This window comes from Balaenoptera borealis, assembly GCF_965194805.1.
Source record: "Balaenoptera borealis genome assembly, chromosome: 8".
In the NCBI taxonomy this organism is placed as follows: Eukaryota; Metazoa; Chordata; class Mammalia; order Artiodactyla; family Balaenopteridae; genus Balaenoptera; species Balaenoptera borealis.
In genome coordinates, this window is record NC_138865.1 from 24,247,389 (window position 1) to 24,391,567 (window position 144,179).

The 144,179-nt window shown below is 38.1% G+C and overlaps 1 protein-coding gene and 1 pseudogene across 9 annotated transcripts; one reads left to right on the top strand and one right to left on the bottom strand.

Annotated features, from left to right (window-relative positions):
* The first annotated feature begins 9,377 nt into the window (after window positions 1-9,377).
* LOC309633323 (uncharacterized protein) lies at window positions 9,378-110,504 on the top strand. 8 transcript variants are annotated; one of them, XM_082402009.1, is made up of 8 exons: window positions 14,218-14,597; window positions 15,362-15,420; window positions 17,407-17,533; window positions 24,952-25,044; window positions 82,504-82,562; window positions 84,512-84,638; window positions 103,191-103,283; window positions 108,048-110,504. In XM_082402009.1, exons 1-8 carry the CDS (start codon window positions 14,531-14,533, stop codon window positions 109,133-109,135), a joined length of 1,713 nt encoding a protein of 570 aa, XP_082258135.1. In that variant the 5' UTR covers window positions 14,218-14,530; the 3' UTR covers window positions 109,136-110,504. The 8 variants fall into 8 exon arrangements, with proteins under 8 accessions (XP_082258131.1, XP_082258134.1, XP_082258130.1 ...); XM_082402010.1 differs by lacking the exon at window positions 24,952-25,044 and having other exon boundaries at window positions 14,215-14,597; XM_082402005.1 differs by lacking the exons at window positions 14,218-14,597; window positions 82,504-82,562; window positions 84,512-84,638; window positions 103,191-103,283; window positions 108,048-110,504 and adding exons at window positions 9,378-14,208; window positions 30,305-31,910 and having other exon boundaries at window positions 17,382-17,533.
* LOC309633322 (nonsense-mediated mRNA decay factor SMG5 pseudogene) lies at window positions 68,446-78,027 on the bottom strand (annotated as a pseudogene). The gene has a single exon. The product of its transcript is annotated as a nonsense-mediated mRNA decay factor SMG5 pseudogene (transcript).
* Window positions 110,505-144,179: the final 33,675 nt, after the last annotated feature.

The window sequence follows — 144,179 nt, forward strand, 5'->3', positions numbered from 1 at the left end:
AGTTTTTGATTACTGCTGAATCTTCTACTTGTTATTGGTCTGTTCAGATTTTCTATTTCTTCATGATTCAGTATTAGTTTCAGTATTAGTATTCAGTTTCTATGTTTCTAAGAATTTATCCATTTCTTCTAGGTTATTCAATTTGTTGGCCAGTTTGTTCACAGTAATCTTTTATGATCCCTTGTATTTCTTTGGTATCATTTGTAACGTCTCCTCTTACATTTAAGATTTTATTTGAGTCTTCTCTCTTCTTCTCTTAGTTTAGTTGAAGGTTTGTTAATTTTGTACAGTTTGTTAAAAAGCTAGCTCTTAGTTTTGTTGATCTTTTCTTCTATTTCCTTTTTTTTTTTTTTTTTTTGGTAGGGGGGTCTCTCCATTACATTTATTTTTGTTCTCATCTTTGTTGTTTCCTTTCTTCTTCTAACTGTAGCCTTAATTTATTCTTCTTTTTCTGGTTCCTTGGGGTGTAAGGTTAGATTCTGTTTTGAGATCTTTTTTTCTTAATGTAGGTATTTATCACTGTAAACTTCCCTCTTAGAACTGCTTTTGTTAGATACCATAGGTTTCGGTATGTTGTGTTTCTATTTTGTTTGTCTCAAAATACTTTTAGGTTTCCCTTTTGATTTCTTCTTTGGGTCATTAGTTGTTCAGAAGAGTTTTGTTTATTGTTTTGGAAGAGATACTTGGTGTGATTTCAATCTTCTTAAATTTATTAAGACCTGCTTTTTGACTTACTATGTAATCTATACTGGAAAATGTTCTGTGTGTGCTTGAGAATATTGTGTACTCTGGTGTGTTGGATGAAATGTTCTGTATATGTCTGTTAACTCTATTTGGTCTAAAGTGTAGTTCAGATCCAATATTTCCTTATTGATCTTCTGTGTGAATGATCTATCTAATGTCAAAAGTGGGGTATTGAAGTTCCCTACTGTTATTGCATTGTTGTCTATTTTCCCCTTCAGATCTGTTAGCATTTGTTTAATATATTTAGGTGCTCTGATAATGGGTGCATATATATTTATAACTGATACATCCTTTTGGTGAATTGACCATCTTATTATTATATAATAAATTTTATTCTCTTGTTACAACTTTTGACAAAATCTATTTTGTCTGATCTAAGAATAGTTGCTCCTGCTCTACTGTGGTTTCCATTTGCATGATATACCTTTTTGCATCTTTTTTACTTTTAGCTCATTTGTGTCTTAAAGCTAAAATGAGTCTTTTGTTAGCAGCATATAGTTGGGATATATTTTTTAATCCATTCAGTCACTCTATATCTTTTGATTAGAGAATGATACTCCTTTTACATTTAAAATCATTCTTAATAGGTAAGGACATATCGTTGACATATTATACATTGTTTTCTGGCTGTTTTGTAGTTCATTTGTTTTATTGCTTCCTCTTTGCTGTTTTCTTTTGTGATTTGATGATTTTCTGTAGTGGCATGCTTTGATTCCTTTCCTTCCATCATTTATGTATCTACTACAGGTTTTTCACTTGAGGTTAATGAGGCTTATATAAAATATCATTTAGTTAAAATGGTCTATACTAAACTGATAACTTTGATCACATACAAAATTCTACAATTTTACTTTCTGTCACACATTTTATGTTTTTGATATCACATTTTATATCTTTTATATTGTGTATCCATTAACAAATTATTGTAGCTATACTTATTTTTAAAATACTTTTGTTCTTTTGTTTTACTTTACAGTAAAGTGATTTACACATTGCCATTACAGTATTAGACTCTTCTGAACTTGACCATATAGTTACCTTTACCTGTGTGTGTTATTATACTTTCATGTTTTCAAATTACTAATTAGCATCCTTTCATTGACCCTTGAAGAACTCCTTTTAGCATGTCTTGTAAGACATTTCTAATGGTGATAAACTTTTTCAGCTAAAGGAAAAGTCCTTTATCTCTCCTTTATTTCTGAAGGGCAGCTTTGCTAGTAAAGAATTTTTGATTGACAGTTGTTTTTTTTTTTCTTTCAGCACTTTGAGTATATCATCCTACTCTCCCATGGTCTGCAAGATTTCTGTTGAGAAACCCACTGAAAGCCTTACAGGGGTTTCTCTGTAAATGGTGAGTTTTTTAATCTCTTGCTGCTATCAAAATTCTCATTTTCTTTAATTTTAAACAGTATTATTATAACATGTCTTGGAGAAAATCTCTTTGAGTTGAATATGTTTGGGGACCTAAGAGCTTCATGGATTTGGATATGCATTTCTCTCCAAGATTTTGGAAATTCTCAGTCATTATTTCTTTAAATAAGCTTTCTGCTCTTTTTTTCTCTCTCTCTACCTCTTCTGGGACTCCATTAATGCATAAGTCATTTTGCCCAATGGTATCCCATAATGCACATACGCTTTCTTTACTTTCTTTCATTCTTTTTTTCTTTGTTCTCCTCTGATTTGATAATTTCAAATGACTTGTCTTTGACTTCATGAATTCTTTCTTCTGATTGATACAATTTGATCCTCTTTATTGTATTTTTCATTTTAGTCATTGTATTGTTCAACCCCAGAATTTCTGTTTGGTTCTTTTTTATAATTTCTATCACTCTATTAAACTTCTAATTTTGTTCACGTATTGCTTTTTAAAAATTATTTCATTGTATAACCTTTCTGCATTTTCCTGTGTTCACTGAAATTCTTTAAAACTATTATTTTGTATTTTTATCAGGCAAATCATAGATTTCCATTTTGGGGAGGTTAATTAATGGAAAATTATTGTGTTCCTTTGGTGGTGTCATGTTTCCTTGATTTTTCATGTTTCTTGAATTCTTGTGTGTTGTAGTCTTACATTATTGAAGCAGCAGTCACCCTCCTAGACTTTATGACTGACATCAGGAGAGAAATCCCTTTTCTTGCAACCCCTAAAAGTTTGGAGGATTTCCTCAAATATTTTCTATGGATATGCCTGCTCTACACTTCTTGTTCCCTCTTGGGGTTGGAGGGATTATTAAGATTGCATGCCTTCTTTTGATCCTGCAAAGCCAGAATGCATGCAGACAGATTCCCGTTTGCTTTACCTGGGGCAGTGCTGAATGATCAAGCTTATGTGCTTTCTCCCAATCTCACAGAGTTGGGTTGACTTTCTGTGTGCTAGCCATTTGCAATGTCTCATTCTCACCACCAGTGAGTTATGCACAGGGAGCTGGTCATGGGGGGATGGTAGGTGAGGCACATGGTTTGTTGGGCATGCCTGTGAGTTGGTTGAGGGGGGTGGGGTCCAGAGGCAAGCATCCCCAGTGGCTTGTGAGCAGACTTCCTGATGGAGTCTGTGAAGCAGTTAGTAAGATCCATGCCCTTCTGATGCATTCAGAACCCTGACTGCTGTGCTCCCAGCCTCTCCCAACCTGTTAGCAGTGAAGCTCACCTCAGTATTCCGGGTGAGGTAATAAAGAAATGGACCTCTTTGGCAGCATTCTGCATAGCTGGAGAAACTGATTGCTCACTCACATGCTCTAAATTTGCCCCATGGGAGAAGTCATGGGCTTCAGGGGTCTCTCTTATCACTGAGCTGTGCCACCTTGAGGGAGGGGTGATGTAGGTAAAGTCAAACTATTCCTTTACCTTCTTCAATGCATCCAGTCTCAGATATTTTTGCTCCAACGGTGTGTTGGAATCTCTCTGGCATGTGGCAGGCAGCTGTCATTCTTATATTGCAACAGGAAAAGAGGTTTGGAAAATCTCACTAGTACAATATGAAAACCCTCACTTAATCCTATTATTTTGAGCTCATTGTCTCATCTTTCCTCTCACTATATCTGCTTTTCTCCATTTAGGAGACTTTCTAGTGATTAGCCTGAATAGTAAGCTTAATTCTTCTCAGGGGCATGCATCTTATATAGATCTATGTGTGTGTGTTTTTAATTCCCTGTATACACACATGTTTTAAATAACTTAATTTTTTGAAGGGTCTCACTCCAGCTTCTCCTTGGAGCTTTAGATGATTTATTATATGGGTCCTATAATCTATTGCTCTAGAGATTTCAAATCTTAGGATCTGCAGGTCTTAGGATCCCCAAAGCCTTCCCATGCAGTGCCCACTTATTCTTCCCATATGAGGTCTGAGTTAGGCAAGACAGAGACCAGTTCTTCAGGCAGCTCCAAGGCAGGTCACAATGCTGTAAATAAGCTCTCCTTTTTCCCCTCCTGTTCAAGGAAAGAAATTGAGAACTGGATGCCACGTCTTCCATACCAAGCTGTGCCATGCAATAAATGGGTTGGGACATGTGTGAGCAAAAATGCCACAAAATTTCTTGTCGACTTGAATTTTTTGCCATAGTTCGATGTTCACTTGGTTGGTGCACAGCCCTTTGTCTGTTTTCCTGAGTCCCTATATAGTATATTTTTCCAGTTGTGCTTTTTTATGCATTTGTTTCCCTGAGGAAGTGATGGCTTGGAGCTTCCACCATTTTGCTGACTTACTGCTTTTTAATATTTATTCTTTTTGGTGTAGAGTTCTGTGTGTTTTGACAAGTGCACAATATCATGCACTCACGATTATAGTTCATAAAAAATTGTTTTGCTATGATTAAAAAAAAAAAAAACTTGTGCTTCACCTACTCAGCCCTCCCACATTCTTGTTAACCATCTGGCATCCACTGATTATTTTACTGTCTCTAAAGTTTTGCCTTTTCCACAATTACATATAATTGGAAACATGCATTATGTTTGGTGGGGATATGGAGAAATTAGAACCCTCGTACATTGCTGGTTTGAATTTAAAATAGTTCCGCTGCTATGGAAAACAAATAGATGGTTCCTCAAAAAGTTAAACATAGAATTAACTTATGACCCAACAATTCTACTTTCTGCTCTACCCCAAATAATTGAAAACAGTTTTCAAGTAAACACGTTTTACATAAATGTTCATAGCAGCAGTATTCACACTAGCTAAAAGATGGAGACAACCCAAATATCTTATCAGCTAATGAATGCATAAAGAAACTGTGGCATTATATACAATGGAATATTATTCAGCCGTAAAGGGAATAAAATACTGGTACATGCTGCAAGATGGATAATCCTTGAAAACAGTATAAGTGAAAGAATCCAGATACAAAAGGCTACCTATTCTATGATTTCGTTTATGTGAATCATCCAAAATAGGCAAAAGCATAAAGACAGAAAGCAGATGGATGGTTGAAGGAGATTGGGGACCTAGGGATGAGAAGAAACTGCTTAATGGGTATAGTTGTTTGGAGGGGTAATGAGAAATTTGTGGTACTGTACAATGTTGACAGCTGCAAATCCTTGCAAATATACAAAATGCCACTGTATTGTACACTTTAAAATTATTAACTGTGTATTTTATCACAATCAATCCATAAATTTTGTTACAAATGAGAAAGGAGAAATAACTGGAGTTGAAAGGAAATTGATATATTGCCAGAAATATTCCCAAGAAAGATTGTGTGCAACTATTTTTAAAAAGTTTTATTATTATTTTGATTTGACAGGTAATGAGATATTTTATTTTGGACACTCATTACCACATCTTAGGCATAACCCAAATTTTAATCAAGTTAGAAAGATTAAACTGTTTGATATTTCCTAGAGGAGCCTTAGAAAATTATAAAGATTTGTTTTTTCACCTTGTTGGGCTGCACCCCACAGGCTTGCCTGTACTTGCCCAGCTTTAAGACAGAAGAAAGAGCCTGGAGTCAGCAACAGAGACATCAATGGTTTAATGAACAGGGGAGCTTACACGTCTGAAGCAAGGTCCTGGAGGAACATCCCACCGTGTGCGGTGGACAGCGGGCAGGACATGGTGGCAGTCTTCACTCCCAGGGGAAGGGGAGATTACCAGTTATAGGGGAATTGATGTCAGGTGGGCTCATTAGTTACCAGGGGAACCAGTAGAGGGGGTTTTCCCCTCACCACCCCTTTGATAAGCTATCCTTAGCTGGGGCCTGAGGCAAGTAGTCAGGAAGGTCAGTCCTGTGAGTTGGGTGTAGGTGAAGCAGGCCCTGGTCAGGAAGTGGCCTGACCATACACACCTTATGAAAAGTGAGAGAATAGAAACAACTAGATTTGATGTAGTACTATTAATGAGTTTCAAGGGAAGAGTTGTCAAATAAGAAGAGATGGCCAGTCTTTCTCAGGTTAAATTTGTATACATGAAAGTCTACTTAATATAAATTTTTCTGAGACTATGTGTTATCTATATTGGAAGTCCCTGGTGATTTTTCCATGCCCTTGCTGTTCATAATATGTTTTAACCTCAGGGTAAATACTAATCAAAATTCATAGTTGGGGAGGAGAGGAGAGAAAAAGGTGAGGGAAACTAAGATGTACAAACTTGCAATAACAAAATAAATAACTCACAGGTATAAAAGGTACAGTGTGGGAAATATAGTCAATAATTATGTAATAACTTTATATGGTGACAGATGACGACTAGACTTAATCATTGTGACATTTTGAAATGTATAGAAATATCAAAACACTACGTTGGGTACCAGGAACTAACAGAGTGTTGTAGGTCAATTATACTTCAAAAACAAACATACAAGCAAACAAAATCATTTAAAAAGAAATCAGATTTGTGGTTACCAGAGATGGAAGGTGGGAAGAGGGGGAATTGGATGAAGGTGGACAAAAACCACAAACTTCCAGTTATAAAATAAATAATAGGGCTGTAATGTACAACATGATAAATACAATTAACACTTCCATACGTTATATATGAAAGTTGTTCAGAGAGTAAATCCTAAGAGTTCTCATCACAGGGAAGAATTTTTTTTCTATTTCTTTAACATATTTTTATGAGATGGTGGATGCTCACTAAATTTCTTATGGTCATCATTTCATGATATATGTAAGGCAAATCATTATGTTGTACACCTAAAACTCATACAGTGATGTTTCTCAATTGTATTTCAACAAAACTGGAAAAAAAATCAGAAAATATATTGCTTTCCTATATTCTATTTTCTATTTCCTATATTTTCTATATTCTATTTCCTATAGTCTTGGCAGTGCTTGAATAATATTAGGTAGAAAACAATGTAGTGTAAATCATTTTATTTTATTTATTCCTTAAATAACCAGATAAGGCCAGTCTCACTTAGGAACCTAATATATTCCATTAATTAATGAACTTTGTTAAATAATTAATCTTAATTCTTTCCATTGATAGACTTGGGACTAAACTCTCTGAATATTACAGTAAATGCTGAAAAATATATTGTAGCACTCAACACTTATTCCTGTTGAAAAATTTTAGCAAACCAGGAATAGCAGGAAATCTCTTTTCTTAGTGGGAATTCACCAGAAACTTAGAGTATGAATTATATTTAGCAAAGATTTGTTAGAAACACTACCTTTAAAAAGAGGAAATGCTTCCAAAACTCAAACCTGATTATGTCATTGCTGGCCTTCACAGCGTTGCATGCTCATATTGCTTGCAGAATAAAGTCACTGCCCTTTGACCTTATAGGACAAAGGAAAGGACAGGAAAGGTAACAATTAACCTTAGTAAAGCAGTTTGGCACCTGAATTCAGCTCTTTTCAGAAAGGATTAATTTCCCCCCAGCACCTCCTGGGTAATGATCAGGATAAAAAGGATAGGGGTTTATATGGAGCTATTTTGAAATTTAGGTTCTCTTCTGATAATTCTAGGTTAGGTTATCCCCTTGTTTTCCTTGACACCTCCCTGGGGGGACACACTGTTATAGTCTTGAGTGGCTGTACACATATATGGAGGCTTAGGTGACTAATCCTATTTTAGTTTCCTTCCCTGAAGTTTGTCAGAATACTCAGATAAAAGGATTATTTAAATTGTTATTTTTTTACAGAGGGATGTCTAATCTGTGATTTGGTTTCACCCTACTTTCTAGCTAATAATTCTCAGGAAAAAGGGCCCCTGAGAGTAGCTCTGATTAAATTCCAAAGGCAAATACAAATAAACATAAATTCTTTTAAAAATTCAAGAAAGGTTTTTTAAAAAATATTTTTAAAATAAATTTATTTATTTATTTATTTTTGGCTGAGTTGGATCTTCATTGCTGTGCACAGGCTTTCTCTGGTTGTGGCAAGCAGGGGGCTACCCTTTAATGTGGTGCAAGGGTTTCTCATTGCGGTGGCTTCTCTTTGTTGTGGAGCACGGGCTCTAGGCACTCAGGCTTCAGTAGCTGTGGCACATGGGCTCGGTAGTTGTGGCTTGTGGGCTCTAGAGCACAGGCTCAGTAGTTGTGGCGCACAGGCTTAGTTGCTCTGCAGCATGTGGGATCTTCCTGGCCCAGAGCTCAAACCCGTGTCCCCTGTATTGGCAGGCCGATTCTTAACCACTGTGCCACCAGAGAAGTCCAAAAAAGGTATTTTTTAAAAACTTTATTTTGTCTTATATTGAAAAGCTTTTGCTGTTTTTCCCCCCAGATTGACAGGTTTTTTCCTTTTAGACTTTTTCTTTTTCTTCTTCTTCTTCTTCTTTTTTTTTTTTTCTCTTGCATTGATTCTGACAAGAAATTTGTCATCTTTCTCCTGGCTTCCTTGTACAAAATATTTTTTTTCTCCAGCTGTTTTTAATATTTTATGTTTATCACTGGTTTTGAGCAATTTGATTGTGATGTGTCTTGGTGTACCTTTATGTTTCTTAGGCTTGAGGTTCACTAAGTTTCATGGATGTATGTATTTACAGTTTGAAAATTTTTGAAAATTTTTCAAACATTATTTCTTTAAATTTTCTCTCCTACAGGAACTCCAATTACGTATGCATTTGGCTACTTGAAGTTGTTCTACCATTTGCTGTTCATTGTTAGCTTTTTGCTGTCTGTTCTTTTTTTTTCCTTATGTCTCCTCTCCTGAAATGCATCATGTGCTGTTAATCCCATCCATTGTATTTTTCATATCAAGAATTATAAGTTTCATCTACATCTAGAACTTCAATTTGAATCTTCTGTTTCATTTCCCATGCCTCTACTTAACTTTTGAATGTATGGAATACAGTGATAATGACTGTTTTAATACCCTTCTCTTCTAATTCTAACACCTGTGTCAGGATAGCAACAATTTTAATTGATTTCTTTTACTCCTTGTGGGTGCCAGTTTTTTGAGTCTTTATACTCAAATCATTTTAAATTGGATTCCAGACTTGTTGGGTGGTGGATATTTTGTAGTCATATAAATATTCTTAAGCTTGGTTCTGAGATATATTTATGTTAGTTGTAAACCATTTGATCTTTTTGTGTTTCACCATTAAGATTTGTTAAGTGACATGAAAGCAAGGCTCATCTTTGGTCTATCTTGCCCTGAACCACGGGCCAGCCATGACCAAGCACCTCAACCTAAGGGAGCAGCACCAATTTGGTCAGGCCTTTCTGCCAGGTAGGGACATACTCCCCTTGCTCTCTTGCTGGGACTCTAATAGGCTTCCCACACTAATCCTGAGCACAAACCCAAGAACAGAGTAGAGGGATTTTTATTTCTTTTTCTCTCCTGTCAATCCAGCATCTAGAAAAACAGGTGTCATACAACAGGTTATAATAAATACACAGAAAAACTATTTTATATATTATATATATAGTATATAATTATATATACTTTTTCTCTGTTAGTAATCTTTATGTTAAAGTCTATTATGACATTTAATACAGCTCCACCAGCCTTCCTGTGCTTATTATTTTTAATTCATCAATGAAGCTGTGTTAGTTTGCTAGGTCTGCCACCACAAAACAGCACTGGGTTCTTAAGCAATAGAAATTTATTTTCTTATAGTTTGAGAGTCTCAAATTTCAAAATCAAGGTGTCAGTAAGTTTGATTTCTTCTGTGGCATCTCTCCTTGACTTGCAAATTGTTGCCTCCATTTTAAATTTAAATATATTTGACATATAACATCAAGTAAATTCAAGGAGTACAATATGTTGATTTGACAGATTTATATATTGTAATATGATTGCCATTGTAGTGAAAATTACCACCTCTATCATGTCAAACAATTATCATTTCTTTTTAGTGATTGGAATAATTCAGGTCTAATCTCTTAGCAAGTCTCTTAACAATAAAATAAAATATTGTTATCTATATTCATTACACTGTGATCACAGATCTCTGGGACTGGGACTTCCCTGGTGGTCCAGTGGTTGAGAATCTGCCTTCCAATGCAGGGGATGCAGGTTTGATCCCTAGTCGGGGAACTAAGATCCCACATGCCACAGGGCAACTAAGTCCGTGTACCGTAACTACTGAGCCTGAGCACTCTGGAGCCCACACGCCACAACTGGAGAGAAGCCCACAAGCCACAACAAAAGATCCCGAGTGCTGCAACTAACACTCGATGCAGCCAAAATAAATAAATAAATAAATAAATAAATAAATATTAAAAAGAAAAGAAAGTATGCAGGCTCAACAATATACTTAAAAAAAAAGATCTCTGGGACTTTTTTAGTGTTGCCTTCTTATTGTGTCTTCATATGGTCTTTCCTCTGTATGTATGCATCCCTTATATCTCCTTGTGTATACAAATCTTCTTATAAGGACACCAGGTAGATTGGATTAGAGCTTACCTTCACAGTCTCATTTTAACTTAATTACTTCTTTAAGGGAATTTCCTGGTGGTTCAATGGTTAGGACTCTGAACTTTCACTGCCGAGGCCACAGGTTTGATCCTTGGTCAGGGAATTAGGATCCCACAAGTCACGTGACACAGACAAAAAGAAAAAAAAATAAGTTTACTTTTTTGATGGTCCTAACCCTGAATATAGTTATATTCTAAGGTATTGAAGGTTAGGGCTTCAATATATTAACTTCAAGGTTGGGGTACAATTCTGCCCATATGAGAAAGACAAATAATGATAAATATTGAAAATGAGTAACATTATGTTCATGAAAATCAAGATCATTAACATTCAAATTAGTTTAAAAAATAAATAAGAGAATGAAGGAAAAAATATTGTTAACATATCAAAACCAATAGCTCTCACATGTGCAAATAAATACTTGTTATACAATATGTGAAGATGATTTATTTATAGTAATAAGAATCAAACTGAAAGAACTTAATAAATGTTTACCTGTACGTTCATCTATTTGTAGAAAACTATTAACCTGCATAAGGGATTTAAAGACTATACAGTGACCGGAAGTATATTATTGGAAGACTGGATAATGTCATTATTTTATTATTGTAAAAATACTATTTCTCAGTTTAACTGATAAGTGTAATGCTACTCAGAACCTCAACATGATTATTTTAGAGATTTGGGCCTACAAACTTATGGTAATGTTTCTCTTGATGAATATCTTGTGAGGATAGCTAGGGAAATTCTGAAAATTAAGAATCAAGAGAAATGATTAGTACTACATGGTATTTATATCCATAAGAAAGCTAAAGTAATTAACATTTTGCTTAAATGGTACATTGATAGGTAGATGAAGGGAAAAACAATAACAAAATGTCTATGAATACATCCAAGTACATAATGGAATTTTATATGTAATAGACATTGGTTTTCAGAATAATAAAGAGGACTCTAGTTTCAGAACCTATTTGAAAAAAATTTAGAACTTGTAACTCACACATACAGTAAAAAAATGCCCAATGTAAATACGTAGATGTGAATGGTCAATTCAATTAGCCTCTGTAATAACTATTTATCAAAGAATAATAAAATCCAATGTTGGAATAGGGGTGGGAGAAATGGAACTCTCATGTAATGTGACCCAAACTCTCTTCTTGACCAAACTTTAGTCAGGCTCCTCTAAACCCTCTTTTTGACTAGGCCTTGACTTTGGCATTCCATATACATCCCATCCTTGACAGGCATACATAGTTCAGTTTTAACAAGAATCCTGCTAATTCAGTTTAGAATCCTCATCCTTGATCTTCATCCCTCACCATTGACATCTAAGCCTTAGGCCTCTCTTTAGCAAGAATCTCAATAGGTCAGTTTAGTAAGAATCCCTCTACCTTTGAAGTCTCCCTCTAGTCATTTTCTACCCATGTATTCCCTCACTTTGCTCATCAGCTATAAATCCCCACCTTTCTTTGCTGTATTTGGAGTTGAGTCTGATCTCTCTTCCCTACTGCAATCTTCTTGAATAAGGTCTTTCTTACTGTTTGACTAAGTGTCAGAACAGCTTTTTCTTTCACAAATCCTAGTGTGAGCATAAACTAGCACAGCCTCTTTGATGGCTTGTTGTTAACATCTACCAACTTTTACACACCTATTTTAATTTAGCAATTCTATATTTTAGAATTTGTATTGCAGAAATAATGCAAACATGAAAAGAAGTATAGACACAAATATATAGTGCACATTTACAGTAATGAAAATTGGAACAAACTAAACATCCATGAAAAAGATTTTTATTTTAAAAAAAAGATATACCCGTCCAATACAATATCATGCAGCCAAGAAATAGCATGATGTAATTCTAAATAATTTGACCTGCTAACATGATTATACCCTAATTGAGGATCAAAACAAGTTGTAAATAAGTCAGAGAAAAGAATAATTCCTTTTTGAAAAATGTATTCCTCTAGTGGTCTGCACTGAATAAAGTCAGAGCTAAGCACCAGTTAACACTGGTTACATTTGGGAAGGAGATGGAGAGTGGGAAGTTGGTCCAGTTATCCCATCAAGCACTACTCTTTTGATTAAATGGATCCTGTGTTTCTGTATAATTTAATATAGAATGCTGAAATACATTTATATACGATAAAGAAAACAGGAAATGCTCCGTAAAGTGTGAAGGAAGAATGCTTTTTCAACAGCTTTGCTCAGCCCAGAATTTCAGGCGTATGAAAAGTTGCAAAATATATTGAGTATTTTGCTAGGCCTATGTCATAAGGAGGGCCATCTAGTCTACATAAAACATACTTGGTTGGGTTATCAGTTTATTATATAGTCATATTTAGCTTTAACACTTGGAGTTCAAGGATTTTTTTGTAGAAAATCACTGCCAAATGCAAGTTTGTCTGCCTGATGCATAGTGAAGCCAAACAAACCAAAAGGAAGTTTGGAGCAGATAAAGTTTTATTGAAAAGGCTAAGGAAGGAGAAATGGTGGCTCATGCTTAAAAGACCCAAACTCCTGGATGATTTTGGGGTAAGAGTTTTTACAGGCAAAATTTCAGGCAAGAGCTACAGGGTGTGTTACTGTGGTTGGTGGTGAGCTAACAGGGTGGTGTTCAGGAATCGTGTGCTCCACCTGAAGCTACCATCCTCCGGCGGGGTTGCAGCCCTGGTTTGCGGCCTTAGTTCCTTCAGAAGAACTGAAATATATGTTGCTATGTATATCCCTTGAGGAGGAATGAGGTCCCTGCTTTATAGTTGCACTATTGTTTTTTTGACTGCTCCACCTTTCTTCTACATTCCATTCTTTCCCTTATTAGTAACTGTCTGAATCTGCCCTTTGGAACTCAGGGATGGCCTGGGAGGCTGAAGCCTTTTGCCTGCAAAAAAAGCAGGGGACAGGGAAAGCCTTTTGTACCTAGCAGGGCCCTGCAGGGTGCTGCTTGGTTTCAAAATGGCAAAAAATGAAAAAAGATACCTGTTCCATTATGAATAAACTGGTGAACTCACTTTGGAAAAAATACGCTATTTGTCCTTTACAAAGGAAGCCCACATGATGGCAAGTAGGTTAACTAATGCAGAGACAGAAAATTCTATTCCATTAGGAGGACATTTTCTCAAGACTATAAGGATTTAGCAATTTGGACAATCTGATTTCGGCCATGAGCTTTCCCAGTTTTGCCCTTGAACCTCCACATACGCCAGGTATGAAGATGGCCTAAGACCCACAGTGTGGAGACACACCCGATCCAGGGTCTCTGGGCACCGAGGACCCTTGGACAAGCATTTCTCCCATATTTCTACCCTGCAGCAGGAAACCGATTGCTCTGTTCAAAGTCAGCTCAGGGAGCGCGCAGAGAGCGAAGGGAAATGTAGTCTCTCCCCTCCACCTTCCCCCTGGTCTCTAGGGGCTCCCTCTGCGCATGTGCAACTTAGGCCCCGCCTCTTCCCTTTTGCGTTCACAGGTCGGGAGAAGGGAAGATTGTGGAGCGTCTCTGTCGGGGTCGCAGGTGCGGGAACTGTGCAGCCGGGACGGGGACTTCGCGTGGCCTGGAGCTTTGCTGAGAGCCGCGTTCTTGTGGCGGGGGCGGAAGCGGGACGTCTCGGGCCGTCCTCTGGCCCAGGCGGGACTGCAGTGCCCGGTTCTGGCCTGGACCTCCGCCCTGGGAAGGTGGGTGGGGCGATCCCGGTTCGGGCCTTGTGGTCTCGGGGGCCAGTGGAGCTGAGACCCGTTAGGAGAGGGGACGGTGCGTGTGGGGACGGAATGCCCGGCCCCGCCCGCATCTGACGGGGGGACGCCGGGGCGGACAGTGGGAGCGAAAGCGCGGTGGTCACGCTGGCCGTGAGCGGGCCAGAAAGCGCGGGCGGAGGGTGTGCTGGGCCGCCCTGCTCTGGAGCGGGAGAGACCCGGTCAGTTACAGCCGTGTCACCTGTACTGTGGGCGGGAGAAGTAACCTGGGGGCGAGTCAGGTCTGCAGAGGAGGCTATGAATAATGCCTGCTTCATGGCGTTGTTCTGAGAATTCTATATGGGTCGTTTGGAAAAAGAGCCAAGTGCCAGGTACTAACCGTCGAAAAAGTGATAATGTTGTTATTTAGAAGGCACTTTGTTCTTTTCATTGGGTGGTTTACATAAGCCTCCCAATTATCTCGTGATAGCGGTATGAGCATCTGCATTAGACACACGTTAAGCAAAAAGCAAATCTGAGTCTCAGGTTGGTGAGGTGGTCCTGAGTTTGAGAGGGCCGGTGACTTCTCCAGGCTCAACCGGATTGTGACAGAGCCAGGAGTCGAACAGTCGTTCATACTGTTCAGTCATCAAAAGAAACTTATCAAGAGTCCCTTTTGAGAAACTGCAGCCCACTTCAATAATTTTTTTAAATTGCCTTCAAGCACCCCATCCTTTCTACTGGGGTTTTTGTGGATTCTCTAACTCAAGGGGTAAACAATTTTGCTGGGAAAATCGATAAAGAATACAGTCTGTGTCTCTTTTTCTACTGTTAATTTTTATGAAATAGTGTCATCCTTTGGTGTACTTCAGTCATCTGTTGTTAGGTTTCTGTTTGTATTGTTTAAATCACTTTAAATCAATAGACAGAATTGTTTTTACAAAATGAGAAGTGGTAGGTTTAAGGCCGTGCTCATTTCAAACTGGAAAATGGATAAGTGGTGCTTCCACTGTGTCCTTCCCTCGCCTTTCAAGGTCTAAGGGGAGGCTGTACAGAGGCTGCCCCTAGGCTGGGCTGCTGAGGTGATTGGGAGGTGAATGTAGGAACTATCAGGCAGGCCAGGTGTCCTAACCCTTTCCTCTTTCTGTCCCCCCAGCTGAATCTTCACCGTCCTCTACACTCTCCCAAAACCTACCGAAAATGAACATATCTGAGGTGAGCTCTTTATTCATCAGCTACTTTGTGCTGTGATAGATATAACTTGATTTCAGATTGCTCTCAGTTTGTGTTACACATCCTTTATCAGTGTAAGTTATTTCTCTTTTATAATCAGTTTAAGATTTTACTTGAGTCGTGAATCTACACTGAATTATATTGAACACCTTTTTGTATCTTTTGGAGTAAAGGTATAGCTTGTTTTCTTTAATCTACAAATATTAGATGTAGCTTAAGTGGATTTTAGAATGTTAACTTACTCTTGAATTCCTGTGTAGACCCTATTTGCTCATGGGTGTGTTTTTTTGTTTTTGTTTTTAAATTTGTAACTGACATCTTTTTGCTAATATCATATTTGAATTTTTATTCCTGTATTGACAAACTAGATTAGCCTATAATTTTGTTTTCTTGTATACCTGACCAACTGTGGTATCTCGGTTGTACTAGTCTTTTCAGGGCACTTTCCTGCTCTTTTCTCTTCTCCCCTCCCCTCCCTTCCCCTTTCCTTTCTCCTATCCCCCTCCCTCTCTTTCTGTCTCTCTCTCTCTCTATTTCATATGAGAAAATCACCTGCTATATATTTCCTTAAACTTACCTCTAAAATTGGGCTTTGTGAGTACATCTGCTTTTTTGTGTAGATGTAGATTATTGAATCACTTTGTTTAAACAATCATAGATCTAGTCTGGTTTTCTATTTTTTTAATTACTACATTTTCAGAGAAAATTGTACATTTTTATCTGTTTTTAAATGTATTTCATAACCTTGTTGATTGTATTCTCATATCTGTTTTGTTATAGCTATAATTTCGGTTTTCATATATTTAAATTTTTTACTTAATACAGGGAATGCTGATCAGAAAGCAACCAAATGTGTTGCTGGTTGGCCCTGTCATAAATCTAAAATTTCAGAGTCTGAGGATGGGTTGGAAATTTGTACAGGTAGTGTATTCTAAATACTGAGTTGAGGGAGCATACACTCAACCATTTTGCTGGTTCCCACTTCAGTACACCAGCTGTCAGTTTCTTTTTTTAGGTAGGTGATACGTTCCTCTGACTCTAAAATCTAAGCAGAAAGCAGACTCATTGAGGTCTGTGATCATTTTGAATTATTTTTTGTGGTTCAAAGAATGAATCAAGGTTATTGTTATTATTTTTTTCTAATGGAGTTTTTTAGTCTTGCATGATTTTTTGTCAGAATATACTTTCTCCGTTGAATTGCCCAGACACCTAAATTAAAGAAATGTGTGTGTGCACATATGTTTGTATATATCATTTTTAGACTTTCTCTTCTTTTGATCTGTGTGTTTCACTTTTGTTAATATCACATACTATCTAGAGGTGGCTATATGGTATGTTTTGAAATCAAGTAATATCAGCTCTCCAACTTTATTGTTTTTCAAAATGGTTTGCATATTCTAGGATGTTTGCCTTTTTACATAAATATTAGAATTAGGTTGTGAATCTAAAAGAACCTGGTAAGCTTTTAATTGTGATTTCATTGAATCTATAGACCTCTTTGTGGAGAACTGATACCTCCACCATATTGAACCTCCTAATCTATGAATTCAATATTTATCTCTGTTTACTAGGTTTTTTAGAGAATTTTGAGGTGAGAAAGGGCATCACTTGACTTATAATTTAAAATATAACTCTGAGAATGGACTCTAGTGAGACAGTGGTGGAAACAGAAGAGTTAGCAGGTTCTTTCAATAATTCTTTCAAGAAATGATGATGTTAGCAGCTGTACTTTGAAGTGATCAAATTTTGAATGGATTTTGAAGGCAGAGCCAAATATATGAAAATGCCTGCTTCCCTAGGACATTGCGTATAAAGAGTATACTGTCAGATATTTTTGATAATATGAAAAGATTTTCAGTTTTTGTCTTACATTTTTAACCACAAACTTGATAGGAATTAGTTCCAAAGGTATTATCCATGTCACCTAATTTTGAATTCTTCAGATTGATGAGAAATGTGCTTTCACAGACATCAGTGTCATTCAGGGACGTGACTGTGGAGTTTACCTTGGAGGAGTGGCAGTGTATGAACTCTGCTCAGCGGACCCTGTACAGAGATGTGATGCTGGAGAACTACAGCCACCTTGTCTCATCGGGTGAGCCTACTTTATCATGCGACTCTGCCTAGAGTGCATGTGATTTTCTGTTGCTTCTTCCTTTTTTTAAAAAAAAACACCTATATTGAGGTATAATAATTGAGTGAATTTTGAAAAATGTGTACAGCTGTACCAGTAAAATCATGATACAGATTATTCCTATCACGTGAAAATTTTCCACTGACTTTCTCAGTCAGTCCTCTCTTCCCACCCATTTTCTGATAATTATTGATCCACTTTCTATTTCAATACATTTGCCTTTTTTGAAATTTCACATACAAGGTTGTGTACTAGTTTTTTGTATGGCTTCTTTCATTTAGCTTAATTCTTTTGAGATTCATGGATGTTTGTTGTGTGTATCTGTATTTATTCTTTTTATTGACGAGTAGTGTTTTGTTCTATGCCATGTATTTTCAGTTGTTCATAAGACATTGAGGTCCTTACCAGTTTGGAGCTATCATAAGTAAAGGTGTTATAAATATTTAAGTCCATGTTTTCATTCCCTTGTGTAAAGACTCTAGTTGTGGTTTTCTGGGTCTCACGGCAAGTATTTGTACCTATAAGGATACCTGGTTTTATTGTGCTTCACTTTATTAGGCTTCCCAGATGTTACGTTTTTTACAAATGGAAAGTCTGTGGCAACCCCTTGGGTCTGACCACATTTATTGCTCCCAGTTTTCGAACAGCATTTGCTCACCTTTATTTCTGTGTCATGTTTTGGTAATTCTCATAACGTTTCAAACTCTTTCATTATTTTATTTGTTATGGTGATCTATGATCTTTGATCTTTGATGTTATATTGTAATTATTTTGGGGCATCATGAATTGCACCCATATGAGATGGCAAACTTAATTGATAAATATTGTGTGTGTTCACACTGCTCCACTAACTGGCCATTCCCCTATCGCTCTCCCTCTCTTCAGGCCTCCCTATTCCCTGAGACACAATAATATTGAAATTAGGCCAATTAATAACCCTACAGTGGCCTGTAAGTGTTCAAGTGAAAGGAAGAGTTGCATGTCTCTTACTTAATACTAAAAGCTAGAAATTATTGGTGAAGAAGGCACCTTGAAAGCCGAGATCAGCTGAAAGCTAGGCCCCTTGCACCAAACAGTCAGCTAAGTTGTGAATGCAATGGAAAAGTTCTTGAAGGAAAATAAAAGTGCTAACTCCAGTGAACACATGAATGATAAGAAAGTGAAACAGCTCAATTGCTGATATGGAGAACATTTTAGTGTCCTGGATAAAAGGTTAAACCAGCCACAACATTCCCTTAAGCCAAATACTAATTCAGGGCACAGCCCTAACTCTCTTCAATTCCGTGAAGGCTGAGGGAGGCGAGGAAGCTGCAGAAGAAGAGGTTGAATCTAGTATAGTTTGGTTCATGGGGGTTAAGGAAAGAAGCTGTCTCTCTTAAGATGAATGTTCAAGGGGGATCAGCAAGTGCTGTTGAAAAAGATGCAGCAAGTTATCCAGAAGATCTAGCTAAGATGATTAATGAAAGTGGCTACACTACACAACACAGTTTCAGTGTAGATGAAATACTCTTCCATTGGAAGAAGATGCCATCTAGGACTTTCAAAGGTAGAGAGAAGAAGTCAATGCCTAGCTTCAAAGCCCAGACTGACTCTCTTGTTAGGGACTAATGCAGCTGGTGACTTTAAGTTGAAGCCAATGCTCATTTACCATTCTGGAAATTCTAGGGCCTTTAGGAATTATGCTGAATCTCTTTTGCCTGTGCTCTGTAAGTGGAACAGCAAAGCCTGGATGACAGCACGTATGTTGACAACATGATTTACTGAGTATTTTAAGCCTGTTGTTAGACCTACTGCTCAGAAAAAAGATTCCTTTCAGAACATGCTCATTGGTTATGCACCTGGTCACTCAAGAACTCTGATGGAGATGTACAATGTGGTTAGTATATTTATGCTTGCTAACACAACATCCATTCTGCAGCCCATGTGTTGAGTTGTTTTGACTTTCAAGTCTTATTATTTAAAAAATATATTTTGTAAAGCTATGGCTGCCATAGATAGTGATTCCTCTATAGATATGGGCAAAGTCAATTGAGAACCTTCTGGAAAGGATTGACCATTCTAGATGCCATTAAGAACATTTGTGATTCATGGGAAAAGGTCACAATATCAACCGGAACAGGAGTTTGGAAGAAGTCGATTCCAACGCTTATGGATGACTTTGACAGTTTCAAATTTCCAGTGAAGGAAGTAACTGTGTATGTGGTGGCAGAAACAATTAGAATTAGAAGTAAAATCTGAAGATATGTTTGAATTGCTTCAATCACATGATAAAAATTTAATGGATGAGGAGTTGGCTTCCTGAAGAAGCAAAGAAAGTGGTTTCTTGAGATGAAATCTACTCCTGGTGAAACCACTGTCCATAAATTTAAGGGTTTATTTCTGGCCTCTCAATTCTCCATTGTTCTCTGTTTTTATTCTTAATATGTCTATTCTTACACCAGTACTACCTTAATAGTATAGTATGATATTGTGATTTATAATAAGAAAGATATATTTGGTCTTCATCCCTGTTCCTGGCACAGAGTTCTAAAACCCTGGCAATTTCTTAAGTAATACAGGAGATAGAGGCGTCTTACTCATAATGAGCCCCTTTCAACCATGCCTGAGTTCATGTTACTGAGGTGACTTTTGGAAACCCCCTGAGGATATAGGCTTGTTGCCAAGAATGCCAATCAAGTGACTAGAGGGTTGGGACTTTCAGACCCACCCCCTGACCTGCAGGGAGGGAGGGGGCAGGGCTGGAGATTGACTTAATTACTAATAATAATTATTCCTGTATAATCAAGTCTCCATAAAAATTTCTAAACTGTGGGGTTCAGAGAGCTTTGTTGTTGGTGAACACTTGTAGGTGGTGGGAGGTTGATGCTCCTGGACAGGGCATGGAAGCTTTGCCTTCTGCAGCTTTTTTGTCTGGCTGTTTCTGAGTTGTATGCTTTGTAATAAACCTGGCAATCTATTAATAGTAAGCAAACTGTTTTCCTGAGTTCTGTGAGCCATTCTAGCAAATTAAACCTGAGGACAAGGATGTGGGAACCTCCCATTTATAGCTAGTTGGTCAGTAGCACAGGTAGTAACCTGGGCTTGTAACTGACATCTGAAGTGTGAGGAGAGGCAGTCTTGTGGACTCAACCCCTAGCCTGTGGGATCTGATGCAAACTCCAAGTAGATATGTCAGAACTGAATTGAATGTAGGACACCTTGCTGGTGTTGCAGAGTTGCTTGGTAGTGGGAAAAACCTCTACACACTCAGTGACCAGCAGTGAAGTAATATTGAGGCTACAGAAGTATTCTGTGAGTAGAGACAGTAATATAAATGAGAAACAGTAGTGTTTTCTGTAAACAGAGTAATTGAAAGTTTGAGCTCTCCAGGTTTTTTCTTTGTCAATTTCTGTAAAAGAATGGAGCTGTGATTTTGTTAGTGGTTCCGTTGAATCTGTAGCTCAATTTCTGGAGTATTGCCATCTTGACAACATTAACTCTTCTGATCCATGAACACTGAGATTATCTGTCTTTCTATTTATTTAGGACTTTTAAAATTTATTGTAATGATATTCTGTAGATTTAAGTGGTCAAATTTTATACTTTTGTTAAAGTTATTTTAAGTGTTGTATTCTTTTTGATGCTATTTTAAATGAAATTGTTTTTATTTTTCATTTTAGGCTTGTTCATTGCTAGTGCATGGAAATACAACTGAGTTTTGCATATTTACCTTGTATTCTGCAACCTTGTTGAACCTGGTTATTAGCTTTTGGAGGTTTGTTTACTTTTGGAATCCTCAGGGTTTTCTATACTGATTTGGTTTACCTTGCCCTTCCTTTCTTTACTGTTTTATGATAAAATTTAAGCTCATGAATTGAGACTTGGTTTTGCTTTTTTAATGTAAGCATAAGGCGCTATATTTTCCTTTGAAAACTGCTTTAGCTGCATCACACAAGTTTTGATGTTGTGTTTTTATTTTCATTTAATCCAAGATATTTTTTTAAATGCCTGGTAATTTCCTGTTTCATCCATTGGTTTTGTAGAATTTGTTTACTTTCTAAATATTTGTTTCATAATTTCTTACTGTTATAATTTTTATATCCTTTTTTGTTTGTGTGTTACTCTGGATAATATTTCATGCATGATTCAGTCTTATTAAAGGTCCTGAAGTTTGTCTTAGGGCCTAACATATGATCCTGGGGAATGTTCCATATGTGACTGAAAAGGGTATTTTTTCTAGATAGGGATTAGTTCCAGTGGGCTGATTGTATTGCTTAAAACTTCTGTATCCTTTTAATATCTTATCTACTTGTTCTGTTAAATACTGAGAAAGGAATGTGAGTATCCAAGTCTAATTTATTTGTATCTTCTTTCCTTTTTAATAGGATTTGCTTCATGCATTTTGAAACTCTGTGTTTAAGTAGTAAACCACTTAGGATTGTTATATCCTCTTGGTGAATTTTCCCTTTTAGCGTTTTGCAGTTTTTATTGATATCCCTGGTAATCTTTCTTTCTCTGAATTTTGTTTGGTACTGTATAGTCAGTCAGACTTTCATTTGCTTATTGTGTGCTTCGTATGATATATACTTTTCTCTGTCCTTTTATTTCTAACCTATCTTTGTCTTTATATTCACAGTCGGTTTCTAAGAGACAGCAAGGTTGTCTTGATTTTTATCCACTCTGACAATTTTTGAGTTTTAGGGAAATGTTCACATCACTTATATTTAATGTTATCTTTGTGGTTGATACCTTCTATTTTTTTCTGTCTTTATTTTTTTTTTCCTTTTCCCTGGTTTCTCTGTGCTTTTTGTTTTTAAATTTTTGGCCACACCACATGGCATGCGGGATCTTAGTTCCCCTACCAGGGACCAAACCCACGTCCCCTGCAGTGGAAGTGCAGAGTCTTAACCACTGGACTGCCAGGGAATTTCTTGTGCTTATTTTTAATGAATCTCTTTTACCCACTTTTGGCTTCTATGAAATGTGCTTTTTGTTTTCTAGTGGTTGCTAAATATACATCTCTGAAGTATCAGTCTACCTTCAAGTAATACTTGTTACTTCAACTATGTCATAAGAATATTACAACAGAATATTTTCACTTTCTTTCACCCTTTGTGTTATTGTTGTTATTGATTTTATTTCTACATATCTGGTAATCCCCATAATGTATTGTTATCTTCTTATAGTGTTATTTTCACTTCAGTATGTTTTTAAAATGAGAACAATATTTTATTTACATATCGTCCATTTACAGTTCTCTGTATTTCTTTGTGTAGATTCAAATTTACACTGTATCATTTTTTTAAATCTAAATGACTTATTTTAACTTTTCTTTTAGATCAGGTCAGCTGGCAATGGGTTTTATTTATTTATTTATTTATTTGTCTTAAAACAGCATTATATTTTTTGATATGTACTAGCGCTCTGAGTTCTGTTTGAGTTCGCTCAAAATTCCAAATAACTGGTTTGGGGAGAGAAGAGGAGCCTCATTTGACTTGGGGGCTGTTGAAACTTAATATTTAATTTTGGGTCCTTTTTTTAGCTGAGAAAGTTGATAAGGTGAATGATACACTGAATGTGTAAGATAAGTATGAACAGTTTGAAAATCTTATGTTTGGGAGTGTTGACTTTTTTTTAAGCTGCCGTTTAGAATAAATCAAAGGGGAACAGAAATGTCTGCTATTCTAATATTAAAGACTCTTGAATCATCTTGGAATTGGTTAGAAGTGCAATCTCTCATATGTCATCCCAGAACAACAACTTAATAGAGTGCTCAGTTGGCCGGGTGCCCATTGAAATTTATGAGGAATTCTTGGAGGCACTGAATGTGGCAGGTCTGTTGAGACCATATAGTCCTTTGACCTAGGAGGCCAGTGATGTTTCAGAGTGCCTTTGAGGTCAAAAATTGTGATAATGACACTAAGATATTAGCCTTTTTCACCATTCACAAGTAAACAATGGAGTTTTCAAGTAACTGCGTGGCTGGACATGATAGAACGAATAGAGCAGGAGCATGGGAGAACCTAGATGTCTTATTAAAGAGATCTGTGTCAGTTTTTATTTCTATTGTAAATATTGGTAATCCATATCACAAAATCTTTTGGAGTCTTTCAGTGTTTTTTCCCCCAGGTGATATATTTTCCTGCCTTTACTTCCAATTTGTGACTTTTTTTTATAACTTTGTTTTCTCACCCTGTTCCTGTTTTCTCTATCTTCATTAACATGTGGAGTGTATTAATAATAGCAGTTTTAACGTCCTTGGAGGCTAATTTAATCTCAGGTTACATTTCTTCTTCTGTCCCATTGATTGACTTGTCTCCTTGTCGTGAATCGTGTTTTCCTTCTTTTCATACTTGGTCTCTATTGATAGTGTGCTGCATACTGTGAATTTTACACTGTTGGCTGCTAGATTGTCTTGTGTTTGTTTAAATACTTTGGGGCATTCCTGGGGGGGGGAGTAGTAAATGACTTGGAGGCATTCCTGAGGGGGAGTAGTAAATGACTTGGGAGTAATTTTAATCCATTAAGTGCTGGCTTGTAATTAAGCAGATTAAATTAATTCAATGTTTGCTTGTTATTTCAGGTCTAGAACATTCTTTAGTTTAGGACTAATTTGGTCACAGTAGTGGGACAGTAATACTCTTGTGAACAGAGTGTCTAATACCTCATGTATTCCTTATGTATTAGAAGATCTTTCCACTCTTTCTAAATATCCTGTCTGTGTTTATGCTTTGGGAATTTTTCCACCTATTGCATTTGGGTTCTTTTCCTCCACTGTTGGAAGTTTTCTTATATGAATGTACAAATTTTACTCAAGGTGACCTTTCTGTTAGAGCTTCCTGCTTCTCTCTCAGTGTACCTCTTTCCTCTGAAATTTTTTACTCCAGAAATTCTAATTGTTTTGGCTTTCCTGAACTCCCAACATTGCTTTCTGTAGTTACTGAGATCAGCAGGCTATGATTCGGTGTCTTCTTCCTGTACCATAACCTAGAAATTCTATTTCTTTCCCTCCTCTCAGAGATCCTTGTCTTCCAGTGCCATTGTCCAGTGTGTAATGCCTAAAGGTCATTATTTCATTGATTTTGTATGGTTTCCATTTGTTTGGCATGTAGAATTATTCCTCTTACACCATCGTGGCCATGGCTGGAAGTTCCTATGCAGAGCCTTATTTAAACCTCTGCACATGTAGACTCAATGTTATGTATCCTTATGATTCAGGGGTTTAAGGAGATCAATTTCTTTTTAGATTCAGAAAAAACAACACTGTAGTTTCCTCTCCAAAGGAAAGGTCAGATGAGCACCATAACTATGCTACTCCCTAGAACTATTCCTTCCTTCACATTCATATGCATTAAAGCCAATGCAACTGATCCAAATCCTAAATTATTTCCCATTTGCAGGATATTGTTTAACAAAACCAGATGTAATCGTCAAGTTGGAGCAAGACGATCCATTGTTGTTAGAGGAAGAGATTCTAAGCAAGAGCCATGCAGGTGAGTTATTGAGTATAGTAGACAGGTCTCCAGGGGAAATAGGATCCAAAGTGGTCACTTAGAGGTGGACACCAGGAAATTGTTTAAATGCTTCCCTTTTTGAGGACTTATATCTTGAAGTTTAGAAAGAGTAGACCTAATATGATGTAGTAAGGGAGTGTGTAAGAAAAGGGATAAAATATAAGCACGTTGATGTTCTCACTTTGCAGACAGTAAAATGGAAGATAGAAATCCACCTACATAGATGGTAACTTTAAATATGAATGATATAAGCATTTCCGTTCAAACATAAAATTTACTGATCTTTCATGTGGGTAATTTTCTTCAGTTTTATGCACTGCTACCTTAGATAGAAATCAAGAGTCAGTAAATGTGTTTGCTCCTGGTTTCTCTATTGTTTCTCTAGCCTGTTTAATTATCTCTACCCTAGCGCCATTTCATATTGATTATAGCACCTTTATAGCATGTTTTAATAATGAGCTGATCAAATTTCAAAATAATACTCATGAGATTTTGTTTGGCATTATGCTAAACCTTGAATTTAACTTTGAAAAATTGAATTTAACCTTAACTAAGATCAGTGAGTCCTGAATTATTTTTAAATGTTTACTTAATTTACAATTTTTTATTTCTAATTTTCCAAATTAATTTTCAGTATGTCTCTGATACAGTCTAATAGCATTTTCTTTTAGTAGTTGACCTTAGCCCATTCATATTGATTGACTGTCTGTTACTTCTATAATGCAAACTTATGTATAATGTTACAGAAACTCTTTTCAATAATAGGCCTATTTCCTTCGCTTTTTAAAATAAGTGTATTTTTCTCCCGGTAATTTAGTTAAGTTGTACTTTGGCTTAAGTGACCTTAAAAATTGTAATCTTAGGACTTCCCTGGCAGCCTAGTGGTTAAGACTCCGTGCTTCCACTGTAGGGGGCATGGGTTCAGTCCCTCATCAGGGAACAAAGGTCCCACATGCCATGCGGTGTGGCCACAAAAAAAAATTATAATCTCATGTAATGGCTTAATCATCTATTTATTTAGACAGTATCTAATAATCACCTGATATGAAACCAGTTATGAAACTAAAATGCTTATTTTCTCTTCTGTCCCATATTTTAATACCCAACTTTAGTTTCTGTTATAATCTCGTAATTTTTAGCTTTTGAATATCAAATATGACTCTTAATTGATTTTAAAAGTATATATTTTGGTTCCTAGTTTTTCACAATGAGAAAAACATCAGGATTACGTCTCATTGCTTTTGTTACATCTTCCTCCTCCACATATTGGATATATTTTTTCTAAACGTCCAAATTCTTAAGGCCTCTAAAAGAGAGTTGTAAAACAGTACAGAAATGAGAGCAAATAATTACTCTAAATTTTATGAGTGATGTGACCTGTAATGATGCAGAAACTTGCGCTTAAGAAAGTTCTGAAGTTTCCCTGATCCAGTCATATTCTATTTCTTGATGAGGATGATAGTTCCATGGGTGGTCACTCTGTGGTATTATTATAATGGACAGAATAGTTGTATGTATATTTATGCTAAATTTCACATTTTTATAAACATGAGGAGACAAAACAGACAGTGAGAGATGATATTTGTTACAAATGTATTTCAGAAAGGATTTGTTTCTATAACAGATAAAGAATTCAGATCTCAAGACAAGTATCTTCTTAGTATGGCCTTCTGTGACTATTATATTTAAAATGTCACCCCTGTCCTTTCTTCTGTTTTATTTTTCTCCAAACCACTCATCACCTAATGTACAATTGTCAGGTATTTTGTTTTCTGTCTGTCTCTTTCCACTGGAATATGAGCTCTCTGAGAGCAGATATTTAAAATATTTTATTCACTGATTCAGCACCTGAGACAAAAACTTGGGACTCAAATGTATGTTAAGTATTAAACTACTGAAATTGTGAGTAAAAAGTCAAGCAACCCATTAAAAAAAGAGTCAAAGTCCATAAACAGGCATTTCTCAAAGAAAGGAATAAATGGAATTTATGAGAAAAAGTGCTCAATTTTGGTAATGTGGGAAGTACAAATTCAGATTGGATCTCATATAGTATGATTTTATATGCACTCAATTCTCAAACATGAAGAGGTCTTATGATTCCAAGAGTATGAGGATATCATGCAGGGAAGCATCTACAAAGCATGTAGCAGAATTAATTGGTGTAAGTATTTGGGAAAACAGATTAGCATTTTCTTTGAAGTTTAACATGCCTGGGACTTCTCTGGTGGTCTAGTGGCTAAGAGTCCGTGCTCCCAATGCAGGGGGCCTGGGTTCAATCCCTGATCAGGGAACTAGGTCCCACATGCCACAACTAAGAGTTCACATGCCACAACTAAAAGATCCCGCATGCCACAACTGAAGATCCCACACGCTGCAACTGAAGATCTCACATGCCGCAACTAAGACCTGGCACAGCCAAATAAATAAATATTAAAAAAAAAAAAAAAAAAAGTTTAACATACCTGTATCCCATGACTCAGCAGTTTCACTCCCAGGTTTATCTTCTAGAGTTTCCTGCACTTTTTCACTGGGAGACAAAAATAAGACTTTCTTAATACAACATTTATAAAAAGCCCAAATCTGCAAAGAACCTCAATACTTATTCACAAGTGAACTTAAAACTAAATCATGATGTAGTAATAAAACAGAACATTGTACACTGTAGGGCAATCATGTTCTATGAATCTAAAATGAAAATTGTGCATATGAAATCAAGCAGAAAATGTTTATAGGTAGAAAAATGCCATACAAATAATGGTCAGAAACATAATAAACTGAATAGTGCCTCATTATTTGGAATAAGAATGTTAAAACATACACACATACACAAATTAAGATATATGTAAAACTAATGTGGGTGTATAAATAATTTGGTGTATTGTAATGCACCAAAAAAGAATATTCCCTATTCCTCCCTCCTCTAGGATGTAATATATAATTAATATTGTACAGTTACATTGGGGTTGACAATAGAGCCAGGTAGGTGAGAGGTATTTCATGTTTATTGATGCACCAGTCAAATTTCTTTGACTTCTGAATCATCCTGTATATTGGCATTGAACCTGAGCCAGTGTAACCAAGAGTGGTCTGGGTAGCTCTGAAGCATACTGCATTTTTAAAGACTACTGATTTATTTTATATCACAGAGGGGTGCAAAAATAATCACAGAATGAGAGTTCTGTTCCAGACTTAGGAGCACAGAGTTGCATGAAATATATTTTATAGGATCTAAAATGGTATCAGTTGAGAGACAAGCCATTATTTTAGGGATAGCTAAAAAACTGTGGACATGCCATAAATTTTAAGATGCATCCTGATTGAGTGATGGTAATTTGCTTAAAAATGTGTGCCTCAATGTGCATGTGTGCTCTCCGGGTATTCATTATTAAGGTAAATGGTATAGGCAGCACGTATTGTGAGAGTATAAATTACTGGTGGGAACCTCTTGGAAGGTATTTTCTTGGTCAAGTTTAGAGAATAGCATTGCCTCAAAAAATATCTAGATTAATCCTTAGTCCTTAAGTTGGGATGTAGGGTTATGTAGAGAAAGGATGTGGGTAGAAGATAATTGTTGAAAATGAAAAATATTATTGTTGTTAAGGAACCACTGATGGGAGACAAATAGCCTGGCCAGGCTAGATTGGAAAACATCGTGGAGTTGTGGAATGATAGCTAGAATATCTCATGTGCCTAAAATTGGTAAAAATGGTTGTTTTCCAAAATGATGCCACTTAACTCTTTTTATCTGTGGTATTTAGAGCAGTGTGTTCAGTGCCATCTTAGGTTTTAGCATAGGGCTGGCATTTTATGTAGAAAGTGAAAATAGCCTAGGTAAGAGCCGTCAAATATATGAAAGAAACTTTTATGAGAAATGAATAAAATGTGCATTTCTAAATAGGCTTTTGGAAACACTTTGAAACGTGATATTAAAGGATCTCAGTTAATAGAAACTGTATATTCAGAAGTAGATGGAATGCTTACATAGAGATTAGTCCTGGTTAAGACTAGTTTTAGGGGGAATTCCCTGGTGGTCCAGTGGTTAAGACTGCAGGGGGCACGGGTTTGATCCCTGGTCAGGGAACTAAGATCCTGCATGTAGTGCTGTGTGGCAAAAAACAAAAACAAAACAAAACAAAACAAAAACTAGTTTCAGGAGAGTGAGTGATCATAATGAAAGGGGAAACTTGTGACTTGATATTCAAGAGAAGTTGTTGTTGACCAACACTGATATAATAAACTAAGGCATCAGAGCCAGCATACAGAAGTGAATTCATTCCAGGTCAATATATGGCTTTACCTCTCATCAGTTTTACACTTCTTGTACATTTGTAATTCTGTGAATAACTCCAGGAGGATTTGAGCTTGAGCTATAGAATTGTTTCTTTTTTTTTTTTAATTAATTAATTAATTAATTTATGGCTGTGTTGGGTCTCCGTTTCTGTGCAAGGGCTTTCTCCAGTTGTGGCAAGCGGGGGCCACTCTTCATCGCGGTGCGCGGGCCTCTCACCATCGCGGCCTCTCCTGTTGCGGAGCACAGGCTCCAGACGCGCAGACTCAGTAATTGTGGCTCACCGGCCCAGCTGTTCCGCTGCATGTGGGATCCTCCCAGACCAGGGCTCGAACCCGTGTCCCCTGCATTGGCAGGCAGATTCTCAACCACTGCGCCACCAGGGAAGCCCCTAGAATTGTTTCTTTAATCAGAAGAAAATCAGTGCAATTATGAATTTATTTCAGTGTTGATGTGTAGAATAGAAAAGAGGGAACTCCAGCTGGAAGCTTGTAGACTAAGTAAGTTCCTACCATCGTAATCTTTAGTTGGAAGTATAAGGACCTAGACATTGATATTCTTTCTCAGTCCAATCCCTTCTCTGATATTGTTTGAAAACCCTTACTGACTGATTTTTCTTGTAGTTCTACTTATTGCTTATAATCAGTCATCCCAATGTCTCATTTCCGGTTGCCTGAGTGAATCACTTTTGAGAGTCCTCTATTAGCTATTTACTGTTCATTTCCTTATTTTTAAAATGCCAGCTATATAGAGATAATCATCATAATTTTGGTGTCCTTTTTTCTCAAGGAGTATAGGAAACATACATTTGGAATTTATTTATTTTGGGAAGATGTGGTGGCTAGAAACCAAAGAGTCAAATACAATATAGGGCATATATATAAAGGCTGCATCCTGTAAGAAATGTGTTTTAAGGCTTATAAGGCATTTTTATTTTCTTTATTTTATAAGACTGCAAACTTGATAACCTCTTAGAGAAAAGCCTGGCAAATCAAGGAAAACATTTGCAGCAAGACTTTTTTACTCAACTTCAGAATACAGACACAGGTGAGAAAACTTTCAGCCAGAAGTCACACTGCAGAGAACATCAGAGCACTCACTCAGAAATAAAGCCCTTTGAAATTGGAAGTAACTTAAGCCCTAATGCAGCCCTTACCATATCCCAGAAACTTGACACAAAGAGGAGCTTCTGTGATGATACCATATTTTGGCAAACCTTATACCCTCAGACTACCTTTACTGTACATCAGAGAACTCAAATGAGTGTGAAACCCTATGAAGAATGTGGAAAATCCTTCTCTAGGAAGTCATACCTCATTGGACATCAGAGAACTCATAGTAGGGAGAGACCTTATGCATTCAATGAATGTGAGAAAACTTTTACCCACATGTCATACCTCAGAGAACATCAGAGAAGTTGCATAGGGGAGAAACCCTATGAATGTATTGAATGTGGGAAAGCTTATGGCCATAAATCAACCCTAAAAAGACATCAGAGAACTCACACAGGGGAGAAACCCTATGAGTGTAGTAAATGTGGAAAAGCCTTCTATAGAAATTCTCACCTCACTGAGCATCAGAAAAGTCACACAGGGGAGAAACGCCATGAATGTACTGAATGTGGGAAAGCTTTTACACACATATCATACCTCAGAAAACATCAGCGACGTCACACAGGGGCGAAACGCTATGAATGTGGTGAGTGTGGAAAATCTGTCTGTAGGAAGTCATACCTCATTGTGCATCAGAGAATTCACACAGGGGAGAAAGCCTATGACTGTAATAAATGTGGGAAAACTTTTAGACATAAGTCATCCCTAAAAATACATCAGCGTACTCACACGGGGGAAAAACCCTACAAGTGTAATAAATGTGGAAAATCCTTCAATAGAAAAAGTTACCTCAGTGATCATCAGAGAAGTCACACAGGGGAGAAACCCTATGATTGTAATAAATGTGGAAAATCCTTCCATAGAAAGAGTTACCTCACTGAGCATCACAGAATTCACACTGGGGAGAAACCCTATGAGTGTAACAGATGTGGGAAATCTTTCTATAGAAAGTCTTACCTCATTCTGCATCAGAGAAGTCACACAGGGGAGAAACCCTATGAGTGTAACAAATGTGGAAAATCCTTCTATACAAATTCTTACCTCACTGAGCATCAGAGAAGTCACACAGGGGAGAAACCCCATGAGTGTAACAAATGTGGAAAGTCCTTCTATAGAAAGACTAACCTCACTGAGCATCAGAGAAGTCACACAGGGGAGAAACCCTATGAGTGTAACAACTGTGGAAAGTCCTTCTATAGAAAGTCTAACCTCATTGAGCATCAGAGAAATCATACAGGGGAGAAACCCTATGAATGTATTCAATGTGGGAAGGCTTTTAACTGGAAGTCATTACTAAATAGACATCAGAGAATTCATACTGGGGAGAAACCCTATGGTTGTAATGAATGTCAGAAAGTTTTCACCTATAAAGTCAACCTCAGGTTACATCAGAGGGTCCACACATGAGAGAAACCCTATGAATGTAATACATGTGAAGTATCTCTCTCTAGGAAGTTTCACTTCACTTCGGCATCAGAGAATTCACACAGGACAGAAACCTTAGGAGTGTAACAAGGGTGGAAAATCCTTCAAGAGAAATTCTCATCTACCTCTGCATCATAGAATTCACACGGGAGAAACCCTGTGAATGGGTTGAATGTGAGAAAGCTTTTAGCCAAATGCCAGTCCTAAACACTTCAGAGAGCTCACACTGGGGAGAAATCCTATTATTAATTTGGGAACGTTTTCATCTACAAACAACCTCAGAGTACGTCAGACAGTCGCCACGTGGGAGAAACCCTATGAATGTAATGGATATGGGGAAACTTTGACTGGAAGTGCAGCATCAGAGAACTCAGGGGAAGATCAATGAATATAATAAACGTGGAAATTTTCCCTTTGAGAGATCAACTATCAATCAACAAAACTCACAGAGAAATCCCTCATGTGTATTGTGTATGGATAGTGTTTCAACCAGATTTCAGCCCTCATTGGACATTAGAGGACTCACACAAGAGGTAAATCCTTGAAATTAATCACTTATGAACAGTCTTTCCGCCAGACTACTCAGTGGGTGTTAGAAATTTACACAGGAAAAAATGCCTGTGAAGGAAATGGATAAGGAAAACTTTTCTCCCCAAAGACCACCTTCAATTTAATTGTACTGGAATCCAACATGAGGGTTGTAGGAATTATGCACTTTTTATGCAAAAACTATCATCATGTAAATACATTAGAGGATACATTTGGTTAGTTAAAATACATATGTTCCTATTTTTTCCTACTGTCTTCTGGTCAGTGTATATAAGGAAGACCATTGTTACTGAATTGCCTCTTCAAGAAAGAAGCCAAACAATGTTTTCTGCAAGACTTTTATTGTCTCAAGGTCAGCAGTGCATTTAGTGTGAATATTAGATTCATTATGCAAAAGTCATAAGCACAGTTGTTTGGAGAACAAATCTGAGTCAATCGAGGAGTTGCTGTGAGCAGTGGTACTCAATATTTACACTGTAAACAGAAAAAGAAGTTGTATTTTCATTCTCCTTTAGTTCAAAATATTTTAAAATTATCTGGGAGTTTTTTGACCCACACGTTATTTAGATATGTGTTGTTCAATCTGCAGATATTTTCATATTTATAGCCATGATTTATTAATGACTAGCTTCATTGTCTTGTCATATGAGAAAATACTTTGTATGATTTCTGCTCTTAAATTTGTTGAATTGTGCTTTCTGACCCCAACTATTTCCTATCTCAAAGTGCCATCTGAGCTTAAAAATGTGTATTCTGCTGTTGTAGAATAAAGTATTCTATAAATGTTGATTAGATCCCATTGACTGATGGTGCTGCTCAGTTCTGCTATGTCCTTGTTTTGACTGATGAATCCATGAAGTACAAATGGAAGTTTGTTGAAATCTCAGACTATAATTGTTATCAGTTCTTGCCTCACCAATTTGGATGATCTGTTTTTAGGCACACACTCTTAAGGATTGTTATATCTCCTTATTGTCTCTACCCCTTTGTCATTATGTAATGCTCCTCTTTATTCCTGATAATTTTCCTTTCTTAAAGTCGGCTTTGTCTGAAAGTAATAAAGCTACTCTAGTTTTCTTTTGGTTTGTGTTAGTATGACATTTTTTTCTTCATCCCTTTACTTTTAATATATCTCTTTATATTCACAGGGGTTTTGTACAGGTAGCATATTTGGGTCTTTTTTTAATCCACTCTGAGATTGTTTTTTCATTGGTACATTTAGATAATTCACATATATCTGCCATGTTTTAAAATATTATCTATTCATTGTACTTTTTCATTCTTCTCTTTTTCTTCCTTGTATAATTTTAACTGTGTATTTTATATGATTGCATTTTCTTTCTTCTTGGCATATCAATTATAATTTTTAAAGCTTTAGTGGTTGCCCCAGAGTACAGTATACACTTAAAGGTAATTCAAGTAACCTTCAAATAATACTCTGTATGCTGGAGGCTTGGACAGGATATATCTAGATATTTTTATTTATATATGGCTTGGTATTCTCTGGCTTCCTGGATCTGGGGTGGGAGTGTGTCACTAATTTTGAAAAACTCAGCCATTATTTTTTGTTGTTTATTTTTTGTTAAGATCCACGCGGCTTGCGGGATCTTAGTTCCCTGACCAGGGATTGAACCCAGGCCACAGCAGAAAGTGCTGAGTCCTAATACTGGACCACCAGGGAACTCCCCTAATTTGTTTGTTTTTTCTTCTTCTGGAATCCTAATTATATGTACGTTCCTTCCTTTGTAATTGTTCTCACATTCCGTAGGTATTTTGTCCTTTTTTATTCTTCCTTTTTTTCCTCTTGCATTTCAATTTCTGATGTTTCCATCTTGAAGTTCATTTACTGTTCCTCTACTGTGTCCAGGCTACTTGGGAGCCCCTCAAAGGTATTTTCATTTCTGCTGCACTGTTTTTAATTACTAGTTTTTCCCTTAGGTTCTTTCCTAGAATTTTAATCTCTGTTCTTCTAATGTCCGTTTGTTCTTGCGTGTTGTCCATTTTTGCAATAGAGGTTTTAGCATATTAATCATATTTTAAAATTCCAGTCTGATAATTCCAAAATCTGTCATATCTAAGTCTCATTCTCTTGCTTGCTTTGTCTCTTCATACTGTGTTTTTTTCTTCTCTTACAATACATTGTAATTTTTTGTAGAAAGGCAGACATGATTTATTGGGTACAGAATCTAAGATAAATAGGACTTCAGTGGGAGGGTTAATGTTTAGCTTGGTAAGATTTATGCTAGCATGTTCACTGCATGTTCACTGTTTGCTATACCTGTAGGTATCTAAATCAATTTCCGCTAATATGCTTGTTTTTCTGTTCTTGGTTGTCTTTGAGTTTCCCTAGAATTTCCTCCTCAGAGTCTAAATCTTGCAGTTCTTTCAGCTGTAATCCTCTTTTATGCAAGAATCCTGTTGATGAGTTGATAGTTGTGGGGCAGGGGAAGCATTCTATGATTCCATGATTACATATCAGTCTTTTCCTTGACCTGTGCCCCTGGGATGTATCCTTCTCAAGTGCTTCTCAGCTTCTTGTTTCCCGTAGGTGTGAGAAACAGGAAGGCTTGGAGTTGAGTGTTTTCCTTCCCCTACATGAGTTAGATTAACTCACAATAGTTTTCCTTAAGAACAGGCACAGAACAGAATGCTCTGGATATATTAAAAATGGCTCCTTTTCCCCTCTCCCTGCTGGAAACACGAGGGAATTTTTCTCTGACCGTCACCAGGAGAACTTGGTGGGGCTCCTTGAGGTAAAACTCATGAATGTGTGGCATTTCCCCTAAGAATAGGCTCACGGGAGTTTCTAAACCTCAAGCTAGTCCATACTCAAGCTCCAGCAGTTTGATTATATTTACCTAACAGTTTCTGGCTCTAGCAGCTTCTTGGCAAGCTGTGTTTCTCTGTATTCACCTTTCTTGGGGCATTTGTTCTCCCAGTGACCTCAGTTGTCTTAGAAGTGTTGTTCACTTTGTTAGATTTTCTTCATTGTTGTAAAGATGGGACTGACAGTTTCTGACGTTTTTACGTGTTGGAGTAGAAACCAGAGCAGTCTTCACAGTTTTTGATAATGCTGCTAGGCTTGGACTCAAATAATCTTGACATAATGTACCAGTAGTACAGCTTTCATCCCATGTGTACTGTCTGGGTGGGGATATTCACTGCCATGTCTGTAAGAAGTAGCTTCTACAACCCCAGGCTGGCAGAAATGAGAAATTTCAGTGTCCTGTCCCTCCTGAGGTAAAAACGCAAAATTCTGAAATGGGGGGATGGAGCCCATTTGCTGGTTTGAATTTGCTCAGATTAGCATGCCCACAGCAAAGATATGTGGGGTGGGGGAAGGGGAAAGTAGTGCATTCATATTTCAGACTCTGGCTGTTCTTAGTTTAGATTTTCTTGAATGTATGTTTTTCACTTTGTGATACGCCCTTCAGGCAATATCCAGAAACTTAGTAATATTTTAAAGACAACTTTCTCCAGTTAAGTCAGTTATTTTGCTGTTCTTTTGTTTTCTCTTTTTTAATATGAGTAGATGATCCACCACACCTCAGTGGTTAGCCTCAGAAAACCCTCTGGCTGCTTTAAAATTTTTCTCTTTATGTTTAGGTTTTGAAGTTTTTCTGTTGTGGACCTACATATTTTCTTCACATTTATGTTGCTTTGATTTCCAGATTCTTGGATACAAAACGTAATTTCTTCACCAAATTTTGGAAGTTTTCAATAATTATTTCTTCAAATATTTTATCATTTTTCCATGTCTTAACCACACACATTCGATCACTAGTATTTTCTCACAGATCACTGATACAGTGTTCTCTTGTTTCTCAGCCTATTTCTCTCTGATCTTTAGTTTAGGTAATTTCTATGGATCAAGAATGTGCCCCCATAACAAAAAGCAATTGCCTAGTTGTGCATGACTGAAAATACTTGTGTGACATATTTTGTTCGTTTATACAGTTGTTTTTGGCTGAATTGGTACCAGTTGGGTACTAAGTACTCTGTCACTAGCAGCCCAGAAGTCTAAAGACACTGCATTTTTTAAAAGATCATTGTGACTGTTTTGCAGAAAATGGATTAAAGATGCTAAGATTAGAGGCGAGTGGACCATCTGGAGGTGGCTGGAGTAAACCCAGGAGAGAAACTATGATGCCCACAGGCTTGATGTGTATTCCCAGGTTAATCCAGCTAATAGGCCTTAACTCTGTATCTTCTGGGACAGATGTTTGTCTGCCCCTGAGGAATAAGCAGGGATTGGGTCCTGGACAGCCAATGAACTGAATCTGTTAAAACTTCCTATCTTATCTTCCATGTAAATTTGATGATAGTAACACCACCACCACCACCTAACACTTGTAAAACACCTGCAATGGCGTATTTCCGCTCCCTTTATATATTGGGTTGGCCAAAAAGTGCCTTCGGTTTTAAGTAAAAGTAAAAGACACATTTTTCATTTTCACCAAGAACTTTATTGAACAACATATTCACCCTTTTGTTCCACTACCTTCTGCCATTTTTCAGGCAACTTCATAATTTCATCTTCTCAAAACTTTTTATCTTTTTGAGCAAAGAACTGTTCCAGGTACCTTTTACAGTCTTCCAGAGAATTGAAATTTTTCCATTAAGAGAATTTTGTAAAGACTAAAATAAATGGAAATCCAAAGGTGCAATGTGTGGTGAGTACGGAAGATGAATCAGAACTTCCCAGCCAAGCTGTAACAGTTTTTGCCTGGTCATCAAAGAAACACGTGGTCTTGCATTATCCTGATGGAAGATTATGTGTTTTCTCTTGACTAATTCTGGATGCTTTTCATTGAGTGCTGCTTTCAGTTGGTCTAATTGGGAGCAGTACTTGTTGGAATTGTTTGCTTTTCCAGATGGAGCTCATAATAGAGGACTCCCTTCCAATCCCACCATATACACATCAACTTCTTTGGATGAAGACTGGCCTTTGGTGTGGTTGGTGGTGGTTCATTTCCCTTGCCCCCCAATCTCTTCTGTTCCACATTATTGTACAGTATCCACTTTTCATCGCCCGTCACAATTTGTTTTAAAAACAGAACGTCTTCATTACGTTTAAGTAGAGAATCGCGTGCGGAAATATGGTCAAGAAGGTTTTTCTCGCTTAACTTATGTGGAACCCAAACATCAAAGCAATGAACATATCAAGCTGGTGCAAATAATTTTCAGTGCTTGATTTGGATATTTTGAGGATGTCAGCTATCTCCCGTGTGGTATAATGTTGATTGTTCTCAGTTAATGTCTCAATTTCATCGCTATCAACTTCAACTGGTCTACCCAACCGTGGAGCATCCTCCTGCGAGAAATCTCCAGCACAAAACTTTGCAAACCACTTTTGATATGGTTGATCAGTCACAGCACCTTCTCCATACAGTGCACAAATCTCTTTTTGCATTTCAGTTGCGTTTTTACCTTTCTCGAAATAATACAGCATAACATGCTTAAAATGTTGCTTTTTAAAAATCCATCTTCAATATTAAAATGACTGCACAAAAATTCACCAACTTTGATAAATCTTTTTTTAAATGCAAGGTGATATGACAGCTGTCACATAGAGTCTAACAAAATTGTTTCAAATGAAGTTAAAGACAGCTAAGTTTTACTAGAGCCATCTTACAGAAAAAGCTGAAGGAACCTGTTGGCCAATCCAATAGATTAACGTCTTCATACTTCATAATAGCCCTATGAAGTTGACAATATATTACACACATTTTTCAGATAAACATACAATGGTACAGAGTTTGTATCCTACCCAGTGTCCCACAGGAGACCTGAGACTTCTGCACATGCAGTCTGGTAACAAGTCCATGTTTTCAAACGTTGTGTCATTTACCAAACCTGGAAAAGTCAGAGTACACTATGTGGGACTCCATCATACTAATTACAGAGTCAGACAGTATATGGATTACAGAGTTAAGATTTGCACAGGCAGTTCTAGGTAGGTATTTCATTGAAAACACATCAGGAGTATGAAAAATAGGTATATGTTTTCACCTTATGAAACTAGACCTAGAACAACAATTCAGACCTAAATCAAGCTGGATAAAAGAAATAAAAAGAGCAGATATCAATTAAATTGAGTAGAGAACGACTGTAGAGAAAAATCAACAAAACCAAAAGCTGGTAGTTTGAAGAGATCAAGACAATCAATAAACCTTGAACCAGGCTAAGCAAGGAAAGAGAGAAGACACAAATTACTAGTACCAGAAGTCAAAGAGGGACCATCACTACTAAATCCATAGATATTAAAAGGAAAATGAAGGAATATTACGAACAACTATATGCCCCCAATTTGTATACCTTAGGTGAAATGGACCAGTTTCGTGAAATATAACTTCATAAAAGACAGTCTACCAAAACTAACACAAGGCTGTGATTCTGCCCATATATTATAAAGAAATTGGATCAAAATTAATAAACCTGTAGAACAGAGTAGAAAAACTTTTTGATTGGTGAGGGATCCATTCAGAGACATCCATTTCAAATAAACATATTGCCAGCTGTGCAACACAGATATTAGCAAATTAAGTAGATGAGGGACCAGGCAACCTCAACCCATGAAGTTCCCCTTTTAGAAAGCCCTGCGTAACCTAGGTAACTATCCTTTTGAATGACCCTGCTTCTCCCTTTCTGCACCCTAATTCCTGCTCTTATACTTTAAATTTGCCAAGAAAGAGTGAACCCACAAAAGCATAGACACGCAGCCAACCCCAGACCCTAATAAAAGCAGAGCTCCATGTCCATGCTCCCTGCCTGTATATCTAACTCACTCTGTGGCCCTGTACCCTCCAGGATCTCTTGTTCTTCTGAACTTCCTGATGATTTCTTGATCAGGTGCATCCTGTGATCATAATAACCACAAGCATTGGTCTAGCCACAGCATTGGCTCTGGTAGGAGAAATGTTTGTGGTACCAATAGTACATCCTAGGTGAGTGCCTCAGGGATTCCTACTCAATAACCTCACTATCAATAGAATGAGACCAATACATCCTGCTGGTGTAGCCAGCATGATTGCATGATTGCACTTGCAATTAACCGAGGGGAATGCCCTTTAGCTGTGACTGGCTTAGTGATTGGCTAACCTAGCTGGGTAACACCCTTTGGAAAGGAAGCAGCCACTTGGTGGAGGTCCATGACACTGTTATCTGTTTTTGTGTATTATCTCTACCATGTGTTGCCAGCAGTACCCGTCCCCAAGTATCACAACTGCCATAATAATTCAACAGTTTTCCCAGAGCTGCATGATCAAGGCTGTATGATCTAATAAAACAATTAGACCAGTAATTATAAAGGCCTAATTAACTGTTCATATACTCACACACCTCACGCCAAGGAGAGCCGAGGAAGGTGGACTGAATCATAAGGCTATTATCACTGCACAAGGTGGAGCTTCTGGTCAAAGGCACAAGGAAAGGATATTCCCATAAGTAAGGTGGAGGGAAACTTGTCCCTGCATCCACTGAGGCGGTAGGTGGTGCCAGGACTATTTGTGTCCTAACCTAGATGAGTGAAATATTCTTGCAACAGAAACTAACAGCACCAAGAAAAGGGAAATTCAACCAAGACTTGCTTTCTCTCAGTGGCTGGCTCACCCCCTGCCATCACTCTTTGTCCCCCAACCTGATGGGATATCATGTGTTATGATTTGATTTCTTTTGTATCATGATCCATCTTGTGTGAAATTATAGGACTTAAGCTATGTTAAATAATTTTAAATGGAGTCACAGTGGCTAATGTGAACTTACATATTAGTTGTTTTGAAATGTTTGGTATGTGACTGTAGATGTCTTGGTATGATAAATTGAGTGTTACTTTAGGCACAGAAACAGACATGGATCAATGGAACAGAAAAGAGAGCCTAGAAATAAACCCACACACATATGGTCAATTAATCTTCAACAAAGGAGGCAAGAATATACAGTGGAGGAAAGACAGGCTCTTTAGCAAGTCATGCTGGGAAAGCTGGCCAGCTGCATGTAAATCAGTGAAGTTAGAACACACCCTTACACCATACACAAAAATAAACTCAAAATGGCTTAAAGGCTTAACTGTAAGATTTGACACCATAAAACTCCTGGAAGAGAACATAGGCAAAAGGTTCTCTGACATAAATCGTGACAATGTTTTCCTAGGTCAGTCTACCAAGGCAAGAGAAATAAAAGGAAAAATAAACAAATGGGACCTAATTAAACTTACAAGCTTTTGCACAACAAAGGAAACCATAAACAAAACAAAAAGACCACCTATGGACTGGGAGGAAATATTTGCAAATGATGCAACTGACGGGTTTAATTTCCAAAATATACAAACAGCTCATACAACTCAACAACAACAACAACAAAAAAACCCAATTGAAAAGTGGACAGAAGGCCTAAATAGACATTTCTCCAAAGAAGACATACAGATGGCCAAAAGGCACATGAAAAGATGCTCATCATCCCTAATTATCAGAGAAATACAAATCAAAAGTAAAATGAGGTACCACCTCACACCACTCAGAATGGCCATTATTTTAAAAGTCTGCAAGTAACAAATGCTGGAGGGAGTGTGGAGAAAGTGCAACCCTCCTACACAGTGGGTGAAAATTGGTGCAGCCACTGTGGAAAACAGTACGGAGGTTCCTCGGAAAACTAAATATAGATTTGCCATGAGCCAGCAGTCCCACTACTGGGCATATATCGGGACGAAACTAATTTGAAAAGATACATGTACCCCTGCATTCATAGCAGCACTATTTATAATAGCTAGGACATGGAAACAACTTAAATATCCATCAACAGATGAATAGATAAAGAAGATGTAGTATATATATATATACGCAGTGAATACTACTCAGCCATAAAAAATGAAATAATGCCATTTGCAACAACATAGATGGACCTGGAGATTATCCTACTAAGTGAAGTCAGAAAGAGGAAGACAAATACCATATGATATCACTTCTATATGGAATGTAAAATAAGACACAAATGAACATATCTACGAAAAAGACACTGACTCACAGATATAGAGAACAGACATGTGGTAGCTGTGGGGGAGGGATGGATTGGGAGTTTGGGATTAGCAGATGTAAACTATTATCTATAGAATGGATAAACAACAAGGTCCTACTGTACAGAACAGGGAACTATATTCATTACCCTGTAATAAACCATAATGGAAAAGAATATGTGTATATATATGTATAACTGAATCACTTCGCTGTACACCAGAAACTAATACAACATTGTAAATCAACTATACTTGAATTTAAAAAAAAAATAGGGAATTTGACGACATCCAAGGAAAGACTTCACTGAAACAGAAGGAGCAACTCATAAGATACGCGACCCCCTGGGTGTAACTACTATACCCTGCTGGCAGGCTCCTTCAAATGAGACCACTGAACTCAGCAACTTGAAGGCACTTTGCTGGAGGACCGCCTCCACCCTGCTGAGAGCTGTTCCCGACCGATGCTGCTGGAGCCTCTGTGGGAGCAGGAGGCAGCTTCCCACTCATGCTTGTCTCAAGACCCATTGCTGGACCAGAGAGATTGCTGCTGGTGCTGACACATTTCTTTCTTAGGCTTCTCCTTGGTGTGCTTCGTTATCCCCTTTGAACGTTAACTGTTTTGACTAATCTGTGATGTGTGCTAATTGTGTGCAATAAACCAGGTGACTGGTTGAATATTGGCTAGTTTCATGTATTTTCAATCCTGTGATTCTTTTTTTTTTTTTTTTAAATATATTTATTTATTTATTTGGCTGCACCGGCTGTTAGTTGCGGCACGCAGGATATTTTAGTTACTGCATGTGGGCTCTAGTTCCCTGACCAGGAATCGAACCCAGACCCCCTGCATTGGAAGCAAGGCGTCTTAACCACTGGACCATCAGGGAAGTCCCAATCCTGTGATTCTTACCTGGCCTTACTGCTGGGCCCTGTAACAAAACAGTGGGTCCAATCCCTAACACAGTGTTGCAAAAAAAAAAATTAATGGACAACTGTAAGTGTTCTGAGCATCTTGTGCTAGTGCCTTCTGAAACTCTGGAGGAGATTCAGCAACTCCTCCATAAATGTAAAATCCCTATAGGAACTTCCTGGGTGTGGCTTGGTAGCACAGCACGCCAGCAGGCCAGGGCTGTGTTATTACTCTCCAGAGGCCCTGGGGCTTTTTCCAAAGACCCTGTGTGTAAGACACTAGTGGAGGCAGACCCTAATTCTCGGGTGCTTCACTGTGACACCCAGGAAGGGGAGGCAGCCACTTACTAAGAGGGCTTACAAGAAGTCCTCCACAAAATTTCCAATACCAACACATAAGGTTCAGGTAACAGGAGAAAACTCAAAGTCAAACTAAGATCTGAAATTATATCTTAAATTGAAAACTTAAAAATTTGGTGCAGCAGAGGGAAGAGAAGGGAGCTGATTGACTATTGCGGGTTTTTGGAATGGGCTCTGGATTGTTAATCTCAGCTGCTGAAATGTACCAACTAGCCAGTATGTCTTAAAGACCTTAAAGATCCATCTGGGCTGCGTGCTCGTTTCCTCCGAGATACTACAACCTAAGCCCTCTTGGCTTTCCCCTGAATGAGGGCAGAACCAAAAAACACACCTCATGAGATACCCCTGCCACCAAGGAAAAAGCAGATAAGGTTATTAAGGCCTCTAGTGACAAGGAGGGGAGGACAAGAGAAGGCAAGAACCACTGATATTCGCACCAGAGCCCTCCCTCTCCTCACCTGGATATTTATTGCCTGGCACCATGCCCACCTTTCATCATGGTGATTACTGCTAAGCTCAGTGAATAGAAGACATTAGATGAGGCCCATCTTGTGCTGCACAAAATTAGCATGATCCAATGGGTTTGCCATTTCTATGACTATAGTGACTCAAATGAACGCCTCTCTATTTCTAACCCTGAAGATGGCCCATTTGACCCTGAGTCCAGAGGATTTTTACAAGGTACTCACCCTAAATTACAGAGTGGCACTATTCCATTTTATTAGGACTGATAAAGCCATTCAAAAGGCACTGGCGGACATGAACCTGGTTTTTAGACATGGAGGAGAGATTTGCACCCAGACACCCAAATACTTCAGGCTTATGCCCCTCTGCCCCTACTGTCCTGGAGGGGCCTCCCTCAAGCAAACTTCCCTTAATGAAAAAGGCTCCCCATTTCCTCCCCAATAAATTCCCATCCTAATTTTACCCCTCAAGGGAATACGCAGCAAACCTTTACTGGGTGTTATGAAACCTCAGAAATCATGGCCACTTGATCTCTGAACAGCCAGTCTCTAAATTTCAGTTTATAAAACTAGCATTCTCCCACTACAGCCCCTTTCTACCATCCATCCTCTTGCCACAAAGCCCCCTCAGTCCTTAATGCTCCCTCTGTGTTCTTCCCTAACCTCCAGGACTTCCAGCCCTCTAAGCCCCTATCCTGGAAAATTGGTGGCTCCTGAGGGCTTTTTCCACCTCCTGGGGACAATCACTCTTACACCGTTCTGGTGGACAATAAAAATATACAGGGGTTTCTTTTGGCCCTATTAGAACCAATACCACTGTCATTCCGGGCAGTCCCTCTAAATTCCCAGTGTGGGAGCCCTACTACTTACAGGGCATTGCTGGTAAAACCATCAAAAGTGTACAGATCCATTCGGATGTAGCTATTGGGACCACTTACAAGAAATGGCTTCCTCTCATGGTGCCCCCCTTGGTTCTTTCCCTGTTTATTGGCATGGATGCACTTACATGATGCCATGCCACGTGGAAGAAGCCCAATTTCCTGGCCTTCCTGGTGGGCCTGGCCAGGTGGATGCCAGTGACTCTTCTTCCCTGGGTCAAGATGGTGAACACCCCTGATATTGACTTAAACAGGGCGCTGAAGGCCTATGCCCTGTTATTACAGAAATAGGAGTCATTAAGCCCCCACCCTCCCCTTTCAATAGCAGTGTTTATCTGGTACTTAAGCTAGCCACTAGTGAGTGGTGCCTCACCATGGACTAGCTAAACCTCAGTTCTCAGTTTTCCCAATTTCTAGTATTATAGAAAGATTGGAGAGATACAAGGGACCCAAGGAGTGTCCTTTGCCGTCACTGACCTAGCTAATATATCTGTTCCCATCTCAAAGGAATCCCAGATCCAGTTTGCTTTTACTTTTGAAGGGGTTAAACATTCATTGATGTGGCTCCCAATGGCATATTTGAACAGCCCTGCAGTCGCACAGACCTCTGCTCCTGGGATTTAGATAAATTACAATTGGAAAATTGTATTTTTGAGGCATTATTTTGATGGCATTATGCTGAGGTGTCCCTCTGAGGGAATGATATGGGCAGAGTTGCACACCCTTACACACCACCTAAACCAATGTGACTGGGCAAATGCCCCTCAGGAGATCTAATGCCCAGTGTTATCTTTACGTTTCTGAGCATCACCTGGGACTTTAAGGGCTGAGAAATACCCCCAACTGCCAAACATCCATTGCTCACTATTGAATCACCCACTACGCTCAGACAGGCACAACAAATAATAGACCTTTTCAGGTTCTGGTGGCAACACATCCCTCATCTCTCACTAGTTATTTGCCTTGTCTATGCAACCACATGTAAATTTGCCATCTTCCATTAGGATGAGGCCCAATACTGTGTTTTGGAAACTGCCCAACAGAAAGTCCAACAAGCTTTACCTTTAGTGCCACCTGACTCCACATTCTGAGTATAGTCTGTGGCCACGCCTGACTATTCCTCCTGGAGCCTCTGCACCAAACCTAAGTCTACCTGGTTTCTTCTGGGTTTTTGGCATAAAAGTTAAAACCTAGTATATCAGTGGCATCCTGATACATTGCCCTTGAGTGCCAACTCTTGGCATTCTACTGGACTCTTTTAGAAACCGAGGCCCTAAACGACCCACACCCAGGACTACTCCATACCCAAGTTTCTATAATGCCCTGGGTTCGAGATGCCTGCCAGCAGAAGCTCAGCACAGCCACTGAGGCATCCTTGGCAAAATGGAAATGGTATCTTCAAGAAGGGCTAAGCTTGACATCAAAAGTCTTTCCAAATTACAGAAGAATGTGACTTTTCCATGCTACAAGAGATAACCCAAGGCTTTCTTGTCAACTGTTAATCAATATTCAAGTAGCTCAGCCAGAAGGAACCCTATCGAAGCTCATCAACTGTTGGTACTCTGTATGGCTATAGCAATTCTTACTGCTTTGTGCAGTCCTGATAATTGAGTTACTGGTAGATCCCCTTGGGCCTACCCATCACACAAGGGCAATGTTGGAATAATACTGCTCCAGCCCACAACTGCACCACAAGGTAGCAAAATGGGAAATGTTGGAGAGCTGTGTTGGAAGGGCCTAGGCTAGCATGACACCAAATCTGGGAGCAAAGGGATTGAATCCCTTCACAGGAAATGGGCCCTCTGGAGGTGATGTCTAAGTGATACTCACCCACCAATTCTATATATCAAGTATTGTCACAAACTAATTGGCCCTGTGAGTGACCATACACAAAACTCATCTGGTTACAGGGACTGTGCTCCCATGTTTTGTCCATCACCCTCATGGGTCAGTCCCAAGAATGCCTAAATAACATCCGGATCTTCCTTAGCCTGGGATGTGAATGTGCCCAGAATCTTTATGTGCCTTGGATGAGCTCTACTGGGATTGAAAGGGCAGCCACCTGTTGTTTCCTAAATGTGTCCCTGATGACGCCAAGGAGGTGTTAATAATTTGTTCCACTAGCAGGAGGCACCAAATATGAAGGTGAGACATCAGGAAAGCCTCCTGTAACATCCCCAGCCCGTGACCAACCCCAACTGGATAGCCACATGGGAGGGTCAAAGATTTGGAGAGGACATCACCTCAGATGACTTTGCCCCAGCCCAAGAGTTCATTGCTGGAGATGACTATGCCCCCATACAATAGAGAGGACACACCAGGGGCGTATCACCATGTCAGAGACCTTGACACTTGCCCACATTGCTGCACTCCCGAGCTCACTCTAAAGTCTCTGAAACACTGCAATTGAATCTAAGTGTTTGTATTGCCTTAATAGAATCAGGGGACCCACCGGAATATGATTTTCCTGAATTTGCCTGGTGTTTGCCTGCTGACCCTTCCTAATACCAAGATGCCTGTCAGGCTGTGAGTACATCCTCTGTCAAGTGCAGGGCAGCCTTGCCTCCTGTCTTCCCTATTTTGGTGGCTGAAAATGTGCATTCAGAAGCAGACAGTTTTCCTGCCAAGAAAAACTACCCATTTAGACTCCTTGCCTTCACCTGCTCCCCTTGACCTTCCAATTTTCTGTGCTTGGGAATTCCCAACCATGATGTCTGTGGGCCACCACCATCCCCTACCGCTGGCACTCTCAGAACCTCGTCCACTACACTTCCTCCTATACTTTCCACAACACTGGCAAGATGCTTAGCAAACACCACCAACATTTATATCCAGTAGGCTGAGAAGGCTGCCCATACTTTGAAATTAGAAATTGCTAGGCCTGTCGTTTGTCCTCCAGTCACTTGTACTCTACCTTAAATGCTTACCCTGCTGACATATTCAATTTCAGTCAACTCCACTTAAAAAATGATGTCCTTTCCCTGGCCACCCTTCAGTTACATGCCTCACCCATTTTCTACTCCAGTAGCTCCTCAAAGGATCATTTTGAGGTAGGCTTTAAGCCTCCTTGGTGATTCTGTGCCCAGACACAAACAAATCTTGGTCAACATACCCCTTTAACCACACCACTGGGACTCATATAGCACAGATAGACATGAATGGGCACTAGCTCCTGGTTTTCTCACTGAAGGCCCCAATGAATATTTTATAGTAAGAACGGCCACCTTTTGATTCCACTGTAGGCCCACAGTGTAAGAATCTAACCTAGTATATTACTCTCTTCCCCAGCCCTCCAATCAACTTCCCCTGGGCTGCATACTAAGTGCACCATTGTCTCCCTTGTCCTGCCTCTGGAGGTATAAACCTTGGGATGCAAAATCCCTCAGTTTCCTAATTTGTTTGTCTACCACCGACAAAAAGCCATTTTCATTTCTTTAGTCCTGGGCATGTCCGTCCTGCTGGAACTGACTGAACTAGGCACCAGTGCAGTGGCCCTGGCCACCCAAAATTGGGTAATTGGGGCCAAAATACAACTATTGGCCATCTTTACAAATACAAAGCCTCCATTAAACCTTACACCTTGTGCAACGGTCCCATGAGTCTCTTGCTCCAGTGGTTTCAGATAACCTCCTGGCCCTAGATGATCTTCTGACCAAGGAAAGAGCAGTTTGTGCCCTCCCAGGGACCACGTGCTGCATGTTCATCACTAGCTCAGGACAAGTTCAAACTTACTTACATCAGATGGCCCAAGATGTTAAAATGTTTTGTAATATTACCAAAATCTTTGAACAGATTCCCTAGGCCTCCAAGATCACTGACGTATTTTCATGGCTGGACATTTCAAGTTTGGGACAATGGCTACTGACTGTATTTCAGACCATTTTTTGTGTAATTATAGGATTTGTTATCATAACCGAAATCAAATACATACTTTCTTGGTACCTACCCCTGAGTTTTAATACATCTGCTACCCAGGCTGTTAATGTCCTCACCATTAAATCTGATGCCTAGATATATTAGGGTGGATTGTAGTGTAAGTGCCTGACATTAAGCTTTTGATTGCCTTGGCATCAATGTCAAAGGCATACATCTCAAATAAAGGTATTGCCAACTGTGTGACACAGCTATTAGTAAAAGTACTAAAGAAGGAACCAGACTGCCCCACTCATAAAATTTCCCTTTTAGAAAGTTCTGGGTAACCTTAGAACCGACCCCTTGGGTCACTTCTTCTTTTCCATACCCTAATTCTCACACCTATGCTTTAAATTCACCCCAAAATTGTGAACCCATGAAACCATAGACACCCCACCCATCTAATCCTAGTAAACGGAGAGCCCCAGGTGTGTACTCTCTCCCTCCCTCCCTCTCTCCCCACAACTTCACTGAGTGGCCCCGTGTGTGCCATGTACTCTCAAGGACCTGTGAGTAATAACTCTTGTTCTTCAAATTTCCCTGATGGTTTCTTGCTGAGTTGTGTCCTATAATCATAATAAGAACCACAAGGGCTGGCCCAGTCATAACATTTTCCCTAGTGGTGATGGTGGGAAATGTCTGTGGGGTTCACTTTGAGTCAATACAGTAAATGCACTTGCCCAGGCATTCCTGGCAGAGAACAAAGGTATCAGTAGGCTGAGTCAACACAACATATTACAACAGAGATTATTTTTTAATGTAAGGAAGTTTTCAGAGGGAATATAAAGACATATTACACATTGGAAATAGCCATGTGGATGACATCCTTCTCATCACAAAAAGATAACCCAGAATTCTATATCAAGGGAATTATATTGCAAAAATGAGGTTGAAATAAAATAACATTTTTAGAAAAATGACAACTGAGATATTTTGTTACAGCAGATATGCCAGATAAAAAATGAGAAAGATACTTGTTCAGGCTGTAGTAATGTCATAACAGATGCATACCTGTATCCACAAGAGGCAATTGAAGAGCAGCAGAGAGGGTAAATCTATCAGCAAATGTAAAAGACTGACCTTTCTTTTTCTTCTCCTTGTGTGTGTGTGTTTTGTGTTTTGTTTTTGATAGGTAACTGCACTAAATGTGTCATGCAACATGGGTTCAATTGCTAAAGAAGTTACACAGGACACACAGTGACTATACTTACAAATCTACAGTTTATTGAAGGAAAAATATACAATGTAGTGACACATCTAAGTAATGATATGAATCACATTGAAACCTGTGTCATAGCAAGGGGTTTGTAGAGGTCAAATTTTGGCTCTGATTATCCTACCTCTGTAAGTGCTGTGACAGAATATACTTTGCCTTAGATCAGAAACCACCAACATTTGCAAAGACGCCTTGAAATCAGGGAGCCCCAAATGGAATGTTGGCTGAGATATATTATTTTAATATTTTGCTAATCATTCAGGCATATTACTGCTACATATTGAGCCTCAACAGCAGAGGCCTTCAGGGGTCTCACCAAAACCAAGTGCAATTATCTGTCCTACTGTTTTCAATACACAATGTTTATGAGTTGGTACAATATACCCTGATATTTCATGGACCCCAAGCAAAACTATTAATTAGTATTTTTCACTACTTGTTCAGAGTTCACTGCCATGCAGATATATTAGCAAAACAATTCAGGCTCATTCCAGGCCTGGTAGAGTTGAATCTCTGTTGATCATGAGCTGCCCATTCTCCTTGCTTGACCCCATATTGGGCAGCATGCAGTGAACAGTGTACTTTCCTTCACCACGCTGTCAGTGTTAGTAGATTGCCTTTACTGTGCATTGTGCAAGTGGACCCATGTTTGGTTCGGTAACAGCACCAAGTAATATTTTTCTGACCACAGTGGTATGAAATTAGAAATCAACAACTTGAGGAAAGCTGGAAAATCTACATATTGTAAAAATTAAACACCACACTCCTGAATAACCAAAACAAACAAAAAAAAAATCAAAAGAAAAATCCAAGAATATTTGAAATAAAAAATAGAACACAACTTACCAAACCTTATGGGAGCTACTATAGCAGTTCTGAGAGGGAAGTTTTTAGCAATAAATGCATATATTAAGAAGTTAGAAAGACTGCAAGTAAACAACCAAACTTTACATGTTAAGAAAAGAAAAGCAACTTAAACCAAAGTAGCAGAAGGAAGGACATAATCAAGGTCAGAGCAAAAATAAATAAAATAGACTTCAGGAGAACAATAGAAAAGATCAATGAAACTAAGAGCTGATTTTTTAAAGAGATTTTAAAAATAGAAAAAAATGTTAGCTTGGCTAAGAAAAAAGGAAGGAAGACTTAAAGAAATGAAAGAAGAGAAATAATAACTAACACTACAGGATACATAGGATTATAAGAGACTACTATCAATAATTATACAACAACAAGTTAGATAACCTAAAAGATAATTTCCTACAGTCATGGAACCTACCAAACGGAACCAGGGAGAAATAGCAAGTCTGAACAGACCAAGAAAGAGTAAGGGGATTGAATTAGTAATCAAATACCTCCCAATGCCTCCCAACGGAAAATCCCAGACCAGACACAACACACTGTGTAAAGGCACATATATAAAATATGTTAAATAGAATGCCAGTGGTATGTGCAAATAAAGACTACCTTCTCTCAGTGAATTAATTAGTTCATCACACTGTGGCACATGGGGAAAAAAAGTTTCTAAGACACACGTATAAAAGATGATTATAAGTAAGCCAGTTGTACTTGTAAAAATGACAGTGTAATTCTAGTACAAGACGGAGTTCAACATTCTGTGGAGCATGAAAAAACTTTGTGAGGTTACTTGTATAGCGTTTTTCCTAATAAAGCTAGTTGTGTAATTGAAATAAGAACAGTATTACTAGAGTGAAAAATTGTAATCACCATACTGGAGTGCATAGCATAATGTATGTAAAAAAGTTCATGAAACATATAGAATGCTTGTTGTATACATGAATAAGATTTCTGTTATTTTAGTGAGAGAATATGATTACAATACTGTGATGCATTGAATACACTATGAAAAGTCACATGTATGAAAAATGTTTCAAGAATGCTAGTTGCATATGTAAATAAAGGACAGTGTTATTTCAGTGAAAGAATGTGTTCACCAAGTACAATATATCATATACCCTGTAAAGGAACATGTATAAAAGACATTCCTAAGAGTTAGAATTTTGTTGCATTTCTGTAATGTTATTTGAATGACAGACTGTGTTCAGTAATCTGTGATGCATGGAATTCACTATAAAGAAAAATGTACATGTTTTACAGAATGTTGACTGTGTATGTGAATAAGGATAGTGTTATTTTACTGAACGAGTAATTCACCACAAGGTGCTACATGGAAAACATTATGTAAAGGTAGGTTTGAAAACCATGCTTCTTTGAATACTAGTGTTTATGTGTATAAAGGTGATATAAATTCAGTGATAGAAAGTATTTACCACTATTATTAATGTAATATGATAAAACTCACATATAAAATTGTTTCAAAGAATGCTCATTGTATATATGAATATGGCAGAGTTATTTCAGTGAAGGAAAGAATGACCATACTGTGGTGCTAAGTTTACTCTAATTAAGACACATATATAGGGCTTCCCTGGTGGTGCAGTGGTTAAGAATCTGCCTGCCAAAGCAGGGGACACGGGTTCGAGCCCTGGTCCGGGAAGATCCCAGGTGCCACGGAGCAACTAAGCACGTGAGCTACAACTAATGACCCTGTGCTCTAGAGCCCGTGAGCCACAACTACTGATCCCACGTGCTACAGCTACTGAAGCCTGTGCACCTAGAGCCTGTGCTCCACAACAAGAGAAGCCACCGCAATGAGAAACCTGCACACCACAACGAAGAGTAGCCCCCACTCGCCACAACTAGAGAAAGCCCTCACGCAGCAACGAAGACCCAGTGCAGCCAAAAAAACCAAAAAACAAAAAAGACACATATATAAAGGTTGCTTCTACTTACTGTAGTTGTACTCCTGAATGAGTCAGTGTTAAGTGGAAGAATGTGGTCACTGGAAGAACGGGCATGGAATACATATTGAAAACCACATGTATAAAAGATTATTCTAAAAGGCTAGTTTTATATGTGAATGTATAAAATGATAGGGTTTTTTCCAGTGAAAACGTGTTCAACACACTGTTGTTGGAATATGCTATGTAAAAATACCTGTGTAAAATAAATTTCAAAGACTGCTAGCTGAATATATAAATGAGAATATTAGCTCACTAAAGATATTCTCATCACGCTTTGATATTCACTATACACTATGTAAACACACAGGTATAAGAGATGTTTCTCAGAAAGTTATTTATACATATGAAAGAGCAGAGTGACATTTCACTGACATAATGTATCCACCAAATTCTAGTGCATGGAATACATTATATAAAGAAGCATATAAAAGATGTTCCTCATAAAGCCAGTTGTATATGGGGAAAAGAACAGTGTATTACCATGAAAATTAGTTCCCAATACTGATGTATTAGACACACTAGGGATCATAAGAAACTACTATGAACGAATTATTTGCCAAGAAATTAGACAATATAGAAAAGCTAAATACCTATAAGCTTACAACCTACCAATTATGAATCATGAAAAATAGAAAATATGAACAGACCAACTACTAGTGAGATTAAATCATTGTGGTGCATCTAGAATATAATGATTCAGTGAACATGGGGGTGTGCATGTATACAGGTTTCTATTTGAGATACTGATTTTGTTTCCTTCTGATGAATATCCATAAGTGGAATGCTGGATCATTAGGTAGTTCTATTTTTAATTTATTGAGAAATGTCCATACTGTTTTCCTTAGTAGTTGCACCATTTTACTTTCCAAACAACAGTGCACAAGGGTTCACTTTTCTCCACATCCTCACCAACTCTTGTTCTCTCTTGTCTTTTTTATATACATTCTAATATGCATGAGATGATATCTTATTGGGAGTTTGATTTGCATTTCTCCTACAATTAGTGATCTTGAGCACTTTTTCACGTGTCTGTTGGCCATTTGAATGTCTTCTTTGGAAAAATCTCTATTCATATCCTCTGCTAACTTTTTAATCAAAATGTTTTTTCTATTGTTATATGAGTTCTCTGTATATTTTCATAATTAGCCCTATCACATATATGATTTGAAAGATTTTCTCACATTCTATAGGTTACCTTTTCAATATATTGATGGTTTCCTTTGCTGTCAAGAAGCTTCTTAGTTCGATTTGGTCCCAGTTGTTTATTTTTGCTTTTGTTGCCTTTGCTTTGGGTGTCAAATCCAAAAAAACCTTATTGCCAGAACTAATATCATGGAGTTTACCCTCCTATATTTCTTCTCGGAGTTACACAGTCTCAGGTCTTATTTTCAAGTCTTTATTCCATTCAGTTGATTTTTGTGTGGTATAAATTAGGGGTCCAGTTTCATTATTTTGCATATGGCTGTCTACATTTCTCAACACTATTTATTGAAGAGACAGTTCTTTCTCCCTTGTATATTCTTGGCACCTTTGTTGTGAATTAATTGACCTTATATTTGTGAGTTTATTTTTGGACTCTCTTCAGTTGCATTGATCCATGTGTCTGTTTTTTTGTCAACAGCATTCTTTTTTTTTTTTTTTTTCTATAGCTTTTCTAATATAGTTCCAATTTAGGAAATGTGAAGACCCAGCTTTGTTGTTTCTCAAGATTGCTTTGGCTATTTGGGTCTTTTGTGGTCCATGCAAATTTTAGGATTCTTTGTTCTAGTTCTGTGAAGAATGCCATTGGAATTTTGATATGGATTACATTGAATCTGTAGATTTCTTTGGAGAGTCCAGATCTATTAACAGTATTAATTCTTCCAATCCATGACCATGATATAACTTTCCTTTATTTGTGTCTTCTTCGATTTTTTTTAATCAATCTCTTATAGTTTTCAGTCTTTCCCCTCCTTGGATACATTTATTCCAAATTATTTTATTATTTTTGATCCATTTGAATGGGATTGTTTTCTTTTTTTTTAACAACTTTATTGGAATATAATTGCTTTACAATGGTGTATTAGTTTCTGCTTTATAACAAAGTAAATCAGTTATACATATATCCCCATGTCTCCTACCTCTTGCCTCTCCCTCCCACCCTCCCTATCCCACCCCTCTAGGTGGACACAAAGCACGAAGCTAATCTCCCTGTGCTATGCAGCTGCTTCCCACTAGCTATCTATTTTACATTTGGTAGTGTATATATGTCCATGCCACTCTCTCACTTCGTCCCAACTTACCCTTCCCCCTCCCCGTGTCCTCAAGTCCATTCTCTACATCTACATCTTTATTCCTGTCCTACCCCTAGGTTCTTCAGAACCTTTTTTTTTTTTTTTTTTTTAGATTTCACATATATGTGATAGCATATGGTATTTGTTTTTCTCTTTCTGACTTCTTCACTCTGTATGATAGTCCCTAGGTCCATCCATCCACCTCACTACAAATAACTCAATTTCATTTCTTTTAATGGCTGAGTAATATTCCATTGTATATATGTGCCACATCTTCTTTATCGATTCATCTGTCGATGGACACTTAGGTTGCTTCCATGTCCTGGCTATTACAAATAGAGCTGCAATAAACATTGTAGTACATGACTCTTTTTGAATTATGGTTTTCTGAGGGTATATGCCCAGTAGCGGGATTGCTGGGTCATATGGTAGTTCTATTTTTAGTTTTTTAAGGAACCTCCATACTGTTCTCTCTAGTGGCTGTATCAATATACATTCCCACCAACAGTGCAAGAGAGTTCCCTTTTCTCCACACCCTCTCCATCATTTCTTGTTTGTAGATTTTTTTGATGATGGCCATTCTGACTGGTGTGAGTTGATACTTCATGGTAGTTTTGATTTGCATTTCTCTAATGTTTAGTGATGTTGAGCATCCTTTCATGTGTTTGTTGGCAATCTGTATATCTTTGGAGAAATGTCTATTTAAGTCTTCTGCCCAATTTTGGATGGGTTGTTTGTTTTTTTGATATTGAGCTGCGTGAGCTGCTTGTATATTTTGGAGATTAATCCTCTGTCAGTTGCTTCATGTGTAAATATTTTCTCCCATTCTGAGGATTGTCTTTTCATCTTGTTTATGGTTTCCTTTGCTGTGCAAAAGCTTTTAAGTTTCATTAGGTTGCATTTGTTTATTTTTGTTTTTATTTCCATTTCTCTAGGAGGTGGATCAAAAAATATCTTGCTGTGATTTATGTCATAGTGTTCTGCCTGTGTTTTCCTCTAAGAGGTTTATAGTGTCTGGCTTTACATTTAGGTCTTTAATCCATTTTGAGTTTATTTCTGTGTATGGTGTTAGAGAGTGTTCTAATTTCATTCTTTTCCATGTAGCTGTCCATTTTTCCCAGCACCACTTATTGAAGAGGCTGTCTTTTCTCCATTGTATATTCTTGCCTACTTTATCAAATATAAGGTGACCATATGTGCGTGGGTTTATCTCTGGGCTTTCTATCCTGTTCCATTGATCTATATTTCTGTTTTTGTGCCAGTACCATACTGTCTTGATTACTGTAGCTTTGTAGTATAGTCTGAAGTCAGGGAGCCTGATTCCTCCAGCTCTGTTTTTCTTTCTCAAGATTGCTTTTGCTCTTTGGAGTCTTTTGTGTTTCCATACAAATTGTGAACTTTTTTGTTCTAGTTCTGTGAAAAATGCCATTGGTAGTTTGGTAGGGATTGCATAGAATCTGTAGATTGCTTTGGGTCGTATAGTCATTTTCACGATGTTGGTTCTTCCAACAAAAGAACATGGTATATCTCTCCATCTGTTTGTATCATCTTTAATTTCCTTCGTCAGTGTCTTATAGTCTTCTGCATAAGGGTCTTTTGTCTCTTTAGGTAGGTTTATTCCCAGGTATTTTATTCTTTTTGTTGCAGTGGTAAATGTGAGTGTATCCTTAATTTCTCATCTAGATTTTTCATCATTAGTGTATAGGAATGCAAGAGATTTCTGTGCATTAATTTTGTATCCTGCAACCTTACAAAATCCATTGATTAGTTCTAGTAGTTTTCTGGTGGCATCTTTAGGATTTTCTATGTATAGTATCATGTCATCGGCAAACAGTGACAGTTTTACTTCTTCTTTTCTGATTTGTATTCCTTTTATTTCTTTTTCTTCTCTGATTGCTGTGGCTAAGACTTCCAATATTACGTTGAATAATAGTGGACATCCTTGTCTTATTCCTGATCTTAGAGGAAATGCTTTCAGCTTTTCACCATCGAGAATGATGTTTGCTGTGGGTTTGTCATATATGGCTTTTATTATGTTGAGGTAGTTTCTCTCTATGCCCACTTGCTGGAGAGTTTTTATCATAAACGGATGTTGAATTTTGTCAAAAGCTTTAATAATGATGTTTTAAACAACTACTTTTTTTTTTTTTGGCCATTCCATGGGGCTTGTGGGATCTCAGTTCCCCGACCAGGGATCAAACCTGGGCCCCCTGCAGTGGACGTGCAGAGTCCTAACCACTGGACTGCCAGGGAATTCACTAAACAACTATTTTCAGGATGCATTTAGCTCAGTGTATATGAGTGAATAAATGTGATAACATTCAGCAATGCATTGTGGTTACTATAGGACACTTGTAAATATTATTCTATGAATGCATATTTAACAAGCTCTTAACACAGTGTTATTTTAGTGAATGGAAATACTATCATTCTATGATGCATGTAGTGAAATTTTAAGAACACTTCTTATAAAGATATTTCTTACAAGCTACTTGATGTTTTTCAGAACAGTGGTATTTCAGTGAAGGGAACTGATATCTGTTATCTAATACACATAGCGATGTGACTATAATCACATACCAAAGATGTTTCTAAACACCTTCTTGCAGGATGTGTTCAGCACAGTGTTATTTCAGTGAATGGAAGTGATACCCATTCTGCAATGCATGTATTTAAGTGCTTAAGAACATTTGTAATGAAGATGTTCTAATAAGCTACTTAAAAGCTGTGTTTCTATGTTATTTCAATAAATGGGAGTAATGCCCATCTTGTAATGTATGTAAAAGGGTTCAAAACACTTGCAATAAAAATGTTTCTAACAAGCCAATTACAAACTGCACACTTGTCTGTGATCTCTCAAGTAATGGAAGTGATACACTTTCTGAAATGCATGTAGTGAAGTGTTTAAGAACATTTGGATTAAAGATATTTCAAACAAGTGCTTATAAGTTACATTGATCACAGAGTTATTTTAGTGGATAAAAGTGATACCCATTCTGCAATGCCTGTAGTGAAGTGTTATAAGCTACCTTTAGCACAGTGTTTAAGAACACTTGATATGAAGGGTTGCTAAGAAACTACATGCAAGCTGAATTCAGAATTGTGTCATTTCAGTGAAAGGAGGAGAGAGATTCCCAAGTTTAATGCATGAAATGACATGTTTAAGGACACGTTAATAAAGGCGATTCTAGCAAGCTACCTGCATGCTGTGCTCAACAGTGTTATTTCAGTGAATGGAAGTGAACCCATTCTGTAATGTACATATTAAAGTGCTTAAGAATATTCCTATAAAGATTTTTTTAAGTACCTACTTGCAAGTGGGTTTAATACAGTGTCATTTCAGGGAATGTACTGATACTGAATATGTAACGCATGTAGTGAAAAATTCAAGAAAACTTTCATTAAAAATTTATTTTTAGCTAATTTCATGCTGCTTTAAGCATAGTGTCATTTTAGTGAATGGAAGTGATGCACATTCTCCTGTGGATGTAGAGAAGTATTTAAAATCATTTTTTACAAGGAGGATTCTAAGAAGCTTGTTTGCAAGCTGTGTTTACTACACTTTCATTACAGACAGTGGAAGTGATACCCGTTCTTTAATGTATGTGGTGAAGTGTTTAAGAACACTTGCACTAAGATGTTTCTGAAAGCTATTGCAAGCTGCCTTCAGCAATGTTATTTCAATGAATAGAAGTGACACACACTCTAATATATGGAGTAAAGATTTTAAGTGCACTTTTTATAAAATTGATTATAAAAATCCATTTGCAAGCTGTATTCAACACAGTGTTATTTCAGTGAATGGAAGTGATACCCATATTGTAATCCATGTAGGAAAGTGTGTAACAAGGAGCACATGTAATAAAGGTACTCCTTAAAACTACTTGTACCCTTTGCTCAGGAGAGTGTTCTTTCATTGAATGGAAGTGATAGACATTCTGTAATGCATGCAGTGAAGGGTTTCACAGTATTTGCAGTAAAGTACACTCTAGCAATCTACTTGTAAGCTGTGTTCAGCACAATATTCTTTCAGAGAATGGAAATGATGCTCATTCTCTAATGCATATAGTCACTTGTTTAACAAGACTTGCAATAAAGAAGTTCTAACAAGCTCCTTTCAAACTTTGTTCAGCGTAGTGTTCTCTCATTGAATGGAAGTAATACCCATCCTGTAATATTTACATGCAGTGAAAGATTTCAAGCTGGATTCAACACAGTGTTCTTCCATGAATGGAAATTATCACTATTCTGGAATGCATTTAGTGAAGTGTTAAGGAAGACATAACTAAAATGTTTCTACCCAGCTACTTGCAAGTAGTGTTCCACTCAGAGTTCTTTCAGTGATTGCAAATGATACTCATTTTGTGATGCATGTAGTGTATAATAAGACTTTTAGTAAAGATGTTTCTAGCAAGATACTATCAAGATGTATTCAGCCCAATGTCTTTCATTGTTTGGAAGCATTACCCACTCTTTAATGCATGAAGTATCTAAGAAGACTTGTAATACACATGTTTCCAATAAAGTACTTGCAAGCTGCATTCACCAAAGTTTGTTTTCATTCAAGCTAAGTGATACCCATTTTGTAAGGCATAAAATGAAGGTTTTAGAATGATTTGTAATGAGTATGTTTGTAACAAGCCACTTGAAACTTCTTTAAATGTGATGTTCTTTTGAACCCAGTAGCTCAGCACTGAAGCCAAGTCTGGAATGCCCAGGACAGATAGCTGATCAATTTAGCAGCCTAGCACTAGAAGGCAAGTCTGGGGCACTCCAGGTGAATAGCTGGTTGAATTAGCAGCCTGAAAATGAAGGCCAGGTTCAGGATGCCTGTGATGCCCTGGATGGCCAGCTGGTTAACTCTGCAGCCTGGCACTCAAGGCCAAGGCAAAGAAGCTTGAGATGCTTGGGACAAATAGCTGGTTGACCTGGCAACTTGACACCATTCGCCAATTCTGGGACACCTGGGACAGACAGCTGACTTCATTGACAGCTTGGCATTTAAGCCTAAGCCCAGGACACCCCAGATGAAAGCTGGTTGACCTGACAGCCTGATGGCTGAGGCCACATCCAGGACAACCATGAAGCCTAGGATGTACAGATGGTCAACCCAATAATCTGGCATCAAGGAAAACCCAGGATGCCTGGGATATTCAGATGATCAACCCAGCAGCCTGGCACTCAAAGCCAAGTCTAGGACACCTGGGACATCCAGGACAGACAGTTGATTGACCAGGCATCTTGACAACAGTGGACAAATCTGGGATGCCCATGATAGACAGCTGGTCAATCCAGTAGCCTGATGCTGGAGACTAAGTCAGAGATGCCTAAGATTAACAGCTGGACAAACCAGCAGTCCAGTGCAAATTCAGGACACTTTGGAATGGACAGCTGGTAGATCCAGCAGCCAAGTTCAGAAGGCAAAGTCTGGACTCCCGGACAAACACCTGGTCATCCTGGCAGCCCAGCATCAACAGCCAAGTCTGGGATGTCCAGGAATGACAACTGGTCAAGATGGTAGCGTGGTGCCAGAGGCCAAGTCCTAGACACCCCTGAAAGATATCTGGTTGACCTGGAATCCCAGCACCTGAGGGAAAGCCCAAGGTGCCCAGACACCCAAGATGGTGAGCTGGTTGACCAGGAAGCCTGACACCAAGACCAATTCTAGGAGACCCATGATCCACAGATGGATGGCTGGTTGACCTGGCAACCTGGCATTGTGGACAAGTGTGGGATGTCAGAGATGACGTCTTTCACTTAGCTTGACACCCTCTAGGTCCATTGGGTATTACAAATAGCAATATTTCATTCTTTTTTATGGATAAGTAATAGTCCAGCAATCATATATGTACATATTTATATATATATTTTTCCCATTCATCTATTGATGGACACTTAGGTTGATTCCATATTTTGGCTATTGTAAATAATGCTGCAATTAACATAAGAGTTCATATATCATTTCAAATTAGTGTTTTCATTTCTTTCTGATAAATACTCAGAAGTGGAAATGCTAGATAGTATGGAAATTCTGTTTTTAAGTTTTTGAGGGATCTCCATAGTGTTTTCCATAGTATCTGCATCCATTTATATTCTCACCAACAGTGTGTGAGGTTTCCCTCTTCTCTACATCCTTGTCAATACTTGTTACTTGTTTTTGTTTTTGTTTTATTTTGTTTTTTACAATAGCCATTCTAACATGTGTGAAGTGATATCTCATTGTGTTTTTTATTTGCATTTCCCTGATAATTAGTGATGTTGAGCATCTCTTCATGTGCCTATTGGCCATCTGTATGTTTTCTTGGGAAAATATCTATTCAGATCCTTTGCCTATTTTTTTCATCAGGTTATCTGTTTGTTTGTTTGTTTTTGAGGTTGAGTCATATGAGTTCTTTGTATACCTTGGATACTAACCCCTTATCAGATATTTCATTTGCAAATATCTTCTCCCATTCAGTAGGAGGCCTGTTCATTTTGTTGATAGTTTTCTTCACTGTTCAAAAGCTTTTTACTTGGATGTAGTTCTACTTGTTTATTTTTGCTTTTGTTTCCCTTGCCTGACGAGACATATCCAAAACAATTGCTAAGACCGATGTCAAAGTGCATAATGCCTATGTTTTCTTGGAGAAGTTTTATGGTTTCTGGTCTTATATTTAAGTTTTTAATCCATTTTGACTTTAGTTTTCCACATGAGGTGAGAAAGTAGACCAGTTTGTTTCTTTTGCATTTAGCTGTCCACAACTTTTATGGATGTGTCTTTAACAGTGCTTTAAATGGACAGCAGGGTGGTCAAAAAATACATTCCTTGAAATAATACTTTTTTCAAAATTGCATTTAACCAGTACTCTTAGAAATATTTTTTACATGTGTCTGTAAACACTGATTTACATTTAATAGAGTGTGGAGAACTTGCAATAACACTGGTCTCAAATTCACATTCAAGTAGCTCTCTTAGGAACAGCTATTATACATTTATCTTTAATACTATTTTACAAGCATATTAGCTTAGTGAACACATACATTTCTTGAAGAAATACTGTTCCAAAGTTCTCATGCATATATAACTCTTAGAAACCTTTTTTACATGTATATTTACAAGCTTTACATAATTTACTTTGTGTTGAACATATCCATTCTTTGAAATAACTTATCAAATTTGAATGCAAGAAGCACTCTTAGAAACATATTGTTTACATGTGTCTTTAATCACTGTTTTACATGATCTGCCATGCATCTATTTCATGAAATAATATAATAAAATTTCAATGCAATTAGCACTGTTAAAAATCTATACATTTGCCTAGAATCACTGTTTTACATGCATTACATCCTTTTTTTGAAATAACACTTTTCTTAACATTGCATGCAAAAAGCACTCTAGCAATATCTTTTGTACACCATTAATCAGGGAAGGGCAAATGAAAACCACAATGATAAACCACCACACCTCTCAATTTCTCATGAAGGTAAACTTCTTACTAACAACTTTTTTAATGTGCATAAATAGTGATTTAAATGGAGAACAGTGTTGTTGTTTTTTTAATGTTTATTGGAGTACAGTTGATTTACAATGTTGTGTTAGTTTCTGCTGTATGGCAAAGAGAATCTGTTATACCTATACATATATCCACTCTGTTTTAGCTTCTCTTCCCATATAGGCCATTACAGAGTATTGAGTAGAGTTTCCTGTGCTATACAGTAGGTCATTATTAGTCATCTATTTTCTATATAGTAGTGTGTATATGTCAATCCCAATCTCCCAAATTTATCCCTCTCCCCCTTACCCCCTGGTAGCCATAAGTTTGTTTTCTACATCTGTAACTCTATTTTTGTATTATAGATAAGTTTATTTGTACCCTTTTTTTAGATTCCATATGTAAGTGACACCATATGATGTTTGTCTTTTTCTCCGTCTAACTTACTTCACTCAGTATGACAATCTCTAGGTCCATCCCTGTGAGAACAATGCTCTTAACACAGCTACTCCTTGAAGGAGCACTGATCTCAAATCTGCATGCAAGTAGCACTCTTAGAAACATCTTTTATAATTTCTCTCTCAACACAGTTTGCAAGCATTACAGTGTGGTGGACTCATCTGTCCTTGAAATAACACTGTTTTCAAATATGGACACCAAGTAGCATTCTCGAACCTTTTAAACTCTTTTTTTGCTTTGTTTTTATGTAGTACAGTATGATGAACACATCTATTCCTAAAATAAGACTCATCTCAATTTTCCATGCAAGTAGCACTATTATATACAATTCTTACACTTATTTTAAAACATGATTTACATGGAGAGCATTGTTGTGAATGCATTTATACCTGGATAACACCATTTTCAACTTCCCTTGCAAATAGTAGTTTTAGGAATATCTTTTATACATGTATTTTTAAACACTGCTTTGTAAGCAATACATTGTGGTGAACATATCTATTCCTTGATAAAACAGTTCTCAACTTCACAAGTAAGGGGCACTCTTAGAAACATCTTTTATACCTGTGTCTATAAAACCATTTTACATCTATTACACGTGGTAAATACATCTATTGCTTGAAATAACTCTATCAACTAGAGGTGAAATAGCACCCTTAGATACATCTTTTATACATGGCTCTTTAAACACACTATTTTATAATCATTACAAATGGGAACACATTCTTTCACTGAAGTAACATTTTCTCAACTTCTCACAGAGGAAATACTGTAAGAAGCATCTTTTATAAATGTGCACTTAAACAATGCACATATAGGCAGCCCAGTGTGGCAAACACATTCATTCACTGAAATAACCTTTCTCACACCTTCTCGACCAAGTGGCCCTTTTAGAAACATGTTTATAACATTTATCTCTAATGTTTACCATGCAGACCAATGTGGCAAATATTCATTGAAATAGTGCTGTTCTAAAATGTGCACACTAGTAATGTTACATGAAATTTTTTCAAACGTGTCTTTAATAGTGATTTAAATGCAGACAATTGGATGGACAATCATTCACTGAAATAATTTTTCAAATTTTTCAAATGAAAGTAGTACTGTGAAACATTTATATATATGTGTATTTAAACAGTGATTTATATATGGAGTGAGCTGATGAACACATTTATTCTTTAAAATAATACAGTCCTCATAGGAGCTCATATGAACTTTGTTAGAAATATTTGTTTAAATATATCTACAGGGCTTCCCTGGTGGTGCAGTGGTTAAGAATCTGTCTGCCAATGCAGGGGACACGGATTCGATCCCTGGTCCAGGAAGATCCCACGTACAGTGGAGCAACTAAGCCCGTGCGCCACAATTACTGATCCTGAGCTCTAGAGCTTGCGTGCCACAACTACTGAGCCCGCATGCCACAGCTACTGAAGCCCGCGTGCCTAGAGCCCATGCTGCGCAATGAGAAGCCCACACACCACAACGAAGAGTAGCCCCCCACTCGACACAACTAGAGAAAAGCCCGCGCGCAGCAACGAAGACCCAGCGCAGCCAAAGATAAAATAAATAAAAAATTTTAAAAATGCTATGTCATGTTTAAATATATATATATATATATATATATATATTTATATATATTTATAAATATATATATATCTGTATCTACAAAGCTTCTTTCCAACCCAGGTGTGGCTTCTTCAGCGGACCAAGCTGCAACGCAGTATTGATTTGACAGGGCCTCTGCTTCAATGATGTCTGTCTCACAGTGGCTCCAGTAATTTCTATACTGCAAAATAAAGCCAAACTCTGGAAACAAACAAAAAAACAAAAAACAAAACAAAAACAAAAAAACCCCTTCTTTCCATATAGAACAATGTGGTGAACAATTCCTTCACTGAGAAAACATTGTTCACTATTTTTTGCAGATTATTGAGATTTAATTGCCAAATAACATTGTGTACTTTAAGGTGTACAATGTGGAGATTTGATACATGTATATATTGTGAAATGATTACCACAATAAGTTTAGTTAACATATCTATCACCTCACATAGTTATCTCTGTTTTCCATGATGATAACTTGTAACATCTACCCTCTTAGCATATTTCAAGTATATAGTATTGTTAACTATAGTCACATTGCTTTATATTACACCCTAGAACTTATTCATCTAAAAACTGGAAGTTTGTTCCCTTTGACCATCTTAGCCTCTCCCACCCGTATTCCTTACCTTTCCCTGCCAAATACCACCTACTCTCTGTTTCTATGACTTAGGGTTTCTTAGATTTCATGCATAAGTTAGGTGCTACAATATGCATCTTTCTCTGCCTGACTTATTTCACTTAGTATAATGCCCTCAAGGTCCATCAATGTTGTTGCAAATGGCAGACATTTATATGGTTGAAATATATTCCATTATATATATACACACACATAATTTTCTTTATTCATTTATTGATCAGTGGACACAGGTTATTTTCATAATTTGACTACTGTAAATAATGCTTAAAGAACATGGAGGAGCAGACATCTCTTTGAGAGAGTGACTTCATTAGTTAAGAATGGACACCCAGAGAGGAACTGCTAGATCATATGGTAATTCTATTTTTAATTTTTAGGGGAAACTTCGTACTGTTTTCCAGTGGGTGCACCAATTTACTTTCCAACCAGCAGTGTACAAAAGTTCCCTTTTCTCCACATCGTTGCCAACACTTGTTATCTCCTGTCATTTTTATAATAGCCATTCTAACCAGGTGTGAGGTGATATTTCTTTGAGATTTTGATTTTCATTTCAGTGATGATTACTGGCATTGAGCAACTTTTCATGTATCTGTTGGCCATTTATATGTCTTCTTTGTGAAAAACAATGTCTATCGAGGTATTTTATCCATTTTTTAACCAGATTATTTATTTATTATCATTATCACTATTATTATTTGATATTGAGCTGTATGAGTTTCTTATATATATATTAGAATTAACCCCTTATTAGATGTGGCTTGCAAATATTTGCACCCATTCTGTCAGTTGCCTTTCATTTTCTTATTTCCTTTGTTGTGTGTAGAAGCTGTGCAGAAGTTTGATGTAGTTCCACTTGTTTATTTTGGCTATTGTCTTTGTGCTTTGGTGTTGTATACATAAAATCATGGCCAAGACCAATGTCAAGAAGCTTTTCCCTTTATTTTCTCTGAGGAGTTTTATGGGTTCAGGTCTTACATTTAAGTCTTAATCCATTTGAAGTTAATTTTTGAGTGATTTAAGAAAAGGATCCAGTGTCATTATTTTGCATGTGAATATCCACTTTTTCAAATACTGTGTACTGAAGAGACTATCTTTTCCCCATTATATATTCACAGTTCCCTTCGGAAGTATTAGTAAGCCATATACACATGAGTTTTTTTCCTGTGCTCTCAATTCTGTTTCATTATCTACATGTGCATTTTTATGCCAGTACCATTCTGTTTTGATTAGTATTGCATTTTAATAGAGTTTGAAATCAGAAAGTGTGAAGCCTTCAGCTTTTAAAAAAATATTTCTCTGGATTACTTTGTCTATTTGGGGTCTGTTGTGGTTCCAGATTAATTTTAGCAACTTTATATTTCTGTGAAAAATGTAATTGACTCTTTGATAGGGGTTGCACTGAATCTATAGATGGCTTTGTATTGTAGGGACAGTATAACAATAACAATTCTTAGGAATGGATAAAGAAGATGTGGCACATATATACAATGGAATATTACTCAGCCATAAAATGAATCGAAATTGAGTTATTTGTAGTGAGGTGGATGGACCTAGAGTCTGACATACACAGTGAAGTAAGTCAGAAAGAGAAAAACAAATACCGTATGCTAACACATATATATGGAATCTAAAAAAAAAAAAAAAAAGGTTCTGAAGAACCTAGGGGCAGTACAGGAATAAAGACGCAGACGTAGAGCATGGACTTGAGGACATGGGGAGGGGGAAGGGTAAGCTGGGACGAAGTGAGAGAGTGGCATGGACTTATAAATACTACCAAATGTAAAATAGATAGCTAGTGGGAAGCAGACGCATAGCACAGGGAGATCAGCTCGGTGCTTTGTGACCATCTAGAGGGGTGGGATAGGGAGGGTGGGAGGGAGATGCAAGAGGGAGGAGATATGGGGATATATGTATATGTATAGCTGATTCCCTTTGTTATAAAGCAGAAACTAACACACCATTGTAAAGCAATTATACTCCAATAAAGATGTTAAAAAAAACAAACAAACCAATTCTTCCAGTACATGAATGTATCTTTCTGTTTATTTATGATTTCTTCAGTTTCTTTCATCAAAGTCTTATAGTTCTCAGTGTACAGATTTTTGCCTCCTTGGTTAAATTTATTCCTAAGTATATTATTATTTTTGATGCTATTGTAATGCGATTATTTTCTTTATTTCTTTTTCAGATAGTTTTTTCCTAGTGTAATGAAATGCAGCTACATTGTTTTTTATATTCTGTATCTTGTTACTTCATTAAATTTGTTTATTAGTTCTAAATGTTTTTTGCATAGGAGTATTGGATAGTCTACATATATAATTATATGTCATCTGCAAAAGCCAATTTTACTTCTTCCCTTCCGGTTTGGATGCCTATTCCTTCTTTTTCTCTTCTAATTGCTCGGGCCAGAACTACCAATACATTGTTGAGAGGACAGGTGAAAGTGGCATCCTTCTCTTTTCCAGAGGAAAAGATTTCAAACTTTTTCTGTGGAGTAAGATGTTAGCAGTGGGTTTGTCATATATGACCTTTATTATTTTGTGGGATATTCCTTCTATGTCCACTTGTTGAGAGTTTTTATCATGAAATAATTTTTAATTTTGTCCAATTCTTTTTCTGAATTTATTGAGATGATCATATGATTTTTAACTTTTGATTAAAGTGGTGTATCACATTTATTAATTTGTATATTTTGTATCATCCTTGCATCCAGGGATAAATCCCACTTTATCAGCGTGTGTGTTCCTTTTATTGTGTGACTGATTTGGATTACTACTATTTTGTTGATGATTTGCATCTATATTCATCAGGAATATTGGTTTGTGGCTTTTGTTTCTAGCCATGTCCTTATCAGGTTTTGGAAGCAGGGTAATTCTGACCTCAAAAAAATGAGTTTGGGAATGTTTTCTCCTCTACCATATTTTATAAGAATTTGGAAAGACTGGCACTACTTCCTCTTTAAATGCTTGGTAGAATTCATCTGGAAACCTATCTGCTCCTGGGCTTTTCTTGTTGGGAGGTTTTTGAATAGTGAGTCAATCTCATTACTCATTATAGGTCTGGTCAAATTTTCTCTTTCATCCTAATTCAGTCTTGGTAGCTTGTATGTTTCTTGGAATTTATCCATTTCTTCTAAATAATCCTATTTATTAGCATATAAATGCCTATAGTAGTCTCCTATAATCCTTTGTATTTCTGTGGTATCAGTTACAAAGTCTGCTCTTATTCCTGATGTTAGTTTAGCTGAAGTTTTGTTGATTTTTCTTATTTTTTTTAAACTAGCTCTTCATTGTTTATCTGATTTTCACTTATTTTTGCTCTGATCTTCGTAATTTTCTTCTGCTAAACTTGGGTTTGCTTGTTTTCTTTTTTCTAATTCCTTGAGGTAAAAAGTTACATTGTTTACTTGAGATCTCTTTTTATCCTTAATGTAGGCGCTTTTCACTATAAACTTCTCTGTTAGGAGCACTTTTGCTGAATTCCATTAGTTTTGCCATGTTGTATTTCTATTTTTATGTATGTCAGAGTGTTTTTTACATCTCTTTTTATTATTTTTTTGATCCATTGGTTATTCAGGAGTATGTGTTTTAAAAATTTATACATATTTGCACATTTCCAGGTTTCCTCCTGTTATTGATCTCTAGTTTCATATCATTGTAGTAAAAAAAAAAATAGTACTTAACATGATTTAAATATTTTAATTTTGCTAAGACTTGCTTTGTAACCTATCACATGCTTTTTCCTGGAGAACATTTCATGTATCCTTGAGAAAATGTCTATTCTGTTGGTGTTTGACTGAATGCTCTGTGTATATCTGTTAGGTCCATTTAGTCTAAGTATAGCATAAGTGTGCTCTTTCTTTATTGATTTTCTGTATGGATCATATATCTGTTGATCATATATGATCATATTGGATCATATATCTGTATGGATCATATATCTGTTGATCATATATGATCATATATGATCATATTGATTTTCTGTATGGATCATATATCATTATCAAAAATGCGGTAATGAAATTCATACTATTACTGTATTGCTGTCCAATTTCTCCCTTCAGATCTGTTAGTATTGACTTAATATATTTAGGTGTGCCAATGTCAGTTGCATAAAATTTACAAGTGTTAAATCCCCTTGCTGAATTGACCCTTCAATATTATATAATGACTTTCTGTGTCTCATGTTAAATGTTAGGCATAAAGTCTATTTTTTCTGTTATAAGTAGAGCTACCCTTGCTCATTTTTGTTTTTGTGGTTTTGTTTTTGTTTTTTTTTTTAGGTTTCAGGTCGGGGGGTGTCTTTATTAAATGATGCTTTAGTCTCAGTCTCTGCCAGGGACTGGAAATGGGGGTGATCACACTGCCCCCAGGTGGTCCCAGACTTACCGTCTTAGAGGAAGGAGGCGGGATGCCTGCTGTCCTCTGAGAACAGCCTGGGAAGCTCGGCTAGCACTGGGGCTGGGGGGAACAGCAGAGCTGAGATCCCTGCCTTCAACCCCCAGTCCGAGATATATGTGCAGCCTGAGGGGGAGGGGCTGAGGCAATCCTGGCCAAAGCCTCCCACACACAGCCCTGCTCTTGCTGTTCCACTCATGATCTCTGCTCCCACATTCACCTCGACACTCCAAAAGCTAGCCCCGTGCTCAGCTCCTCCAGGCCTTTAGTCCTGGGGAAGGACAAAAGTAGGGAAGCCTATCAGGGCAGAGGGCCCCTGGCCAGGCAGCTTCAAGGGACGTCTCCTTTCTGCTGCCCATCCGAACACAGGCCCCTCCCTAGAGAGTAAGGGGGGTGGTGGCCTCAAACGTCGTCCCCCTCCTCTTACTGGCATCCCACTCTGTCCCAGCACAGCAGCCCAGAGCACAAAGCGCAGTGACCATGGGGCTGGTGGGCACAGAGCCCTCACTGGCATATAGGCCTGACTGCCTGAAGCCGTCATGGGCCTGCTCCCTGCACCGGAAGCCAGATGAAGGGAGACAGAAAAGAGAAGTGGGGCAATGGGTGTGCAGCCCCTGCAGCAGGATGGATCTAAGCCCTGCCCTGCTATTGGTGCAGGCAGCTCCAGGCTCCTCTTTCTTAAGAGTCCCCAAGGCTCCAGAGCTGCCCAGCTCTTGCAAAGGGAGATGAGAGGGGGATGGGTGGGCCTCGAGGAGAGGAAGGGTCTGCAGAGAACCACCCAGACATCTGGTTTTACCCAACTCTACCCACAAGGCCGGAGGGCCCAAACTCCTGGCACCAACCACCCTATGCCTTGGTTGAGGAAGAAGGGCCCCTTCTGCTGTCCCTTCCCCTCAGCGGTCCGGGAACGACTCCAATGAAACGCAGACACCCGTGCCTGCCACCTGCCCCTGGGGAAAGCAGGGGGGCTGAGACAGGAAGGCTGGCTAGGGGCCCACAGGCCTCTCCTGCTCCAAGCACTTTCCTTGCTTTCCTGACATTGTCTTGGAAACAGGGGGACCCCACCCTCCCAGCTGGCTCCTGGGCCCTTCCTGCAGCCTGTGTGCAGCTGGGCTTCCTTCCTGTGTGCGTGCGTGAGTCTGCGTGTGGTGGGGTGACTACAGGTGGTGGTCCTGGCTGCCAGGGAGGGCAGGAGAGACGTGCAGTCAGCCCGCTGCAGGGCCTGGGGGTCGGTCTCAACCAATCTCCTTCCACTGCTTGTAGAAGTCCAGAACATTCTTGATGTCCACACTGGCATGTGCAGCAGCCCGCAAGGCTGCCTGCATAGGGCCTGAGAGCATGCTGGGGTTGTCCAGTGGAAGGCCTGTGATGATGGTCACCATGCCGCTCAGGTCCTGCTCACCTGCCTTCTGGGCCAGAGTCAGCTGTTTGCAGCTGTCCAGGATCTTATAGAGCGTCTAGGCATCTGCATCCTGCCTCTTCAGCTTATGCCACTCGAAGCTCTTCCCCACCTCTTTCTGGCAGCCAATGTTCCTGTTCCCTTTTTTAAACTCTGCCTCCAGGTACTGGATTCCATCCTGGGCCCCTGGGTGTTCCTTCTTCAGCAAATCCAGGCCATCGATCACTGTCATTGGGATGATGACAATGAAGAGGCCACTGGTGGCCAGCTGGCGGATGATAGGGAGGTGGTGGCAGAGGGCTTGGGTGTCGGGGACGAGGTAGGGAGACATTGCTGACTGGGTCTTGGGCTGCTGCAGGCTCCCTTCCAGCTGAGAGACCTCAAGCTGAAGTCATCGCTGGGCCATGTCTCTCATTAGGCCATTCCGCCGAGCTTCCTCCTGTGCCATGCGGAACTGGGCCCGGGCCTGCTGCTGCAGCCTCTCTTGCTCAGGCTGGGAGATGCTGACCTCTGGGTTGAAGTGTAGGCTGCTGCCGTGCAGGCGGGCAATGAAGTGGCCAACGCTGTGGATGCAGCAGATGTGCACGACTGTCTCCTCTAAGGTGCTGAGCAAGAGCTGATCCGTGTCACAGTTAAAGCATCTGTGGGCAGCCTGGAAGGGAGGCAGACTGTGAAGTGCCATGTCCTCTGGGAGCAGCAGGCTAGACGGGCGGTCAGGCAGTTCACAACCCTCAAGGAGATCCTGGACCTTGGGACACAGGACCAGGCCAGACTCTTGGAGTTCGCCAGCAGCTGGCAACAGATTCAGCAACACAGACAGGCAGTTCCACAGACTTAGAGAGCTCTGCGCACATACAAGGATGATGCCGCGGTTGGCTCGCGGCCAGCCCAGGAAGACTTTCACAGCAGGAAGCTGGCCTTCGGCCATGAGGACTTGCAGCTTCTCCTGGATGCTGTGCTCGTTCCAACAGCCCCGCCCACTGTTGGACTCACTTCCCTCCGACTCAGAGCCCTCTTCAGAGGCTGGCTCTGAGGGCTTGTCCGCATCCCCATTGACACGGGGCCTGGGGCTGGCCAAGGTGGGAGCTTTGGTGGTGGGCTGGAGGAGCAGGTTGCTGAAGGTGGGGGCCAGTTGGAAGCAGCCTTTAGTCTGGAACATCTGGGTGGACCTCGCTTGTAGATTGCTGGCAATGCTGGCCTCGCTGGGGTCCAGTGGGCCACTGAAGGATTCAGGAGCCTCTGACCCGGCCCGAGGTGGCTCCAGGGCTAGGGCCCGTGTCCCTTCCTCATCCTCCTTATCTTCCAGGTCTGATCTGGACTCTTGGCTCTTCATTTCTGAATCTGTCTTGGCATCAAAGGACGTTCCCCCACCTTCAAGACTCTTGTCAGAGCCACTGTCCGAGCCCTCACTGTCCTGGGCTGAGTCATGGCTCAAGTCCTACTCAAAGCCTTCACTCATGTCACTGTCATCACCAGCTGTGGGTGGGCGGCAGAGGCAGGAGAGGCGGGAGAACTTCTGGTTCTTTCTGACTTCGCCCTCTTGAGGTCCTCTGCAGGAGGAGGCTCAAGACCCAGACCCTCCTCCTTCTCCAAGGGTCCCTTGGACTCTGGTTCATCTGTGCCATCGCTCTGGAATGCCGGGACAGGAGTCTCGCCCTCTTGCAGCTCAGCTTGCAGCCCTATGTTGACATGATTGACGAGGCGGGAGAAGAGGGCCAGGGTGAAGGCAATGGCTGCGCTGTACTGCTCGGCTCCTGCTCTCTTCAAGCTGTGCACACCCATAAAGCAGATGATGACCGTTTGAAAGATGAGAAGGTCTGGGAGGAAAGCATATCCCCTCTCATACTCCTCCTCATCCGCACTGGCCAGGCTGAGGTTGGGTGGGGAGGGCAGGTAGGAGAGACAGAGCTTGAAGTCCTTCAGGACTGACTGGCAAAGTGACATCAGCTTTGAGTCCAGGGAGCTGCTTTTGGGCTGCAGGAGGCTTTGCAGATACATAAAGTTCACCAGCAACCTCTTAATGTCTTTACATCGCTTCTTGTTGGGAGAGAGTTTCCTAGTCTCGCACTTCTTCAGCTGTGGTACATTTTGGCTGCCTTGTCACGCAGCCGCTTGAGATTCCCATAGGGCCCCTCAAAGGACACTTCTGACTAGATGCAGCACAGGTAGCAATACATGGCTTCCACGTTACAGTACTTGCTGCCTGCAAGGGTGCCCAGCTGGTTGAAGGCATTCCGATCTGGTGAGCCACTGACAGGGCTTGGTAGTAAAATCTCTCAGCTAGCAGCTCAGAGTTTACGCCAGCTAATTCATTCTGATATCATGACAAATCCCCCAGGTACATTAGCCATTGGTGGCATGCCGTCTGTGCCCAATCCATCTCCTTCCCTGAGGCAGACACTGGCTTCCTGCATCCTATGAGGGGGTCGGTGACATGGGTCCAGTCGATGCAGCATTGCAGTTCTAGCTGGTAGTGGGACTGGATATAGAGAAGGAGATGCTGGTAGAAGCCAATCCCAGCGACCAGGTGTTTCCTGTAGGCACATTCTAAGGTGCTCCGGCTGTGGATATGCTTTCTGAGTCGTGATAAGCTGGATAACTTCGCAGCATACCTTTCTCCACAGCAGCTGTTCAGCCTTCCTCCCGTAGTCCACCGGGTGCTTGACGCAGAGATCACAGCTTGTTCCTCAGGCTAATGTTCTCTGGTTTGAACCCTTCTTGATAAGCGGTTTTGTTGCAAAGGATGAGGTCAAGTCGATGCACAGCCTTCACCACAGTTCGGATAAAGCCGCTTAGTGTTGGGGACCTTTGCTTCGCGGGCTCGCTGCTCTCCCCTTTGGTGGGGGGGGAGGGGCGCTTGGCTCATGGTGCCTGGGCCCGAGGATGGCTCCCGGTCACAGGCCCCCGCTATACCCACCACTATCGCCAGCACTGCCGTCTTTCTGGCCGCGGCAGCAGCCGGCCCTGCTCTGCCGCCATCGCAGGGAGATGGCTGCCAGCGACTGCCTACCTTTGCTCATTTTTGGTTTTTATTTTCATGGAATATATTTTTTCCATCTCCTCACTTTTATTTGTCATGAAAGCTGGAAAAAAAAAATCTCTTTAGGTGGAATACAGTTAGTCTTTTTAAAAATTCGTTCAATCACTCTGTCCTTTAATTGGAAATGTTTATCTATTTACATTTAGAGTATTTATTTATATGTAAGAGCTTACTAATGACATCTTGTTAATTTTTTCTGGCTGTTTTGTAGTCTTCCTGTTCCTTTCTTTGTCTCTTGATGTCTTTCTTTGTGAACTGATGATTTCCTGTAGAGGAATGTTTGGTTTTCTTTACTTTTTCTCTTGTGTATCTAGTGTAGGTCTTTGCTTTGTGGTTACTGTGAAGCTGATAAGCCATGAACATCTTATACATATAACAGTCTATTTTAGGCTGCGACAACCTAACTATTCACATACAAATTCTACCCTTTTACTCGCTCCCTGCAACAGTTTATGATTTGACTTCACAGTTTATGTATTTTTATATTGTTTATCTATAGCAAATTAGTGTGTAAGTATAGTTATTTTTAATGCTTCTGTCCTTTAACCTTTGTATGATTAATTAACACACCATCATATTTATGCATTGTTGTATTCCTATTTCACTATATACTTGCCTTACCAATGTGTTTTGTATCTTTTAGTTTTAATGTTCTTAGTGTTTTTTCATTTAACCTTGAAGAACTCCCTTTGGCAATGTAAGCAGTGTAGGTCTAGCAGTTGTGTATTCCATTAGATTTTCCTTGTCTGAGAGTCTTTATCACTCCATTTCTGAAAGACAGCTTTTCAGGTAAACTATTTTTGGTTAATTTTTTTTTTTTTCTTTCAGCATGTTGAATTTATCATCCCACTCTCTCATACCCTGCAAAGTTTATTTTGAGGTATCTGCTGATAGTCTTATGGGGAGGGGGTTTCCACTGAATGTGATGCTTCTTTTTTCCTTGTTGCTTTTAAAACTTTCTCTTTGCCTTTGATTTTAGGCAGTTTTATCACAATGCTTGTTGGAGAAGATCTCTCTGGGATGGATCTGTTTGGAGACTTATGAGCTTTGTAAACTTGGATGTCCAAATATCTCTGCAGAGATGGAAAGTTCTCAGCCATTATTTCCTTAAATATACTTTCTACCCCTTTCTTTGTCTCATCCTCTGGGACCAGAGTTATGCATAGATTATTACTTGTAATGGTTTCCTGTAGTTCACAAAGGCTTTCTTCACTTTTTTTTTTTGGTTCTTTTTGTAAGCTAACATATGATGTATCATACAAAATGTTCAATATGCACTTGAAGAAAAGTGTGTGTTCTGTGCTTTCTGGGTGGAGTGTTCTATGTATGTCTTTTAGGTCTAATTGTTTTATATTGTTGTTCAGATTTTCTATTTCCTTATTGATCCTCTGGCTGGTTGTTCTATTATTGAATATGGGGTATTGAAATCTTGCTCTCTAGCTGTGGACGTGTCTGTATCTCCCTTCAATTTTGTCGACATTTGCCTTGTATACTTTGGCACTCTGAGGTTTGTTGTGTACATATCTATAGTTATTATATATTCTCAGTGAAATATTTCTTTTACCAATACATAGTGTTCTTATTTTTCTCTTTTACCAGTTTTAGATTTAACATCTATTTTGTCTGATATTAATATATAGCCATGCAGCTCTTTTGGTTACTATTTGCATAGGATATCTTTTCCATCCTTTCACTTTTAACTTATGTGTAGCCTTAGATCTAAAGTGAGTCTGCTGTATATAGTATATCCTTTTTGTTAAAATCAGCTGTGCAAAACTATGCCTTGTGCTTCAGAATTTTAATCCACTTATATTTAATTACTGTTAAGAAATAATTCTTTTGTTATTTTTCCATAAATAAAGTAATTATTTGTTTCTGTAATTCTTATGGCTTTTTGTGGTAACTCATTTTGTCTATGACTACCTTCCCTTGTGTTTAGTAAATTGTTTGTAGTCACATGTGTCAGCTGCCTTCTAACTCCTTTTACAGATATTTTCTTTGTGGTTACCATAAGGGTTACATCTAACATCCTAAAGTTATAGTACTCTATTTTGAATTGAAACAATATAAATGTAATTGCACATAAAACTACCCCTTTATAATTCCATCTCCCTGCACTTTATGTTACTGATGTCTCAACGTACATCTTTATAGTTTCTTTGCTCATTAGCACAGTTTTATAATGACATTCATGCATTTTTCTTTTAAATCCTGTAGAAAATAAAAAGTAAAGTTATAAACAAAATTATAATTTTTAAAAATTTTCTCATGGGTATACCTTTACTGGAGATCGTTATATGTTCATATGGTTTCAAATTACTCCCTAGTGTCCTTTCATTATAATCTGGAGGAGTCCCTTCAGCATTTTTTAGGGTAGTCTAGTGATCATGAATTCCCTCAGCTTTTGTTTAACAGGGAATATGTTAATATCTTACACATTTATAAAGTCATTTTTTTCTGGATATAAAACTCTCAATTGGATATAAAATTCTCAGTTGATAAGATTTTTTTCCCCTTTCAATACTTTCTATATAGCATCCAATGCCTTCTGGCCTCCAAGATTTCTGCTGAGAAATTCGTTGAGAATCTTAATGAGGATGGATACCTTGTTCGTGACAAGTCACTTTTTTCCTACTACTTTCAAGATTCTCTCCTTGTCTTTGTCTTTCAACAGTTTAATTTTAATGTATCTCAGTGTAGGCCTCTTTGGGTTTATCCTCTTTGTAGATGATTGAGTTTCTTGAATTTGTACATACCTCCTTTTCTCTAATTTGGGAGATTTTTGGCCCTCGTCCTTCAAGTAATCTCTCTGCTCTTTTCTCTCTTCTTCATCTGGGACTCACATAATGCATACATAGGTACATTTGATGTTTTAAATAACTTGATGTTTTAAATAACTAATTTTTAACGAGTCTCACTCTAGCTTCTCCTTGGAGCTATGTAATTTATTATATGGGTCCACCAATAATCTAGTTCTCCAGAGAATGCAAATCTAAGATCTGCAGGTCTTAAAAAATTAACCTTAGTAAAGCAGTTTGGCCACTGAATTCAGCTCTCTTCAGAAAGGATTAATTTCCTCCACGCACCTCCTCGGTAATGATCGGATAAAAAGAATATGGGGTTATATGGACCTATTTTGAAATTTAGGTTCTGCCCTGATAATTCTAGTTTAGGTTACCCCCTTCTTTCCCTTGAAAGCTCCCTGAGGGTGCAACACTGTTATAGTCTTGAGTGGTTGTACAGATATATGGAGGGTTAGGTGACTAAATCCTATGTCAGGTTCTTTCCCTGAAGTTTGTCAGAATACTCAGATAAAATGATTATTTTAATTGTTATTTTTTACAGAGGGATGTCTAATCTGTGATTTGGTTTCACCCTACTTTCTAGCTAATAATTCTCAGGAAAAAGGGCCCCTGAGAGTAGCTGTGGTTAAATTCAAAAAGCAAATACAAATGAAACATAAATTCTTTAAAAAATAAAATCAAGAGGTATTTTTAAAAAACTTTATTTGTTCATCATTTTGAAAGATTTTGCTGTTCTCCCCAACTGCCAAGTTGACAGTTTTTTTTTTTAGTCCCTTTCTTTCTTTCTTTTCTTTCTTTTTTTTCTTGCTTTGTTTCTGACAAGAAATTTGTCATTTTTATCTTAGCTTCCTTGTACAAATTATTTTTTTCTCCAGCTGCTTTTATTTTTTAAAGCTTTTTTTAAAAATTAATTTATTTTATTTTATTTATTTTTGGCTGCATTGGGTCTTTGTTGCTGTGCACGGGCTTTCTCTAGTTGTGGTGAGCAGGGGCTACTCTTCATTGCGGTGCACAGGCTTCTCATTGTGGTGCCTTCTTTTGCTGCAGAGCACAGGCTCTAGGCACGTGGGCTTCAGTAGCTGCAGCACTGTGGGCTCAGTAGTTGTGGCTCACGGGCTCTAGATCGCAGGCTCAGTAGTTGTGGCACACAGGCTTAGTTGCTCCGCGGCATGTGGGATCTTCCTGGACCAGGGATCAAGCCCGTGTCCCCTGCATTGGCAGGAGGATTCTTAACCACTGTGCCACCAGGGAAGCCTCCAGCTGCTTTTAATATTTTATATTTATCACTGGTTTTGAGCAATTTGATTATGATATACTTTGGTGTAGCTTTATGTTTCTTATGCTTGACATAAACTTCATGGATGTATGGATTTACAGTTTGAAAAGTTTTCAAGCATTATTTCTCTAAATTTTCTCTCCCATATCACTCACACTCCTACAGGAACTCCAATTGCATATTTACCTGGTCACTTGAAGTTTTTCTACCATTTGCTGTTCATTGTTAATTTTTTTCTCTGTTTTTTTTTTCCTTATGTCTTTTCCCTAGAAATTCATAATGTGCTGTTGATCCCATCAATTGTATTTCTTATATCAAGCATTGTAGCTTTCATCTACATCTAGAAGTTCAATTTGAATCTTTTTTCTCCCATGCCTCTACTTAACTTTTTGAATGTACAGAATACAGTGACAATAACTGTTTTAAAACCCTTCTCCTATTTCTAACACCAGTATATGATTAGCAACAATTTTAATTGGTTTATTTTGCTCCGCATGGATCCCATTTTCTTGAATCTTTACAAATCTGGTCATTTTCAATTGGATTACAGACTCGTTGGGTGGTGGATATTTTGTAGCCAAATAAATATTCTTGAGCTTGGTTCTGAGATGTATTTATGTTATTTGTAAACGGTTTGATCTTTTTGTGTTTTGCCATTAAGATTTGTTAAGTGAGATGAGAGCAAGGCTCTTCTTTGGACTATCTTGTCCTGAACAAAGGGCCAGTCATGACCAAGCACCTCAACCTAAGGGAGCAGCACCAATTTGGTCAGGACTTTCTGCCAGGTTAGTGCCATACTCTCTTGCTCTCTTGCTGTGATTCCAACTAATAGACTAATCCTGAACAGAAAACCAAGAGCAGAGTAAAGGGATTTTTATTTCTTTTTCCCTACTGTCAACACAGCATCTAGAATAATCGGTGTCACACAGCAGGTTCTATGAATACACAGAAAAGATATTTCATATATAATATGTATAATATATGAGATGAGATGTATATATACTTTATCTCCATTAGTAATCTTTACTTAAATTCGATTATGACTTATTTAATAAAGCTCCACCAGCCTTTTTGTGCTTATTATTTTTAATTCATTAGAGAGGTGTATTAGTTTGCTAGGTCTGCCATAACAAAATGGTGCAGACTGAGGGCTCAAGCAACAGAAATACATTTTCTTACAGTTCGAGAGTCTAGAAGTTCATAATCAAGGTGTCCTTAATTTTGGTGTCTTCTGTGGAATCTCTCCTTGGCTTGCAGGTGGTTGTCTCCTTTTTTAAATTGAAATATATTTGACATATAACATTATGTAAATTTAAGTTGTAAAACATGTTGATTTGGTAGGTTTATGTATTGTAGTATGATTGCTGTTGTAGTGACAATTAGCACCTTGATCATGTCACATGATTATCTTTTTTTTTTTGGTGATTGGAATAATTAAGACCTAGTCTTACCAAGTTTGACGATTATAATACAATATTGTTGTTTATATTCACTATATTGTGCTTTAGATCTCTGGGACTTTTTTTAGTGTTGCCTTCTTATTGTGTCTTCATATGGTCTTTCTTCTGTAGGTATGCATTCCTTGTGTCTCCTTGTGTATCCAAAGCTTCTTATAAGAACACCAGTTGGATTGGATTAGAGCTTACCTTAACAGCCTCATTTTAACTTAATTACGTCTCTGAAGGCCCTAACTCTGAATATAGTTACATAGTAGGGTACTCAGGCTTAGGACTTCAACATATTAATTTGGGAGGTGGGCACAATTCAGCCCATAATAGAGGACAAATTTATGATAAAATTGAAAATGAGTAACTTGTCATTATGTGCATGAAAATCCAAGACCACTAATAATAAAATTAGTTAAAAAATAAATTAGAGAATGAAGGAGAAAATATTGTTAATATATCAAAACAAGCATCTCTCCTATGTGCAAATAAATATTTGTTATACCATATGTGAGAGTGTTTTATTTACTGTAATAAGGTTCAAATTCAAAGAACTTAATAAATGTTTACCTATATGTAAGTCTATATGAAGAAAAGTATTAACCTGCATAAGAGATTTAAAGAAGAGAGAGGATATATATTGGCCAGGATTATATTAGTGGCAGACAGGATAATGTCACTATTTCACTTTTGTAAAGATATCTTTTCTTACAGGTGTGCAGGGTGCAGCCCAGCAATGTAGTTCTAAATAGTTTGACCTGATGATATGATTACACTTTAATTAAGGGTCAAAATAAGCTGTAAATAAGTAGAAAAAAGAAAAGCTTGTATTTGAAAAATGTATTTGTGTGGTGTACTGCACTGAATAAAATTGAGGCTAATTAACATTGGTTATGTTTGGGAAGGAGATGGAGAGCGGGAACTTCCTCCAATTATCCCATCAAGCACTACTCTTTTGATGAAACTGATCTTGTGTTTTTGTATAATTTAAAACAAAATGTTGAAATATATTTATATACATTAAAGAACACAGGAAACACTCCATACAATGTTGAAAGAATAATGATTTTTCAACAGCCTTGCTCAGATCAGAATTGGTGGTGTATGAAAAAAATACTTGCAAAGTATATTGAGTATTTTCCTAGGCCTATGTCATGAGGAGGGCCATCTAGTTTGCATAAAACAAACATGGTTGGGCTATCAGTGCATTATACTGTCATATTTAGATTTAGCGTTAGAAGGTCAGGCATTTTTACATAGAAAATCATTGCCGAATGCAAGTTCATGTACCTGATGCACAGTAAGGCCAAACAGACCAAAACATTGATGTTTGGAGCAGGTAAAGATTTACTGCAGTGGTCAAGCAAGGAGAATGAACGGGTGGCTCATGCTCAAAAGACCTGAACTCCTAGATGATTTGGGGGGAAGAGTTTTATAGGCATATTTGGGGGCGGAGCCTGCAAGGTATCTACTTTGGTTGGTGATGAGGTGACTGGGTGCTCTTCAGGAATATTGTGCTCAACCTGAAGTTAACCATCCTCCTGCAGAGAGGGGGCTTTAGATCCTGCAACAAAACTCAAAGATATTTTATGTATAATCCCTTGAGGAGGAACCAGGTCCCTGTTTTACAGCTGCACTATTGTTTCTTGACTTCTCCTCTTTGCTTCTGCATTCCCTCCCTTCCCTGGTTAGTAACTGTTTGAATCTGTCCTTTGGAACTCAGCGATGGTCTAGGAGCTGAAACCTTTTTCCTACAAAGATGCAAGGGACTGGGAAAGGCTTTTGTATCCAGAAGAGCCCTGTAGCGTCCTGCTTGGTTTCAAAATTGCAGTAAATGAAAAAGAAGTCTGTCCCATTATGACTAAACCAGTGAACTCACTTTTGAGAAAATACGCTATTTGTCTTTCACAAAGGACGCCCCCTTGATGCCAAGTAGGTTAATTAATGCAGAGACGGAAAATTCTATTCCATTAGGAGGATATTTTCTCGGGACTATCAGGATCTAGCAATCTGGAGAATCTGATATCAGCCATGACCTTTACGTGCTTGCCTTGGTACACCCACATAGGCCAGGTATGGAGATAGTCCAAGAACCACAGTGCGGAGAAACACCCGATCCGGGGTCTCGGGGAACCCAGGACCACGGCACAAGCATTTCCCCCGTATTTCTACTCTGCCGCAATAAATTGATTGCTCTGTTCAAGACACCCCAGGGCGCGGGGAGCGACGGGAAATGTAGTCTTTCTCCCTCCACAGCCCTCCTGGTCTCTGGGGCTTCCTCTGCGCCTGTGCAACATAGGCCCCACCTCATCCCTTCCGCCCTCACAGGCATCGTGGTGTGTAGCATCTGGAGCTTCGGTCCTCGCAGGTGCGGGATCTGCACGGCGGGGACGGGGACTTCGCGTGGCCTGAAGCTTTGCTGAGAGCCGCGTTCTTGTGGCGGGGGCGGAAGCGGGACGTCTCGGGCCGTCCTCTGGCCCAGGCGGGACAGCAGTGCCCGGGTCTGGCCTGGACCTCCGCCCTGGGAAGGTGGGTGGGGCGATCCCGGTTCGGGCCTTGTGGTCTCCGGGGCAGGTGGAGCTGAGACCCGTTAGGAGCGGGGACGGTGCGTGTGGGGACGGAATGCCCGGCCCCGCCCGCGTCTGACGGGGGGACGCCGGGGCGGACAGTGGGAGGGAAAGCGCGGTGGTCACGCTGGCCGTGAGCGGGCCAGAAAGCGCGGGCGGAGGGTGTGCTGGGCCGCCCTGCTCTGGAGCGGGAGAGACCCGGTCAGTTACAGCCGTGTCACCTGTACTGTGGGCGGGAGAAGTAACCTGGGGGCGAGTCAGGTCTGCAGAGGAGGCTATGAATAATGCCTGCTTCATGGCGTTGTTCTGAGAATTCGATGTGGTGTCATTTGGAAAAAGAGCGAAGTGCCGGGTACTAACCGCCGACAAAGTGATAATAGATGTTGTATTTAGAAGACACTTTGTTCTTTTCATTGGGTGGTTTACATAAGCCTCCCAATTATCTCGTGATAGCGGTATGAGCATCTGCATTAGACACACGTTAAGCAAAAAGCAAATCTGAGTCTCAGGTTGGTGAGGTGGTCCTGAGTTTGAGAGGGCCGGTGACTTCTCCAGGCTCAACCGGATTGTGACAGAGCCAGGAGTCGAACAGTCGTTCATACTGTTCAGTCATCAAAAGAAACTTATCAAGAGTCCCTTTTGAGAAACTGCAGCCCACTTAAATGATGTTTTTAAAAATTGTCTTAAAGCTTGCCATCCTTTTTACTGGGCTTCCTGTGGATTTTCTAACTCAAGGGGTAAACAGTTTTGCTGGGTAAACAATTTTGCTTGGCAAACAAAGTAAGGATGCAGGCTGTGTCTTTCCTTCTACTGTTAATTTTAATGAAACATGTCCTTTGGTGTATTTTAGTCTGTTAGTTTTTGTTTGTATTGTTTAAATTAGTAAAAAAAGTTATTTTTACCAACTGAGAAGTGGTAGGTTTAAGCCCCATGATCATTTCAAACTGGAAAATGGACAAGTGGTGCTTCCACAGGGTACTTCCCTTGCCTTTTCAAGGGCCAAAGTGAGTCCTTAGGGAGGCTACCCCTCAGCTGGGCTGCTGAGGCAATTGGGGAGTGAATGTAGGAACTATAAGGCAGGCCGGGTGTCCTGACCCTTTCCTCTTTCTGTCCCCCCAGCTGAGTCTTCACCGTCCTCTACGCTCTCCCAAGACCTACTGAAAATGAACACATCTGAGGTGAGCTCTTTATTCATCCCCCTGTTAGTGGTATGATGGATTCAACTCTTGATTTCAGATTGCTCTCAGATTGTGTTACACATCTTTTATCAGTGTAAGTTATTTCCCTTTTATAATCAGTTTTACTTGGGTCATGAATGTACCCTGAATTATATCGAATACCTTTTTGTATCTATTGGAGTAAATCTATAGCTTATTTTTTTGAATCTCCAAATATTAGAGGTAGCAGGTAGCTTAAATGGATTTTAGAATGTTCACTTACTCTTGAATTCTTGTATAGACCCTACTTGATAATGGGTGTGAGCCTTTTTTGTTTTTGGTTTTAAATTTGTAACTGACATCTTTTTGCTATTATCATATTTGAACTTTTATTCTGTATTCACACACTAGATTAGCCTATAATTTTGTTTTCTTATGTCCCTGACTAACTGTGGTATCTTGGCTATATTAGTCTTTGGGGCTCTTTTCTGCTCTTTTCTCCTCTCCTCTCCTTTCCCTTCCCCCTTCCTTCATTTATCCTTTCTCTCTCTCTCTCTCTCTGTCTATTTCATACGAGAAAATCATCTGTTATAGACTTCCTGAAACTCATCTCTAAAACTGGACTTTGTGAGTACATCTGCTTTTTGTGTGTTGATGTAGATTACTGAGTCACTTTATTTAAACAGTCATGGATCTAGTCTGGTTTTCTATTTTTTAATTATTTTCAGAGAAAATTGTACATTTTTGTCTGTTTTTACAATGTATTTTCATGACCTTGCTGATAGTTTTCTCTTATATTTGTTGTTACATCTATCATTTCTGTCTTCATATATTTAAACTTTCTACTTAACACAGGGAATGCTGATCAGAAAACAGCCAAATGTGTTAACGGGTTGGCCCTGTCATAAATCTAGAATTTCAGAGTCTGAGGTTGGGCTTGGAAATTTGTACTGGTAGTGTATTCTAAATACTGAGTTGAGGGAGCGTACACTCAACCATTTTGCTGGTTCCAACTTCAGTACACCAGCTGTCACTTTCTTTTTTAGATAGGTGATATATTCACATGACTATAAAATCTAAACAGAAAGCAGATTGAGGTCTTGATCAGTTTGAATTAATTATTTTTTGTGGTGCAAAGTATGAATGAAAGTTATTGTTATTATTTTTTGTCTAATGGAGTTTTTTAGTCTAACATGATTTGTGTCAGAATATACTTTCTCCATTGAATTGCCCAGACACCTAAATTAAAGAAATGTGTGTGTGCATTATGTTTGTATATATCATTTTTAGACTTTTTCTTTTGATCTCTGTGTTTCATTTTCATTAATATCACACACTTTCTTTGTCTTAAGCTCTATGATATGTCTTGAAATCAAGTAATATCAGTCCTCCGACCTTGTTCTTTTTCAAAACTGTTTTCATATTCTAGGTTGTTTGCTTTCTATGTAAATATTAGAATTAACTTGTGATTCTAAAAATCCTGGTAAGCTTTTGATTATGATTTCATTGAATCTGTAGATTTCTTTGTGGAGAACTGACAATCTCCATCATACTGAATCTCCTAATCTATGAATTCAATATTTATCTCTGTTTACTAGGTTGTTTAGAGAATTTTGAGCTGAGAAAAGACATGACCTGACTTATATTTTAATAATAACTCTGAGAGTGGACTCTAGTGAGACAGTGGTGGAAACAAATGATGTAGCAGGACTTTCAGTAATCCTTTCAAGAAATGGTGATGTTAGCAGTTGTACTTTGAAGTGATCAAATTTTGGATGGAATTTAAAGGCAGAGCCAAAACTATGAAAGTGCCTGCTTCCCTAGGACATCACAGATAATGTGTGTACCGTCAGATATTTTTGATTTTTCATAATGTGAACAAATTTCAGTTTTTATCTTACATTCCAAAGGTATTATCCATGTCACCTAATTTTGAATTCTTCAGATTGATGAGAAATGTGCTTTCACAGACATCAGTGTCATTCAGGGACGTGACTGTGGAGTTTACCCAGGAGGAGTGGCAGTGTATGAACTCTGCTCAGCGGACCCTGTACAGAGATGTGATGCTGGAGAACTACAGCCACCTTGTCTCATTGGGTGAGCCTACTTTATCATGCGACTGCCTACAGTGTATTTGATTTTCTGTTTCTTCTCCTGTTTTTTAAAAAATCATCTATATTGAGGTATAATTAACAGAAAATAAAATTCAACAAATTTCTATGTATAATTCAGTGACTTTTGAAAAATGTGTACGGCTATACCACCAAAACCATACAGATATTTCTATCATGTGAAAATTTGCCTTATGGCCTTTCTCAGTCCTCTCTTCCCACCCATTTTATGATAATCACTGATCCTCTTTCTATTTCAATACTTTTGCCTTTTTTGAAAATTCTTATAAATGGAATCACACTTTATATACTGTCTGTATGGCTTCTTTCCCTTAGCGTAATTCTTTGGAGATTCATGGATATTGTTGTGTGTGTCTGTATTTATTCTTTATAGTGATGAGTAATGTTTCGTTCTATGGCATGTATTTTCAGTTGTTGATAAGACATGAGGTCCTCTTTGCTTTGGTGCTATCATAAGTAAAGGTGCTATGAATATTTAAGTCCAGTCTGTGTGTGGCTATGTTTTCATACCTTTGTGTAAAGACCCTAGTTGTTATTTCCTGGGTCTTACGGCAAGTATTTATACCTACAGGAATACCTGGTTTTATTGTGCTTTACTTTATTAGGCTTCTCAGCTGTTACTTTTTTTTACAAATGGAAAATTTGTGGCAGCGCCTTGGGTCCAACCCTGTCTATTGCTGCCAGTTTTCAAACAGCATTTGCTCACTTTGTGTCTCTGTGTCATGTTTTGGTAATTCTCACAACGTTTCAGACTCTTTCATTATTATATTTGTTATGGTGATCTGTTGTGATTGTTTTGGGGCACCATGAATTGCACCCGTATGAGATGGCAAACTTGATTGATAAATATGTGTGTGTTTTGACTGCTCCGCTGACCGGCCATTCCCCCATCTCTCTCTTTCTCTTCAGACCTCCTATTTCCTGAGACATAATAATATTGAAATCAGGCCAATTAATAACCCTACAATGGCTTGTAAGTGTTCAAGTGAAAGGAAGAGTTACATGCCACTTACTTTAAATTAAAAAATAGAAATTATTAGTAAGGAAGGCATGTCGAAAGCCGAGATATACTGAAAGCTAGGCTCATCGCACCAGTTAGCCAAGTTGTGAATGCAAAAGAAAAGTTCTTGAAGGACAATTAAAGTGATAACTCGAGTGAACACATGAACGATAAGAAAGTGAAACAGCCTGATTACTGATATGGAGAATATTTTAGCGTCCTGGATAAAAGGTCAAACAACAGTCCCTTAAGCCAAAGTGTAATCCAGGGCAAGGTCCTAACTCTCTTCAATTCTGTAAAGGCTGAGAGAGGCAAGGAACCTGCAGAAGAGTTTGAATCTATTGTAGGTTGGTTCATGAGGGTTAAGGAAAGAAGCCGTCTCTATAAGATGAACGTGCAAGGGGGAGCAGCAAGTGCTGATGTAGAAGCTGCAGCAAGTTATCCAGAAGATCTAGCTAAGATGATTAATGAAGGTGGCTACACTACACAACAGAGTTTTAATGTAGGTGAAATACTCTTCTATTGGAAAAGATGCCATCTAGGACTTTCATACATAGAGAGGAGAAGTCAACGCCTGGCTTCAAAGCTTCAAGGGATAGACTGACTCTCTTGTTGCAAGCTAATACAGCTGGTGACTTTAATTTGAATCCAGGGCTCATTTACCGTTCCAGAAATTCTAGGGGCCTTAGGAATTATGCTGAATTTACTTTGCCTGTGCTCTGGAAATGGAACAACAAAGCCTGGATGACAGCACGTATGTTGACAACATGATTTACTGAGTATTTTAAGCCTGTTGTTAGACCTACTGCTCAGAAAAAAGATTTCTTTCAAAACATGCTCATTGATTATGCACCTGGTCACTCAAGAGCTCTGATGGAGATGTACAATGTGATTAGTATGTTTATGCTTGCTAACACAACATCCATTCTGCAGCCCATGTGTTGAGTTGTTTTGACTTTCAAGTCTTATTATTTAAAAAATATATTTTGTAAAGCTATGGCTGCCATAGATAGTGATTCCTCTGTGGGTCTGGGCAGAGTCAATTGAGAACCTTCTGGAAAGGGTTGACCATTCTAGATGCAATTAAGAACATTTGTGATTCATGGGAAGGGTTTACAATATCAGCCTGAACAGGAGTTTGGAAGAAGTTGATTCCAATCATTATGGATGACTTTGAGGGGTTCCAAACTTGAGTGAAGGATGTAACTGCAGATGTGGTGGAAGAAGCAGAAGAATCAGAATTAGAAGCGGATCCTGAAGATGTGACTGAACTGCTGCAATCCCATGATAAAAATTTAATGGGGCTTTCCTGGTGGCGCAGTGGTTGAGAATCTGCCTGCCAATGCAGGGGATCTGGGTTCGAGCCCTGGTCTGGGACGATCCCACATGCCACGGAGTAATTAGGCCCATGAGCCACAACTACTGAGCCTGCGCGTCTGGAGCCTGTGCTCCGCAGCAAGAGAGGCCGTGATAGTGAGAGGCCCGCACACTGCGATGAAGAGTGGCCCCTACTTGCCGCAACTAGAGAAAGCCCTCGCACAGAAACGAAGACCCAACACAGCCAAAATAAATAAATAAATTAATTAATTAATTTAAAAAAAAATTTAATGGGTGAGGAGTTGCTTCTTGAAGGAGCAAAGAAAGTGGTTTCTTGAGATGGAATCTATGGGTGAAGACACTCTGAAGATCCTTCAGATGATAACAAAGGATTTAGAATATTACACATTTAGTTAATAAAGTAGTGGCAGGGTTTGAGAGGATTGACTAGTTTTGAAAGAAGTTTTACTGTCCGTAAAATGCTGTCAATTCGCTTTGCATATTATGGAGAAATAATTCATGAAAGGAAGAGTCAATTGATGTGACAAACTTCATTGTTGTCTTTTTTTTTTTTTAAAGGACTTGATCATTTTTTTTTTTAAATTTATTTATTTATGGTTGTGTTGGGTCTTCGTTTCTGTGCGAGGGCGCTCTCTAGTTGCGGCAAACGGGGGCCTGTTGTCTTGTTTTAAGAAACTGCCACAGCCACCCCAGCCTTCAGTAACCACCACCATTAATAGTCAGCAGCATCAACACTGAGGCAAACCCTCCACCAGCAAGATTACCATGCACTGAAGGCTCAGTGATGGTTAGCATTTTTTAGCAATAAAGTGTTTTTTTAAATAAGATATGTACATTGTTTTTTAAGACATAATGCTGTTGCAAACTTATTAGTCTACTCTGTGTGTAAACACAGCTTTTCTATGTACTGGGAAACCAAACAATTTGTGTGACTCACTTTATTGTGATATTCACTGTATTGCTGTGATCTGGAACCACACCTGCAGTGTCTCTGACGTATGCCTGTATATGAAGAAGAAAACAACAACTGCCAGATGTTTTTAAAGTGCATGTATCATTTACGTGGGCATTAGCAACTTATAGTAATTCTAGTTGCTCCAAATATTCACCATCATTTTGTGTTGTAAACCCAATGAGTTTTTATCCTTTTAGTGGGGGTCTTTTGTATCTACTTGGGTTTCATTTATCATTTCTCTTTGACTAATGATGCTTTTTGTATGCTATTTGTTCATTCACATAGCTTTTAAAAAAGTAAGTTCAGATCCTTAGCCCATTTGTTTTGTTGAGTTTTTCGGCTTATAATTCAGTTGAAAGAGTTCTTTATACAATCTTGATAGAAGACTTTTATAAGATACACGTGTTGAAAATTTTTTCTCCTAATCTGTGGTTGATCATTTTAGTTGTGAAACAGTTGGGCAAAAGGTTTTCATGTTGATGAAGTCCAATCTATCATTTCCTTTACTTTCCTATTCTATTCCCCCCACCCCCTATTTAATAATTTGCCTAACAAAGGTCATTCAGATTTTCTCCTCTATTTTTTTCTAGAAATGTCCTTGGTTTAGGTTTTACATTTAAGTCTTTGACTTTTTCCAGTTAATCTGTGTAAATGGTGTGAAATATAGATTGTGATTCATTTTTGCAGCTAAAGGTCTGCTTGGCTCACTGGTTATCCTTTTCCTATTCAGTTGCCTTGGCACCTTTTGAAATAAATTGTACATATATGCATAGGCTTCTCTCTGAATATCATTCTGGTTTATTGATCTAAATACCTATCTTAATACTAGTCATGCACTATTTTGATTAATCTGTCTGTGCAGTAAGTTTTCACATCAGAAGGAATAAGTCCTCTTAACTTTTTCTTTTGGCTATTACAGTTTCTTTTTCTTTCCCTATAAATTTAAAAAAAAATTTATTTTTTCTGGAAACCCTAGTGGTGTTTTATAAGGATTGTGTTGAACGTTTAGAAGATTTGGGGGAAAATTTACATCTAATAATATTGAATTTTCTGATGTGTGAACAATGTCCTTCCTTTTCCTTAGCTTTTAATGTTCCTTTGCAGTGTGTTACAGTTTTCACTTACGTGTCTTCAGCCTTTTTTGTGAGATGTATCCTTAAATCTTTGGATGCTATCTGTAATGATACTTTTAAAAACTTCAATTTCCAATTGTTTTTTGGATTTAAGTAGAAATATAATTTATGTTCATTGATGTTGTTTATCTCTGTTTTGCTAATTTCACTTGTTACTTCTGCTAGATGTCTTGAAGACTCCTTAGACTACTTTATATGTTAAATAGTATGATTTGTAATTAAAGATACTTTTATATTTTTCTAATCTGTATTCATCTTAATTTCTTTTTTGAACAGGCTAGGATTTAATGCGAAGAATTTATTATTTACAACTAAGTATGATGTTAGTCATAGGCCTTAAATAGTTGCTCACTGTCACCTATTTCTTTTCTTTCTATTCCTAGTGCTGTAAAATTAATATCATTTCTTCCTTAAAAGTTCATACTAGAATTCATTACAGAAGCAATCTGGACCTGGAATTTTCTTTGTTGGAATTTTTTTTTAATAACAACTTGATTGAGGTAGAATTTGTGTACCAAAAGTTCACCCTTTTAATTTATACAATTCAGTATTTTTTAGTATGTTCACAGAGATATGGAACTATCACCACTATTTAATTTTAGTATATTTTCATCACCCCAAGAAGAAACCCTAATCTACTAATCTACTCTGTGTCTATAGAGATTAGCCTATTTTGGGGTTTCATATAAGTAGAATCACAAAATACATAACTTTTTCTGAGAGGCTTCTTCTACTTAGCATGATCTTTTTAAGGTTTATCAGTGTTATAATATGTATCCGTAATCAAATTCAATTTCTGGTTAAGTAATATTTGATTTTATGGATATATCACATTTTGTTCTTCTGTTGATGGGCTTTGGGTTGTTTCCATTTTGACTGTTAATGAATAATGCTGCTGGCCAGTTGTGTTTTTGTGTGCACACAGTTTTCCATTCTACTTTGTATATACTAGCGTAGAATTACTGGGTGATATGGCAACTCTGTTTAACAATTTTAGGAACTGCCAAAAGAATTTTTAAAAGCAGTGGCACTTTTTTTTACCACCCCACCAGCAATGAATGAGGGTTCCTGTTTTTCCACAGGTACCTGAATAATTGTTACTGTCTGTTTTTTTTTTTAGCCCTCCTAAAAAAGTGGAGTGTGAAGTGGGATTTCATTATAGTTATGAGTTATATCTCTCTAATTTTGAGCATTTTTAATGTGTTAATTGCTTATTGGCTGTTTGTATATATTCCTTGGAGAAATGTCTGTTCACATCCCATTCTCCATTTATAAGTTGGGTTATTTGTCTTCATTGTTGACTTTTAAGATTTTTTAATATAATCTGGATACAAGTCTCTTTATCAGTTACATGTTTTGTAAATATTTTCTTCCATTCTGTGAGTTGTCTTTTCACTTTCTACATGGAGCTCTTTGAATCACAAAAGTTTTTATTTTGATAATATCCAGCTGGCCTATTTTCTCTTTTCGTCTTTTTTGTCAAATCTCAGAAAACTGCCTAACTCAAAGTCAAAAACATTTACTCCTATTTTTTTCTGTATATTTTATAATTTTTTCTCTACATTTAGGTCTATTATTCATTTTGAGTTAATTTTTATAGATGGTATGTGTTACAACTTCATTCTTTTGCATGTGAATAGTGAAGTGTTTTCCAACATCATTTGTTGAAAAGACTATATTTTTCTGATTGAACTGTAGCACCCTTGTTGAAATTCAGTTGTCCATAGATGTAAGGGTTTATTTCTGTCCTCTCACTTCTATTCCATTGGTCTCTATTTTTCTTCTTATAATGTTTATTCTTACACCAGTACTACCTTAATAGTATAGTATGATATTGTGATCTATAATAAGAAAGAAGATTTGGTCTTCATCCCTGTTGCTGGCACAGAGTTCTAAATCCCTTGCGATTTCCTAAGTGGTAAGAGAGATTGAGGTATCTTTCGTTATTCATAACAAGCCCCTTTCAACCATGCCATAGTTCATGTTAATGAGGTGACATTTGGAAACCCATGTAGGCTTGTTGCCAGGAATACCAATCAAGTGATTTGAGGGTTGGGACATTCAGGCCCACCCCCTGACCTCCAGGGGTTGACTTGATTACTAATAACAATTATTCCTACATAATGAAACCTCCATAAAATTTCTGAACTCTAGGGTTCAGAGAGCTTTATTGTTGCTGAACACTTGTAGGTGGTGGGAGGTTGATGCTCCTGGACAGGGCATGGAAGCTTTGCCCTATGCAGCTTTTTCATCTGGCTGTTTCAGAGTTGTATGCTTTGTAATAAACATGGTAATCTAGTAATAGTAAGTAAACTGTTTTCCTGAGTTCTGTGAGCCATTCTAGCAAATTAAACCTGAGGACGAGGATGTGGGAACCTCCCATTTATAGCTAGCTGGTCAGAAGCACAGGTAGCAACCTGGACTTGTAATTGACATCTGAAGTGTGAGGAGAGGCAATCTTGCGGGACTGAACCCCTAGCCTGTGGGATCTGATGCAAACTCCAAGTAGATATGTCAGAACTGAATTGAATGTAGGACACCTTGCTTGTATTGCAGAGTTGCCTGGTAGTGGGAAGAAACCTCTGCACATTCAGTGACCAGCAGTGAAGTAGTATTGAGAATACAGAAGTATTTTGTGAGTAGAGACAGTAATATAGATGAGAAACAGGAGTGTTTTCCATAACAGAGTAATTGAAATTGAATAGTGTGAGCCCTCCAAGTTTTTTCTTTATCAAGGTTGTTTTAGCTATTCTGGGTAACTTGCATTTCCATAATTTTAGGATTGGTTTGTCAATTTCTGTAAAAGAGTAGAGCTGAGTTTTTGAGAGGGTTCGAATGAATCTGTAGCTCAACTGGAGTATTGCCATCTTGACAACTTTAATTCTTCTGATCCATGATCATTGAGATTATCTGTCTTTCCATTTATTTAGGCCTTTTAAAATTTATTGCAGTGATATTTTGTTGCTTTAAATGGGCAAGGTTTATAATTTTGTTAAAGCTATTCTAAGTATTTTATTCTGTTTGATGCTATTGTAAATGGAATTGTTTTCTTTATTTCATATTTGGATTGCTCATTGCTAGTGCATAGAAATACAGCTGAGTTTTGCATATTTATCTTGTATTCTGCAACCTTGATGAACCCGGTTATTAGCTTTCAGATATTTATTTATTTTTGGATATCTTAGGATTTTCTATACTGATATAGTTTAACTTGCCCTTCCTTCCTTTGCTGTTTTATGATAAAATTTAAGCTCATGAATTGAAACTTGGTTTTACTTTATTATTTTTATTTATTTTTAATTAATTTATTTTTGGCTGTGTTGGGTCTTCGTTGCTGCATGCAGCCTTTCTCTAGTTGCAGTAAGCAGGGTCTACTCTTCGTTGTGTTGTGTGGGCTTCTCGTTGCAGTGGCTTCTCTTGTTGCGGAGCATGGGCTCTAGGTGCACAGGCTTCAGTAGTTGCGGCATGTGGGCCCAGTAGTTGTGGCACATGGGCTTAGTTGCTCTGCAGCATGTGGGATCTGCCTGGACCAGGGCTCGAACCCGTGTCCCCTGCATTGACAGGTGAATTCTTAACCACTGCGCCACCAGGGAAATCCCGGTTTTGCTTTTTTAATGTAAGCATAAGGCTCTCTATTTTCCTTTGAAAACTGCTTTAGCTGCATCACACAAGTTTTGATGTTGTGTTTTAATTTTCATTTAATCCAAGATATTTTTTAAAATGTCCTGTGATTTCTTGTTTGATCCATTGATTTTGTAGAATTTGTTTACTTTCCAAATATTTGTTTCATAATTTCTTATTGTTATAATTTTTATATCCTTTGTGTGTCACTCTGGATAATATTTCATGCATGGTTCAATCTTATTGAATGTATTGAAATTTGTGTTAGGGCCTAGCATATGATCCTGGGGAATGTTCCATATGTGACTGAAAAGAGTACTTTTTCTTGATGGGGATTAGTTCCAGTGGGCTGATCGTATTGCTGAAGGGTTCTATATCCTTTTAATATCTTATCTACTTGTTTTATTAAATACTGAGAAAGGAATGTGAGTATCTAAGTATAATTTGTGTGTTATCTTCTTTTAAATAAGATTTGCGGGGCTTCCCTGGTGGCGCAGTGGTTGAGAATCTGCCTGCCAATGCAGGGGACATGGGTTTGAGCCCTGGTCTGGGAAGATCCTGCATGCCACGGAGCAGCTGGGCCCGTGAGCCACAATTACTGAGGCTGCGCGTCTGGAGCCTGTGCTCTGCAACAAGAGAGGCTGCGATAGTGAGAGGCCCGCGCACCACGATGAAGAGTGGCCCCCGCTTGCCACAACTAGAGAGAAAAGCCCTCGCACAGAAACGAAGACCCAACACAGCCATAAATAAATTAATTAATTAATTAAAAAATTTTTTAAATAAGATTTGCTTCAGGCATTTTGAAGCTCTGTTCTTAAGTGGCAAAGCACTTAGAATTGTTACATCCTCCTGATGAATTTTCCCTTTTAGCATTTTGCATTGTTTATTTTTATTTCTGGTAGTATTTCTTTTTCTGAATTTTGTTTGGTACTGTATAGTCAGTCAGACTATCATTTGCTTATTGTGTGCTTCATGTGATATATAGTTTTTCTGTCCTTTTATTTCTAACCTGTGTCTTTACATTCACAGTTTCTAAGAGACAGTATGTTTGTTTTACTTTTTATTAGCTCTGACGAGTTTTGTGTTTTAGCAAAATGTTCATATCACTTACTTTTTTTTTCAAATTTTAACCTGTTTCACATTCCTTTTTTTTTTTTTAATTTAATTAAATTAATTTATTTATTTATGGCTGTGTTGGGTCCTCATCTCTGTGCGAGGGCCTTCCCTAGTTGTGGCAAGCGGGGCCACTCTTCATCGCGGTGCGTGGGCCTCTCACTATCGCAGCCTCTCTTGTTGCGGAGCACAGGCTCCAGACGCGCAGGCTCAGCAATTGTGGCTCACGGGCCTAGTTGCTCCGTGGCATGTGGGATCCTCCCAGACCAGGGCTCGAACCCGTGTCCCCTGCACTGGCAGGCAGACTCCCAACCACTGTGCCACCAGGGAAGCCCCACTTATATTTAATGTTATCCTTGTGGTTGAATTTGAAACCTTCTTGCTGTTTACCTTCTAGTTTTTTGTCTTTTTCCCCCCCCCTTTTTCCTGCCTTCTCTGTGATTAACTCGTTCCCCCCCACCCCCACCCTTTTTTTTTTTTTCTTTGGCTGCACTGTGTGGCATGCAGGATCTCAGTTCCCTGACCAGGGATTGAACCTGGGCCCTCAGCAGTGAAAGCACTGGACCACCAGGGAATTCCCTTAACTACTTATTTTTAATGAATCTCCTTTAACCACTTTTGGCTTCTGAGATATACTTGTTTGTATTTTTAGTGGTTTCTAAATATACATCTCTAAAGTGTCAGTCTGCCTTCAAATAATATCTTGTTACTTCAAGTGTGTTATTACAGAATTTTTTCCTTTTCTGTCTTTCATCCTTTGTGTTCTTGTTGTCATTTATTTTACTTGTACATATCTTGTAATCCACATAATACATTGTTTTCTTCTCATAAAATGTTATTCGCACTTTAATATATTTTTAAAATGAGAACAATGTGTTTTATTTATATATTGTCCATTTATATTTCTCTTTATTTCTTTTGTGTAGATTCATATTTACACTTGGTATAATTTTTTAAAATCCAGATGACTTAACTTTTCTTTTAGATCTGGTCAGCTGGCAATGGGTTTTATTTATTCATTTGTCTAAAAGAGTCATTATATTTTTGGATAAGTGCTAGCACTTTGAGTTTGCTCAGGATTCCAGACACTGGTTTGGGGAGACAAGAGGAACCTAACTTGATTGGGGCAGGTGAGAATTATACTTAATGTTGGGTCCTTTATTTAGCAGAGAAAGTTAGTAAGAATAGTGTACTGAATTTGTAAGATAAGCATGAACAGTTTGAAAATCTCATGTTTGGGCATACAGACTTTTTTTTAAAAGCTGCCATTTAGAATAAATCACAAGGGAACAGAAATGTTTGCTATTCTAATATTAAAGACTTTTGAATCATCTGGGAAAATTTGTTAGAAATGCAGATTCTCATATGTCACCCCAGAACCACAACTTAAGAACCACTAGAGTAATAGAGTGCTCAGTTGGCTGGGTGCCCTTTGAAATTAATGAGGAATTCCTGGAGGCACTGAATATGGCAGGTCTATTAAGACCATATGGCCCTTTGACTTGGCAGTCCCAGTGACCTTTTCAGAGTGCCTTTGAGGTCAAAAGTTGCCATAACAACACTAAGGTATTAGCCTTTTGCACCATTCACAAGCAAACAATGCAGTTTCCAAATAACTATATGATTGGAACATAACAAAATGAATGCAAAAGCACACAAGAACCTACATGTCTTATTAAAGAGATCTATGTCAGTTTTTATGTCTGATGTAAATATTGGTAATCCTTATAACAAAACCCTTTGGAGTCTTTTAGTGTTTTTCCCCCCTCTAGGGAGTATATTGTCCTGCCTTGAAGTTCAGTTTTGGACTTTTGTTTTAACTCTGTTTTCTCAGCATGTTCATGTTTTTCTCCTTTAACCTATGGAGTGTATTAGAATAGCAGCTTTGATGTCCTTGGAAGCAAATTTAATCTCAGATGACATTTTTTCTTCTGTCCCATTGATTGACTTGTTTCCTGGTCATGAATCACGTTTTCCTTCTTTTCATACTTGATCATTTTTTAAAATTTAATTTTAATTTTATACTGGGGTATAGTTGATTTATAATGTTGTAGTAGTTTCAGGGTACAGCAGAATGATTTAGTTTTACATATTCATATAAGCATTCTTTTTCAGATTCTTTTTCCATATAGATTATTACAGAATATTGAGTAGAGTTCCCTGTACTATAAAGTATATCCTTGTTTATTTTATATATAGTAGTGTGTATATGTTAATCCCAAACTCCTAACTAGTCCCTCCGCTGCCTTGCCCCTTTGGTAACCATAAATTTGTTTTCAAATTTATGAGTCTGTTTCTGTTTTGTAAATAAGTTCACTTACATCATTTTTTTAGATTCCACATGTAAGGATATCATGTTATATTTATCTTTCTCTGTCTGACTTCACTTAGTATGATAATCTCTAGGTCCATCCATGTTGCTGCAAATGGCATTATTTTATTCTTTTTTATGGCTGAGTAATATTCCACTGTAGATATGTACCACATCTTTATCCATTCCTCTGTCGATGGACACTTAGGTTGCTTCCTTGTCTTGGCTACTGTAAATAGTGCTGCAGTAAACATTGGGATGCATGTATCTTTTTAAATTATGGTTTTCTCCGGTTATATGCCCAGGAGTGGGATTGCTGGGTCATATGGTAGTTCTATTTTTATGTTTTCAAGAAACCTCCATACTGTTCTCCATAGTGGTTGTACCAAATTACATTACCACCGACAATGGAGGAGGGTTCCCTTTTCTCCACACCCTCTCCAGCATTTATTGTTCGTAGACTTTTTGATGATGGCCAGTCTGACTGGTGTGAGGTGATACATCATTGTAGTTTTGATTTGCATTTCTCTAATAATTAGAGATGTTGAGCATCTTTTCATGTGCTTTTTGGCCATCTGTATGTTTTCTTTGGAGAAATGTCTGTTTACATCTTTTGCCCATTTATTGATCGTTTTGTTTTGTGTTTTTTTTTTTTGATATTGAGCTGCATGAACTGTTTGTATATTTTGGAGATTAATCCTTTGTCAGTTGCTTTCTTTGCAAATATTTTATCTCATTCTGTAGGTTGTCTTTTTATTTTGTTTATGGTTTCCTGTGCTGTGCAAAAGGTTTTAAGTTTAATTAGGTCCCATTTGTTTATTTCTGTTTTTATTTTTATTACTCTAGGAGGTGGATCTAAATAGGTGTTGCTGTGATTTATGCCAAAGAGTGTCTGCCTGTGTTTTCCTCTAACAGTTTTATAGTATCTGGCCTTACATTTAGGTCTTTAATCTATTTTGAGTTTATTTTTGTCTGTGGTGTTAGAGAATGTTCTAGTGTCACTTTTTTTACATGTTGCTGTCCAGTTTCCCCAGCACCATTTATTGAAGAGGTTGTCTTTTTCCATTGTATATTCTGGCCTCTATTGTTGTAGATTAATTGACCATAGTTGTGTGGGTTTATTTCTGGGCTTTCTATCCTGTTCCATTGATCTATATTTCTGTTTTTGTGCCAGTACCATACTGTTTTGATGACTGTAGCTTTGTAGGATAGTCTGAAGTCAGGGAGCCTGATTCCTCCAGCTCCATTTTTCTTTCTCAAGATTACTTTAGCTATTCAGGGTCTTTTTTGTCTCCATACAAATTTTCAATTTTTTTCTTCTAGTTCTGTGAAAAATGCCAGTGATAATTTGATACGGATTGCATTGGATCTGTAGATTGCCTTGGGTAGAATAGTCATTTTGATAATATTGTTTCTTCCAATCCAAGAGCATGGTATATTTTCCCATCTGTTTGTGTCATCTTCATTTTCTTTCATCAGCATCTTATAGTTTTCAGAGTAGAGGTCTTTTGCTTCCTTTGGTAGGTTTATTCCTAGGTATTTTTGATGTGATGGTAAATGGGATTGTTTCCTTAACTTCTCTTTCTGATCTTTCATTGTTAGTGTATAGGAATGCAAGAGATTTCTGTGCATCAATTTTGTATTCTGCAACCTTACCAAATTCACTGATTAGCTCTAGTAGTTTTCTTGTAGCATCTTCAGGATTTTCTATGTATAATATCGTGTCATTTGTGAACAGTGACAGTTTTCCTTCTTCTTTTCCAATTTGGATTCCTTTTGTTTCTTTTTCTTCTCTGATTGCTGTGGCTAGGACTTCCAAAACTATAAAAGTGAATAAAAGTGGCAAGACTGGAGATCCTTGTCTTCTTCATGATCTTAGAGGAAATGCTTTCAACTTTTCATGGTTGAGAATGATGTTAGCTGTGGGCTTGTCATATATGACCTTTATTATGTTGAGGTAGGTTTCCTCTATGCCCACATTTGGAGAGTTTTTATAATAAATGGGTGCTGAATTTTGTCAAAAGCTTTTTCTGCTTCTGTTGAGATGATGATACAGTTTTTATTCTTCCATTTGTTAATGTGGTGTATCATACTGATTGATTTGTGCATATTGAAGAATTCTTGCATCCCTGGGATAAATCCCACTTGGTCATTGTATATGATCCTTTTAATGTATTGCTGAATTCGGTTTTTTAGTATTTTGTTGAGTATTTTTGCATCTATGTTCATCAGTGATACTGGCCTGTAATTTTCTTTTTTGTGGTGTCTTTGTCTCGTTTTGGTATCAGGGTGATGGTGGCCTCATAGAACGAGTTTGGGAGTATTCCTTCCTTTGCAATTTTTTGGAAGAGTTCCAGAAGGATAGGTGTTACCTCTTCTCTAAATGTTGAAGGAATTCGCCTGTGAAGCCATCTGGTCCTGGACTTTTGTTTCTTGGAAATTTTTTAATCACGGTTTCAATTTCCGTACTTGTGATTGGTCTGTTTATATTTTCTATTTCTTCCTGGTTCAGTCTTGGGAGTTTGTACCTTTCTAAGAATTTGTCCATTACTTCTAGGTTGTCCATTTTATTGGCATATAGTTGCTTGTAGTAGTCTCTTATAGATCCTTTGTGTTTCTATGGTGTGAGTTGTAACTTCTCCTTTTTCTTTTCTAATTTTATTGATTTGAGCCCTCTCCCTTTTTTTCTTGATGAGTCTGGCTAAAGGTTTACCAATTTTTTATCTTTTCAAAGAACCAGCTTTTAGTTTCATTGACCTTTTCTATTATTTTCTTAATCTCTATTTCATTTATTTCTGCTCTAATCTTTATTATTTCTTTCCTTATGCTACCTTTGGAATTTGTTTGTTCTTCTTTCTCTAGTTGCTTTTGGTGTAAGATTAGGTTGTTAATATTCGAGATTTTTCTTCTTTCCTGTGGTAAGGTTGTATTGCTATGAACTTCCCCCTTAGAACTGCTTTTGCTGCCTCCCACGTTTCAGATCGTCGTGTTTTCATTTTCATTTGTGTCCAAGTATTTTTTTATTTCCTCTTTGATTTCTTCAGTGATCCATTGGTTGTTTAGTAATATATTGTTTATCCTCCATGTGTTTGTGTTTTTTACAGTTTTTTTTTCCTTGTGGTGGATTTCTAATCTCATAGCACTGTGGTTGGAGGAGATTCTTGCTATGATGTAAATCTTCTTAAATTTACAGAGGCTTGATTTGTGACCCAAGATGTGATCTATCCTGGAGATTGTTCTGTGTGCACTTGAGAAGAATGTGTATTCTGCTGCTGTCAGATGGAATGTCCTATAAATATCAACTAAGTCATTTAAGACTTGTGTTTCCTTAGTGATTTTCTGTGTGGATGATCTGTCCTTTGATGAAGGTGGGGTTTAATAATAGTGGCCTTAATATCTCCCACTATTATGTGTTACTGTTGATTTCTCCTTTTATGGCTGTTAGTATTTCCCTTATATATCAAGTTGCTCCTATGTTGGGGGCATATATATTTATAATTTTTATATCTTCTTCTTGGATGAATCCCTTGATCATTATTCAGTGTCCTTATTTGTCTTTTGTAACAGTCTTTATTTTAAAGTCTATTTTGTCTGATAAGAAGATTGGTACTCCAGCTTTCTTTTGATTTCCATTTGCTTGGAATATCTTTTTCCATTCCTTCACTTTCAGTCTGTATGTGTCCCTAGGTCTGAAGTGGGTTTTTTGTAGACAGCATATATATGGGTCTTGTTTTTGTATCCATTCAGCCAGCCTATAAGTCTTTTGGTTGGAGCATATCTATATGTATGTTTGTATTGCCATTTTGTTAATTGTTTTGAATTTGTATCTGCAGGGCTTTTTTCTTCCCTTCCTCTTTTCTCTTCTCTGGTGATTTGATGACTATCTTTGGAGTTGTGTTTGCCTTGCTTTTTCTTTTTTTGTGTGTATTGTAGGTTTTCAGTTTATGGTTACCATGAGGTTTTGATATAGAAGTCTGTATATAAACAAGATTGTTTTAAGCTGCTGGTCTTTTAATTTCAAATGCATTTCCAATATCCTACATTTGTACCATCCTCTTCTCACAGTTGCTGGCTTTGATATCATTTCTGTGTGGATGATTTCCTACCTTTACTCTGCTTGCCTTTACCAGTGAACTTTTCCATTAATAATTTTCTTGTTTCTAGTTGTGACTTTTTCTTTTCATCTGGAGAAGTTCCCTCAGCATTTGTTGTAAAGGTGGTTTGGTGGTGCTGAATTCTCTCAAGTTTTGCTTGTCTGTAAAGCTTTTGATTTCTCCATTGAATCTGAACAAGATCCTTGCTGGGTAGAGGATTCTTGATTGTAGATTCTTCCTTTTCATTGCTTTCAATATATCATACCACTCCCTTCTGGCCTGCAGAGTTTCTGCTGAAAAATCAGCTCATAACTTTATGGTAATTTTGTTGTATGTTATTTGTTGCTTTTCCTTGTTGCTGTTAATATTTTCTCATTGTCTTTAATTTTTGTCAATTTGATTAATGTGTGTCTCAGTGTGTTCCTCCTTGGGTTTATCCTGACTGGGCCTCTGCAGTTCCTGGAATTGGGTGACTGTTTCCTTTCCCATGTTAGGGAAATTTTCAATTATTATCTCTTCAAACATTTTCTCAGGCCCTTTCTCTCTCTCTTCTTCTGGAACCCCTATAATACAAATATTGGTGCATATAATGTTGTCCCAGAGGTCTCTTAGACTGTCCTCGTTTCTTTGCATTCTTTTTTCTTTATCTGTTCCGCAGCAGTGATTTCCAACAATCTGTCTTCCAGCTCACTTATTTGTTAGTCTGCCTCATTTTTCCTGCTGTTGATTCCTTCTCATGTATTTATATTTCAGTTATTGTATTGTTCAACTCTCTTCTCAAAGCTTCTAATGCGTTATTAAACATTTCTTCTATCTTCTTCATCTGTGCCTCATTCTTTTTCCAAGATCTTGGATTATCTTTACTATCATTACTCTGTATTCTTTTTCAGTTACGTTGGCTATCTCTATTTCAGTTAGTTGTTGTTCTGTGGTTTTATCTTGTTCCTTCGTCTGGGCCATAATTCTCTGCCGTCTTATTTTATCTAACCTTCTGTGTTTGTGGTCTCCATTTGTCAGTTTGCAGGACTGTAGTTCTTTTTGCTTCTGGTGTCTGCCCCCTGGTTGGTGAGGTTGGTCCAGAGACTTGTGTAGGCTTCCTGGTTGGAGAGACTGGTGCCTGCCCACTGGTGGGTGGAGCTGGGTCTTGTCCCTTTGGTGGGCAGGGCCTTGTCAGAGGGTTTGTTTAGAGGCAGCTGTGGGGTTAGGAAGACTTTAGGCAGCCTGTCTGCTGGTGGGTGAGGCTGTGTTCCCACCTTGTTGGTTGTTTGGCCTGAGGCATCCCTGCACTGGAGCCTGTAGGCTGTTGGTTGGGGCCAGCTGTCAGTGCCAAGATGACGATCTCCCGAAGAGCTCATGGCGATGATTATTTCTTGAGGCCTCCGCCAGCAGTGTACTTGCCCCCACAGACAGCCATGGCCAACCTCTGCTTCTCCAAGAAGCCCTCCAAGACCCACAGCTATGTCTGGCACAGGCTTCTATGGAGTCACTGCTTTGCCCTGGTTCCTAGTGCACATGAAACCTTGTGTGTGTCCTCCAAGAATGGAATCTCTGTTTCCCCCAGTCCTTTGGAGCTCCTGCTCTCAAGCCCCGCTAGCGTTCAAAGCCAAATGCTCTGGCAGCGCCTCCTCCTGATGCCAGACCCACAGACGTGGGAGCCTGACATGGGGCTCAGAATTCTCACTCCTGTGGGAGAACCTCTGTGGTATAATTATTTTCCAGTTTGTAGGCCACCTACCCACTGAGCATGGGATTTGATTATATCACAGAAGCTCCCCTCCTACCGTCTCGTTCTGGCTTCTTCTTTGTCTTTGGGTGTAGAATGTCTTGTTTGGTAGGTTCAAGTCTTTTTTGTCAATGGTTGATTACAGTTGTGATTTTGATGTTTTCATGAGAGGAGGTGAGCTCAAGTTCTTCTACTCTGCCATCTTGTCTCCTGCTCCCCGCCCCATACTTGGTCATTTTTGATAGTGTGCTACATATTGTGACTTTTGCATTGTTGGCTGCTAGATTTTGTGATATTTGTTTAAATTCTTTGGGGCATTTTGGGGGGGAGTAGTAAATTACTTGAGAATAATTTTAATCCTTTCAGTGCTTGCTTCTAATGTAATTTAATTCAAGTAAATCATTTAAATTAACTCAGTATTTGCTTGTTATTTCAGGTCTAGAGCATTCTTTAAGACTAACTTGGTCGCACTAGTAGGACAATAATACTCTTGGATACAGAGCATCTAATACCTCACATAGTAGAAGATCTTTCCACTCTTTCCAAACATCCTGTCTGTGTGTATGCCTGGGAATTTTTCCACCTCTTGTGTTTGGGTTCTTTTTCCTCCATTGTTGGAAGCTTTCTTATATGAATGTACAAATTTTACTCAAGGTGACCTTTCTGTTAGAGCTTCCTGCCTCTCTCTCAGTGTACCTCTTTCCTCTGAAATATTTTACTCCAGAAATTCTAATTGTTTTGGCTTTCCTGAACTCTGAACTTTGCGTTCTGTAGTTCAGCAGGCTGTGATTTGGTGTCTTCTTTCTGTACCATAACCTAGAAATTCTATTTCTTTCCCTTCTCGCAGAGGTCCTTGTTTTCCAGTGCCATTGTCTCATGTGTAATCCCTAAAGGTCATTATTTTATTGATTTTATATGGTTTCCAGTTGTTTGGCATGTACCATTATTCCTCTTACACCATCATGGTCATGATTGGAAGTTCCTGTGCAGAGCCTTATTTAAACCTCTGTACATGTAGACTCAGTGTTATGTATCCTTATGTTTCAGGGCTTTAATGAGATCAATCCCTTTTTAGATTCAGAAAAAAATTATATTGTAGTTTCCTTTCCAAAGGAAAGGTCAAATGAGCACCATCACTTTGCTACTCCTATAACTACTCCTTCCTTCACATTCATGTGCATTAAAGCCAGTTCAGCTGATCTAAATGCCATATTATTTCCCATTTACAGGGTATTATTTTACAAAACCAGATGTAATCATCAAGTTGGAGCAAGATGATCCATTGTTATTAGAGGAAGAATTTCTAAACAAGAGCCATACAGGTGAGTTGAGTACTTTAGACACAACTCCAGGGGAAGTTAGATCCAAAATGGTCAGTTAGAGGTGGACATCGTGAAATAGTTTAAACACTTTTCTTTGTGAGGACTTATATCTTGAAGTGTATAAAGAGTCCCAAATATGGGACTCATACCAAATATCATACCAAATATGATGTAAATGAGTGTGTAAGAAAAGGGATGGAATATTAGCACATTGATTTTCTCATCTTACAAATAGTAAGCTTTAAGATACAGTACATACCCAAATACATAGATGATTATTCTAAATATAAATGATATAAACATTTCCATTCAAGCATGCAATTTAGCAGTCATTCCCATGGGGAATTTTCTTCAGTTTTATGCATTGTTACCTTAGAAGTCAAGAGTCAGTAAATCATGTATTTGGTCCTGGTTTCTCTCTTGTTTCTGTGGCCTCTTTAATATCTCTACACTAGACCATTTCATATTGATTACAGCACCTTTGTGACATGTTTTAATAATGAGCTGATCAAATTTCAAAAAATACTCATGAGTTTTTTTTGGCATTATGCTAAACCTTGAATTTAACTTTGAAAAATTGAATTCAGCCTTGACTGAGATTAGTGAATCCTGAATTATTTTTATATGTTTTCTTAATTTACCACTTTGTATTTCTGATTTTCCAAATTAATGTTAGGTATGTCTCAAATACAGTCTAATAGCATTTTCTTTTAATAGTTGACATTAGCCCATTAATATTGATTGGCAGTTACTTCTAAATGCTGTTTCTGTGTATTATGTTACAGAAGCTCTTCAGTTATAACCCTGCTTTCTTTTCTTTTTAGAATAAGTGTGTTTTTCTCCTAATAACGTAGTTAGGTTGTACTTTGGCTTAAGGTGTGACTGTAAAAATTTATAATCTCATGCAATTGCTTAATGATCCATTTATTTAGACAATGTCTAGTAATCACCTGATATATAACCAGTTATGAAATTTAAATGCTTACTTTCTCTTCCTTCCCATATTTTAACGCCCAACCTTAGTTTCTTTTATAATCTCTCTTAGTTTTTACCTTTTCAATATCATTGTGACTGTTACTTGATTTGTCAGCTGTAAGTTATGTATTTGGCTTCCTAGCTTTTCAAGATGTGAAAAACATCAGGATTACATCTCATTACTTTTGTTACATCTTACTTTTCCAATATTGAATATATTTTTTCTAAACGTCCAAATTCTTAAGGGCTCTAAAAGAGAGTTGTAAAACAGCACAGAAATGAGAGTAATTAATTACTGTAAATGTTATGAGTGATGTGACGTGTATTGATGCAGAAACTTGTGCTTAAGAAAGACCTGATGTTTTTCTGATCCAGTCATATTCTGTTTCTTTATGAGAATGTTAATTCCATGGGTGGTCACTCTGTACTATTTCTTATCATGGACAGAATAGTTGTATGTATATTTATGCTAAGTTTCATATTTTTAGAACCATGAGGAGACAGATCAAACAGCGGGAAATGATATTTGTTATAAATATACCTCAGAAAGAATTTATTTCTGTAATACATAAGGAATTCAGATCTTAAGACAGATATCTCCTTAGTATGGCCTTCCATGACTATCGTATTTTAAATGTCACTCCTGTGTCAAATAGTCTTATTTCCTCCTTTTTTCTGTTTCATTTTTCTCCCAACCACTCAACACCTAATATACTATTGTGAAGTATGAATTTTTCCCTCTGTCTCTTTCCACTGGAATATAAGCTCTCTGAGAGCAGATATTTAAAATATTTTATTTTCTGATTCAGTACCTGAGACAAAAACTTGGGACTCAAATGTATGTTAAATATTAAACTACTAAAATTGTTAGTAAAAAGGCAAGCAACCCATTTAAAAAAGAGTCAAAGTCCATAAAGAGGCATTTCTCAAAGAAGGGGATGAATGGCATAGATGAAAAAAAATGCTTACTCTGGGAAGCACAAATTCAGATCAGATCACACTGTAGTATGATGTTCTTCCCACTCAATTTTCAAACATGGAGAATTTTTATGATTCCAAGAGTACGATGATATGCAGGGAATCATTGACAAGGCAGGAGCAGTATTAATTGGTATAACTATTTGGGAAAACAGATTAGCATTTTCTTTAAATTTTAACATACCTGTTCCCCATGACTCAGTAGTTTCACTCCCAGGTTTATCTTCTAGAGTTTCCTATACATTTTCACTGGGAGACAGAATAAGACACTCTTCCTGTAACATTTGTAAAAAGCCCAATTTTGGAAGGAACCTCAATACTAATTTACATGGGAACTTAAAGTTAAATCATGATATAATAATACAATGGAATATTACACACTGCAGGACAACCATGGTCTATGAAGCTAAAATGAAAATTATGCATATGAAATCAAGCAGCAAAAGTCTATTGGTAGAAAAATGCCGTGTAAATAATGGTCAGAAACAAAAAACTGAATAGTATCTTGTTATTTGGAACAGAATGTTAAAACATGCACACATACAAAAATTAAGGTGTACTTAAAACGAATGTGTGTGGGTAAATTATTTGGTGTATTATAATGCACCAAAAAAGAGTATTCCCTACTTTATTCCTGCCTCTTCTGGGACGTTATATATAATTAATATTGTGTAGTTACATTGGATTGACCATAAGGTTGGAGAGAGATATTTCATCCTAATTGACGCAGCAGTCTAATTTCTTTGACTAAGCCAGTGTAACTGAGAGTGGTCTGGGTAGCTCTGAAACATACTGCATTTTTTTAAAAACTTTTTTTTTAAAATTTATTTATTTACTTTGGCTGCGTTGGGTCTTTGTTGCTGTGCGCAGGCTTTCTCTAGTTACGGTGGGCGGGGGCTACACTTCATTATGGTGCACGGGTTTCTCTTGTTGTGGAGCACAGGCTCTAGGCACATGAGCTTCAGTAGTTGTGGCTCACAGGCTCTAGAGTGCAGGCTCAGTAGTTGTGGCACACAGGCTTAGTTGCTCTGCAGCATGTGGGATCTTCCCGGACCAGGGCTCAAACCCTGTCCCCTGCATTGGCAGGCAGATTCTTAACCACTGCACTACCAGCGAAGTTCCATACTGCATTTTTAAGGACTACTAATTTATGTCATATCACAGAGGAGTGCAATAATAATCAGAGAATGAGAGTTCTGTTTCAGATTTAGGAGCACAAAGCTGCATGAAATATATTTTATAGGCTCTAAGAAGGTATCAGTTGAAAGAGAAACCATTATTTTAGGGATAGCTAAAAAACTGTCGACACGCCATTAATTTTAAGATGAATCCTGATTTAAGTGATAATAATTTGCTTAAAAATGTGCGTGCCTCAATGTGCACGTGTGCTCTCCGTGTATTCATTGTTAAGATGAATGGTATAGGCAGTACTTACTGTGAGAGCGTAAATTAGTGTTGGGAAGCTCTAAGAAGGTATTTTCTTGGTCAAGTTTAGAGAATAGTATTGCCTCAAAAGATATCTAGATTAATCTTTAATCCCTAAGTTGGGATATAGAGTTACTTAGAGAAAAGATTGTGAGTAGAAGATAAATTTTGAAACTGAAATATATCATTGTAGTTAAGGAACCACTGATAGGAGGCAAATAGCCTGGCCAGACTAGATTGGAAAATATGGAGTTGTGAAATGGTAGCTAGAATATCTAATGTGCCTGGAGTTGTTAAAAAAAAAAAAAGTTGTTTTCCAGAATGATGCCACTTAACTCCTGTTTTCTGTTATATTTAGAGTAGTGTGTTCAGTGCCACCTTAGGTTTTAGCATAGGGCTGGCATTTTACATCAAAGGTTAAAATAGCCTAGGTAAGATCAGTCACACATATGGAAGAAACTTTTATGTGAAATGAATAAAAAGGGTATTTCTAAATAGGCTTTTGGAAACAGGTTGAAACATGCTATTTAAGGATCTCAGTTAATAGAAACTAAGTATGTTGAGAAGTAGGTGGAATGCTTATATAGAGATTAGTCATGGTTAAGACTAGTTTCAGGAGAGTGAGTAATCATAGTGAAAGTGGACACTTATGATTTGATGTTCAAGAGAGGTTTGTTGTTGAACAACCCTGGTATAGTAAACTAAGGCATTAGAGCCAGCATATAGAAGTGAATTCATTCTAGGTCAAATTATGGTTTTACCTCTCATCACTTTTACACTTCTTGTACATTTGTATTTCTGTGAATAACTCGAGGAGAATTTGAGCTTGAGCTATAGAATTGTTTCTATAATCAGGAGAAAATTAGTGCAATTATGAATTTATTTTAGTGTTGATGTGTTTAGAATAGAAAAGAGGGGACTCCATCTGGAAGCTTGTAGACCTCCCACTGTAATCTCTAGTTGGAAGTATAAGGACCTGGACATTGTTATTCTTCCTCAGTCCAATCCCTTCTTTGATCTATCATTTGAAAACCCTTATTAACTGATTTTTCTTACAATTCTACCTACTGCTCATAATCAGTCATCCCAGTCTCTCATTTTCAGATTTCCTGAGTGAACCACTTTTGAGAGCCCTATTATCTATTTAACATTCATTTCCTTATTTTTAAAATGCCAACTATATAGTAATAATCATCATAACTTTGTTGTCCTTTTTTCTCAAGGAGTATAGGAATAGTATAAACATTTGGAATGTTTATTTCAGGGAGACTAGGTTCCTAGAAAGCAAATAGTTGAATACAATATAGCACATATATATAAAGGCTGCATCCTATAAGAAATGTGTTTAATGTTCATAAGACATTTTTATTTTCTTTATTTTATAAGACAGCAAACTTGATAACCACTTAGAGAAAAGTCTGGCAAATCAAGGAAAATACTTGCAGGAAGACTTTTATGCTCAACTTCAGAATAAAGACACAGTTGAGAAAACTTTCCGCCAGAAGTCACACTGCAGAGAACATCAGAGCACTCACTCAGAAATAAAGACCTTTGAAATTGGAGGTAACTTAAGCCCTGATGCAGCCCTTACCATACCCCAGAAATGTGACACAAAAGGGAGCTTCTGTCATGATACCATATTTTGGCAAACCTCGCCCACTCAGACTACCTTTAGTGTACATCAGAGAACTGAAATAAGGGTGAAACCCTATGGATGTAAAGAATGTGGAAAATCCTTCTCTAGGAAGTATTACCTTATCGGACATCAGAGAACTCATAGTGGGGAGAGACCTTATGCATGTAATGAATGTGAGAAAACTTTTACCCACACGTCACACCTCAGAGATCATCAGAGAACTCATACAGGGGAGAAACCTTATGAATGTAGTGAGTGTGGGAAAGCTTTTAGCCATAAGTCAACCATAAAAAGACATCAGAGAAGTCACACAGGTGAGAAACCCTATGAGTGTAATAAATGTGGAAAAGTCTTCTATACAAAGTTTCACCTCACTGAGCATCAGAGTAGTCACACAGGGGCAAAACGCTATGAATGTAGTGAGTGTGGAAAATCTATCTGTAGGAAGTCATACCTTGTTGTGCATCAGAGAATTCACACAGGGGAGAAACCCTATGAATGTAATGAGTGTGGAATATTTTTCTATAGGAAGTCATACCTCACTGGACATCAGAGAACTCATAGTGGGGAGAGACCTTATGCATGTAATGAATGTGAGAAAACTTTTACCCACATGTCAAACCTCAGAGAGCATCAGAGAACTCATACAGGGGAGAAACCTTACGAATGTAGTGAGTGTGGGAAAGCTTTTAGCCATAAGTCAACCCTAAAAAGACATCAGAGAAATCACACAGGGGAGAAACCCTATGAGTGTAATAAATGTGGAAAATGTCTCTCTAGGAAGTCTCACCTCACTCGGCATCAAAATTCACACAGAACAGAAACCTTAGCAGTGTAGTGAGTGTGGAAAATCCTTCTGTGAAAATTCTCATCTACCTCTGCATCAGCGAATTCACAGAGGAGAAACCCAATGAATGGGTTGAATGTGAGAAAGCTTTTAGCTAGATGCCAGTCCTAAAGACTTCAGAGAACTCACACTGGGGAGAAATCCTATTAGTAATGAACGTGAGAAAGTTTTCCCCTGTAAACTAAACCTCAGGGTACATCGGACAGTCCCCACGTGGGAGAAACCCTGTCAACATAGTAAACTTTAGAAAACTTAAAGCAGCAACCCAGGCCTGAGAACACATCAGAGAAGTCACACGGGGAAATCCCATTAACATGATGCATATGGGAAAGCTTTTAGCCAGAATTCAGGTCTTAGGAAACATCAGACTGAGAAACTCTGTGAATGTAACAGATATGGGGAAACTTCAACTGGAAGTGCAGCATCAGAGAACTCAGGGGAAGATCAATGAATATAATAAATGTGGAAATTTTCTCTTCGAGAAATCAACCATCAATCAACAAAACTCACAGAGAAGTCCCCCATGTGTATTGTGTATGGATAGTGTTTCAACCAGATTTCAGCCCTCATTGGACATTAGAGGACTCACACAAGAGGTAAATCCTTGAAATTAATCACTTATGAACAGTCTTTCCGCCAGACTACTCAGTGGGTGTTCGAAATTTACACAGGAAAAAAATCCTGTGAAGGTAATGGATGAGGAAAACTTTTCTCCCCAAAGACCACCTTCAATTTAATTGTACTGGAATCCAACATGAGGGTAGTGGGAATTATGCACTTTTTATGTAAAAACTATCATTATGTAAACACGTTAGAGGATACATTTGGATAGTTAAAATACCTCATGTTCCTATTTTCTCTTACTGTCTTCTGGCCAGTGTATAAAAAGATGGACGATTGTTACTTAATTGCCTCTTCAGGAAAGAAGCCAAACAATGTTTTCTGCAAGACTTTTATTGTCTCAGGGTCACCAGTGCATTTAGTGTGAACATTATATTCATTATGCAAAAGTCATATGCACAGTCGTTTGGAGAACAAATCTGATTCAATTGAGGAGTTGCTGTGAACAGTGGTACTCACTATTTACCCTGTAAACAGAAAAAGAAGTTGTATTTCCATTCTCCTTTAGTTCAAAATATTTTAAAATTATCTGGGACTCTTGATCTACATGTTATTTAGAAGTGTGTTGTTCAGTCTGCAAATGTTTTGATATTTCTGGCTGTTTTTTTAATTAATTCTAGCTTCATTGTCTTTTGAATTGTGCATTGTGACCCACAATGTTGTCTATCTCAATCAAAGTGCCATCTGGGCTTAAAAATGTGTATTCTGCTGTTGTAGAATAAAGTATTCTATAAATGTTGATTAGATCCCATTGATTGATGGTGCTGCTCAGTTCAACTGTGTCCTTGTTTCGACTGATGAATCCATTAAGTACAAATGGAAGGTTGTTGAAATTTCAAACTATAATTGTTTTCAGTTTTTTTTTTTTTTAATTAATTTATTTATTTTTGGTTGCATTGGGTCTTTGTTGCTGCGCATGGACTTTCACTTGTTGCGGCAAGCGGGGGCTACTCAGCATTGCGGTGCTCGGGCTTCTCATTGCTGTGGCTTCTCTTGTTGCGAAGCAGGCTCAGTAGTTGTGGTGCATGGGCTTAGTCGCTCTGCGGCATGTGGGATCTTCCCGGACCAGGGCTCAAACCCGTGTCCTCTGCATTGGCAGGCAGATTCTTAACCACTGCGCCACCAGGGAAGTCCCAGTTCTTGCCTCCTATTTTGATCTGGTTTTAGACACATACTCTTAAGGCTTGTTCTATCTTCTGCTGAATCTACACCTTTATCATTATGTAATGCTCCTCTTTATTCCTGATAATTTTCCTTTTGTTAATTCAGCTTTGTCTGAAAGTAATAAAGCTATTGTAGTTTTCCTTTGGTTTGTTTTTTTTTTTTAATGGCTTTTAAAATTTTATTTATTTATTTATTTATTTGGCTTAGTTGCGGCACACCAGACCCTTCGTTGCAGTGCGTGTTCTCTTCATTGCGGCTCACGGGCTTCTCTCTAGTTGTGGCGCACAGGCTCCAGAACATGCGGGCTCAGTAGTTGCGGTGCGCAGGCTTAGTTGCCCTGTGGCATGTGAGATCTTAGTTCCCCAACCAGGGATCGAACCCATGTCCCCTGCATTGGAAGGCGGAATTTTAACCACTGGACCACCAGGAAGTCCCTTCATCCCTTTACTTTTAGTGTATCTTTTTACATTCAAAGGGGTTTTGTATAGATAGCATATATTTGGGTCTTTTTTAAATCCACTCTGAGATTGTTTTTTCATTGGTATATTTAGATAATTCACATATATCTGCCCTGTTTAAAATATTTATTTATTGTACTTTTTCTTTCTTCTCTTTTTCTGCCTTGTGTAATTTTAACTGCATTTTATGTGATTGCATTTTCTTTCCTCTTGATATATCAATTATCATTTTTAAAGCTTTAGTGGCTGCCCCAGAGTACACTATACACTTAAAGGTAATTCAGGTAGCTTTCAAATAATACTCTATATGCTGGAGGTTTGAACAGCATATTCCTGGATAGTTTTAATTATATATGGCTTGGTATCCTCTGGCTTCCTGGATCTGTGGTGGGAGTCTGTCACTAATTTTGAAAAACTCAGCCATTATTATTTAAAATATTTCATTTGTTTTTGCCTTCTCCTTCTGGTATCCTCATTATACATACGTTGCTTCCTTTGTAATTGTCCACACATCCCTTGGGTGTTCTGTCCGTTTTTTTTTCCTTTTTTTCCTCTTGCATTTCAATTTGCTGTTTCCATCTTGAAGTTCATTGATTGTTCCTCTACTGTGTCCAGGCTACTTGGGAGCCCCTCAAAGGTATTTTCATTTCTGCTGTAGTGTTTTTTGTTTGTTTGTTTGTATAAATTTACTTTTTATTTATTTATTTTTGGCTGTATTGGGTCTTTGTTGCTGTGCACGGGCTTTCTCTAGTTGCGGCGAGCAGGGGCTACTCCTTGTTGCGGTGTGCGGGCTTCTCGTTGCGGTGGCTTCTCTTGTTGCAGAACACAGGCTCTAGGCATGTGGGCTTCAGTAGTTGTGGCTCGTGGACTCCAGAGTGCAGGCTCAGTAGTTGTGGCGCACTGGCTTAGTTGCTCCACGGCATGTGGGATCTTAGTTCCCTGACCAAGGATCGAACCCTCGTCCCCTGATTGGAAGGCAGATTCTTTACCACTGGGCCACCAGGGAAGTCCCTTTCCTACAGTTTTAATCTCTGTTCTCCTAATGTCCATTTGTATTTGCATGTTGTTCTTTTTTTTGCAATAGAGCCTTTAGGCTATTAATCATGTTTTAAAATTCCCAGTCTGATAATTCCAGAATCTCATATTTAAGTCTGGTTCTCTTGCTTGCTTTGTCTCTACATACTGTATTTTTTCTTGTCTTGTAATGCATTGTAATTTTTTGCCGAAAGGCAGACATAATTTATTGGGACTTCAGTGGGAGGGTTTATGTTTATCTTGGTAGGACTTATGCTAGCGTGTTCACTGTATGTTCACTGTTTGCTATACCTGTAGGTGTCTAAATCAATTTCCTCTAATATGCTTGTTTTCCTGTTCTTGGTAGTCTTTGAGTTTCCCTAGAATTTCCTCCTCAGAGTCTAAATCTTGTAGTTCTTTCAGCTGTAATCCTCTTTTATGCAAGAATCCTGTTGATGAGTTGATAGGTGTGGGGGAGAGGAAGCATTCTATGATTCTTTGATTACATATCAGTCTTTAACTTGACCTGTGCCCCTGAGCTGTAACCTTCTCAAGTGCTTCTCAGCTTTTTGTTTCCCGTAGGTGTGAGAAACAGGGAGCCTTGGAGTTGAGTGTTTTCCTTCCCCCACATCAGTTAGATTAACTCAAAGTAATTTCTCTTAGAACAGGCACAGAATAGAATGCTCTGGATATATTAAAAATGGCTCCTTTTCCTCCTCCCTGCTGGAAACACGAGGAGATTTTTCTCTGACCGTCATCAGGAGAACTTGGTGGGGCTCCTTGAGGTAAAATTCATGAATGTGCGGCATTTCCCCTAAGAATAGGCTCACGGGAGTTTCTAAATCTCAAGCTAGTCCATACTCAAGCTCCAGCAGTTTGATTATATTTTACCTACCAGTTTCTGGCTCTAGCAGCTTCTTCTCTTGGCAAGCTGTGTTTCTCTGTATTCACCTTTTTTGGGGCAATTGTTTTCCCAGTGACGTTGTTGCAGCAAGGGGGACCCCTTCCAGGGCCCGAGAGCGGGCTCTTGTCTAACACTCGGAAATGAATTGTCCGAGGAGACACACGCCATAAAATAACCCATGCAAATGGTTACTGTGGTGCCTGGCCAGGGTGGGCAGTTTTAATCACTGTTTCCCCTAACAACCTCAGTTGTCTGATAGATCCAAGAAGTGTAGTTGTTCACTTTATCTGTTAGATTTTCTTCATTGTTGTGAAGATGGGACTGACAGTTTCAAGGCTCTTCTCATGTTGGAGTGGAAACATGAACATACAGTCTCCACGGTTTTTGATAATGCTGCTAGGCTTGAATTATCCCTGCTCTGATGCACTTCCTCAAGGCAAAAGTGAGGAGCTATTCCAACTGCCTCTCCCTCGCAGGTAAAATCTCTGCATCACTGCTCTGGAACTGGGTTCAGGCAGTATCATGCTTCTCCTGGAATGACATACATGCTCTGCAAACATGCTGGATAGGGACTGTAATGGCTAGTCTTCCCTGTGTGGATACTCCACACTGTGAGCTATTGTGAGGTTTATCAGGACTCAAATAATTTTGACTTACTATACCTGGAGTAGAGCTTCCGTCCCATGTGTACTGTCTGGGTGGGGATATTCACTGCCATGTCTGCAAGAAAGAGCTTCTGCAACCCCGGGCGGGCAGAAATGAGAAATTTCATGTCCTGCCCCTCCTGAGGTAAAAAATGAAAAATTCTGAAATGGGGGAATGGAGCCCATTTGCTGGTTTGAATTTGCTCATATTAGCGTGCCCACAGCAGAGATCTGTGGGGTGGGGGAAGGGGAAAGTAGTGCATTCATATTTCAGACTCTGGCTGTTCTTAGTAAAATTTAGATGTTCTCAAATCTGTTTTTCCCTTTATGATATGCACTACAGACAATATCCAGAAACTTTTAATAATATTTTAAAGACAGTTTTCTCCAGTTAAATCGGCTGTTTTGCTGTTGTTGTTGGTTTTTTTTTGTTTGTTTGTTTTTTATATGAGTAGATGATCCAGCACACCTCAGTGGTTAGCCTCAGAAAACCCTCTGGCCGCTTTAAAATTTTTCTTCTTATGTTTAGGTTTTGAAGTTTTTCTGTTATGTACCTACATATTTTCTTCATATTTATGTTGCTTTGATTTTGAGATTCTTGGATACAAAAAGTAATATTGTCACCAAATTTTGGGAATTTTCAATAATTATTTCTTCAAATATTTTACCATTTTTCTCCATGTCTTAACCACACACATTCGATCACTAGTATTTTCTCACAGATCATTGATACAGTGTTCACTTGTTTCTCAGCCTATTTCTCTTTCTGATCTTTAGTTTAGATAATTTCTATGGATCAAGAATGTGCCCCCATAACAAAAAGCAATTGCCTGGTTGTGCATGACTGAAAATACTGGCATGCCATATTTTGTTCATTATTATACTTGTTTTTGGCTGAATTAGTACCAGTTGGGTACTAAGTACTCTGTCACTAGCAGCCCAGAAGTCTAAAGACATTGCATTTTTTAAAAGATCACTGTGACTGTTTTGCAGAAAATGGATTAAAGATGCTAAGATTAGAGGCGAATGGACCATCTGGAGGTGGCTGGAGTAAACCCAGGAGAGAAACTATGATGCCCACAGGCTTGATGTGTATTCCCAGGTTAATCCAGCTAATAGGCCTTAACTCTGTATCTTCTGGGACAGATGTTTGTCTGCCCCCGAGGAATAAGCAGGGATTGGATCCTGGACAGCCAATGAACTGAACCTGTTAAAACTTCCTATCTTATCTTCCATGTAAATTTGATGATAGTAACACCACCACCACCACCTAACACTTGTAAAACACTTGCAATGGCACATGGCCACTCCTTTTATATAGATTAACGTCTTCACACTTCATAATAGTCCCATGAGGCTGTCAATATATTACACACATTTTTCAGATGAACATACAGTGGTTTAAGTGCGGTTAAGTGTCCTACCCAATATCACATAGGAGACCTGAGACTTGAGCACATGGAGTCTGGAAACAAGTCCATGCCCTCAAATGTGTGTCATGTACCAACGCTGGATAGGTCAAAGCATACTATTTGGGACTCCATCATACAAATTACAAAGGCAGACAATATATGGATTATAGAATTAAGATTTGCACAATCAGTTCTAGATAGGTATTTCACTGAAACACATTAGAAATACAATAAAAACCCATGAAGTTTCCCTTTAGAAAGCTTTGGGTAACCTAGATGACTCTCCATTTGAATGACCCTGCTTCTCCCTTTCTGCACCCTAATTCCTGCTCTTATACTTTAAATTTGCCAAGAAAGAGTGAACTCACAGAACCATAGACACACCTCCGCCCCCAGACCCTAATAAAGACAGAACCCCAGGTCCATGCTCCATGCCTATATATCGAACTCACTGTGTGGCCCTCAGGTATGCCCTGTACCCTCCAGGACCTGTTGTTCTTCAGAGCTCTCTAATGATTTCTTGCTCAGGTGCATCCTATGGTTATGATAACCACAGGCTGGCCCAGCCACAACATTGGTTCTGGTAGGAGAAGTGTCTGTGGTTTCTCACCACCAGTAATATATCCTAGGTGAGTGCCTCAGGGATTCCTACTCAATAACCTCACTATCAATAGAATGAGACCAGTACATCCTGCTGGTGTAGCCAGCAGGATTGCATGATTGTACTTGCAGTTAACCAAGGGGAGTTCCCTTTATCAGTGACTGGCTTAGTGACTGGCAAACCCAGCTGGGTAACACCCTTTGAGAAGGCAGCAACCACTTGCTGGAGGTCCCTGACACTGCTTTGTGTTTTTGCATATTCCTCTGCCATGTGTTGTCAGCAGTACCCGTCCCCAAGTGTCACAACTGCCATAATAATTGAACAGTTTTCCCAGAGCTGCATGGTCAAGGCCATATGACCTAATAAAATGATTAGACCACTAATTATAAAGGTCTTAATTAACTTAATATAATCAACTATCTTCCACACCTCATGCCAAGGAGAGCTAAGGAGGGTGGATTGAATCATAAGGCTATTATCACTGCCCAAGGTGGAGCTCTGGTTAAAGGCACAAGGAAAGGTTATTCCCATAGGTAAGGTGAAGGGAAACTTACCCCTGCAACCACTGAGGCAGTAGGGTGCCAGGACTATTGTGTCCTAACCCAGATGAGTGAAATATCCTTGCAACAGAAACTCATGGCACCAAGAAAGGGGAAATTGAACCAAGACTTGCTTTCTCTAAGTGGCTGCCTCACTTCCTGCTGTAACTCTTTGTTCCCCAACCTAATAGGATACTGTGGGTGTCGGGATGTGATTTCTTTTGTGTCATGATTCATCTTGTGTGAAATCATAGGACTTAAGTATATTAGGTAATTTTAAATGGAGTCATAGTGGCAAATGTGAACCTACATATTGGTTGTTTTGAAATGTTCGGTATATGACTGTGGATGTCTTAGTGTGATGAATTAAGAGTGTTACTTTAGGCACAAAGACAGACATATGGATCAATGGACCAGAAAAGAGAGCTTAGAAATAAACCCACACACATATGGTCAATTAATCTTCAACGAAGGAGGCAAGAATATACAGTGGAGGAAAGAGTCTCTTTAGCAAGTCGCACTGGGAGAGCTGGCCAGCTGCATGTAAATCAGTGAAGTTAGAACTCGCTCTTACACCATACACAAAAATAAACTCAAAATGGCTTAAAGACTTAACTATAAGACATGACACCATAAAACTCCTGGAACAGAACAGAGACAAAACGTTCTCTGACATAAATCTTGAAAGTGTTTTCCTAAGTCACTCTACCAAGGCAATAGAAATAAAAGTAAAAATAAACAAATGGGACCTAATCAAACTTACAAGCTTTTGCACAGCAAAGGAAACCATAAACAGAACAAAAAGACAACCTATGGACTGGGAGGAAATATTTGCAAATGATGCAAGTGACAGGGGCTTAATTTCCAATATATACAAACAGCTCATACAACTCAATAACAAAAACACAAACAACCCAGTCAAAAAGTGGGCAGAAGACCTAAATAGAAATTTCTCCAAAGAAGACATACAGATGGCCAATAGCACACGAAAAGATGCTCCTCATCCCTAATTATCAGAGAAATGCAAATCAAAAGTAAAATGAGGTACCACCTCACACTGGTCAGAATGGCCATCATTAAAAGTTTACAGATAACAAATGTTGGAGGGAGTATGGAGAAAACGCAACCCTCCTACACTGTTGGTGGACATGTAAGTTAGTGTAGCCACTATGGAAGACAGTATGGAGGTTCCTCAAAAAGCTAAAAATAGAGTTGCTGTATCATCCAGCAATCCTACTCCTGGGCATATACCCAGACAAAACACTAATTCTACAAGATACATGCACCCCTATGTTCATAGCAGCACTATTTACAATAGCCAAGACATGGAAACAACCTATATAAATGTCCATCTATAGATGAATAGATAAAGAAGATGTTGTGTATATATACAACAAATACTACCCAGCCATAAAAAAAGAATGAAATAATGCCATTTGCAGCTACATGGATGGGCCTGGAGATTATCATACTAAGTTAAGTAAGTCAAAAAGAGAAAGACAAATACCATATGATATCACTTACATATGGAATGTAAAATATGATGCAAATATGACATATACGAAAAAGAAGCAGACTCACAGATAAAGAGAACAGACATGGTTGCCAAGGGTAGGGATGGATTGGGAGTTTGGGATTAGCAGATGCAAACTATTATCTATAGAATAGATAAACAACAAGGTCCTACTGTATAGCACAGGGAATTATATTCATTATCCTATAACGAACCATAATGGAAAAGAATATGTGTATATATGTACAACTGAATCACTTTGATGCACACCAGAAACTAACACAACACGGTAAATCAACTATACTTGAATTAAAAAAAAAAGTGTAGATAAGGTATTCGATGACATCCACGGAAATACTTCACTGGAACAGAAGGAGCAACTAATGAGAGAGGAGTCCCCCTGGGGTGTAACCACTATACCCTACCAGCAGACTCCTTCAAATGAGACCACTGAACTCAGCAACTTGAAGGCACTTTGCTGGAGGACCGCCTCCACCCTGCTGAGAGCTGTTCCCGACCAATGCTGCTGGAGCCTCTGTGGGAGCAGGAGGCAGCTTCCCACTCATGCTTGTCTCAAGACCTGTTGCTGGACCAGAGAGATTGCTGCTGGTGCTGACACATTTCTTTCTTAGACTTCTCCTTTGTGTGCTTCGTTATCCCCTTTGAACATTAACTATTTTGACTAATCTGTGATGTGTGCTAATAGTGTGCAATAAACCAAGTGACTTGTTTCATGTATCACCAATCACATGATTCTTACCTGGCCTTACTGCTGAGCCCTGTGACAAAACAGTGGGTCCAATCCCTAACACAGTGTTGCAAAAAAACTTAATGGACAACTGTAAGTGTTCTGAGCATCTTGTGCCAGTGCCTTCTGAAACTCCGGAGGAGATTCAGCAACTCCTCCATAAATGTAAAATCCCTATAGGAACTTCCTGGGTGTGGCTTGGTAGCACAGCACGCCAGCAGGCCAGGGCTGTGTTATTACTCTCCAGAGGCCCTGGGGCTTTTTCCGAAGACCCTGTGTGTAAGACACTAGTGGAGGCAGACTCTAATTCTCGGGTGCTTCACTGGGACACCCAGGAAGGGGAGGCAGCCACTTACTAAGAGGGCTTACAAGAAGTCCTCCACAAAATTTCCAATACCAACACATAAGGTTCAGGTAACAGGAGAAAACTCAAAGTCAAACTGAGATCTGAAATTATATCTTAAATTGAAAACTTAAAAATTTGGTGCAGCAGAGGGAAGAGAAGGGAGCTGATTGACTATTGCGGATTTTTGGAATGGGCTCTGGATTGTTAATCTCAGCTGCTGAAATGTACCAACTAGCCAGTATGTCTTAAAGACCTTAAAGATCCATCTGGGCTGCGTGCTCGTTTCCTCTGAGATACCACATCCTAAGCCCTCTTGGCTTTCCCCTGACTGAGGGCAGAACCAAAAAACACACCTCATGAGATACCCCTGCCACCAAAGAAAAAGCAGACAAGGTTATTAAGGCCTCTAGTGACGAGGAGGGGAGGACAAGAGAAGGCAGGGACCACTGATATTCGCACCAGAGCCCTCCCTCTCCTCACCTGGATATTTATTGCCTGGCACCATGCCCACCTTTCATCATGGTGATTACTGCTAAGCTCAGTGAATAGAAGACATTAGATGAAGCCCATCTCCTGCTACACAAAATTGGCATGACCCAATGGGTTTACCATTTCTATGACTGTAGTGACTGAAATGAACGCCTCTCTGTTTCTAACCCTAAAGATGGCCCATTTGACCCTGAGTCCAGAGGATTTTTACAAGGCACTCCCCCTAAATACAGAGTAGCACTATTCCATTTTATTGAGACTTTTGAAACCATTCAAAAGGCACTGAAGGATATGAACCAGCTCATTAGACATGGAGGAGAGATTCGCACCCAGATACCCAAATACTTGAGGCTTATGCCCCTCTGCCCCCACTGCCCTAGAGAGACTGCCCTAAAGCAAATTTCCCTCAATTGAAAAGGCTCCCCATTTCCTCCCCAATGAATTCCCATCCTAATTTTGCTCCTCAAGGGAATACACACCAAACCTCTGCTGGGAGTCATGGCCACTTGATCTCTGAACAGCCAGTCTCTAAATTTCAGTCTATAGAACTAGAATTCTCCCACTACAGCCCCTTTCTACCATCCATCCTCTTGCCACAAAACCCCCTCTAACCTCTTTGGCCCCAACTCAGTCCTTATTGCTCCCTCTGTGTTCTTCCCTAACCTCCAGAACTTCCAGCCACCTAAGCCCCTATCCTGGAAAATTGGTGGCTCCTGAGTGCTTTTCCCATGCCCTAGGGACAGTCACTCCTGTACCATTCTGATGGACAATTTGGACAATGAAAATATGCAGGGTTTTTTTTTGACCCTATTGGAAACAATGTCACTATTATTCCAGGTAGTCCCTCTAAATTCCCAGTGCGGGAGCCCTACTACTTACAGGGAATTGCTGGTAAAACCGTCACATCCATTCGGATGTAACTATTGGGACCACTCACATCAAATGGCTTCCTCTTATGGTGGCCCCCTTGGTTCTTTATTTATTGGCATGATTGCACTTACATGAATCTATGCCACATGGAGGAAGCCCAGTTTCCTGGCCTTCCTTCTGGGAGTGGCCAGCTGGCTGCCAATGACTCTTCTTCCTCAGGTCAAGATGTTGAGCACCCCCAATACTGACTTAAACAGGGCACTGAAGTCCTGTGCCCTGTTATTACAGAAATGGGAGTCATTAAGCCCCCAACCTCCCCTTTCAGTAGCAGTGTTTATCTGGTACTTAAGCTAGCCACTAAGGAGTGGTGCCTCACCATGGACTAGCTAAGCCTCAGTTCTCAGGTTTTCCCAATTAAGACCCCAATTTCTAGTATTATAGAAAGATTGGGGAGATACAAGGGACCCGAGGAGTGTCCTTTGCCGTCATTGACCTAGCTAATATATCTGTTCCCATCTCAGAAGAATCCCAGATCCAGTTTGCTTTCACTTTTGAAGGGGTTAAACACATTGATATGGCTCCCAATGGCATATTTAAACAATACTGCAATTGCACGGACCTCTGCTCCTGGGATTTAGATAAATTGCAATTGGAAAATTGCATTTTTGAGGCATTATTTTGACGGCATTATGCTGAGGTGTCCCTCTGAGGGAATGATATGGGCAGAGTTGCACACCCTTACACACCGTCTACACCAGTGTGACTGGGCAAATGCCCCTCAGGATATCTAATGCCCAGTGTTATCTCTATGTTTCTGAGCATCACCTGGGACTTTAAGGGCTGAGAAATACCCCCAACTGCCAAACATCCATTGCTCACTATTAAATCACGCACTACACTCAGGCACAACACATTCAGGCTTCAGGCCTTTTCAGGTTCTGGCGGCAACACATCCCTCATCTCTCACTGGTTATTTGCCCTGTCTATGCAACCACATGCAAATTTGCCACCTTCCATTAGGGTGAGGCCCGACAGTGTGCTTTGGAAGCTGCCCAACAGAAAGTCCAACGAGCTTTACCTTCAGTGCCACCTACTCCACATTCTGAGTATAGTCTGTGGCCACGCCTGACTATGCTTCCTGGAGTCTCTGCACCAAACCTGAGTCTACTGAGTTTCTTTTGGGTTTTTGGCATACAAGAAGGTCTAAACTTGACATCAAAAGCCTTTCCATATTACAGGAGAATGTAACTTTCCCACACTGCAAGAGGTAACCCATGGCCTTCTTGTCAAAAGCAACTGCAGTCAGCTGTTAATCGATATTCAAGTAGCTCATCCAGAAGGAACCCCATCGAAGCCCATCAAATGTTAGTACTCTGTATGGCTATAGCAATTCGTACTGCATTATGCAGTCTGGATAATTGAGTTACTGGTAGATCCCCTGAGGCCTAACCATCACTCAGGGACAATATTGGAATAATACTGCTCCTGTCCACAACTGCACCACCGGGTGGATAAATGGGGAATGTTGGAGAGCTGTGTTGGAAGGGTTTAGGCTAGCATGACACCAAATCTGAGCAGCAAAGGGATTGAATCCCTTCACAGGAAATGGGTTCTCTGGAGGTGATGTCTAAATGATACTCACCCACCAATTCTTTATATCAAATATTGTTACAAACTAATTGGCCCTGTGAGTGACTATACACAAAACCCATCTGGTTACAGGGACTGTGCTCCCATGATTTGTCCATCACCCTCATGGGTCAGTCCCAAGAATGCCTAAATAGTATCCAGAAGATCTTCTTTAGTGTGGGATGTAAATGTGCTCAGAATCTTTATGTGCCTTGGATGCACTGTGCATGGAATGAAAGGGCAGCCACCTGTTCCTTTGGGGAATGTGTCCCTGATGATGCCAGGGAGGTGTTAATAATTTGTTCCAGTAGCTGGAGGCACCAAATATGAAAGTCAGTCTTCAGGAAAGCTTCCAAGCCATATCAGGCTAGTCTATCCCAGCCCATGACCAATATCCCAACCAGATAGCCCCATTGGAGGGTCACTTGCCCCCTGGGTGGCACCATTCTAGAGGACCTTACCCCTGAGTGAGATGAACTCAGAATTGGAGAGGACATCATCTCAGATGATTTGCCCCAGCCCAAGAGGTCACTGCTGGAGATGACTATGCCCCATACAGTAGAGAGGACACACCAGGGGCATATCACTGTGTCAGAGACCTTGACACTTGCCCAGATTGCTCTGCTCCCCAGTTTACTGTGACGTCTCTGAAATACTGCAACAGGGTCTAAGTGTTTGTGAAAAGAGTGGTTTAAATATATTGCCTTAATAGAATCAGGGGACCCACCGGAATATTATTTTCCTGAATTTGCCTGGTGTTTGCCTGCTGACCCTTCCTAATACCAACATGCCTGTCAGGCTGTGAGTACATCCTCTGTCAAGTGCAGGACAGCCTTGCCTCCTGTCTTCCATATCGTGGCAGTCAAAAATATGCATTCAGCATCATATAGCTTCCCTGCCTAGAAATATTACTCATATAGACTCCTTGCCCTACCTGCTCTCCTTGATCTTCCAATTTTCTGTGCTTACATAGGAATTCCCAGCCATGACTTCTGCGGGCCGCCACCATCCCCTACTAGGACTACCCCTGACACTTTCATAACCTCGTCCACTACACTTCCTCCTATACTGGCAAGATGCTTCACAAACACCAGCAATTTTTTTGGCCAATATGCTGAGAGGGCTGCCCATACTTTGAAGTCAGAAATTGCTAGGCCTATTGTTTGGCCTCCAATCACTTGTACTCTACCTTAAATGCTTACCCTGCTGACGTATTCAATTCCAGTCGACTCCACTTAACAATAATGTCTTTGCCCTGGGCTTCCCTTCAATTAGATGCCTCATCCATTTTCTACTCCAGTAGCTCCTCCAAAGGTCATTTTGAGGTAGCCTTCAAGCCACCTTGGTGATTTTGTGCCCAGAAACAGACAAATCTTGGTCCACGTACCCTGTTAATCGCACCACTCATATAGCACAGATAACCATGAATGGGCCCAAATTCCTGCTTTTCTCACCGACAACCCGAATGAATATTTTACAGTAAAAACGGCCAACTTTGGATTCTACTCTATGCAACAGTATAAGATACTCACCCAGTACATTATTCTCTTTCCCAGCCCTCTGATTGACTTTCCCTGGGCTACATACTAAGTGCATCATTGTTTCTCTCATCCTGCCTGTGGAGGTATAAACCATGGGACACAAAATCACTGAGTTTCCTACTCTGCTGGGCTTCTACTGACAAAAAGCCATTTTCATTGCTTTAGTCCCGGGTATTTCAGTTCTACTAGGACTGACTAGACTGGGCACCCATGCACTGGCCCTTGCCACACAAAATTGGGTATTTAGTGCCAAGAAATAATTATTGGCAATCTTAACGCAACATATACAAAGCCTCCATGACACCCTGTCCCTTGTGCAACAGTCATGAGTCTCTTGCTCCAATGGTTTCAGAAAACCACCTGGCTTTAGTTTATCTTCTTGCCAAGGAAAGAGCAGTTTGTGTGCTCCCTGGGACCACTTGCTGCATGTTCATCACTAGCTCAGGACAAGTTCAAACCTACTGATATAAGATGGCCCAAGATGTTAAAATATTCAGTAATACTGTCCAAATCTTTGCACATATTCCCTGGGCCTCCCAGATCACTGATGTATGTTCATGGCTGGACCTTTCAAGTTTGGGACAAAAGCTACTGACTGAATTTCCAACCATTGTTTGTATAATTATTATAGGATTTGTTATCATAACTGAAATCAGATGCATCTTTTCTTGGTACCTACCCCTGACTTTTAACATATCTGCTACCCTGGCTGTTAGTGTCCTCACCATTAAATCTGATGCCTTGGCATCATAGGGTGGATTGTAGTATAAGTGCCTGACATTAAGCTTTTGATTGCCCTGGCATCAATTTCAAAGACATACATCTCAAATAAAGGTATTGCCAACTGTGTGACACAGCTATTAGCAAAAGTACTAAAGAAGGAACCAGACTGCCCCACTCATAAAAGTTCCCTTCTAGAAAGTTCTGGGTAACCTTATAACTGACCCCTTGGGTCACTTCTTCTTTCCCATGCCTTAATTCCCACTCCTATGCTTTAAATTCACACAAAATTTGTGAACCCTTGAAACCATAGATACCCTACCCCTCTAATCCTAATAAACGGAGAGCCCCAGGTATGTACTCTCTCCCTCTGTCCCCCTCTCCCCACAACTTCACTGAGTGGCCCCATGTGTGCCATGTACTCTCAAGGACCTGTGAGTAGTAAATCTTGTTCTTCAAACTTCCCTGATGGTTTCTTGCTGAGCTGCATCCTGTAATCATGAGAACCACAAGGACTGGCCTAGTCATAACATTTTCCCTAGGGATGATGGTGGGAAATGTCTGTGGGGTTCACTTTGAGTCAATACAGTAAATGTACTTGCCCAGGCATTCCTGGCAGAGAACAAAGGTATCAATAGGCTGAGTCAATACAACATATTATAACAGAGATTATTTTCTAAGGTAAGAAAGCTTCTGGAGGGAATGTAAAGACATATTACACATTTGAAACAACCTTGTGAATGACATCCTTCTCATCAGAAAAAGGTAACCCAGTATTCTATATCAAGGGAATTGTATTTCAAAACTGAGGTTGACATAAAGACATTTTCAGAAAAATGACAGCTGAGATGTTTTGTTACAGCGGATATGCCCTGGAAGAAATGATAAATTGTTCAGGCTGTAGTAAATTCATATCAGATGCAAACTTGTATCCATGGGAAGAAATTGAAGAGCACCAGAAAAAGTAAGTTTACCATTATGTATAAAATACTGCTCCCTCTTTTCCTTCTCTCACTCTGTTTTTTTTTTTTTCCTTCTTTGAAACATAATGGCATGAAATATGTCAGATAACAGGGGTTCAATTGCTAAAGAAGATTCACAGGACCCACAATGACTATACTTAGAAATCTACAGTTTAGTGAACGAAAAGTATACAACATAGTTACACATCTAAGTAATGATATGAACCACATTGAAACCTGTGTCATAGCAAGGGGTCTATAGAGGCCAAATTTGAGCTCTAATTATCTTACTTCTGTAAGTGCTGTGACAGGATATACTTTGTCTTAGATCAGAAACCACCAACATATGCAATGACCCCTTGAAATCAGGGAGCCTCAAATGGAATGTTGGTTGAGATGTATTATTTTAAAACTTTGCTAATCATTGAGGCATATTACTGCTACATATTGAGCCTCAATGGTAGAGGCTTTCAGGAGTCTCTCCAATACCATGTGCAATTATCTACGCTCCTGTTTTCAATACACAGTGTTCATGGTTGGTACAATACACTCTTAAATTCTATAGTCCCAAAGCAAAACTCTTAATTAGTATATTTCTCTCCTTGTTCAGAGTTCACTTGCATGCAAATATATTAGCAAAACAACTCAGGCTCATTCCAGGCCTGGTAGAGTTGAATCTCTTTTGAGCATGAGTGGCCCATTCTCCTTGTTGGCTCCATATTGGGTGTAATAAACAGTGTACTTTCCTTCACTACATTCTCAGTGTTAGTAGATTGGTTTTACAGTGCATTGTGCAAGTGGACCCGAGTTTGTTTTGGTAACAATACCAAGTGACTTTTTTTTTTATACAGTGGTATAAAATTAGAAATCAACAACTTGAGGAAAGCTGGGAAATTGTAAAAATTAAACACCACACTCCTGAATAACCAGTGTGTCAAATAAAATATCAAATGAAAAACCAAAAGTTATTTGAAATAAAAAATAGAACACAACTTACCAAACCCCTGGGAGCTGCTATAGCAGTTCTGAGAGGGAAGCTTATAGCAATAAACGCACATAGTAAGAAGTTAGAAAGATTGCAAATAAACAACCAAAGTTGCATGTTTAGAAAAGAAAATCAAATTAAACCAAAGTAGCAGATGGAAGGACATAAGATCAGAGCAGAAATAAATAAAATAGAGTTCAGAATAACAATAGAAAAGATAATGAAACTAAGAACTGATTTTTCTAAGAGATAAACAAAATTGAAAAACCTTTAGCTAGACTAAGAAAAAATGTGAGAAAACTCAATGAAATGAAAGAAGAGAAATAATAACTGACACTACAGAATTACATAGGATCGTAAGAGATTATTATGAATAATTATACAGCAACAAATTTAATAACCTAAAAGAAATGGTTAACTTCCTAGAATCATACAACCTACCAAACTGAACCAGGGAGAAACAGCAAGTCTGAACAGACAAAGAAAAAGTAATGAGATTAAATCAGTAATCAAAATCCTCCCAACAGGGCTTCCCTGGTGGCGCAGTGGTTGAGAATCTGCCTGCCAATGCAGGGGACACGCTTTCGAGCCCTGGTCTGGGAAGATCCCACATGCCGCGGAGCAACTAGGCCCGTGAGCCACAACTACTGAGCCTGCGCGTCTGAAGCCTGTGCTCCGCAACAAGAAAGGCTGCGAAAGTGAGAGGCCCGTGCACCGCGATGAAGAGTGGTCCCCGCTTACTGCAACTAGAGAAAGCCCTTGCACAGACACGAAGACCCAACACAGCCAAAAATTAATTAATTAATTAATTAATTTAAAAAATATATATATACGTGAATGATCAAGCCACACTTCTTAAAAAAAAAAAAAAAATCCTCCCAACAGAAAATCCCAGATCAATGGAATATACTGTGTAAAGACACATGTATAAAAGAAGTTAAATAGAGTGCCAGTGGTATATGTAAATAAAGAACCATCTTCTTTCAGTGAAATAATTAGTTCATCACACTGTGGCACATGGAAAAAAAACTTGCTAAGACACATGCCTTACAAATAAGGCAATTGTACTTGTAAAAATGACAGAGTTATTCTAGTGCAAGACTGAGTTCAACATTCTGTGGAGCATGAAAACACATTATGAATTTACATGTATAGAGTTTTTCCTAATAAAGCTAGTTGTATATTTGAAATAATGACAGTGTTATTAGAGTGAAAAAATGTGGTCACCATACTGAGGAGTGTAGTATAATGTATGTAAAAACCTGTGCATAAAATGTATCTTAGAGGGACTTCCTTGGTGGCACAGTGGTTAAGAATCCCCCTGCCAAAGCAGGGGGCACAGATCCGATCCCTGGTCTGGGAAGATCCCACATGCCGCGGAGCAACTAAGTCCATGTGCCACAACTACTGAGCCTGCGCTCCAGAGCCCACGAGCCACAACTACTGAAGCCCGCACACCTAGAGCCCATGCTCCACACCAAGAGAATCCACCACAATGAGAAGACCGCACACCGCAATGAAGAGTAGCCCCCTCTCACCACAGCTAAAGAAAGCCCCTGTGCAGCAACAAAGACCCAATGCAGCCACAAATAAATAAATAAATAAATTTATTTTAAAAAACGTATCTTAGAATGCTTGTTGTATATGTGAATAAGATCTGTGTTATTTTAGTGAGAGAATATGATTACAGTACTGTGGTGCATTGAATACACTACGAAAAGTCACATGTATAGAAAATCTTTCAAGAAAGCTAGTTGTATATGTAAATAAAGGACAGTGTTATTTCAATGAAAAAATGTGTTCACCAAATACAATGTGTTATATATTCTAAACGAGCATGTATAAAAGATGGTCCTAAGAGAATTTTGTTGCATTTCTGTAGTGTTCTTTCAATGAAAGAATGTGTTCAATAAACTGTGGTACATTAAATTCACTATAATGAAAGATATACAGGCACGTTTTACAGAATGGTAATTGTATGTGTGAGTAAGGATAGTGTTATTTTACTGAATGAATAATTCACCACAAAGTGGTAAATGGAAAACATTATGTGAAAGCAGGTTTGTAAACCATGTTTCGTTGAATGCTAATGTTTATGCATATGAAGGGGGTGTAAATTCAGTGATAGAATGTGTTCACCACTGTAATACATTATGGTTAAAACTCATGTATAAAATTGTTTCAAAGAATGCTAATTGTCTAAATGAATATGGTAAAGTTATTTCAGTGAATGAAAGAATGACTACAATGTGGTCTTAAGGTTACTCTAATTAAGATACATATATAAAGGATGCTTCCAGTTACTGTGGTTGTACTTCTGAATATGTCAGTGTTAAGTGGAAGAATGTGATCACTGGAAGAACGGGCATGGAATATATTGTGAAAATCACATGTATAAATGATTACTCTAAAATGCTAGTTTTATATGTGAATATATAAAATGATAGCATTTTTTTTCTCAGTGAAAAAATATGTTCAGCATACTCTTGTTAGAATATGCTATGTAAAAATACCTGTATAAAATAAGTTTCAAAAAATTCTAGTTGTATATATGAATGAGGAGAGTATTAGCTCACTAAAGATGTTTTCACCACACTGTGATATTTGCTATACACTATGTAAACACACATATATATAGGAGATGTTTCTCAGAAATTTATTTATATATATGAAAGGGCAGAGTGACATTTCACTGACATAATGTATTCACCAAACTATAGTGCATGGAATCCATTATTTAAAGAAACGTTTAAATAAAAGATGTTCCTCATAAAGCTAGTTGTTAATGGGAAAAAGAACAGTGTATTACCACGAAAATTAGTTCAAAGTAATGATATATTAGAAACACTAAGGGTCATATGAAAACACTATGAAGAAATAATATGCCAACAAATTAGGCAATATAAAAAAAATAGATAAATATTTAGAAACATATAACTTACCAATTATGAATCATGAAGAATAAAAATATGAACTACTACACCAAATATAGTAAGGAGATTGAATCACTGTGGTGCAGATAATATACTATATAAAGTCACATGTATAAGAGATGTTTCTAAGAATGCTAAGTATATGTGTGACTAATTAAAGTGATGTTTCGATGAATAACGTATGTACTGCAAAGTATGGTGCATGATATGAATACAATGCTCAAACATATTATAAAAGATGTTTCTAAGTGTGCTAGTGTTTAGTAGCATCTAAGTAGTGTTATTTCAATGAAACAATGTGTTCAGCACAATGCTGCATATTATATACACTATCAACACGTATAAAAGATGTGTGAGAATGCTAGTTGTATATGTGAACAAGTACCCTGTTATTTAGTGAAAATGTAATTAACACATTACATTACAAAGAGTATACTATGTAAAGACACGTATATAAAAAAATGTTTATAATGAAGAAAATTATACATGTGAATAAGCATTGTGTTATTTCAATGAAAGATAATTTCACCACAATGTGGTGAATGAAATACATTTAAAGAACCATGTAAATGAGATGTTTCTAAGACTCATACACTTATTTTTTTTCATCCAGGTATTGTTACTTCCTGGAAATTATGTTCTCACCACACTGTTCTGCATGAAATATACTATGTAAAGACACATGTACAAAAGACGTTTCAAAGAATACTAGTTTTATATGTGAATAATAACAGTGTTATAAGGAAAAGCTTTGTTGACCACACTGTGGTTCATGTATAATATTATTTAAAGTCATGCATAAAAGATGTTTCAAAGAATGGCAGTTGTTTATGTGAATAAGAATGGTGCTGTTTTATTGAAACGATGTATTCCCCAAGTTGTTGTGTATGTAGTACTATATAAAGACACGTGTATAAAAGATGTTTCTAGAACTGCTATCTATCTTTATCTTATTACAGTGAAAGAATGTGTTTACCAAACACTGGTGTATATATTCTCTGTTAAGGCACACATATAAAAATTGTTTCCACGTGTGCTAAATTTGATGCATCCAGGTAGTGTTATATGTTTTAAAGAATGTTTTTACCACATGGTGGTACACAGAATACACTGTAAGATCACATGTATAAATATTTTTCAAAGAATGCTTATTTTATATGGGAATACCATTGTGTATTATTACTTTAGATTCAAATATCTTTCATTTCATTTCAGAAACCTTTTCATTTCCGGCCTTTCAGAAGATATAATCACAAAAGGGAAAGGGAGAAGTTCCTGTGTACCTTTAGAAATCTTCATATTAAGTTATACTTAATTTTGGGTCAAGAGTGGGCTGAGGGAGGTAAAAACATAATTAAAATTGAGAATGGAAAAAGACCTCGACTTTATTTTTTTTAATTCTTTTTAAAAAGTAGGTAGTTTAGATGCTTGGAAAATCTGAATTAGTGTTTCCTTCAAAAGAAACGTATAGGAATAACTCTTAAAATTGAAATTAATTGTAATTGTATTGAGAAGTTCGATTTATAAATTACGAGGTTTTGTTTTTTCTTTTTTTTAAATCTACAACAGTGATTTCTCACCCTTGGTGCTGTTGACATTTTAGTCTGGATAATTTTTGTTGTGGAGGCTGTCTTGTCCCTTTGTAGTATATTTAGCAGCATCCTGGCCTCTATCCACTAGATGTCATTAGCAAGTCCCTCCTTTCACATCCAGTGTGACAACCACAGAGGACAAATTCCTCCCAGATGCCCTGCATTATAGGATTACTATAATGTAGTAGTACTGTAGTTACTATAGGTGTAACTTATATTGCTCTTTTCTTCTATTGTGAATGTCAGATTTGACTAAAACTTTAATATTCAACCTTTTTTTTTTTTTCATGTACTTCATCACTCCTTTGCCTCTCGCAATCACCAATCTGTTCTCTGTAACTATAGGTTTGGGTTTTTTATTTTTAGATTCCACATACAATTGAGATGATACAGTGTTTATCTTTCTCTAACTTGCTTTGGCATAATGCCCTATAGTTTATCCATGTTGTTTCAATGGCAGGATTTCCTTCTTTTTTATAGATATATATGTATATATATCAATAATAGACAGCTGGTCAACCCAGTAGCCTGATGCTGGAGGCTAAGTCAGAGATGCCCAAGATGAACAGCTAGTCAATCCAGCAGCCCAGTGCAAATTCAGAACACTCTGGGATGGACAACTGGTAGATCCAGCAGCCAAACTCAGAAGGCAAAGTCTGGACTCCCCAGACAAAACAGCTGGTTTACTTGGCAGCACAGCACGTGAGGCCAAATCCAAGATGCTCAAGATAGATAGCTAGTCAGCTGGGCAGCCCAGCACCAAAGGCCAAGTCTGGGATGTCCAGAATGGACAGCTGGGCAACCTGACAGCCTGGTGCCAGAGGCCAAATCCTGGGTACCCCTGAAGGATATCTGGTTGACCTGGAAGCCCAGCACCTAAGGCAAAGTCCAAGGTGCCTAGGACACCCTGGATGGTCAGCTAGTCGACTAGGAAGCCTGACACCAAGGCCAATTCTAGGACACTCAGGACTCGTGGGAGGGATGGCTGGTTGACCTGGCAGCCTGTCTTTGAGGCAAAGTATGGGATGTCACAGTTGAGCATCTGGTTGACTCTGCAACCTGGTGCTGAAGGCCAAGCATGGGACACCCAAGGTAGATAGCTTGTTACCCTGAGAACCCAGTGCCCAAGGCCAAGTTCAGGCAATCACAGTGATCACCATGATAAGTCTAGTTTTCATCTGTCACCATACAACGATATTGCATAATTATTGACTGTATTCCCCACACTGTACATTTCATACCTGTGACATTTATTTTCTAACTGAAAGTTGTACCTCTTAATCTCCCACACCTATTTTTCTCTTCCCCCACCTCCTCCCCTCTGGCAACCACCTATTTGTTCTCTGTATCTATGACTCTGTTTCTATTTAGTTATATGTGTTCACTTGTTTGTTTTTCAGATTCCACATATAAGTGAAACCATACAGTATTTGTCTTTCTCTGTGTGACTTATTTCACTTATTTTCAAGTCCATTATGTATCACAAATACCAAGATTTCATTCCTATTTACAGGTGGATAATATTCCAGCATTTGTGTGTGTGTGTATGTGTATGTGTATATATATATATATATATTTTCCATTCATCTATTGATGTGCACTTAGGTTGCTTCCATATCTTAGCTATTGTAAATAATGCTGCAATGAACATAGGAGTTCATATATCTTTTCAAATTAGTGTTTTCATTTTCTTCAGATAAATATGCAGAAGTGGAATTGCTGGATACTATGGTAGTTCTATTTTTAAATGTTTGAGGAATCTGCATAATGTATTCCATAGTGGCTGCACCGATTCATATTCTCACCAACAGTGCATGAGGTTTCACTTTTCTCAACATCCTTGTCAACATATGTTATTTGTTGTTTTTTGGATGATAGCCATTCTGACAGTTATGAGGTGATATCTCATTGTGGTTTTGATTTTCATTTCCCTGATATTTAGTGGTGTTGAGCATCTTTTCATGGGCCTATTGACCATCTGTGTGTTTTCTTTGGAAAAATGTCTATTCAGATCCTCTGCTTATTTTTTTTCATCAGTTTGTTTTTGTTTTTTGTTTTTTTGAAGGTGTATCATATGAGCTCTTTGTATATTTTGCATGTTAACCCCTTACCAGATGTACCAAAGGCAAATATCTTCTTCCATTCAGTAGGCAGCCTTTTTATTTTAATTGTTTTCTTCACTGGGCAAAAGCTTTTTATTTGTATATAGTCCCATTTGTTTATTTTTGCTTTTGTTTCCCTTGCCTGAGGAGACATATTCAAAACAATATTGCTAAGACCAATGTCAAAGAGCATACTGTCTATGTTTTCTTTGAGAAGTTTTATGGTTGCAGGTCTTATATTTAAGTTTTTAATCCATTTTGAGTTTAGTTTTGTATGTGATGTGAGAAAGTAGTCCAGTTTGATCCTTTTGCATGTAGCTGTCCACATCTTTTTTAGATGTGTCTTTAACGGTGCTTTAAACAGACAGCTGTGTGGTTAACATATACATTCCTTGAAAATAACACTTTTTGAAAATTGCATGCAGAGTACTCTTAGAAACATTTTTTACATGTGTCTTTAAACACTGATTTACATTTAATAAAGTGTGGGTAACACCCATTATTTGCAATAACACTGGTCTCATTCACATTCAAGAAGCTCTCTTAGGAACAGCTATTATACATTTATCTTTAATACTATTTTACAAGCATATTAGCTTGGTGGACACATACATTTCTTGAAGAAACACTGTTCCAAAGTTCACATGCATATATAACTCTTAGAAACCTCTTTTATATATATGTAAGTTTTACATAATTTACTGTGTGTGAAACATAACCATTCTTTGAAATAACATCAAATTTGTATGCAAGTAGCACTCTTAGAAACATACTGTTTGCATGTGTCTTTAAACACTGTTTTCCATGATTTTCCATGTATCTGTTTCATGAAATAATTAATAAAATGTCAGTGCAATTAACACTGTTAAAAAACCTATACATGTGCCTGGAGTCACTTTTATATGCATAACCTTTTTTTGAAATAACACTTTTCTTGACATTGCATGCAAAAAGGACTCTAGTAATATCTTTTTTACACCGTTAATCAGTGAAAGGCAAATAAAAACCACAACGGTATATCACCTCACATCTCAATTTCTCATGAAGGTAAACTTCTTACAAACAACTTCTTTTACACGTTTTAAAACAGTTTTTTAAATGGAGAACAGTGTTCTTAACACAGCTACTCCTTGAAGGAACACTGATCTCAAATCTGCATGCAAGTAGCACTCTTAGAAACATCTTTTATATTTTCTCTTTCAACACAGTTGACAAGCATTACAGTGTGGTGAACTCATCTGTCCTTGAAACAACACTGTTCTCAAATATGGACACCAAGTAGTGTTGGAAGCAACCTAAGTGTCCATTATCGGATGAATGGATAAAGAGGATGTGGCACATATATACAGTGGAATATTACTCAGCCATAAAAAGAAACGAAATTGAGATATTTGTAGTGAGGTGGATGGACCTAGAGTCTGTCATACAGAGTGAAGTAAGTCAGAAAGAGAAAAACAAATACCGTATGCTAACACATATATATGGAATCTAAGAAAAAAAAAAAAAGGTCATGAAGAACCTAGGGGTAAGACGGGAATAAAGACACAGACCTACTAGAGAATGGACTTGAGGACACGGGAAGGGGGAAGGGTAAGCTGGGACGAAGTGAGAGAGGGGTATGGACATATATACACTACCAAATGTAAAATAGATAGCTAGTGGGAAGCAGCCGCATAGCACAGGGAGATCAGCTCGGTGCTTTGTGACCACCTAGAGGGGTGGGATACGGAGGGTGGGAGGGAGGGAGACGCAAGAGGGAAGAGATATGGGAACATATGTGTATGTATAACTGATTCACTTTGTTATAAAGCAGAAACTAACACACAATTGTAAAGCAATTATACTCCAATAAAGATGTTTAAAAAATAAAAATAAAATAAACCTCTTTTAAACTTGCTTTTTTAAAATTTTGTTTTCATGTAGTACAGTGTAATGAACACATCTATTCCTAAAATCACACTAATGTCGATATTGCATGCAAGTAGCACTGCTATATGCAATTCTCACACTTGTTTTAAAACATGATTTACATGGAGAGCATTGTCGTGAATGCATTTATACCTGGATAACACTATTCCCAACTTTACATGTAAATAGTACTTTTAGAAACATCTTTTATACATGTAGCTTTAAACACTGCTTTGCAAGCAATACAGTGTGGTGAACATATCTCTTCCTTGATAAAACACTATTCTCAACTTCACAAGTAAGAAGCACTCAGAAACATCTTTTACATCTGTGTCTATAAAACCATTTAACATCCATTTCATGTAGTAAAGTCATCTACTGCTTGAAATAACTATCAGCTAGAGGTTAAATAGCACTCCTAGATATATCTTTTATACGTGACTCTTTAAACACACTATTTTATAATCATTACCAACAGTGAATACATTCGTTTACTGAAATAAAAGTCTTCTCACAGAGGAAGTACTGTAAGAAGCATCTTTTATAAATGTGCACTTAATGCACATATATGCAGTCCAGTGTGTATACAAATGGTGAATACATTCATTCACTGAAATAACCATTTTCTCAACTTCTCAAGCAAGCAGCACTTTTACAAACATGTTTATAACATTTTTCTCTAATGTTTACCATGCAGACCAATGTGGTGAATCTTCACTGAAATAACACTGCTCTAAAATTTGCACACTAGTAATGTTATTTGAAATGTTTTTCAAACGTGTCATTAACAGTGATTTAAATGCAAACCAGTTAATGTACAGAATCATTCACTGAAATGTTGTTTTCAGCTTCACATCAAAGTAGTACAACGAAACATTTATATATATGTGTGTGTGTCTGTGTCTGTGTGTGTATTTAAACAGCTATTTACATGCAGAGTGATGTGATGAACACATTTATTCTTTAAAATAATTCAGTCCTCAAGTGAGCTTATATGAGCTCGGTTAGAAATATTTGTATAAATATGTCTACAAAACATCTTTCCATGTAGAGCAATGTGGTGAAAAATTCCTTCATTAAGAAAACATCGTTCACTATTTTTTTTCCAGATTATTGAGATTTAATAGCTAAATAAAATTGTGTACCTTTAAAGTGTAGAACGTGATGATTCGACATATGTATATATTGTGAAATGATTGCTACAATAAGTTTAGTTAATACATCCATCACCTCACATAGTTACCACTGTTATCCATGGTAATAACTTGTAAGATATACTCTCTTAGCAAATTTCAAGTATATAATAAAGTATTGTTAGCCATAGTCACATTGCTGTATATTACACCCTAGATCTTATTCATCTAATAACTGGAAGTTTGTACCTTCACCTACCCAACCCACCTTCCCTACCTGCCTCTACCAGATACCATCTACTCTCTGTTTCTGTGAGTTAGGCTTTCTTAGACTTCACATATAGGTCCTACAATATAAGTCTTTCTCTGTCTGAATTATTTCACTTAGCATAATGTCTTCAAGGTCTATCCATGTGGTTGCAAATGGCAGACATTTATATGGTTGGAAAATATTCCATTTTATATATATATATATATATATATATATATGTTTATATATATATGTATATATATGTATATATATATATATATATAATTTTCTTTTTTTATTTATTGATCAATGGACACTTAGGCTATTTCCATGATTTGACTACTGTAAATAATGCTTAAAGAACATGGAGGAGCAGACATCTCTTTGAGAGAGTGACTTCATCTGTTAAGAATGGATACCCAGAAGTGGAATTACTAGATCATATGGTAATTCTATTTTTAATTTTTAGGGGAAACTTCATACTGTTTTCCAGTGGGTGCACCAATTTACTTTCCAACCAACAGTGTACAAAAGTTCCCTTTTCTCCACATCCTTGTCAACACTTATCTCCTGTCACTTTTATAATAACCATTCTAACAGGTGTGAGGTGATATCTCTTTGAGGTTTTGATTTTCATTTCAATGATGATTACTGACATTGAGCAACATTTCATGTTTCTGTTGGCCGTTTGTATGTCTTCTTTGTGAAAAATAATGTTGTTCAGGTCCTTTGTCCATTTTTAAACCAGATTATTTATTTATTTATTTATTGTCATGATCACTATTATTATTATTTGATATTGAGCTGTATGAGTTTCTTATATGTATTGGAATTAACCGCTTATCAGATGTGGCTTGCAAATATTTGCACCCATTCTGTCAATTGCCTTTCATATTCTTGTTATTTTCCTTTGCTGTATGCAGAAACTGTACAGAAGTTTGATGTAGTTCCACTCATTTATACTGGCTATTGTTGTTTGTGCTTTGGTGTTGTATACATAAAATCATTGCCAAGACCAACGTCAAAAAGCTTTTCCCTACATTTTCTTTTAGGAGTGTTATGGTTTCGGGTTTTACATTTCAATCTTTAATCCATTTCAAGTTAATTTTTGTGAGTGGTTTAAGAAAAGGGTCCAGTGTCATTATTTTGCATGTGAATATGCGCTTTTTCAAATACTATGCATTGAAGGAACTATCTTTTCCTCATTGCATATTAATAGTTCCCTTGTCAGATATTAGTTGGCCTTATATACATGAGTTTTGTCCTCGGCTCTCAAGTCTTTTTCATTATCTACCTGTTTGTTTTTATGCTAGTACCTTTCTATTTTGGTTAGTATAGCATTTCAATATAGTTTCAAATCAGAAAATATGATGCCTCCAGGTTTTTAAAATAATTTATCTGGATGTCTTTGTCTATTTGGGGTCTGCTGTGGCTCCAGATTAATTTTAGCAATTTTATATTTTTGTGAAAAATGCCATTGACATTTTGATAGGGGTTGCATTGAATCTATAGATGGCTTTGTGTACTAGGGACATTATAACAATAAAAATTTTGCCAGTGTATCTTTCTGTTTATTTATGACTTTTTCAATTTCTTCTGTCAAAGTTTCGAGTGGATTTTTCACCTCCTTGGTTAAATTTATTCCTAAACATTTTGCTATTTTTGATGCTATTGTAAATGGGATAGTTTTCTTTTTTTTTTTTTTCTTTTTTAGATAACTCTTTCCTAGTGTACTGAAATGCAGCTGAGGTTTTTGTATGTTTATTCTGTATCTTGTTTATTAAATTTATTAGTTCTAAATATTTTTGGCAGGGGAGTCTTTAGGATTTTTTACACATTCTATGTCATCTGCAAAAGACAATTTTAGTTCTTGTCATTTAATTTGGATGCCTATTGTTTCTTGTTCTTTCCTAATTTCTCTAGCCAGAACTACCAATAGATTGTTGAAAGGAGGGGTGAGAGTGGGATCCTTGTCTCGTTCCCAATTCCAAAGGAGAAGATTTCAAACTTTCTCTGTTGAATATGATGTTAACAGTGGGCTTGTCATATATGGCCTTTATTATTTGTGGAATAGTCCTTCTATGTGCATTTGTTGAGAGTTTTTATCATGAAAGAATTTTTTTATTTTTAATTTTTTTAATTTAATTTTTATTTTATTTTATTTTGGGGTATAGTTGATTTACAATATTGTCTTAGTTTCAGACATTCAGCAAAGTGATTCATTTATACATATACATATACCCATTCTTTTTCAGATTCTTTTCACTTATAGGTTACTACAGAATATTGAATAGACTTCCCTGTGCAATACAGTAGGTCCTTGTTTATTATCTAGTTGATATATAATAGTGTGTTTATGTTAATCCCTAGCTCCTAATTAATCCCTCCCCCAACCTTTCCCCTTTGGTAACCATAAGTTTGTTTTCTTTGTCTGTGAGTCTATTTCTGTTTTGTAAACATGTTCATTTGTCTCATCTTTTTAGATTTCACATATAAGTGATATCAGATGATATTTGCCTTTGTGTCACTTACTTCACTTCACTTACTTCTCTGTCCGACTTACTTCACTTATTACTTATGATAATCTCTGGGTCCATTCATGTTCCTGCAAATGGCATTATTTCATTCTTTATTATGGCTGAGTAATATTCCATTGTATATATGAAGCACATCTTCTTTACCCATTCCTCTGTTGATGGACATTTAGGTTGCTTCCATGTCTTGGTTATTGTAAGTTGTACAGCAGTGAACATTGAGGTGCATGTATCTTTTCAAATTATGTTTTTTTTCCAGATATATGCCCAGGAGTGGGATTGCTGGATCATATAGTAGTTGTATTTTTAATTTTTTAAGGAATCTCCAAACTGTTCTCCATAATGGTTGTATCAATTTACATTCCCTAGCGAACTCTATCAAAAATTTAGAGAAGAGCTAACACCTATCCTTCTCAAACTCTTCCAAAATATTGCAGAGGGAGGAACACTCCCAAACTCATTCTATGGGGCCACAATCACCCTGATACCAAAACCAGACAAAGATGTTACAAAGAAAGAAAACTACAGGCCAATATCACTGATGAACATAGATGCAAAAATCCTCAACAAAATACTAGCAAACAGAATCCAACAGCACATTAAAAGGATCATACACCATGATCAAGTGGGGTTTACACCAGGAATCCAAGGATTCTTCAATATATGCAAATCAATCTAAGTGATACACCATATTAACAAACTGTAGGAGAAAAACCATATAATCATCTCAGTAGATGCGAAAAAGCTTTTGACAAAATTCAACACCCATTCATGATAAAACACTGCAGAAAGTAGGCATAAGGGAACTTACCTGAACATAATAAAGGCCATATATGACAAACGCACAGACAACATCATTCTCAATGGTGAAAAACTGAAAGCAGTTCCACTAAGATCAGGAAAAAGACAAGGTTGCCCACTCTCACCTTTATTTTTCAACATAGTTTTGGAAGTTTTAGCCACAGCAATCAGAGCAGAAAAAGAAATAAAAGGAATCCAAATCAGAAAGAAGAAATAAATCTGTCACTGTTTGTAGATGACATGTTAATATACATAAAGAATCCTAAAGATGCTACCTGAAAATGAGTAGAGTTAATCAATGAATTTGGTAAAGTAGCAGGGTACAAAATTAATGCACAGAAATCTCTTGCATTCCTACACACTAATGATGAAAAATCTGAAAGAGAAATTAGGGAAACACTCCCATTTACCATTACAACAAAAAGAATAAAATACCTAGGAATAAACCTACCTAAAGAGACAAAAGACCTGTATGTAGAAAACTATAAGACACTGATGAAAGAAATTAAAGATGATAGAAACATGGAGAGATATACCATGTTCTTGTATTGGAAGAATCAATATTGTGAAAATGACTATACTACCCAAAGCAATCTACAGATTCAATGCAACCCGTATCAAACTACCAATGGTATTTTTCACAGAACTAGAACAAAAAATTTCACAATTTGTATGGAAACACAAAAAACCCCGAATAGCCAAAGCAATCTTGAGAAAGAAAAATGGAGCTGGAGGAATCAGGCTCCCTGACTTCAGACTATACTACAGAGCTACAATAATCAAGAGTGTATGATACTGGCACAAAAACAGAAATATAGGTCAGTGGAACAGGATGGAAAGCCCAGAGATAAACCCACACACATATGGTCACCTTATCTTTGTTAAAGGAGGCAAGAATATACAATGGAGAAAAGACAGCCTCTTCAATAAGTGGTGCTGGGAAAACTGTCCAGCTACATGTAAATGAATGAAATTGGAACACTTCCTAACACCATACACAAAAATAAACTCAAAATGGATTAAAGACCTAAATGTAAGGCCTGACACTATAAAAGTCTTAGAGGAAAACATAGAGCAGTCTACAACGTAAATCACAGCAAGATCCTTTTTGACCCACCTCCTAGAGAAATGGAAATAAAAACAAAAATAAACAAATGGGACCTAATGAAACTTAAAAGCTTTTGCACAACAAAGAAAACCATAAGCAAGATGAAAAGACAACCCTCAAAATGGGAGAAAATATTTTCAAATGAAGCAAGTGACAAAGGATTAATCTCCAAAATTTACAAGCAGCTCATGCAGCTCAATATCTAAAAGCAAAAAACCCAATCCAAAAATGGACAGAAGACCTAAATAGACATTTCTCCAAAGAAGATATACAGATTGCCAACAAACACATGAAAAGATGCTCAACATCACTAATCATTAGAGAAATGCAAATCAAAACTATAATAAGGTTTCACCTCACACCCATCAGAATGGCCATCATCAAAAAATCTACAAACAACAAATGCTGGAGAGGGTGTGTAGAAAACGCAACCCTCTTGCGCTGTTGGTGGGAATGTAACTTGATACAGCCACTACGGAGAACAGTATGGAGGTTCCTTAAAAATCTAAAAATAGAACTACCATACGACCCAGCAATCCCACGACTGGGCATATGCCATGAGAAAACCATAGTTAAAAAAGAGTCATGTACCACAATGTTCATTGCAGCTCTATTTACAATAGGCAGGACATGGAAGAAACCTAAGTGTCCATTGACCGATGAATGGATAAAGAAGATGTGGCACATATATACAATGGAATATTACTGAGCCATAAAAAGAAATGGAAATGAGTTATTTGTAGTGAGGTGGATGGACCTACAGTCTGTCATACAGAATGAAGTAAGTCAGAAAGAGAAAAAGAAATACCATATGCTAACACATATATGTGGTATCTAAAAAAAAAAAAAAAAGGTTATGAAGAACACAGACATAGAGAACAGACTTGAGGACACGGGGAGGGGGAAGGGTAAACTGGGACGAAGTGAGAGGGTTGCATGGACTTATATACACTACCAAACGTGAAATAGCTAGTGGGAAGCAGCTGCATAGCACAGGGAGATCAGCTCGGTGATTTGTGACCACCTAGAGGGGTGGGAGGGAGATGCAAGAGGGAGGAGATTTGTTGATATATGTATATGTATAGCTGATTCACTTTTTTATAAAGCAGAAACTAACACACCATTGTAAAGCAATTATACTCCAATAAAGATGTTAAAAAAATAAAAAATAAAAAAATAATATTACATATGTGGCTCACATTATATTTCTTAAGAGTCTGTGCCCTTAATTGCTATGCAGTACCTCTGCACCTATGAGGTGCAGATAATGGGCAAGATCCTGAAGATAATTATATGAACAAGACAAATGCTATTCCTTTATGGCTTCAGGAAGAGTCCACAGTCCTCATGGGGGAAGGCCAAGGCTCCAGATTCCTTTAGAGAATAATAGGGAAAAAGGCAAAGAATGTAAGGAAGTTTCATCTTTAGCTCCAAAGATATTTGACAAATTGGTCTATCCCAGACTTTGTTTATTTATTATTCAGTTGAAGTGTATTAGACACTCATAAGTTAATAAGTTTTTCCCACAAGAAATGGCAGTATTTGTAACATAGTTGTGAATATTAGTTGATTGTTTGAAGTTAGCATTTTAAGAATCATGGCAAAATTTTTAAAAAAGCATGACAGAGCAGTAGATGAAGATAGAGGAGAGAGAAGAAAAAAAAAAGATTGTGTGTGAGAGAGAGATGAAGATTGACTGAGAGGGATTCAAAAAGGTTCTTTTCATGCATGTCTTCACCAAGGCCTGTGTAAGACCCTCAGGACCATGCTTCCCGCACTTGGCTAAAATGAACTCCATCATTTTTTTCTCTCTCTTCCCTTCTCCCTCTGCCTCATTCTCTCCCTTTCCTTCCAGGGGGTGGAGTGTGGCATTAGTATCAGATAGATTTTGTTGTGATTCTGGCTTCTCCCTTCCTAGCTCCCTGAAATTGAAATATTTAGAAAAATTCTCTAAACTTCATTTTTCTTATGTGAACAACAGAAATAACTATACTTGCTGCCTCATTGGGTTATCATGTAAAGTGCCTTCAGTAGGCTCTGGCACATGTTAAGTACTTATTAAACATTAGGTATTTTATTTTCTTCAAAAGTCTGAGGACCAATGAATTAATGCCCTCACTTTATGCTTGAAACTTCCCTGATCCAGAGACCACAAGGAAGAAAGATCAGCCTGAGCAGACAAGGGATTATGGATGATATCCTGTGGCCCTTCAAGGGGTTCTAGCCATTTCAATTCTTGACTAAGCAAAGGATCCAGGTCGTCCTCGCTTAACTCATTAAAAATAACTACAGGGCACATAGCTGTGCTAGGGCTGCTTAAGGGAAAAGACAGCACTGGATGGAGCTGTTTTGTAGCACAAAGAACTACAAAGAAATCTGGGATTTAAAGATTTAGAAGACTTGGGAGTACCGGAGCAGCTGCCGTCAAGTCCAGATCCGATGCAGCCAGTCACCCGCCTGATGTGCACTCTATTTAATACAAAAGAAGCCAATAATGGAGGAAGAGAGAAATAAAAAAGAAATGGAAAATAAACAGCAATTGGTGGATGTAAATCCTACTTTATGAATCATTACAACAAATGCAAATGAATTAAACATTCCAATCAAAAGGGAGAGATAGGCAGAATGGATTTTTTTCAAAAACATGATCCAACTATAAGCTGTCTACAAGAGATTCACTTTAGAAAGTTAAAAGATGGGAAAAGATACAGCATGCAAATAGTAACCAAAAGAGAGCCAAGTGGGGACTTCCCTGGTTGCACAGTGTTAAGACTCAGTGCTCCCAATGCAGGGGCCCTGGGTTCGATCCTTGGTCAGGGAACTGGATCCCAAATGCATGCTGCAAATAAGGAGCCAGGGAGCCACAACTAAGGAGCCCATCTGCCACAACTAAGACCCTGTGCAACCAAATAAATAAATAAATACTTTTTAAAACAGAGAGAGAGAGCCAAGTGGTTATACTAGTATGAGTCAAAATAGACTTTAAGACAAAAATTGTTATTGGAGACAAAGGACATTTTATAGAGGTATTTAAGGAAATAAATGGGTCAATCGAATAAGAAGAATAACAATTATATACACATATCCACCTAATAATAGAGTCCTAAAATACATGAAACAAAACCAGACATAATTGAATGAAGAAATAAATATTTCAACAATAAAAGTTAAAGACATCATGCCCCACTTTCAATAACAGATAGAACAACTAGGCAGAAGATAAGACAGGAAGTAAAAGACTAGAACAACACTAAAACCCAATTCGAACTAACAGACAACTGGAGATGAGTCCACCAACCAACAGCTGAATACAACTTTCTTCTCAAGTGCACATGGAATATTCTCTCTCCAGGATAAACCATATGCTAGGTTATAAAATAGTCTCAATAAATGTAAAAGGATTGAAATTACACAAAATATGTTCTGAACCCATAATGGAATGAAATTAGAAATCAACAGAATATAATTTTTCAAATTTATAAATATGTGGAAATGAAACATACTCCTAAATAAC

Bases quoted from the DNA above. Each gene is read 5' to 3' on its own strand.
- LOC309633323 (XM_082402003.1), top strand. From the start codon at position 14,531: ATGCCTGCTTCATGGCGTTGTTCTGAGAATTCTATATGGGTCGTTTGG. The intron at 14,598-15,361 runs GTACTAACCGTC...CTGTCCCCCCAG, and splicing joins GAAAAAGAGCCAAGTGCCAG to CTGAATCTTCACCGTCCTCT. The intron at 15,421-17,406 runs GTGAGCTCTTTA...GTGCTTTCACAG, and splicing joins CGAAAATGAACATATCTGAG to ACATCAGTGTCATTCAGGGA.